Here is a 144179-nt window from a genome sequence, read left to right on the forward strand (position 1 = left end):
GTACCTTGCTCTGATACCAATTGAATGTGCGTTATATCGACTAGAGGGGGGGTGAATAGGCGATTTTTATGAATTCTTCACTGAGGAATTTGCTGGTGAGGAAATTCCTTAGCGAAGAACTACTTGCAGCGGAATAAGTACTCAGAAGTAAACATAATAGGATACAAACATAGTCATCATGATGAAATGAAGACTAGCACAGAGTACAGAAAGCGTAAACACAGGATAACAAGATGAAGACAAATAGACTGAAGAAATTGAACTGAGGAATTTGTGAAAGTCTTCAGTCAAAGTCTTCAAGCACAGATATGAACAACATACAACACAGTCATGAGGAAATGAAAGAGTTGAGGAGATAGAACCAGTTAGTTGGTGAAGACAATGATTTGGTAAACCAGTTCCAACTGCTGTCTCAGTTGTACGTCTGGTTGGAGCGGCTGAGTATTTAAACTCAGTCCCGGACACCCAGTCTCTGAGCCGCAACTCAGGACACCCAGTCCTCACCGTATTCTCCTTGAACTAAGACCACGCAGGTCTCATCCAATCACTCGTGGTAAGTCTTCAGGTGACTTCCAAACCTTCACAGACTTGGTCACTCGGCGATCCACAATTCCTCTTGGATGCTCTAGACCTTGACGCCTAACCGTCTGGAAGAAGCACAGTCTTCAAAGGTAACAAGCGTCGGATCCACGCAGGATCAATTTCTTCAGTGATGCTCAATCACTTGGGTTTGTGGGGGTTTGGTTTTGGGATTTTCCTCACTTGATGATTTTCGCTCAAAGTCCTCGGAGGATGGGTTGCTCTCAGATGACAAGTGTCAAGTTCTCTCGGAGCAGCCAACCAACTAGTGGTTGTAGGGGGCGGCTATTTATAGCCTAGGGAGCAGCCCAAAAATGATAAGACATAAATGCCCTTCAATGATATGACCGTTAGGTGTATAAGATATTTTGGGACAGCCGGCGCGCAGCACAGCAACGGTTGGAAATTTGACTCTCAAATTCCTCAGGGCTATCATGTTCCTCACTGTGTAGGCAATTTGCACTGGCGAATTCCTAACTCCTCAGTCAGAGCAAAGTCCTCAGTGACCAGAAGAACTGCGTCTCTGTCACTGAAGAAATTGACTGAACTGTATGAGATTTCCAATGGCTTCACTCGAAGGGATTGGTAGGTGTAGGATTTTGAGTTGAGCATCACATGGAAATTTTTCCTTAGTATTTCCTCGACCCCCTTTAACAGTACGGTGTTTCCTATGACTCAAGAAAGAGAAAATGAAACTACGAAAACAAAAGTCTTCACGCTTCATATTCCTCGAATGAATACCAAGTCTTCAAGGTCACACCATTTTCTTCACTTTCAAAGTCTTCAGAATATCAAAGTCTTCAGTCGAAGAACTTCATTTTTAGGGGTCGACTTTCTCTGTAAATATCAGTCTCCTCACAGACTTATAGACCTGTGTACACTCACAAACGCATCAGTCACTTAACCTATAAGTCTTCAATACACCAAAATCACTAAGGGGCACTAGATGCACTTACAGGCTTCCCCACACAACCTCCACCATCATACTCTATTCCACCTGTAGTGCTATATCCATGGCTTGCGCTCATGTATTGCGTGAAGGTTGAAAAAGATGAAGCGCATTAAAAAGTATGAACCAATTGCTTGGCTGACACCGGGATAGGCATGAGGGGTACCTTGTGTTAAGAAAAGGGAGCATACAAGACTATATGATTTTGTAGGGATAACGTTCTGTAAGCATTGATATTTTGAAAGGCATGATTATTTGTTGGGATGCCCTAAGTATTATTGTTTTTATGTCAAATGATAGACTATTGCTTTGAATCACTCGTGTCTTAATATTCATGCCATGATTACATTACATGATCAAGATTATGCTAGGTAGCATTCCACATCAAAAATTATCTTTTTATCATTTACCTACTCGAGGACGAGCAGGAATTAAGCTTGGGGGTGTTGATATGTCTCCGTCGTATCTATAATCTTTGATTGTTCCATGCCAATATTATTCAACTTTCATATACTTTTGGCAACTTTTTATACTATTTTTGGGACTATCATATTGATCCAGTGCCCAGTGCCAATTCATGTTTGTTGCATATTTTATGTTTCGCAGAAACCCCATATCAAACGGAGTCCAAACGGGATAAAAAATAGATGGAGAATATTTTTGGAATATTTGTGATATTTGGGAAGAAGAATCAACGTGAGACGGTGCCCGAGGGGGCCACGAGGCAGGGGGCGCGCCCCTGACCCTCGTGGTCACCCCGTAAGGCGGTTGATGCTCTTCTTTTGCCGCAAGAAAGCTAATTTTCAAAGAAAAATCTTGGCAAAGGTTTCAATCCAATCGGAGTTACGAATCTCCATATATATAAGAAACGATGAAAGTGCAGAATACGAGAACGCAGAAACAGAGAGAGATAGAGAGACAGGTCCAATCTCGGATGGGCTCTCGCCCCTCCCAAGGCCATGGAGACCATGGACCAGAGGGGAAACCCTTCTCCCATCTAGGGAGAAGGTCAAGGAAGAAGAAGAAGAAGGGGGGCTCTCTCCCCCTTGCTTCCGGTGGCGCCGGAACGCCACCGGGGGCCATCATCATCACCGCGATCTACACCAACACCTCCATCATATTCACCAACATCTCCATCACCTTCCCCCATCTATATTCAGTGGTCCACTCTCCCACAACCCGTTGTACCCTCTACTTGAACATGGTGTTTTATGCTTCATATTATTATTCAATGATGTGTTGCCATCCTATGATGTCTGAGTAGATTTTTCATTGTACAATCGGTGATTGGTGAATTGCTATGATTGGTTTAATTTGCTTGTGGTTATGTTGCTGTCCTATTGTGACCTCCGTGTCACGCAAGCATGAGGGATTCCCGCTGTAGGGTGTTGTAATACGTTCATGATTCGCTTATAGTGGGTTGCTTGAGTGACAGAAGCATAAACCCAAGTAAGTCGGTTGTGGCGTATGGGATAAAGGGGACTTGATGCTTTAATGCTATGGTTGGGTTTTACCTTAATGATCTTTAGTAGTTGTGGATGCTTGCTAGAGTTCCAATCATAAGTGCATATGACCCAAGAAGAGAAAGTATGTTAGCTTATGCCTCTCCCACATAAAACTTGCTATCGGTCTAGTAAAGTAGTCAATTGCTTAGGGACAATTTCACAACTCCTACCACCACTTTTCCACACTCGCTATATTTACTTTATTGCTCTTTATCTAAACAACCCCTAGTTTTTATTTCCGTGCTCTTTATTATCTTACAAACCTATCCAACAATACCTACAAAGCACTTCTAGTTTCATACATGTTTTAGGTAAAGCGAACGTTAAGCATGCGTAGAGTTGTATCCGTGGTCGATAGAACTTGAGGGAATATTTGTTCTACCTTTAGCTCCTCATTGGATTCGACACTCTTACTTATCGAAAGAGGCTACAATTCCCCTATACTTGTGGGTTATCAACCACGAGGTGGTCGGTCCGGCTTGTTGGTCGTATTATTTTTTGGTGGTATAGGCACAATAGCCTCGTCGTCGAATTCGGGTAGCAGCTTACGTTTAGGATAGCTCTTTGTTTGGCGATTATCACCGTATTTTTCCTCAGTGTCTAGTACTTCATTCCATCTGTCCTTGAGCATATCCTGTGCGGCTTTAAGCCGCTGCTTCTGCTTCATCAGGCTCCTTGCAGTGGCGATAAGCCTTTGATGGAGGTGTTCTTGTTCTAGTGGTTCTTCTGGGATGACGAATTCATCGTCGCCCAAGTTGATCTCTTCTTCGGAGACAGGTTGATAGTTGCTTCTTCGACATTGCTGTGGTCAGACAACATCCCCGGGTTGTGTTCACCATCCTCTCGCACGTCATGTTCCAACGCTGGGTCTGCGGGGTCTTCGGCTTGGTCCGGATTATCATCGTCGTCCTTGACAATGTTGTTGTTTTTCCTTTTGCCGGATCAAGGTCGGCGCTTCTGACGCCGACGCTTGGGAGGTTCATCGACAGGCATACTGTTATCATCGCCAGCCTCCTTCTCTTTAGGTGTGTCCACCATGTATATATCGTATGAGGATGTGGCTGTCCAACGCCCTGTAGGCAGTGGTTCCTGTTCATCTCCGGCACCATCGTCCATACCATCGATGTCTTCGGAGTCGTAATCAAGCATGTCGGTTAAATCGTCGACAGTGGCTATAAACTGGGTGGTGGGTGGGAAATGAAGTTCTTTGTCGTCCGCTTCCCATTCGAGCCGGACATAGTTCGGCCGAGAGTCCCCCGACAAGGAGAGGGATTTCAATGAGTTCAACACATCGCCTAGAGGTGAGTGCTGGAAGATGTCCGTGAAGTTGAACTCCAGGATCGGTGCCCAATCAGGTTCGATGGACGCGGATGCACGCGGTCCGGAACTATGGCCGGAGACAAGTCTGAGGTTCCGGTGACACAAACCCGACTTGATGTCGGGTCTGTGTGCAGCTCGAGCGGCGCCAAGTCTGCGGCTTCCGTGACGGGGTGAGCATTCCGTCCTTGAATGGCGCGATCTGCTCTAGATCTAGGGTCAGAGCAGTTGTAGGCGCTATCTCCTGAGCATGGTCTGATGACAGATTTAGGTCATGTTCATCATGGTGACAGGGAGCAGCCGTCAAGGGCTTGAATCCGTCGAAGATCAAGTCTCTGCGGATATCGGCTATGTAATTCAAGCTTCCGAATCTGAACCGATGGCCAAGGGCGTAGCTATCGATCTGCTCCAGATGGCCAAGCGAGTTGGCCCGCAGTGCGAAGCCGCCGAATACGAAGATCTGTCTGGGGAGGAAGATGTCCCTCAGGACTGCGTTGTTGTACATGATTGATGGAGCCATCAAGCCTTCTGGTGACGATGCAGCGGAACTCTCAATGAAAGCACCAATGTCGGTGTCAAAACCGGTGGATCTCGGGTAGGGGGTCTCGAACTGTGCGTCTAAGGCTAATGGTAACAGGAGGCGGGGGACACAATGTTTACCCAGGTTGGGGCCCTCTCTATGGAGGTAATACCCCACTTCTTGCTTGATTGATCTTGATGAATATGAGTATTACAAGAGTTGATCTACCACGAGATCGTAATGGCTAAACCCTAGAAGTCTAGCCTATGAGATTATGATTGTTCTTGTCTCTACAGACTAAACCCTCCGGTTTATATAGACACCAGAAGGGGCTAGGGTTACACAAAGTCGGTTACAGAGAAAAGGAATCTACATATCCGAATCGCCAAGCTTGCCTTCCACGCAAAGGAGAGTCCCATCCGGACACGGGAAGAAGTCTTATGTCTTGTATCTTCATAGCCCAACAGTCCAGCCCACGTATATAGTCCAGCTGTCCGAGGACCCCTTAATCCGGGACTCCCTCAGTGATGAATCCTTCTCTCTGATTTTTTCTCCCCGAAAGTGAATATATGGAGTTGGAGTTGAGGTCGGTGGAGGTCCAGGGGGCACGAGGCAGGGGGCGCGCCCTGCACCCTCGTGGATAGGGTGTGGACCCCCTTATGCCGATTCTTTTGCCAATATTTTTTATTAATTCCAAAATGTGTCTCCGTGGATTTTCAGATCATTCCGAGAAATTTTATTTCTGCACAAAAATAACACCATGGCAAAATTCTGCTGAAAACAACGTCAGTCCGGGTTAGTTCCATTCAAATCATGCAAGTTAGAGTCCAAAACAAGGGCAACAATGTTTGGAAAAGTAGATACGTTGGAGACATATCAACTCCCCCAAACTTAAACCTTTGCTTGTCCTCAAGCAATTCAGTTGACAAACCGAAAGTGATAAATAAAAACTTTTACAAACTCTGTTTGATCTTGTTGTTGCATATATGTAAAGCCAGCATTCAAGTTTTCAGCAAAGATTATGAACTAACCATATTCACAATAATACTTAGGTCTCACATTTACTCATATCAATGGCATAATCAACTAGCGAGCAATAACAATAAATCTCGGATGACAACACTTTGTGAAAACAATCATAATATGATATAACAAGATGGTATCTCGCTAGCCCTTTCTGAGACTGCAAAACATAAATGAAGAGCACCCCTAAAGATCAAGGACTGACTAGACATTGTAATTCATGGCAAAAGAGATCCAGTCACAGTCATACTCAATGTAAATTAATAGGAATGCATGCAAATGACAGCGGTGCTCTCCAATGGGTTCTTTTTAATAAGAGGATGATGACTCAACATAAAGGTAAATAGATAGTCCCTTCGCAATGGGAAGCAAGGATTTGTAGAGCTGCCAGAGCTCGAGTTTTGAAACAGAGATAAATAATATTTTGAGTGGCATACTTTCATTGTCAACATAACAACCAAGAGATCTCTATATCTTCCATGCTACATACATTGTAGGCGGTTCCCAAACAGAATGGTAAAGGTTATACCCCCCCCCCCACCACCACCACCAAAGAGCATCAATCCATGGCTGGCCCAAAACAACGGGCACCATCCAACTAAGAACAATCCTGGGGGAGTTTTGTTTGCAATTATTTTGATTTGATTTGAGCATGGGACTAGGCATCCCGGTTACTGGCCATTTTCTCGTAAATGATAAGCGGATTCCACTCATCGTGAGAATAGCCCACCTAGCATGGAAGATATAGTCGGCCCTAGTTGATACATGAGCTATTCGAGCATACAAAATAGAATTTCATTTGAAGGTTTAGAGTTTGGCACATACCAATTTACTTGGAACGGCAGGTAAATACCATATATAGGAAGGTGTGGTGGACTCATATGGAATAACTTTGGGGTTTATGGAAGTGGATGCACAAGCAGTATTCCCGCTTAGTACAAGTGAAGACTAGAAAGAGACTAGGAAGCGACCAACTAGAGAGCGACAACAGTCATGAACATGCATTAAGATTAACTAACAATGAGTGCAAGCATGAGTAGGATATAAATCACCATGAACATAAATATCGTGGAGGCTATGTTGATTTTGTTTCAACTACATGCGTGAACATGTGCCAAGTAAAGCCACATCACAACAATTTTAATAGCATGTTGGCACACAAGGTAAACCATTATAAACTCCTAGCTAATTAAGCATGGCATGAGAAACTATAATCTCTAATTGTCATTGCAAGCATGTTTCATTCATAATAGGCTAAATCATGAACGATGAACTAATCATATTTACAAAAACAAGATAGGTCGAGTTCATACCAGCTTCTCCCATCTCAATCATTTCATCATATATCGTCATTATTGCCTTTCACTCGCACGACTGAACAGTGTGGATAATAATAATAGTGCACATGCATTGGACTAAGCTGGAATCTGCAAGCATTTAATACAAAGGAGAAGACAAGGTAATATGGGCTCTTGGTTAGATCAACAATAATGCATATGAGAGCCATTCAACAATTTCATCGTGGTCTTATCCTCTCGACCCCCAAAGAAAAGAAAAGAACTTCAAATAAAAATAAAACTATTTACACGGGAAAGCTCCCAACAAGCAAAAGAAGAACGGAAAATCTTTTTGGGTTTTCTTTTAATATTACTACTACAAGCATGGAAAGTAAACTAGCTAAAAGCTACAACTAATTTTTTTTGTTTTTTCTTAAGGTTTTTCAAACACACAAAAAGAAAGCAAGAAAAGAAAATAAACTAGCATGGAAAGTAAACTAGCTAAAAGCTACAACTAATTTTTTTGGTTTTTCTTAAGGTTTTTCAAACACACAAGAAGAAAGCAAGAAAAGAAAATAAACTAGCATGGATAGTACAATGAAAAAGTATGAGCACCGACAACTAGAATGAGTGTGTGAACATGAATGTAATTTCGGTGAGAAATACGTACTCCCCCAAGCTTAGGCTTTTGGCCTAAGTTGGTCTATGCCCATGGATTGAAGCTACCCTCTCCGGTGTACTGAGGAGGGTCCTCGGGGTGCCACTGGTTAGCGAGCTCCTCCGAATCCCACTGATAAACAGACTGTCGATATGGATCAAGTGGTGGCTCTAGCTCAGGCTCTGGAGCTTGTGTAAGCTTCTAGTATGCATAAATGTCCTCGGGTAAGATGAGGTATGTGCCTGAGAGTATGTTAAACAAAGAGGGTGCAGGCAAGATAATAGTCTCACAATGAGTTTTAGCAAAAATCAAGTTATACTTAAGTATCTTCTTCTTATTTTTAACAATAAAGTCATGTGCTACCATACTCTTATAGTCTGGAAAAATAGTGGGCAACAACTTTTCCTCTTTCTCGTGATGCATTATAGGTATTTCAAAGTGTTTAGCAAGGCGTGAAGCAAAGATACCTCCAAAGATGGGGCCCTTTGTACGGTTCAGACTTAAACATTTAGCAACAATGGCCCCTAAACTGAAAGTTGTATCACAAAATAAAGCATGGTGTAAAATAGCAAGGTCAGGAGCACTAAGGTTCCCACTGTTCCCGCGACCAATTAAGCACCTACTAGCAAATATTGCAAAGTAACATAGAACAGGAAAATGTATACTAGTTGTCCTTGCATCCGAAACCTTTCTCGTTTCCCCTACAACAATTTGGTCAATAAATCCATACACATCACTAGGATGTGGTTCCTTGATGCTGCCCACGAAGGGCAACTTGCAAATCAAACAAAAATCATAGAGTGACATCTCCTTAAACTCATCATATAAATAAAACTCCACTGAAGGTGGTGATTTTCTAGCATGGAAATAAAAGTTTTGCACGAAAAAATTAGTGAGTAGGAGATACTGTTCACACTGGTCGTGGAGGAAGTCGGTGAGGCCTGCATTCTCAGCCAAATAATAAAAGTCGTCATGAATTCCAGTGGCCCTCAAGAACACATCACAAGGCCGAACCTCCGCGGTGCGAGGGATATTGTACTTGGGCCTTTTATTCTCCTCATTCTTCTTATCCTTCGAGCTTCGGCTGGAGGAGCCCCTCAACAATCTCTTCATCATTTTCTTTCTCTGAAAAATTTCTGAATTCTTTAGTGACTCAAAATAAAAGTGAACCAAACTCAACAAGATTGATAGCAACTACTCCCACAAGTGCCTAAAGACTAAATCATGCATTAAAACTAATTTGGAACATATAAATTTGACATGCAAGCTCAAGAACAGGGTCACCTCAGCATCAAAAATTTCCAATAAATAAAGCACTAGAACAAAAACTAATTGGACCATTGGAGGAGTCACATACCGAAGAACAATCCCCCAAAGTAGTTTTGTAAATGGAGCTTTGAGCAAGGAGATCGAAAATGGCAGCAAAACAAGCTAGAACACGGGTTTGAGCTACGGGGTGATTTTTTCTGGAGGAAGACGAAGTGTGTGGGTGCTGGAATAAGTGGAGGGGCCACGTGGGGCCCACGAGGCAAGGGGCGCGCCCTGTACCCTCATGGCCAAATGGTGGGTCCCCCTGGTGTGTTCTAAGTACCAGAAATTCTTAAATATTCTACAAAAAATCATACTCCATTTTCAGGGCATTTGGAGAACTTTTATTTTCGGGGTATTTTTTATTCCACGGATAATTCAGAAAACAGATAGACAATACTATTTTTACTTTATTTAATCTAAATAACAGCAAGTAGAAGGAGGGTGCAGAAGGTTGTGCTTTCTAACTTCATCCATCTCATGCTCATCACAAGGAATCCACTAACAAGGTTGATCAAGTCTTGTTAACAAACTTCTTCCGAATAACATGAAACCGGAGAATTTTTGAATAACACTAAGTTACCTCAACGGGGATATGTATGTCCCCAACAATAAGAATATCATATTTCTTTTTAATAGTAGGAAGAGGGAATTAAAAACCTACAATAGTAATCGTTGAAATTTTTCCAATAGAATTGATACTATGAACTTGAGGCTGTTTCTTCGAAAAGTGTACCGTATGCTCATTACCATTAACATGAAAAGTGACATTGCCTTTGTTGCAATCAATAACAGCCCTTGGACTATTTAGAAAAGGTCTACCAAGGATGATCGACATACTGTCGTCCTCGGGAATATCAAGAATAACAAAGTCCGTTAAGATAATAACGTTTGCAACCACAACATGCACATCCTCACAAATACCGACATGTATAGCAGTTGATTTATCGGCCATTTGCAAAGAGATTTCAGTAGGTGTCAACTTATTCAAATCAAGTCTATGATACAAAGAGAGAGGCATAACACTAACACCGGCTCCAAGATCACATAAAGCACTTTTAACATAGTTTCTTTTAATGGAGCATGGTATTGTTGGTACTCCTGGATCTCCAAGTTTCTTTGGTATTCCACCCTTAAAAGTGTAATTAGCAAGCATGGTAGAAATTTCAGCTTCTGGTATCTTTCTTTTATTTGTAACAAGATCTTTCATATACTTAGCATAGGGATTTATTTTAAGCATATCAGTCAAACGCATACGTAAAAAGATAGGTCTAATCATTTCAGCAAAGCGCTCAAAATCCTCATCATCCTTTTTCTTGGATGGTTTGGGAGGAAAAGGCATGGGTTTCTGACCCATGGTCCTCTTTCTTTACCGTGCTTCCTAGCAATGAAGTCTCTCTTATCATAAAGTTGATTCTTTGATTGTGGGTTATCAAGATCAACTGCAGGTTCAATCGCTACATCATTGTTATTGCTAGGTTGAGCATCAACATGAACATCATCATTAACATTATCACTACGTTCATGTCCATTACCAGATTGTGTTTCAGCATCAGAAATAGAAATATCATTGGGATTCTCAGGTGTGTCAATAACAGGTTCACTAGAGGCATGCAAAGTACTATCATTTTTATTTTTATTTTTCTTAGAAGGACTGGGTGCATCAATATTAGTTATCTGAGAGTCTTGCTCAACTCTCTTAGGATGGCCCTCGGGATACAAAGGTTCCTGGATCATTTTACCACCTCTAGTCATAACTCTAACAGCATTATCATTGTTCTTATTATTTGATTCATTGAGCAAATCATCTTGTGCCTTAAGCACTTGTTCTACTTGAGTGGTAACCATGGATGCATGTTTACTAATAAGCTTAAGATCACCTTTAACTCTACACATATAATCACTCAAGTGTTCGACCATGTAAGCATTACGTTTCAATTTTCTACCAAAGTAAGCATTGAAGTCTTCTTGTTTAATCATAAAATCATCAAATTCATCCAAGCATTGACTAGCAAACTTAGTAGATGGGTTGCACACTTATCAAATCTATAAAGAGAATTTACCTTTACTACTTGTGTCGGATTATCAAGACCATGTATTTCTTCAGTAGGTGGTAAATTCTTAACATCCTTAGCTTTAATACCTTTTTCTTTCATAGATTTCTTTGCCTCTTGCATATCTTCAGGACTGAGAAATAGAATACCCCTTTTCTTCGAAGTTGGCTTAGGAGTTGGTTCAGGAAGTGTCCAATCATTATCATTACTCAATATATTATTCAATAGAAATTCAGCTTGCTCAACAGTTCTTTCCTTGAAAACACAACCAGCACAACTATCCAGCTGGTCTCTGGAAGCATCGTTTAGCCCATTACAAAAGATATCAAGTATTTCATTTTTCTTGAGAGGATGGTCGGGCAAAGCATTAAGTAATCGGAGAAGCCTCCCCCAAGCTTGTGGGAGACTCTCTTCTTCAATTTGCACAAAATTATATATTTCCCTTAAGGTAGCTTGTTTCTTATGAGCGGGGAAATATTTTGCACAGAAGTTATAAATCATATCCTGGGGACTACGCACACAACCAGGAGCAAGATAATTAAACCATATGTTAGCATCACCCTTTAATGAGAAAGGAAACAATTTAAGGATATAATAATAGCGTTTTTTCCTCATGAGTAAATAGGGTAGCTATATCATTCAATTTAGTAAGATGTGCCATGACAGTTTCAGATTCATAGCCATAAAAAGGATCAGATTCAACCAAAGTAATTAACTTAGGATCGACAGAGAAATCATAATCCTTATCAGTAACACAGATAGGTGAAGTAGCAAAAGCAGGGTCATATTTCATTCCAGCATTCAAAGATTTTTCTTTCAGCTTAGCTAACAGTTTCTTAAGATCATATCTATCATTGCAAGCAAAAAGGTCTCTAGCAGTTTCTTCATCCATAACATAACCCTCAGGTACAACAGGCAATTCACATCTAGGGGGAGAATCTTCATCATCACTTTCATTAATATCATCAGTTTCAGTAATTTCATTCTCTCTAACCCTAGCAAGTTGTTCATCAAGAAATTCACCTAATGGCAAAGTATTATCAAGCAGAGAAGTAGTTTCATGATAAGCATCATGCATAGCAGAAGTGGCATCATCAATAACATGCAACATATCAGAATTAATAGCAGGTGCATGTGTAGGTGTCACAAATTTACACATAACATAAGGTGAATCAAGTGCAGAGCTAGATGGCAGTTCCTTACCTCCCCTCATAGTTGAGGGAAAAATCTTGGTTCTTTCATCTTTCAAGTTCCTCATAGTGATCAACAGATATAAATCCCAAGTGACTCAAAGAATAGAGCTATGCTCCCCGGCAATGGCACCAGAAAATAGTCTTGATAACCCACAAGTATAGGGGATCACAATAGTTTTCGAGGGTAGAGTATTCAACCCAAATTTATTGATTCGACACAAGGGGAGACAAAGAATATTCTCAAGTATTAGCAGCTGAGTTGTCAATTCAACCACACCTGAAAGACTTAATATCTGCAGCAAAGTATTTAGTAGCAAAGTAGTATGGAAGTAACAGTAACAGTGGCAAAAGTAACAATAGCAATTTGGTAACAATCGTAACAGTGGCAATGGAGAAGTAACTAAGCAAAGATCAATATGTGAAAAGCTCGTAGGCAATGGATCAATGATGGATAATTATGTCGGATGTAATTCATCATGCAACAGTTATAACACAAGGTGACACAGAACTAGCTCCAATTCATCAATGTAATGTAGGCATGTATTCCGAATAAGTCATGCGTGCTTATGGAAAAGAACTTGCATGACATCTTTTGTCCTACCCTCCCGTGGCAGCGGGGTCCTATTGTAAACTAATGAATGTTAAGGCCTCCTTTTAATAGAGTACCAGACCAAAGCATTAGCACTTAGTGAATACATGAACTCCTCAAACTACGGTCATCACCGGGAGTAGTCCTGATTATTGTCACTTCGGGGTTGCTAGATCATAACACATAGTAGGTGACTATTGACTTGCAAGATAGGATCAAGAACTCACATATATTCATGAAAACATAATAGGTTCAGATCTGAAATCATGGCACTCAGGCCCTAGTGACAAGCATTAAGCATGGCAAAGTCATAGCAACATCAATCTTAGAACATAATGGATACTAGGGATCAAACCCTAACAAAACTAACTCGACTATATGGTAAATCTCATCCAACCCATCACCATCCAGCAAGCCTACGATGGGATTACTCATGCACGGCGGTGAGCATCATGAAATTGGTGATGGAGGGTGGTTGATGATGATGATGGCGACGGATTCCCCTCTCCGGAGCCCGGAACAGACTCCAAATCAGCCCTCCCGAGGAAGGTTAGGGATTGGCGGCGGCTCCGTATTGTAAAACGCGATGAATCATTCTCTTTGATTTTTTTTCTCCCCGAAAGTGAATATATAGAGTTGGAGTTGAGGTCGGTGGAGGTCCAGGGGGCCCACGAGGCAGGGGGCGCGCCCCAGGGGGGAGTGCCCCGCACCCTAGTGGACAGGGTGTGGGCCCTCTTATGCTGATTCTTTCGCCAATATTTTTTATTAATTCCAAAACGTGTCTCCGTGGATTTTTAGGTCATTCCGAGAACTTTTATTTCTGCACAAAATAACACCATGGCAATTCTGCTGAAAACAGCGTCAGTCCGAGTTAGTTCCATTCAAATCATGCAAGTTAGAGTCCAAAACAAGGGCAAAAGTGTTTGGAAAAGTAGATACGTTGGAGACATATCATGGGCCGCCTTGAGCAGGTCGACAGCTACTCCCCAGTCACCAGATCAGGTTTGGAAACCTGAACTGCATCGCTGATATCCGAGGAGATCTGATCTTCGAGGGGTTCGCGGCCTCGGCTATGCTACCTCTTGAGCACTGCGTTGGTTTTCCCTTGAAGAGGAAAGGGTGATGCAGCAAAGTAGCGTAAATATTTCCCTCAGTTTTTGAGAACCAAGGTATCAATCCATTAGGGGGCTCCATGCAAGTCCCTCGTACCTACACAAACAAACAAGAACCTCGCAACCAACGCGATAAAGGGGTTGTCAATCCCTTTACGGCCACTTGCGAAAGTGAGATCTGATAGAGATAACAAGATAAGACAAATATTTTTGGTATTTTTATGATATAGATTGGAAAGTAAAGATTGCAAAATAAAGTAGATTGGAAACTTATATGATGGAAAATAGACCCGGGGGCCATAGGTTTCACTGGTGGCTTCTCTCAAGATAGCATAAGTATTATGGTGGGTGAACAAATTACTGTCGAGCAATTGATAGAAAAGTGCATAGTTATGAGAATATCTAGGTATGATCATGTATATAGGCATCACGTCCGCGACAAGTAGATCGAAACGATTCTGCATCTACTACTATTACTTCACACATCGACCGCTATCCAGCATGCATCTAGAGTATTAAGTTCATAAGAACAGAGTAACACATTAGGAAAGATGACATGATGTAGAAGGATAAACTCAAGCAATATGATATAAACCCCATGTTTTTATCCTCGATGGCAACAATACAATACGTGCCTTCCTGCCCCTGCTGTCACTGGGAAAGGACACCGCAAGATTGAACCCAAAGCTAAGAACTTCTCCCATTGCAAGAAAGATCAATCTAGTAGGCCAAACCAAACTGATAATTTGAAGAGACTTGCAAAGATAACCAATCATGCATAAAAGAATTCAGAGGAGATTCAAATATTTCTCATATATAAACTTGATCATATTCATCGGATCTCGACAAACACACTGCAAAAAGAGTTACATCGAATAGATCTCCAAGAAGATCGAGGAGAACATTGTATTGAGATTCAAAGAGAGAGAAGAAGCCATCTAGCTAATAACTATGGATCAGAAGGTCTGTGATAAACTACTCACAACTCATCGGAGAGCCATGGTGTTGATGTAGAAGCCCTCCGTGATTGATTCCCCCTCCGACAAAGCACCGGAAAAGGCTCCAAGATGGGATCTCACGGGTACAGAAGGTTGCGGCGGTGGAAATAGGGTTTCGTGGTGCTCCCGGATGTTTTCGGGATACGTGAATATATATAGGCGAAGGAAGTCGATCACGGGAGCCACGAGGGGCCCACGAGGGAGGGGGCACGCCCACCCCCCTAGGGCACGCCCTCCTGCCTCGTGGCCGCCTCAGCTGCTTCTTGACATCCACTCCAAGTCTCCTGGATTGCGTTTGTTCCAAAAGATCTCTCTCGAAGGTTTCATTCCGTTTGGACTCCGTTTGATATTACTTTTCTTTGAAACACTGAAATAGGCAAAAAAAAACAATTCGGGCTGGGCCTCCGGTTAGTAGGTTAGTCCCAAAAATGATATAAAAGTGTAAAGTAAAGCCCATAAACATCCTAAACGGGTAATATAATAGCATGGAACAATATATAGATACGTTGGAGACGTATCAAGCATCCCCAAGCTTAATTCCTGCTCGTCCTCGAGTAGGTAAATGATAAAAACAGAATTTTTGATGTGGAATGCTACCTAGCATATTTCTCAATGCAATTTTCTTTATTGTGGCATGAATGTTCAGATCCAAATGATTCAAGATAAAAGTTTAATATTGACATAAGAGTAATAATACTTCAAGCATACTAACAAAGTAATCATGTCTTCTCAAAATAACATGGCCAAAGAAATTTATCCCTTCAAAATCATATAGTCTGGCTATGCTCTATCTTCATCACACAAAATATTTAAATCATGCATAACCCCGGTTTTAGCCAAGAAATTGTTTCATACTTTAGTATTTTCAAACTGTTTCAATCTTGACGCAATACATGAGCGCGATCCATGGACATAGCACTATATGTGGAATAGAATGGTGGTTGTGGAGAAGACAAAAAGGAGAAGATAGTCTCACATCAACTAGGCGTATCAACGGGCTATGGAGATTCCCATTAATAGATATCAATGTGAGTGAGTAGGGATTGCCATGCAACGGATGCACTAGAGCTATAAGTGTATGAAAGCTCAAAAAGAAACTAAGTGGGTGTGCATCCAACTTGCTTGCTCACGAAGACCTAGGGCATTTTGAGGAAGCCCATCATTGGAATATACAAGCCAAGTTCTATAATGAAAAATTCCCACTAGTATATGAAAGTGACAACATAGGAGACTCTCTATCATGAAGATCATGGTGCTACTTTAAGCACAAGTGTGGAAAAAGAATAGTAACATTGTCCCTTCTCTCATTTTCTCTCATCATATTTTTTGGTGGGCATCCTTGGCCTCTTTTTTTATTTGGGCTTCTTTGGCCTCTTTTATTTTTCATAAATTCCGGAGTCTCATCCTGACTTGTGGGGGAATAATAGTCTCCATCATCCTTTCCTCACTTGGGACAATGCTCTAATAATGAAGATCATCACACTTTTATTTACTTACAACTCAAGAATTACAACTCAATACTTAGAACAAAATATGACTCTATGTGGATGCCTCCGGCGGTGTACCAGGATATGCAATGAATCAAGAGTGACATGTATGAAAGAATTATGAAAGTGGCTTTGCCACAAATACGATGTCAACTACATGATCATGCAAAAGCAATATGACAATGATGATGTGTGTCATAATAAACGAAACGGTGGAAAGTTGCATGGCAATATATCTCGGAATGGCTATGGAAATGCCATAATAGGTAGGTATGGTGGCTGTTTTGAGGAAGGTGTATGGTGGGTGTATGGTACCGGCGAAAGTTGCGCGGCACAAGAGAGGCTAGCAATGGTGGAAGGGTGAGAGTGCGTATAATCCATGGACTCAATATTAGTCATGAAGAACTCATATACTTATTGCAAAAATATACAAGTAATCAAAACAAAGTACTGCACGCATGCTCCTAGGGGAAGGGTTGGTAGCAGTTAACCATCGCGCAACCCCGACCTCCACACATAAGGAAGACAATCCATGAATAAATCATGCTCCAACTTCATCACATAACGGTTCACCATACGTGCATGCTACGGGAATCACAAACTTTAACACAAGTATTCCTCAAATTCACAATTACCCAACTAGCATGACTCTAATATTACCATCATCATATCTCAAAACAATCATCAAGCATCAAATTGATCATAGTATTCAATGCACTTTCTATGATAGTTTTTATTATACCCAACTTGGATGCCCATCATATTAGGACTAATTTTATAACCATAGAAAATACCATGTTGTTCTAAAAGACTCTCAAAGTAATATAAGTGAAGCATGAGAGATCAATAATTTCTACAAAATAAAACCACCGTCGTGCTCTAAAAAGATATAAGTGAAGCACTAGAGCAAAATTGTCTAGCTCAAAAGATATAAGTGAAGCACATAGAGTATTCTAATAAATTCCGAATCATGTGTGTCTCTCCAAAAGGTGTGTACAGCAAGTATGATTGTGGTAAACTAAAAAGCAAAGACTCATATCATACAATATGCTCCAAGCAAAACACATATCATGTGGTGAATAAAAATATAGCTCCAAGTAAAGTTACCGATAGATGAAGACGAAAGAGGGGATGCCTTCCGGGGCATCCCAAGGCTTAGGCTTTTTGTTGTACTTGAATTATCTTGGGGTGCCATGGGCATCCCCAAGCTTAGTCTCTTGCCACTCCTTATTCCATAGTCCATCAAATCTTTACCCAAAACTTGAAAACTTCACAACACAAAACTCAACAGGAAATCTCATGAGCTCCGTTAGTGCAAGAAAGAAAAACCATCACTTAAGGTACTGTAATGAACTCATTCTTTATTTATATTGTTGTTAAACCTACTGTATTCCAACTTCTCTATGGTTCATACTAGCCATAGATTCATCAAAATAAGCAAACAACACACGAAAAACAGAATCTGTCAAAAACAGAACAGTCTGTAGAAATCTATAACTTTCGAATACTTCTGGAACTCTAAAATTCCTACCAAAATAGTAAGTCCTAGGAAATTTGTCTATTGATCTACTGCAAAAAGAATAAACTAAAAATCACGTTTTTGTGATTTATCAAAATTATTCTCGTGTGTGCAAAAGTTTCTGTTTTTCAGCAAGATCAAATTAACTTTCATCCAAGATGATCCTATAGGTTCTACTTGGCACAAAGACTAACTAAAACATAAAACCACATCGAAACAGAGTATATATGAATTATTTATTACTAAACATGAGCAAAAAGCAAGGAACAAAAATAAAATTGGGTTGCCTTCCAACAAGCGCTATCGTTTAACGCCCCTAGCTAGGCATAAAAGCGAGAATAGATCTAAGTATTGCCATCTTTGGCATTCAATTCTTCAATAGAACACTTCTAACCCTTAGGAGTTTGTTTATTTTTAGTAATGATTAAACTGCTAGGCAAGAAATCAAGAGATTCATTTGTAGCAAAAGGTTCCTTAATGAAAGCGAAAAAGTTGGGGTGAACACTTATTGATTTGAGATCCGCATTTTCCTTACTAGAAGATTCACCCTTATTTTTAGGAACATACATTAATTTGGCAATTTTGGTAGGAGGAGTTGGAGTATTTTTCACGGATGAAAAGGCAAACCCTAAGTTGGTAGTAATATCCTCAAGTTTACCGATTCTTGTAGAATCTTGATCTATTCTTTCCTTAACTATAGGTTCCTTCTCTTTAAAAAAAATTCAGAATAACTCCAACCTTAGATCCATATTGGGAAATTTGGTTGTGGTTCTTTTTATCCAAATTTTCAATTAACCCAACAGTGGAAACTTTATTTTCAATAATTTCAAGCCTTTGCATCACATGTTCTAAAGTTAAAACAGTTCCATTAACCAAAAGAGGTGGTGGACCAAACAAATATAACATAGCATTATAAGCATTAAAAGTATGGCTACCCAAAAAATTCCCTCCGGTAATGGTATCAAGAATGTATCTATTCCAAGGAGTAATGCCTACATAAAAATTGCGAAGAAGAATGGAAGTAGATTGCTTCCTAGTAGATCTATTTGGAGCATTGCAAATTCTATGCCAAGCATCTTTTAGATTTTCTCCCTCCCTTTGTTTATAATTAAGAACTTCATGATCGGGAGTACTAACGATGATAGGAGGATTAGCCATGACGAAAATAAACGATCTAACACACGAGCACACAAGAGGCAAGCGAAAAAAGAGAGGCGAACGGAAAAGAGAGGGCGAATAAAATGGCAAGGGTGAAGTGGGGGAGAGGAAAACGAGATGCAAATGGCAAATAATGTAATGCGAGGGAGATAAGTTTGTGACGGGTACTTGGTATGTCTTGGCTTGTGCGAAGACCTTCCCGACAACGGCGCCAGAAATCCTTCTTCCTACCTCTTGAGCACTGCGTTGGTTTCCCTTGAAGAGGAAAGGGTGATGCAGCAAAGTAGCGTAAGTATTTCCCTCAGTTTTTGAGAACCAAGGTATCAATCCAGTAGGAGACCCACGCAAGTCCCTCGTACCTACACAAACAAACAAGAACCTCGCAACCAACGTGATAAAGGGGTTGTCAATCCCTTCACGGCCACTTGCGAAAGTGAGATCTGATAAAGATAATAAGATAAGATAAATATTTTTGGTATTTTTATGATATAGATTGGAAAGTAAAGATTGCAAAATAAAGTAGATTGGAAACTTATATGATGGAAAATAGACCTGGAGGCCATAGGTTTCACTAGTGGCTTCTCTCAAGATAGCATAAGTATTACGGTGGGTGAACAAATTACTGTCGAGCAATTGATAGAAAAGTGCATAGTTATGAGAATATCTAGGTATGATCATATATATAGGAATCACGTCTGCAACAAGTAGATTGAAACGATTCTGCATCTACTACTATTACTCCACACATCGACCGCTATCCAGCATGCATCTAGAGTATTAAGTTCATAAGAACAGAGTAACGCATTAGGCAAGATGACATGATGTACAAGGATAAACTCAAGCAATATGATATAAACCCCATCTTTTTATCCTCGATGGCAACAATACAATACGTGCCTTGCTGCCCCTGTTGTCACTGGGAAAGGACACCGCAAGATTGAACCCAAAGCTAAGCACTTCTCCCATTGCAAGAAAGATCAATCTAGTAGGCCAAACCAAACTGATAATTCGAAGAGACCTGCAAATATAACCAATCATACATAAAAGAATTCAGAGAAGATTCAAATATTTCTCATAGATAAACTTGATCATAAACCCACAATTCATCGGATCTCGACAAACACACCGCAAAAAGAGTTAAAGGAGAACATTGTATTGAGAGTCGAAGAGAGAGAAGAAGCCATCTAGCTAATAACTATGGACCCGAAGGTCTGTGGTAAACTACTCACAACTCATCGGAGAGGCCATGGTGTTGATGTAGAAGCCCTCCGTGATCGATTCCCCCTCCGACAGAGCGCCGGAAAAGGCTCCAAGATGGGATCTCATGGGTACAGAAGGTTGCGGCGATGGAAATAGGGTTTCGTGGTGCTCCTGGATGTTTTTGGGGTACGTGAATATATATAGGCAAAGGAAGTCGGTCAGGGGAGCCACAAGGGGCCCACAAGGGTGGGGGGCATGCCCAACCCCCTAGGGCGCGCCCTCCTGCCTCGTGGCCACCTCGGTTGCTTCTTGACGTCCACTCCAAGTCTCCTGGATTGCGTTTGTTCCAAAAGATCTCTCTCGAAGGTTTCATTCCGTTTGGACTCCGTTTGATATTCCTTTTCTTCGAAACACTGAAATAGGCAAAAAAACAGCAATTCGGGCTGGCCTCCGGTTAGTAGGTTAGTCCCAAAAATGATATAAAAGTGCAAAGTAAAGCCCATAAACATCCAAAACAGGGTAATATAATAGCATGGAACAATCAAAAAATATAGATACGTTGGAGACGTATCAGGCTACAGCTCTTCACCCTCATGAATAAGGCCCTTCAGATTTGCTATCAGATCCCGTCCAGGGGTCGATGCTCACACGTGCCTCGGCCTTAGATCCGGGCCAGATCGTATTGTTCGAAGACGGGAGGATCGACCCTGCCGGACTCTCTCCTATCATGGAACTCCCAACCGAAGACCCAGATGTGATCGCGCCGTTATTGAACCCGGGGTCAAATGGGACTCTCCCAGTCATCGGGGAGCCGAACTCGCCTTTGATCTTGGCTAGCACCGCCGGAGATCGCGAGGAGCAGCCCCACGGCTTCCCTGATCCCACCTCCTCCTCCTCCGCCGCCGCCTACCGCCTATCGATGAGTCGGCTCATCCGCCCCGGCTAGCTCCGCCCTGTCCCCCCCCCCAGCGCCGATCGCCGCTGGATCGACCGGATTTGGTATGGATCTTGCATAATTCCGCGGCCCTATGAGGCGCGCTTGTCATTTTGCTATGTGGGCCACGGGCGCAGCTTGATCGCCGCATTGCTTTCAGCTTGGATCTAGCTAGCGCAACCCAACAAACATAATGTAGAGCATCTTAATAATCACTCAGTTATAATCACTCGGTTATGTTGTGACCTTTGATAGCACACAAGGCATTCCTCCGGTATCCGGGAGTTGCATAATCTCATAGTCGAAGAAATATGTATTTGACATGAAGAAAGCAGTAGCAATAAAACTGAACGATCATAATGCTAAGCTAACGAATGGGTCTTGTCCATCACATCATTCTCCTAATGATGTGATCCCGTTTAACAAATGACAACACATGTCTATGGTTAGGAAACTTAACCATCTTTGATCAACGAGTTAGTCTAGTAGAGGCTTACTAGGGACACGGTATTTTGTCTATGTTCCACACATGTATCAAGTTTCCAGTTAATACAATTCTAGCATGAATAATAAACATTTATCATGAAATAAGGAAATATAAAATAAGAACTTTATTATTGCCTCTAGGGCATATTTCCTTCACTTTGCTCATCCACTTATCCCTACACCTATGGAGACCAAGACCTCCGAGGAGAAGATCCCCCAAGTGGATTGAAGACCCCCCTTGTGGGAAGATCCTCCAAGGATTCAAAACCTCTTTCCTTCAAGGATTGGAATGAATTAGTTCCCCTTTTGTATCTTCCATTATTGACTTCAGATCTTGTCTTTCCCCTTTGCGTATGTGGATTTATCACATGTGTGAATGGATCCCATTGATTTGGGTGTTTTCCTCTCTTGTGTTCATCGTGTTCTTCGGGAAATCCCCTCCATTTTGTGACAAATCGCCATTAGGGTTCCACCCTACATCACCTATGGTCCATAGCAGTAGCTAGATCTCTCTCTCTCTCTATATATATATATATACATATACATACATACATACATATATATATATGTGTGTGTGTGTGTGTGTGTGTGTGTGTGTTCAATACAATGATCTTATCTACGATCCATTCGATGTAATCTTTTGAAATGTGTTTGTTGGTATCCGATGAATTATGGGTTTATGATCAGATTATTCATTGATCTTTTATGATTTCTAGAGCGTACCTATTTGTGTAATTTTATAGCTTTTTATTTCTCTTTGATCTATCGGTCTACTTTAGCCAAGTTTGATTGATTTATCTTCGGCGGGGGTGGTGCTTGTAGTAGGTTCAATCTCGTGGTGACCTTGCTCTATGATAGGAGGGGTAGAAAGGCACGTATTGTATTGTTGCTACTAAGGATAAAACAATGTGGTTTGATCACATTGATTGGTCCTACTTTGTCTACATATGCATTATGCCATCTTGCTTATCACGCTACTCTGTTTATCATGAACTTAATACTTTGAGATGCATGCTGGATAGCAGTCTTGGGTTAGAGTAATAGTAGTAGACTTCAGTAAGTTTAATGTTCTTATCACAAACGTAATGCCTATGTAATGATCATGCCATAAATGATCTTCATAACAATGTGCAATTCTACCAATTGCCCAACAATAATTTGCTTATAATTCGCTATTATGCTTTCAAGAGAGATGCCACTAGTGAACCTATGGTTCTCGGGTCCATTCTTAATTAATTTGCTAGATCCTACGGTTACCACTACTATTTTGCGATTGCTGCATTATCCTACTTATCTTTACTATCATTACTACTATTTGCTTTTGACCTTGTGTCTAGCAAGAACAAGGGGAGTGATGACCCCCTTTGCCTTTGTTGGGTGCAAGCAATTATTTATTTGTGTGTAGGTGATGTTGAAGTTGACAATGTGATGCCTCCTAATAGTTCGATAAACCTTGGTTCTTAACTGAGGGAAGTACTTCTACTGTCGTGCTACATCACCCTTCCTCTTTAGGGAAATCCAACAACTCCTACGGGAGTAGCACGGGGCCTGAACAACTTCATGAGGACCTTGCTCAGCATCTGTGGGCGCTCCATGGGCACTAAACTTCTTGATGTTATCTTTACTTAATTGATTTGGACAATTGTCATGTTTACTTTGAACTAGTTGGACTATTTGTTATGTTCAAATTTCAATTCGAATTTCATAAATTGTGGATTTTAAACGTTGTTCAATTATATGTGTCTGAAATATAATTATTTGAATTATATGTTGGTACAATGGACATACATATGTAGTTCATATGCAAGATTGAAGAGAAATAGAAAAAAACAGATTATTGGGAGGAGCTTATTGGGATCCTGATAAAGCACCTCACCTACAAACCCCTTCTAAATTATTGGGACAATCCCAATAAAAATTTACTGGGGAACATTTTTTGATAACCTCATGGAAATGCTCGCTCTTATTTTTTTGCAGACATGTTTGTGTTTTCACATTTATAAAAACTTAAGGCGACAATTTCCTGTTGAGTTACTACTCCATACCACAATCATACGATAACCGTATTTTTCGCAAGGCTTTGCATCAAAAGACTTTCAACCACACCCCCTACCTTGTCCGTTTGCGGAGACCATCCACATTTTGATACAATGATAAGGAAAAATCAGATTGGATAAAAGCCCTTTTTATTTGGGCTCTTGCTTCAGCTTTTGCAGTTTTTTGACTTTGGCTTTAGCCGCCTCTAAATCATGCATGTGGCATATTTCAATTATGTGAGTTTCTGGGCAGGAGAGAGCATGTCATTTTCAAGCCATTTAATCCCCTACAAGCGTACATCACTACATGCATCCCATCAATGGTACTCCATTTCTCGCCTCCGCTAGTAGAAGAGTAGTACCACCATTTCAAAATCTCGGAGCTTTCGGCATAAGAGAGGAGAATTTGAAACTCGGCAAGCTCTGGCTAGCACGCTGCAGGGCAGCGTCAGCTTGGTTCGTCTCCCTCCTCGCGGTGCACCAGCCCGACTTCGACTTATATAAGATATCAGGGCCCTAGGTTTACAAAAGTTAGAGTCCTTCACGGACCCGGCTTCTTGTCTTGAACAACAAGGCTTCCTGAATCTTTATTCTACAGGGCCCATGTGTCAGCATGATGGCCCAGGGCGAAAACCGACCCTTGGGGTCCTCGGTCGACATAATTGGGCCGACAACCAGCAAGGTGAGGCACCCCCCGGGCCATAACGATAAACATCGCGCTGACCAGTAAACTGATGCAACCAAGCCAACGAAACAGACCATTTTTGCAGTGCGCGAGCCTGGTTGGGCTTCTTGGAGGATAAACGCACCCCTGGTTAGTACCTAGTTCTCGCTCGAGTTCCTCACTCATGCATGCTAATCAACAAATTGTTTATTGTTTTTTATTTTGATAATCTCCTGTTCATTCTCTTTACTTATTAAATTTGGATATTTCATCCTGATTTATAGTTTTCCCCTCCCAATCCACAGTTATATTTTTATACCAAATATTGCACATGTGTGTGTGCACTGTGCACATACTTGTTTTTAGTACGCATTTATGTTTGTTTTCACATTCCAGAATCATATTTCCATGTTACAAACATATGATGCAAGATAAGAAAAATTCTGATTGGATAAAGTGTATTTCAACCGGATAGCCCAATAATTTGGAAGTCTTAATTTTTGCATTTCGCTAAAATTCCAACGTCAGATTTTTAAGCATGGCCAATCGAACGCTTTTTTTACAAATTATATTTTGCGGTGGCCAGAATTTGCCATGCTCGTTGAATGGAATTGCCATGCAGTGACAACATAATTTACCATAAAAATATTTGATTGGCCATGTTTAAAAATCGACGTCAGATTTTTAACATTCTCGTAAAGTTCGACCGTAGTACCAATGAGTATATATGACCTCAAGTTTTTTTAGCCGCATCTGATTATGCATGTGCACATGATCGAGCATGGGGCATACTTGAATTACGTGAGATGTTTTTCGGGCATAAAAGAAAGAACTTTTCATATTTTTTTCCCGCAAAAAAAGAAAGAAAGATAGAACCTGTCATTTTCAAGCCATTTTATCCCCCGTCGACGGAACTCTATTTCTTGTCTCCCCGGTAAGAAACTTCCAACCACGTCTTCCTACCTTGCCCATTTGTGGAGACCATCCACATTTACAACGATAAGAAAAAAAGTCAGATTAGATAAAGAGTATTTCAATTGGAAAGCCCAATAATTTGGAAGAAACGCAGCCCGGAGAAAAAGAATGAAATCACTAGAGTTTCACCGTTGCCTAAAAAAAGAGCTTCACCGTAGTAGTGCATAAAACATTGAGTATAACTTCATGGTCTTTTAGCCAGCCGGATGATATAATACCTTTACCCCTCTCATGTTTTTTTTGTGTTGCTTGTATGGAGTATTAGATATTTGCATAGTGTTTTCTGCTATATGCGTAGTAGTATGAGTTAAATATTGTCAGTGTCATGTGATGGATTATGGATGGGCTTATGCCCATATAAGACAATAATCCCTAGTTAATCTCTAAGGCCCATGCATGTGTACGGCAAGTGGTGGAAAGTGTGGGAAGTTTAGTCTCATATTGCTACAGTAATAAAAGTGAGACCACTTTATAAGGGTTGCTCTACCATTTGATATTGGGAGCTTGGGAATAGGAGCTGTACACGCGCACTCCTCCTCCGCCGCCCGCCTCGCCTCGTCACGACGTGCGGGTTGCAGGGATGAGTCGAGTCGAAGCTTATTTTTGTGCTGCTTCAGGCGATCCCATCCCGACGACCGCGTGCACGGTTGGTCGGGAGAGCAGGTGCCTCCGGAACCCTGCCGTTCGAGATCCTGCCCGGGAGATCGGCAACAAGGTTTTTGGGGAGCGTCTCGACTCGACTGCTCCCGATCCGTCCCCAGCTCCGTCCGCCTCTGCTTCCACTACTTCCCTCATATCAACACCATGGCCGACGACGACGCTGTCGTCAAGAAGAAGGCGACGGACGAAGCCGAGGCTGCTGCTGCCGCCGCCGCGTTGGCCTGGCCAACCAGAGGGTATGATTTGGCCATCCCTCATTTACTCGTGCTTGTGCTAGCCGTATATGTGCTGCTCATAGATGGTTTGCTTCTATGTTCTGTACGTGCTAGTATGCTTAGGAACCGGTATGAGGTGCATACCATATTTGCCATGCTTACTGTTTACTCGTGGATTAGTCTAATTGGAAAAATGCTAATATTTCCAACAATCGAAAAACCTTATTTCAGGCACTTTTTGATTCAAGGCTTTGCTGCGACACTGAAACCGAAAAAGTTTACTGGGACGCATTTTGAGCGTTAGCAGACAAGGACCACCTTGTGGCTCACAACAATGAACGTGTTCTAGGTTGGCGCTGTGTCCCCACATAATCGATTGTTCCTGAACAGGAAAAGGTGTTTAGGGAGGCAACCGCCATCTTTGTGGGAGTCGTTCTTAGTGATTGGAGACAAGTTGGTTGACGCATATCTCCATATGCGCATTGCCAAAAACTTGTGGGATGCGCTCGAAGCTAAGTTCGGCGCAACCGATGCTGGGAGCGAATTGTATGCCATGGAGCAGTTCCATGATTACAGGATGGTTGATAACCGTTCTATATTGGACCAGGCTCATGAGATACGGTGCATCACTAAGGAGCTGGAACTCCTGAAGTGTGAGTTACCGGACAAATTTGTCACGGGTTGCATTATTGCAAAACTCCCTCCTGGATGGAGGAAGTTTGCTACTTCTCTCAAGCACTTGAGACGTGAATTCTCTGTTGAGGATGTCATCGGTCATCTCAGTGTTGAGCAGAACTCAAGAGCAAAGGACTCACATGTGAAAGGGGCAGAGGGTTCTTCTAGCGCCAATGTGGTGTAGAAGAACGTCCACAAGTTCAAGGGAAAGAACTCTGTCCAGCAGAATACTACCTTTAAGAAGAAGGGTAAGAAGAAAGACAAAAAGAGAGATGGTTGCTTTACTTGTGGTTCAGAGGAACATTGGGCAAACAAGTGCCCAAACAAGTACAAGAAGTCAGGACAGGACTCCAAGTCTGTCAACGTCACCCTGAGCAACAATGATGGGGCATCTGGATATGGTAATCTATTTACACTACTTTCTGTTTGTCAGTCCACCGATTGGTGGGTTGACCCTAGGGCCAATATTCATGTGGGTGCTGATGTGTCTTTGTTTTCTTCTTACCAGGTCGCACGAGATTGCTCCGTCCTGATGGGGAATGCCTCAAATGCTTCTGTTCATGGTGTTGGCATGGTAGATCCGAGGTTTACTTCAGAAAATATCGTGCAACTGAAGAACGTGCAGCATGTCCCTGCCATCAAGAAGAATCTCGTTAGTGGCTCCCTTCTATGTAAAGAAGGGTTTAAGTTAGTATTTGAGTCTAACAAAGTAGTCATATCTCGGTATGGACTATTTGTTGGAAAAGGATATGCTTGTGGTGGTTTGTTCCGCCTTTCCCTGGAGGATTTCTGTAATAAAGTCGTGAACCAAATTCATTCTAATGTGAACAAATCTGAGGTTTGGCATTCACGTCATTGTCACATAAATTTCTGTTGTATGAGGCGGCTAGCTAAGATGGACTTAATCCCGAGTTTCACTTTAGCCAAAGGCTCTAAGTGCCATGCGTGTGTGCAATCTAAGAAACACCGTAAGCCTCACAAGCTTGCGAACGAGAGACACCTGGCACCGTTAGAGCTCATACATTCAGATCTCTGTGAGATGAATGGTGTGTTGACTAAAGGTGGAAAGAAATACTTCATGACTCTGATTGATGATTCCACTAGATTATGCTATGTGTATTTGTTAAATACTAAGGATGAGGCTCTACACTACTTTAAAGTCTATAAGGCTGAAGTTGAGAACCAACTGGAGAAGAAAATAAAACGAGTCCGGTCTGATCATGGTGGAGAGTAATTTTCTAATGAGTTTGATTTATTCTATGTGGAACATGGTATTATTCATGAGAGGACGCCTCCCTATTCACCCCAGTCAAACGGGGTTGCCAAACGGAAAAGCCGTACTCTAACTTATTTGATTAACGCCATGTTAGATACATCGGGGTTATCCAAGGCATGGTGGGGGGGGGGGAGGTTGTATTGACATCATGTCATGTCCTGAATAAAGTTCCCACAAAGGATAATGAAACTACTCCCTATGAGCAACGGGAAAAGAAAAGAACTACACTCTCTTACTTACGCACTTGAGGCTGCTTGGCGAAAGTCAACGTGCCGATAACCAAAAGGTGCAAGTTGGCTATAGATTTCTAGTGGTGAAATCTGATGTACACGACGTGAAGGTTGGTACGATCATGGAGTCTAGGGATGCTACATTCTTTGAGAATATTTTCCCCATGAGAGGTATGCAAAGCACTTCTAGACTGGAATCTGATGAGACTCCTGAACCTGCCATTCCGATGGAATACTATGAACATAAAAGTGATGAGAGTTCCACGGAGGATGACGAGGAAGCTCCTGTTAGTAGCAAGAGACAAAGGACTGCAAAGTCCTTTGGTGATGATTTCCTCGTGTACATTGTGGACGATGACACTCCCAGTTCCATTTCAGAAGCTTATGCATCTCCCGATGCTGACTACTGGAAGGATGCGGTCCGTAGTGAGATGGATTCCATCTTGGCTAACGGGACATGGGAGATCACTGATCGTCCTGATGGTTGTAAACCATTGGGTTGTAAGTGGGTGTTCAAGAAGAAGCTTAGGCCCGATGGTACTGTTGAGAAGTACAAGGCTAGGCTTGTGGCAAAGGGTTATACACAGAAAGACGAAGAGGATTTCTTCGACACTTATTCACTTGTGGCTAGACTGACAACCATTCGTGTGTTACTCGCTTTGGCTGCCTCACATCATATTCTCGTTCATCAGATGGACGTTAAGACGGCTTTCCTTAACCGAGAGCTAGACGAGGAAATTTACATGCAACAGCCAGATGGCTTTGTAGTAAATGGTCAGAAAAGAAAGGTGTGCAAGCTAGTGAAATACTTATATGGTCTGAAACAAGCGCCTAAGCAATGGTATGAGAAGTTCAACACTACTCTGACATCTGTTGGCTTTGTTGTTAACGAAGCCGACAAATGTGTATACTATCGCTATGGCGGGGGCGAAGGAGTTATACTATGTTTGTATGTCGATGACATACTGACATTTGGGACCCACCTCAAGGTCATTGAGGAGGTCAAGGCTTTTCTATCTCATAACTTTGAGATGAAAGACCTGGGCGTGGCTGATGTTATCTTGAACATCAAGCTACTAAGAAACTTTAAGGGTGGAATTACACTTTTGCAATCCCATTAGTTGGGAAGATTTTGAGTTGTTTTGGATATTCAGACTGCAAACCTTCTGCAACACCATATGATCCTAGCGTGCGGATTCGAAAGTTCGAAGGCACGGCTGTAGATCAATTGAGATATTCTCAAGTGGTTGATTCACTGATGTACCTAGCATGTGCTACTTGTCCTGACATCTCATTTACTGTGTGCAAACTGAGCCAGTTTGTTTCCAATTCGGGAGATGTGCATTGGCATGCTGTTGAGCGAGTGATGTGTTACTTGCAAGGTACTGCGAACTATGGGATTCACTATTCTGGGTACCCGACGGTACTTGAGGGGTATAGTGATTCGAACTGGATATCTGCTACTGATGAGATGAAAGCCACAAGTGGACATGTCTTCACACTTGGTGGTGGTGTTGTTTCCTGGAAGTCTTGCAAACAGACGATCTTAACAAGATCGACTATGGAAGCAGAACTCACAACATTAGACACATCATGCGTCGAAGTAGAATGGCTTTGAGAGCTTTTGATGGATTTGCCAGTGGTTGATAAACTAGTGAGGCTGTCCTTATGCACTATGACAATCAAACAGTGATTGCCAAGGCTAAGAGTACAAAGGACAACATGAAATCCACAAAGCACATAAGAAGAAGATTAAAATCTGGCAGAAAATTAAGAAACTCCGGAGTAATAGCGTTGGATTATATCCAGATGGCTAAGAATCTGGCAGGCCCTTTTATGAAAGGGCTATCACGGATTGTGATAGAAAATGCATCGAGGGAGATGGGTATGTGACCCACGTAAGTTGCCATGGGGGTAACCCAACCTATGTGATTGGAGATCACGGGAATTAGGACCTGGGAAAACAATCCAGTGGTCAACTGAGGAGAGTATCCTTAATTATCCCACTCCGTTGGAGATGCAATATACTTTCAATTTTGTAAGGCAGGCTGACTTTTGTCTTAATGTGTTTCAAAGCTTATGTAAGCAAGATGCTAACCTACAGAGCATTCTTTGGAGGAACACACCTATGTGAGCCCGACTGCTAGTCACAGTCTATGAGATTGGGTGATCTCCAGGAAGCTCATGAGAAGGTACGGAGTATGACTAATAAGCTCCACCCGTGGGGTTTAGCCTTCGGCAGCCACGTATCAGCTGACAATAGGCGAAACTTCTACACCTCAAACTGACAATTCAAGGCATAGTCCATTGTTCAGTTGTGAAGAAGTCTAATCCTATTGCTCTAGGTGGAAGTTCAACTTAACAGTCTCTACTGAAATTTCTGGTATATCAAACATTGTTTGGAACAATTGACAAACTTATGTGCCTCGAGATCTTGTGGGGGATTGATGGATTATGGATGGGCTTAGGCCCATATAAGACAATAATCCCTGGTTAATCTCTAAGGCCCATGCATGTGTACGGCAAGTGGTGGGAAGTGTGGGAAGTTTAGTTTCATACTGCTACAGTAAGAATAGTGAGACCTCTTTATAAGGGCCGCTCACTACTGGAATCTGGCATTTTGCCGTCCGCCACGTCTTAGCCGTCTGCCAACTGACGGAAAAGAGGCTCTTTGTCGTCCGCTTCCACAAAGATGATGACAAAGAAAGTGCAGATGGAAAAAATGCTATTTGCCGTCGGCTGCTTCTTTGCCGTCGGCCAGCTGATGACAAAAAGCTAGAAGGCAGACGACAAAGAGCCAGGTGGGCCCCAGAAGGCACGGCATGGCTAGGTCAGATTATTTGCCGTCCGCTAGCAGACGGCAAAAAGAGGTGATTACTTTGCCGTCTGCTGGCCGATGGCAATGTTAGTCCTTTGTCGTCTGCTTGCGGATGGCAACGAGGAGACGTGGGCCAGCCGTAACAGTGGCCCTCGTTGCCGTCTGCTAACAGACGACAAAGAAGGCCCATTTAACGGGCCGAGCCGTCTCCCCCCTCTCTCTCTTTCTCTCTCCCCCTCCCGTGCGCCCGCCTCTCTCCTCTGTCGCCGCCGCCGGCCATCCCCGCCTCATCACCCCGTCGCCCCGTTGCCCCACCGCGCCCCGTCGCCCCGTCGCTGGAGTGGCCTGCGCCGGGCTGCCCCAGTGCCGGACCCCTCCCCGAGGTCCCTGTGCCGCCCCGCCCCGTTGTCGTCCTCCTCCCCGTGCCCCCTGTGCCGCCCCGCCCCATCGGCCGACCTCGCCGGAGCAAGAGGTAATTTTTTCTGTTTTTTTCCTGTTTTTTGTTCTCTATTTTCTTGATTTGTTTTAGGTTAGTGCTAGGTTTAATTAGGTGTAGTTTTGAGTTTTTAGGTTTAGGTTAGTGCTAGGTTTAGGTGTAGTTTTAAGTTTTTAGGTTTAGGTTAGTGCTAGGTTTAGGTGTAGTTTTTCCCTATTTTGTTTTAGGTTAGTGCTAGGTTTAAGAAGAGGAAAAAGGAGAAGAAGAAGAAGAAGAAAAGGAAAAAAGAGAAAGAAAAAGAAGAAGAAGAAAAAGAGGGTTCCTCGGTGTCGATGGTACCCTAAATAGCAAGTATCGTCAGTGCGAAGTACATGTGGTCGTCGGTGTCGAATACTACATTCACGTCCCACAAGTGACACAGGGGTCCTGCGTCCAGTAGCAACAGTTCTCGGCGTTGATGGCGGTCGAACACCATTGCGAATTTGTCTGGCAGCCTCAGAGATGATGATTGAAAGCTAAGTGTTTAAACTTGAAACACCCAAACTAACTCAAGTCGGTTTGGTTGTTTGAAATTTCAAAACTTGGCTTTAATCCTCATCGCAGAGGCTGCCGGACAAATTCGCCAAGGTGTTCGACCGTCATCGGCCACCAGAACTATTGTTGCGGGACGCCGGGCGCCGGCTTCACTTGTGGGATGTGGATCTAGTGTTCAATGTCGACCGCCTAATGTACCTTGCACCAATGGTAGTTGCTATTTAGTTTACCCGGGAACGAGCGGGTTAGAGGGTTCCTCGGTGTCGATGGTACCGTAAATAGCAAGTATCGTCAGTGCGAGGAACATGTGGCCGTCGGTGTCGAGTACTTGCTATGTTACTCATCTTTCGATTTAAATATGCAGTTATTTCGTCATTGCGAGGGTCTAGTGTTCGACGAGCTCCGACCCTTCGTTCGTTGGTGAGCACAAATGACATCTCCTCCTCCCCCCCTTCATTTGCTCTATTCCGGTCTTCGTGCCGATGAAACTTGCTAGCTATATGTGTCAATCATCAGTATGTGTAACCACTATGCGTCTCCCGTTCGAAAGGGTTACATCTATAAATATGCATGCATTCACATATTTATAATTGTGATTCTTTCGAATTGTCCAACGTTATCCATGGACACCCCGAGTATGTGTAGATTGGGTTCGTTTTCCCATATGCTCAGCTCCGGATCCGATGCAGAATTTCGTTAGTGCCTCCCTGTTGTTCTCCAGGTACACATCCGCTCTGCTTATTGCCGAGACATGTATCACGAGAACAGCGGTGAGGTGCTGCCAAAATTTTGCGTCGGATCCGGAGCAGAGCATGGGAAAACGAACCCGGTCTACACATACTCGGGTAGGATTAGGACCTATCCTTACCTATTAGCGTGCAGGTTGCATGGACGTAATAAAACTAACAAACTCCATTAACTGATGGATATGGTTTGCTTAATTATGTATATATTTCTTGTATGTCCAGTAGGAAGTCGATATGAGTGATCGTGCGTGGATGTACACTGGTTACACTAGTCAGTATGTTTGGACCGAGGAATGGTTAACAAAAACTAAGGGGTTTGTTAGAGCCGCATTTGCAAATGGCCAGAAATTAAGCTGGTGCCCCTGTATCCGGTGCGACAACTATAATGAGAGGGACAAGCTTCAAATGAGTAAACACCTGCAGAAGTTTGGTTTTACGCCTGGTTACACGGTCTGGACATTACATGGTGAGTCTGGCCAACGTGCGAGAGCCGAGATGGTTCATCGTCGCACCAACGAGCATGGTACCGGGACCGCAGACATGGTGCAAGACTTTGATGATGCTCAGGACTCGGACGAGGAGATGGAGGAATCTACAAAGGCCTTCACTGAAATGTTGGAGTCCTCAAAACGTCCTCTCCACAAGCACACTGAGCTTTGTCAGCTGGATGCCATCTCATAAATAATGGCTTTGAAGGCTCAATTCAACTTGGGCAGAGAATTCTACGATGCGATGATGACAGTTTTCGGACGATTTCTACCCAAAGGCCATGTGCTACCTCCAAACCTGTACCATTCAGACAAAAATCCTCCGTGCTCTTAAGATGCCCTATGAGAAGATACATGCATGTGAGAAAGGATGTGTCTTATTTAGGCTTCAGTATGAGGACTTGAACTATTGTCCCTTTTGCAATTCTTCCAGGTATGTTGTATTAGACAACGATATGGGTGAGAAGACGCAGACCAAAATACCCGTTAATTTTCTTCGGTTTATGCCAATCATACCAAGACTTCAATGTCTTTTCATGGTCGAAGAGACGGCCAGACAGATGGCATGGCACAAAACGGACAAAAGAACCGAATTAGATGCAGATGGGAATGTGATGATGGTGCACACATCGGATGGTGAAGCGTGGAAGCGCTTCGATGCATTACATAAGGAAAAAAGGCAGATCCAAGGCGTCCTCGAGTCGCTGTCAGCACAGATGGGTTCAGTGTGTTTGGTCAGATGGCAGACCCATACAACTGTTGGCCTGTGTTTGTCATTCCATTTAATCTCCCCCCGGGCAGATTATGCAAAGAAAGAACATTTTCCTGACGTTGATAATTCCAGGGCCCAACTATCCGGGAAAGAATATGAATGTGTACATGCAACCGCTTAAGGACGGATTGCAAGAAGCTTGGGATAATAGGTTAAAGACATACGACGCCTTTAGCAAAGAGAACTTCATAATGCGTGCCTGGTACATGTACTCGACGCATGACTTGCCGGCGTACGCGCTATTCGTTGGCTGGTGTGTGCATGGAAGGTTCCCGTGCCCCACATGCAAGGGAGCTCTTGAGTTTCGTTGGCTGACAGCGGGGCACAAGTATAGTTGCTTCGACTTGCATAGACAGTTTCTAGATCCTCGCCATAAGTTTAGGAAAGACAAGAAGAACTTCATGAAAGGTAGAGTTGTCAAACACTCTACACCACCTGCGTAGACAAGCCAACAGACCCTAGATCAATTAAATGCTCTCGAGCCAGATCCAGAGCGTCCAGGGTATTTCAAGGGGTATAATAAGGAACATGCCTGAACTCACAAGACATGCTTCTGGGATCTGCCTTACTTCAAAGACCTCCTTTGCCCACACAACATCGATGTGATGCACACTGAAAAGAATATCACCGAAGCCATTTTTGGTACATTGTTCGGCATATACGAGAAATCAAAGGATAATACTAATGCTAGAGATGATCAAGAGGAGCTCTATGATAGACCGTTACAAAACATGCAAGAACAGAAAGGAAAGCAGAATTGCAAGAAGCCAAAGGCATGATTCAATCTTGGAAGGCCAGCTATGAAGAAAATTTTTTTGTGGGTGAAAATGCAGTTGATGTTCCCCGATGGGTATGCAACAAATCTAAAGAGGGGAGCGAGTCTTGATAAATTGAAAATATTTGGTCTAAAAAGTCATGATTGGCACATATGGATAGAGCGGATAATGCCGGTGAGGCTCCTAGCTAAAGTTGTCTCGCCCTGCTTCAAAACTACAGGGCGCGCGCTACGGCTTTGACCTAACGGCCTCCGTTTGCTGGAATCCGTGGCTTCATCCCTGAGGATGAATGGCTAGTACTGGCAGAACTGAGCTATTTCTTCCATGTTCTTTGTGCGAAAGAACTATCGCCTGGCCTCCTAGAAGAAATGGAACAGTTGGCGCCGGAGTTGATCTGCAAGTTAGAGATGATCTTTCTGCCAAGCTTCTTTAATCCAATGCAACACTTGATTTTGCATCTCCCGACCGAGGCACGATTGGGGGGGGGGGGCGTGCAAAATCGTTGGTGCTACTCAACTGAGAGGATGCAGAAGACGCTTCGAGCAAAATGTAAAAATAAACGTAGAATAGAAGCATCGATGGCCGAGGCATTCATCACTTAGGAGGCGTCAAACTTCGTGACGGCACACTACGAAGCCAAAAATCGTCATTTGCATAATCCGAAGCCTCGGTACAATGCTGGCGAGCCTAAAAAGGGTCAATCCAACCTCAGCCTATTCAAAGGGAATCTCGCACCATCCAGTGCTTGGAAACCAGTATTGTTGGATGTTGATGAATGGCGGACCATTTCGCTGTATCTCTTTAACAACCAAACAGAAGCGCGGCCGTACACCGAGTAAGATCTTGAAAGAAACGCAGCCAGGAGAAAAAGAGTGAAATCATTACAGTTTCACTGTTGCCTAAAAAGAGAGTTTCACACAAAACATTGAGTATAACTTCATGGTTTTTTAGCCAGCCGGATGATATAATTCGTTTACCCCTCTCATGTTTATTTTTGTGTTGCTTGTATGGAGTACTAGATATTTGCATAGTGGTTTCTGCTATATGCGTATTAGTATGAGTTTAATATTGTCAGTGTCATGTTCATAATCTATTTATGGATTAAATCAATCAAAAAATTGCTAATTTTATTCAACAGTGACTTCATGGTTTTCTTTTTTGCGGGGAAACTTCATGGTTTTTGTAGCCGCATGTGATCATGCATGTGGCATATTAGAATTACGTGAGATATTTTCTGGGCATGAGAGAGCATGTCATTTTCTGCTCCATTTCTTGTCTCCGCCGGTAAAACAGAACTAATATACCATTTCAAAAGCTTCAAAAGCTGGGAGCTTTCTTGGGTGCAAGAGAAAGAAGAGGATTTTGAAACCGGGCCCTCTCCGGTCCGTGTCTCCGCGTCCCTGGCAGGTTCATCTCCGGCTAGCACGCAGCGTCAGCTTGGTTCGTCTTCCTCCTCGCGGCGCACCAGGCAAGCCCAGCTCAGGGTCCAGCGCGGCAGGGCCGATCGGGCGGCACGCACCTGCCCCCTGGATAATTTTATGCGATTATCCGCGTCAGCCCCACCCCGCCCCCGCTGCTGCTTTCCCAATCGAGCCGAGCACCGCGATTCCAGGCCAGCGGAAACCGATTAAAAAAGGCAACCCCCCTCCGTCCGCGCAAAAGTAAAAAACAACAACCGCATCGCAGCGCAGCGCAGCGTAGCACCGAGCGAGCGGGCGGAGGGAGGGGGGTGGGAGAGAGAGGAGCGAGCAAAGGTTCGATAAAAAGGAGAGGAGGAGACGAAGCGTCCAAGCCCAAGTAACATCCCCACCTCCCCTTCCCCCCTCCCTTTCCCATCGCCTTGCTCCCCCCGGCCGCATCGAGATCTTGGCTGGCACCGCCGGAGATCGCGAGGAGCGGCCCCGCGGCTCCCCCGATCCCACCTCCTCCTCCTCCGCCGCCGCCGACCGCCGCCGCCGACCGCCGATCGGTGAGTCGCCCGATCCGCCCCGCCCCGCCCCGCCCCCCCGGCGCCGATCGCCGCTGGATCGGCCGGATCTGGTACGGATCTCGCGTAATTCCGCGGCCCTGTGAGGCGCGCTTGTCGTTTTGCTGCGTGGGCCGCGGGCGCGGCTCGATCGCCGCGTTGCTTTCAGCTCGGATCTAGCTAGCCCTGCGCGCGCGCGCGCGGGGCGTGTGCGCGTTTCGTTTTGTGGCTGCCCTTGTGGATAAGTCGGGGTTTTGTCCGCATTTGCTATGGCTGGCTGGTATGAATTCGCCCTGACTTGTGGATTGCAGGGGTAGGAGGGGAGGGGAGGACGCGATGGAGGCCGACTCCGGGAAGCTCTTCGTCGGCGGCATCTCCTGGGAGACGGACGAGGACCGCCTCCGCGAATACTTTGGCCGCTTCGGCGAGGTCACCGAGGCTGTCATCATGCGGGACCGCAACACCGGCCGCGCGCGGGGCTTCGGCTTCATAGTCTTCGCTGAGGCAGGCGTCGCTGAGCGAGTCACCATGGACAAGCACATGATCGATGGCCGCATGGTAATTACCTGATGCCATTCTTGCTCCTCCTCCTGCTAGTCTAGTCATGTGCATTTCGTTGGGAATTCCGTTTGTAATCCTGTCTGTGGTTCAATCAAGCTTGAGCTCAATTGTCTGTGCCAATTCAATTCAGGTCGAAGCCAAGAAAGCTGTTCCCAGGGACGACCAGAGCATTGCAAGCAAGAACAATGGCAGCAGCATAGGCTCGCCTGGGCCAGTCCGTACCAGAAAGATCTTTGTTGGGGGGCTGGCCTCCAATGTTACTGAGGTTGAATTCAGAAGGTATTTTGAGCAATTCGGTATGATAACAGATGTGGTTGTCATGTACGACCACAACACACAGAGGCCCAGGGGCTTTGGCTTCATCACCTATGATTCAGAAGATGCAGTGGATAAGGCGCTGCACAAGAACTTCCACGAGCTTAATGGCAAGATGGTTGAAGTCAAGAGAGCTGTCCCAAAGGAGCAGTCGCCTGGACCTGTCGCACGCTCACCTGCTGGAGGGCAGAACCTTGCTATCAGCAGGGTTCACAACTTCTTGAATGGCTTCAACCAGGGATATAGCCCAAACCCGATAGGAGGTTACGGCATGAGAGTGGATGGAAGGTTTGGGCTGCTTTCAGGTGCACGAAATGGGTTTTCTTCATTTGGCCCCAGTTATGGAATGGGCATGAATGTTGAAACTGGGATGAATGCGAATTTTGGTGCAAACTCTAGTTTCCTCAATAACTCAAATGGGCGGCAAATGGGTTCATACTACAATGGTGGTTCAAACAGACTAGGCAGCCCTATTGGGTATGTTGGTCTGAATGACGATTCAGGATCAATATTGAGTTCAATGGGAAGGAATGTTTGGGGTAATGGAAATGTCAACTACCAGAACAGCCCTACAAACATGAGTTCTTTTGTACCATCTGGAAGTGGGAGTCAAGTTGGTATTACTGGCGACGGTATAAATTGGGGAGGTCCTACTTCTGCCCACGGGATGGGAAGCATTTCAAGCCTTGGGTCTAACATTGGCCGTGGGGCTGGAGATAACTTTGGCTTGCCGTCTGGTGGCTATGGAAGGAGCAACCCAACTGGCACCATTGGTGAACCTTTTTCTGCGTCAGCCAATGCATATGAAATGAACAACATAGATACATATGGCAACAACTCTATTTATGGTGACTCAACCTGGAGGTTCACGTCATCTGAGATCGATATTCCTCCTTTTGATAACGATCTTGGAAATATCGATCCAGATATCAAATCGAACATGCCAGCAAGTTACATGGGCAACTATACTGTTAATAATAATCAGACAAGCAGAGGTCAGTATCCGCTTCAACATTTTGCTATCAGTTACACATGAATTTCCCATCTTTTTTTGAAAGTTAAAGGTGCTGCATAACTCAGCTATTCAAAACATAGAACCGATATTTAAATAGAGCAATTGATCTACCCATTCAGTTTATTAGGACCATCACAGCTGCATGTCTATGCTTTTGGAAAGGAAAAATGTTGCATAATTGCATGCCATATGCTTAATCAGTTGATGCTAGAGCATAATCAATAGACCTTTTTTGGGGCTTACATCAGATTTGACTTGTAGATCAGTGGATTGAACTTGAAGGATTTGTCTTGTAATTATGTTGTGGTGGTATACTTATCACATTTAACTGACACAACATTGGGTGCTGTCCGACTGCTTTCGCTGTAATGAAAGCACTATCGAGAGCAACAACTTTTGGATGCATCAGCTTTGAATGATAATGAATAGATCAAATAGGGAGCACCGCCTTCATCCATTCCATTGACCTGGGATGTGCTTCCATGTAATGCCTGACAAACATAATGGATTAGGGACCAATGATTTGTTTTGCAACTTTAGTTGTGCCAAGTAAATCAATGCAATGATTGGTGTAGGATGTATTCAGTATCCTGATTTGTTTAGTTCCTGTATCTATTCTATGATCTTTGACATAATACTAGGACAAATTTTGTGACCAGCTCTTTCATAAGTAAAATTGAGATTTGCTACAACCTTGTTATTGTAGTGCCATCCTGAAGTTGAGGGTAAATGATAGCATTGGAGATGTGTAATGCATGTGCCTGAACAACATAAAGGGTAAGAAATGAGAAAACAATATATTTTAAATATAAATAAAATTGGAAAAGAGGGTGAGTCGAGCAATTATGAGAACATTTTGTATGCATGCGGCTGTTGTCATTGGCTGAGCAAATCACTTGTCTAAATACGCATAGAATCAGTTTGGAACTTGCATTAAGTGAAGTATGTATTGACTCATGTCTGTTGAGGATGGACATATGTTAGTTCTTCCTTTCTTCTGATGAATTATTATACTTCTAAATTACCATTTTCTGTCAGGACTGTTATCAGTGGTTTTTATTTCCAAAGCTACTGTCATTTGTTTCTGTGCTTGATTGATTGTAGATACACATGAATGAATTTGCATTTTTAGAAACTAGCTAAGATAACCCATTGAATGATAGTTTATTATTATTATTATTACCAATTTGTGATAAATTCTGTGTCTGTATGTGTTTACAATTCTGGCAACAAGTTAATCCTATTATTTTCAAATAATTAAATGTATTACAAAGAAGTTCGATAGTGATTCTAACTATTTTGTAATTACAGAATAGTCAATCAGTTGCAATTGAAAATGAAAAAAGTATTGTTGTAGTTAATATTTGCTTTCGTGAAAATGCGCTGAGTCAGAAATGTTACATAAGGTAGTGTTGATCTTTATACTTCGATGCACCAAGGACTGGGTCATGTTGCTCAACTGGTGTTGTAGAGATGTAAATTTCTATTTTAATTTGGACAACTGTGCTTGTTGCTTGCCCCATTTCCTGTGTAGATCATAGCTAAATGTGGTGCAAGGGCTCCTTGTCTCGAGGACATGAGCTATATATAGTCTGTCGGGGAGATTTACTTTTGCTATCTGATAAGGCACGCGTGACAAAAATAGTCGCTCACATGTATTTCATTACAACTTAACCTGTATAATATGTTTGGGAATGAAAATACTTAAGTTCTTTTGGTAACTTGATACTAAGTTTTTTACTACTAGTCAACACATGATCTGAGGTACATCATATGTGCAGTAATCAGTAATCGAGTCTGTTTGTTGTCAATGCCCTCTTTATTATATTCTTGAAATCTATACTGAAGAGAAACTATACTAGAATGTTTGTTTCTGATCAAGATTTGTTGCACCCTTTTGCAGGTATCACTTCCTAGGCGAGAATATTATTATAGTCATATATATGACTTGGGATAGGCAAGACACCCATTATATCAGGTATTCAGGTGCAGTACTGTGAATTGGTGATATCAGATTAATATACAGGTTAGTTAATTGTTTCTAGCTAACCAGAGGTGTGGTTTACGGACACCAACCAACATGCTAGAGGAGCGGGATACAAACATTTTGTGAAGGTTTCAGATTTTAGTTTAATTTTCTACGTGTATTAGGTCTTTTGGTTTTCCAATGAGATGTGCAGTGGTGATTGCGGCACACACTTAGAAGGTGTTCCAACATAAGCTGGAATTCTGTCATACGGACGACAAGCTTGTATACCAGGGATGCTGTATTATCTTGCCCATTTATGGCAACATTAGCTTGCGTGTTTTTCCTCTTCTCCTTTTTTAACCATTTCATTTGTTACTAGAGGATTTGGTCGGCTTTACTAGTAAAAACTATTTGGGGGTGCCAATGCCATCCTGGTCCCCATTAATAAAGTCACCCAAAGTACATACGATGTTGCTTCTTCTTCTTGTTGTTCTTCTTCTGTGTCTATTTGTATGCTGTTGCTAGTTTCTTCTTATGGGAAAAATACAAATTTGGATCTGGTCATGCATATTTGCACACTGTTTGATTGTTTTAAAGCCTATCAGTCGGTAGGTAGGTACTCACATACGCAAGCTTTTCATAGCTCAGGATGGCATGCATGTGCTCGTGTCTTCCATTTCCATCTTTTCGAAAGTAGCTTTAGATCTCATGTGGAGGGGTACTGCCTTGGCTTTGCCTTTTAGGTAGTTGAAGTACACCAGGCTGTGTGTACTTTCCCTCCCTCTATAAATAGCCCGCTATTTTTTGCTTCCATATATATCTTGATTTGTTTCCTTCCTCATCACGGCCTTCACCGTTTCATGTTACCCCGTCGCTTTCAGCCACCAACTTGTAGAGTGCTTCACCTAACGGTTTTCCATGTCTGATGGTTGCCGATGCTTCGGTCCATGTTTGGACTGGCATTTCACTCCACATTTGCAGAAATTCAGACAACCATAGAAAGCTTGCAAATTAGCAAATGTTTGGCGTGTAGGAGAGCGGTGCTAACTCTCTCCTATTGCGATTTGCGAACCCTCTGCTCCATGGCGACGACAGGGCGAAGCTTCTATCCCCGTGGTAGTCTTGGTAGCTGCAGTTCCAAGCTAACGATCTACTCCAAGACCTATGTTGACAATGACCTTGCCCCGATGCCCTGCCAACCTAACCTTCCTCGGTGGAAGGAAGCCTTGTGCGGTACCCTCCACCAGCCATCCGTCGTGCTGGTTGGTGCCTTCCAGGCATCCGCAACGCCTATGCCTAGCCAAGTGCGTAGCGAACCGAGAACAGACGGCCTGGAATCGTATTGCTGTCAAAAGCAAAAGCGAATGATTGTTCATCGGAACTGTTATGGTCCGACTACTCATAAGGTTGGGTCTGCAAACATTGTGTGGCACCTCGACCCACCAAATCTTGCGTTCAACCCATGGCTCTGAGCTTGGGAGCACCGGGTAGTCAAGTGAAAGCACCCAGACTCTTGCAGGTTCTGACAATCGCGGCTGATGAAGAGGACGAAAGCACAAACGGGTAGCTATGCTACGTATGGATGGCCTGCCGTTCCGGTATGTGATGTCACGGCCGTTCTGGGGGTGTTGCCTACGATGTGAGTGAGATTTAGGAGAAACATGAGACCTTAGATTGAGTAGTGTCAAAAACGCTCTTCTATTATGGGACGGAGGGAGTACCACTTTTAAAATGAGCCGAATATGTAAAAACCAAGAAAAAAAAAATAGCACACTATACAAAACAGCGTCGCCTTATAAATTACGTGATGAGCGTGTTACTAGCGGGACATTGTACACTGATTTATTTAACGAGACAGTGTTACTAGCGAGATATTGTATATAATTTATTTAACGAGACAATTCTCTACACGCTATAGCGTGTTATCTTTTTCATGCTAAAAACTGAAAATTTAGGCTTTTTGTCCCAAAAAATAGCTTCAATAGCTAACCTAAACGTTTATGAACTGCTAATCTTTTCTAGCTATAGCCTATATTTGGATATACCCAATTGGTTAATATAGCAATCCACCAGCCTAAGAGCAACTCCAATGCAGGTGCAGCGACCTAATTCGTCCACGCGTGTTCGTTTGTGTCCACGCGGATAAAAAACACAACCCAAAGCCGAGACTCATTTTCATTTTGTGTCCGCTCGAATCTATTTTCGTCCCAAATTTGGGTCAGAAGCGGACGTTTTCTGTGTCCTCTTCGTCCGCTGCATGTGAGGCCTGGCCCACCTATCACACAGACCCACCGCCTCCCGCCTCTCTCTACTTTTTCTCTACCCACATCATGACGCCACCATGCACCCATGTCGGCGTCCGGCCTTGCCTCGCCTCCCCCACACCTGGTCGCCGCTGAAACAAAAAACACAACCTGTCTCCGCGACGTGCCACCCCACCCAACGTCCGCGCCGGCTGATTTAACTGCTACGCCGCCTGGGGCCATCTGCCGTGACCCCACGACTGCCACTTGGAGCATCTACAGCCAACGTCTCAAATGTCCGGATGGCCGGACCGGTCAATAAAAATCAACCCACTTGGATGCCTAGGTCGGGATGTCAGGCTCATGCGCCATGTCAGTCAGGCCCACCACTGACCCACGGCTATCCCACAAAAAACCCAATTTATCCTCTCTGCGAACCCCAGCCCACCCACTATCCTCTCTTGCTCCACCCCCTCATCTCCCTTTCTCGATTCTGATCCAATCTGGTGACATGTTGAGCTCCGGCAGCCACTCTGGCTTCAACGTCGACGTCGAGGAGGACTTGGCCCTCCGGATTACATTGGAACATCAAAGGTGGACACCGGGGGCAGCTCCTGAAAGTGCTAGTTATCGACTAGAGGGGGGGGGGGTGAATAGACGATTTTTATGTATGTCTTCGAGACATGCAATGTCTTCGAAGATGCGGAAGCAAAATAGTAACTAAACAGGAAACAACTGAAGATAAGCTACACTAGGCATGCTGGAATGTCAAACAACAATTGAAGTGATATGTGAAGACAAACAACAACTAGGTGGAACAGAGTAGAGTGTGAAGACAAAGATGTAACTAGAGGGGATGTCTTCACACAATGTCTTCGACTAGAGCTAGCATGTAATGACTTAACGAAACTAAACTATAAGTAAAGAAGGGAAGTGATAGAACCAGTTGCGTGGAGAAGACAAATGATTTGTTGGACTAGTTCCAGTTGCTGTGATAGCTGTACGTCTGGTTAGGGAGGCTGAGATTAAACTCAGAAGACCACGTCTTCACCTTATTCCCCTTGAGCTAAGACCCGCAGATCTCTCCCAATCACTCACGTAAGTCTTCAAGGTAGATTTCTAAACCTTCACAGACTTGTTCACCAACAATCCACAATGGCTCTTGGATGCTCAGAACGCGACGCCTAACCGACTGGAAGATCACATTCTTCAAGTATAACAAGTCTTCATTTCGCGCAGAACAAAAAGACTTCGGTGATGCTCAAAACACACTGGGCTTTGGGTATTTTGGGTTTGTCCTTGCAAGGATTCTCTCTCAAAGGCTTCAGGTGGGTTGCTCTCAAACGACAAAAGATGTGCACTAACTTGGAGCAACCACCAACTCATGATGGAGTGGGTGGGCTATTTATAGCCAGCAGGCAACTCGACATGATATGTTCGAAATGAACCTGGGTCAGTGGACGACCGACACATGTACGGTCGGATTTCGAACACACGCAACAACTTGAATTGGGCTCCAAGTAAAGCTGACTCAACCAACTCTGGAAGAGGTTTTCTCTCATTGTCTTCGCTCGAAGACATTGAATTTTAGGTTGAGCATCACGTCAGTTTTCTGACTTTGTTTACCTTGACCCCACTTAACAGTGCGGTGGTTCCTATGACTCTAGAAAGAAGAAAATGAAACTACCAAAAGACTATGTCTTCGCGCTCCATTGTCTTCAAGCGAATGTCTTCGCGTGCCATTATCTTCAACACGAATATCTTCGTAAATCATCATTGCCTTCAATGTCTTCATACATTTTTAGGGGTCATCTTTGATGGGTAAACCGAATCAATAGGGACTTCTACCCGTGTTCTCCTGTGAATCTCACAAACACATTAGTCCCACAAACAAGTTTGTCTTCAATACTCCAAAACTAACTAGGGGTGGCACTAGATGCACTTACAGTCTTCCCCTTTTTGGTGATTGATGACAAACTGGTTGACGTTTTCAACGGGGATAAAAGTATGTGAAAGTCATGGAACAAGGTGTTTGGCTTCATGAAATTGCGCCCCCCTGAATATGTGCACACTGGTATTTTGCCTTTGAATGCAAATGCACATGGCAGGATTTTCTTTATGGAGATCTCCCTCTTTTCATGAAGTCAAATATCAATGCATTTTAAGTGAACTTGAAGATAATGATATGCACACTGAGAAATAGGCGTCTGCAGAATGACTTCATGCGCACAAAATTTAAATGTAGCAGACGTCCATCAGGACTTAAGTTTACAACCCCAAAACGACAAATGTTCATGAACATGAGTTGCAAACTTAACAAAATAAGTAAGGCCCAACCCAAATTGCCCGCTTGAAGACCATCAACTTGTATGCTTCTCCCCCTTTGTCATTAGATGACCAAAAATGTTCGAAGACATAGAGCATCGAAGCGTTCCTGGAAGGCGGTGGAGAAGATGTTGGTGCAGCCGGGTCGATTATGGCGTTGGGCGGTGTAGAAGTGCCTGACGCAACATCTTGATGTAGTGAAGTGATCGCAGGAGAGGTTGCATCGTCTTCTTCGTCAACAACCCGAGCTTGTACAGTGAGTGTTGAAGAAGAATAATCAGAATCTTCAGTTGATGGCGTCGCACGACACTTCTCGGTTTCTCGGGTCTTGGAACCAAACGTGAAGCTTTCTGATAACCCACAAGTATAGGGGATCGCAACATTTTTCGAGGGTAGAGTATTCAACCCAAATTTATTGATTCGACACAAGGGGAGCCAAATAATATTCTCAAGTATTAGCAGCTGAGTTGTCAATTCAACCACACCTAAAAGACTTAATATCTGCAACAAAGTATTTAGTAGCAAAATAGTATGGAAGTAACAGTAACGGTGGCAAAAGTAACAGTAGCAGTTTTGTAGTAATCATAACAGTGGCAACGGAGAAGTAACTAAGCAAAGATCAATATGTGAAAAGCTCGTAGGCAATGGATTAGTGATGGATAATTATGTCGGATGCGATTCCTCATGTAACAGTTATAACATAGGGTGACGCAGAACTAGCTCCAGTTCATCAATGTAAGGCATGTATTCCGAATATAGCCATATGTGCTTATGGAAAAGAACTTGCATGACATCTTTTGTCCTACCCTCCCGTGGCAGCGGGGTCCTATTGGAAACTAAGGGATATTAAGGCCTCCTTTTAATAAAGTACCGGACCAAAGCATTAACATTTAGTGAAAACATGAACTCCTCAAACTACGATCATCACTGGGAGTGGTCCCGATTATTGTCACTTCGGGGTTGACGGATCATAACACATAGTAGGTGACTATTGACTTGCAAGATAGGATCAAGAACTCACATATATTCATGAAAACATAATAGGTTCAGATCTGAAATCATGGCACTCGGGCCCTAATGACAAGCATTAAGCATAGCAAAGTCATAACAACATCAATCTTAGAACATAATGGATACTAGGGATCAAACCCTAACAAAACTAACTCGATTACATGGTAAATCTCATCCAACCCATCACCGTCCAGCAAGTCTACGATGGAATTACTCACGCACGGCGGTGAGCATCATGAAATTGGTGATGGAGGATGGTTGATGATGATGACGACGACGGATTCCCCTCTCCGGAGCCCCGAACAGACTCCAGATCAGCCCTCCCGAGATAGGGCTTGGCTGCGGCTCCGTATCGTGAAACACGATGAATCCTTCTCTCTGATTTTTTTCCCTGAACGTGAATATATGGAGTTGGAGTTGAGGTCGGTGGAGCATCAGGGGGCCCACGAGGCAGGGGGCGCTCCCAGGGGGGGTAGGCGCGCCCCCACCCTCGTGGACAGGGTGTGGCCCCCTGGTCTTGATTCTTTTGCCAGTATTTTTTATAAATTCCAAAAATAATCTCTGTGAAGTTTCAGGTCATTCCGAGAACTTTTATTTCTGCACAAAAATAACACCATGACAATTCTGCTGAAAACAACGTCAGTCCGGGTTAGTTCCATTCAAATCATGCAAGTTAGAGTCCAAAACAAGGGCAAAAGTGTTTGGAAAAGTAGATACGATGGAGAAGTATCACTTTCCTTGAAGCCATCGGCAGCAAGGTCATTGTCGGTGTCAAAACCGATGGATCTCGGGTAGGGGGTCCCGAACTTTGGATCTTGGGTCGATGGGGAACAAAGGACGCGGGACACAGTATTTACCCAGGTTCGGGCCCTCTCTAGGAGGTAAAACCCTACGTCCTGCTTGATTATATTGCTTGTGTATATGGAGATTACAGAGTTGATCTACCACGAGATCAGATGAACTAAACCCTAAACTAGTAGGATGGTGATTGTTCTCTAGCCTCTATGGAGTAAGCCTCTTGGTTTATATAGACACTAGGGGTACTAGGGTTTACATAGAGTCGGTCACATCAGGGAAACGCCGATCGTCCTTCTTGACTTGGAGTACACACCAAGGCATAAAAGGCCTTCGGTCCGGATACGGTGCTGCCCATCAGTCCGAACCATGTGAGATAAGCAGGCATCTCGAGGGCCCCCTAGTCCTGGACTCCCTCAGTAGCCCCCAAACTAGCCTTCAACGCCGGAGCTGAAAACCATCAATCGCCCCGGGCTTCCCAAAATCTTCGGCTTGCGAGGCGAGTTCTCCATCTTCTCCCTGTTCGACTGATTCCAACAATTCAGCTACCGATGACTTCTTAATCTGTCACATACTAGTGGTCTCCCACCATTAATTTTGTCAAGGGTGTCCCTCGATTTCCGTGCATTTGCCAGAAGGTGAACAAGCCGACACTTTTTTACAAGAATACCTGCCCGGGACCGGGAATACACAAGCGGTTCATCCACGCCCAAGCAAGAGGTCCAATCCTCTCCAAAGAAAATCCCCAAGGCACATGGACGGCACCCCTGGCTCATCCTCACCCCCTCACGGCCGACGCCCGAGGGACTCGTCCAGTTGCTTCGTTTCACGGCTCTAGCTGTGCGACCTCCAGCGGCAAGGGTATCTTCTAGCTGCAAATCTCGTGCCCGTACGTGCTGGGTTGACTTCGGCAAAGAGCGAGGCCTTCACAGAGGACTTTCCAAATCCAAATAAAGGAGAGAGGGCATTGTTGGGGAACGTTGCATGGAAAACAAAATTTTTTCTATGCACAAGCAAGATCTATCCTGGAGATGTATAGCTAGAGAGGGGGAGAGCATCTACATACCCTTGTAGATCGCTAAGCGGAAGCATTTATCAACGTGGTTGATGTAGTCGTACACCTTCATGTCTGTCCCGATCAAGTACCGGATGTACGACACCTCTGTGTTCAACACACGTTCAGCTCGATGACGTCCTCGCCTTCTCGATCCAGCAAGAGAGGCGAAGTAGTAAATAAGTTTCGGCAGCACGACGGTGTGGTGATGGTGGTGGTGAAACTATTCCGCAGGGCTTCGCCAAGCACAACGGCCGTGGATGGAGGAGGAACTAGAACTAGAGGGAGAGGGGGCGCTGACACACGGCTTGGTGAATCGTGGTGTCCCCTAGGGGCTAGCCCTGCTCCTCTATTTATATGTTGAGCCCTGGGTCATTCTTGGAGAAAGGGTCTCCTCAAAGACGGTTTGGAACGCAAGGAAAAGTCCTTCTTGGTTTCCAGTACCAGACACCAGGGTCCCTGGCATCTGGTCCCTGACCTCCGCAAAACTTCCTTTTGCACCGACCTAAAGCTCCGTGGGCCTTACCCCTTGGCCTAACCATATCATCCTATATATCAATCTTTACCTCCGGACCATTCCAGAGCTCCTTGTCATGTCTGTGATCTCATCCGGGACTCCGAACAACATTCGGTCACCAACATACATAACTCATATAATACTATATCGTCAACGAACGTTAAGCGTTGCGGACCCTACGGGTTCGAGAATGATGTAGACATGACCGAGACGCTTCTCTGGTTAGTAACCAATAGCGGGACCTGGATGCCCATATTGGTTCCTACATACTCTACAAAGATCTTTATCGGTCGAACCTTTATGACAACATACGTAGTTCCCTTTGTCCGTCGGTATGTTACTTGCCCGAGATTCGATCGTTGGTATCTTCATACCTAGTTTAATCTTGTTACCGTTAAGTCTCTTCGTTCCGTAATATATCATCTTGTAACTAACTCCTTAGTCACTTTGCTTGCAAGATTCTTATGATGATGTATTACCGAGAGGGCCCAGAGATACCTCTCCGTCATACGGAGTGACAAATCCCAATCTCGATTCACGCCAACTCAAGAGACACCTTCGGAGATACCTGTAGAACATCTTTATGATCAACTAGTTACATTGTGACGTTTGATAGCACACAAGGTATTCCTTCGGTATCCGGGAGTTGCATGATCTCATGTTCGAAGGAATATGTATTTGACATTTAAGAAAGCAGTACCAATAAACTGAACGATCATATGCTAAGCTAACAGATGGGTTATGTCCATCACATCATTCTCCTAATGATGTGATCCCGTTATCAAATGACAACTCATGTCTATGGTCAGGAAACCTTAACCATCTATTGATCAACGAGCTAGTCTAGTAGAGGCATACCAGGGACTTGGTATTTGCTTATGTATTCACACATGTATTTAAGTTTCCAATCAATACAATTCTAGCATGAATAATAAACTTTTTCCATGCAAAAAATAAACTTTTATCATGATTAAGGAAATGCAATAATAACCACTTTATTATTGTCTCTAGAGCATATTTCCAACAGTCTCCCACTTGCACTAGAGTCAATAAGCTAGATTACATAGTAATGAATCTAACACCCATGGAGTCTTGGTGCTGATCATGTTTTGCTCGCGGAAGAGGTTTAGTCCATGGGTCTGCGACATTCAGATTCATATGTAGTTTGCAAATTTCTATGTCTCCATCCTTGATATTTTCACGAATGGAGATGAAGCGTCTCTTGATGTATTTGGTTCTCTTGTCAAACTTGGATTCCTTCGCTAAGGCAATTGCTCCAGTGTTGTCACAAAAGATTTTCATTGGACCCGATGCATTGGGTATTACACCAAGATCGGATATGAACTCCTTCCAGACTCCTTCATGCGCTGCTTCGGTACCAACTATGTATTCCGCTTCACATGTAGATCCCACCACGATGCTCTGCTTAGAACTGCACCAACTGATAGCTCCACCATTCAATATAAATATGTATCCGGTTTGTGACGAGTCATCCAGATTTGTGTCGATGCTAAGCATCAACGTAACCCTTTACGACGAGCTCTTCGTCACCTCCATAAAAGAGAAACATATGCTTGGTCCTTTTTAGGTACTTCAGGATATTCTTGACAGCTGTCCAGTGATCCAATCCTGGACTATTTTGGTACCTCCCTGCCAAACTTATGGAAAGGCACACATCAGGTCTGGTACACAGCATGACATACATTATAGAACCTATGGCTGATGCATAGGAAATGACTTTCATTCTCTCTCTATCTTCTGTCTGGTTGGACTTTGAGTCTGACTCAATTTCACACCTTGCAACATAGGCAAGAACCCTTTCTTTGACTGGTCCATTTTGAACTTCTTCAGAACTTTGTCAAGGTATGTGCTTTGTGAAAGTCCTATTAAGCGTCTGGATCTATCCCTATAGATCTTGACGCCCAATATGTAAGCAGCTTCATCGAGGTCTTTCATTGAAAAATTCTTATTCAAATATCCTTTCATGCTATCTAGAAATTCTATATCATTTCCAATCAGCAATATGTCATCCACATATAATATCAGAAATGCTATAGAGATCCCACTCACTTTCTTGTAAATATAGGCTTCACCATAAGTCTGTATAAAACCATATGCTTTGATCACCTCATCAAAGCATATATTCCAACTCTGAGATGCTTGCACCAGTCCATAGATGGATCGCTGGAGCTTGCACACTATGTTAGCACCCTTAGGATCGACAAAACCTTCTGGTTGCATCATATACAACTCTTCTTTAAGAATCCATTAAGGAATGCAATTTTGACGTCCATTTGCCAGATTTCATAATCATAAAATGCGGTAATTACTAACATGATTCTGACAGACTTAAGCATCGTTACAGGTGAGAAAGTCTCATCGTAGTCAACCCCTTGAACTTGTCAAAAACCTTTCGCGACAAGTCGAGCTTTGTAGACATTGATATTACCATCAACATCAGTTTTCCTCTTGAAGATCCATTTATTCTCAATGTCTTGCCGATCATCAGGCAAGTCCACCAAAGTCCACACTTTGTTCTCATACATGGATCCTATGTCAGATTTCATGGCCTCTAACCATTTATCGGAATCTGGGCTCTTCATAACTTCTTCATAGTTCGTAGGTTCGTCATTGTCTAACAACATGACTTCCAGGACAGGATTACCTTACCACTCTGGTGCGGTACGTGCTCTAGTCGACCTACGAGGTTCAGTAGTAACTTGATCCGAAGTTTCATGATCATTACCATTGGCTTCCTCTTCGGTTGGTGTAGGCATCATGGTAACATTTTTCTGTGATGTGTTATTTTCCAATTCGAGAGAAGGTACAACTACCTCATCAAGTTCTACTTTCCTCCCACTCACTTCTTTCGAGAGAAAATCCTTCTCTAGAAAGGACCCCTTCTTGGCAACAAAGATCTTGCCTTCGGATCTGTGGTAGAAGGTATACCCAATAGTTTCTCTAGGGTATCCTATGAAGACGCACTTCTCCGCTTTGGGTTCGAGCTTCAGGATGAAGCCTTTTGACATAAGCGTCACATCTCCAAACTTTAAGAAACGATAGCTTAGGTTTATTGCCAAACCATCGTTCATACGATGTTGTCTCAATGGATTTAGATGGTGCCCTATTTAATGTGAATGTGTCTGTCTCTAATGCATAACCCCAAAATGATAAAGGCAAATCGGTAAGAGACATCATAGAACACACCATTATCTAATAAAGTACGGTTATGACGTTTGGACACACCATTATGCTGTGATGTTCCAGGTGGCGTGAGTTGTGAAACAATTCCACATTATCTTAAATGAAGGCCAAACTCGTAACTCAAATATTCGCCTCCGCGATCAGATCGTAGAAACTTTATTTTCTTGTTACAATGATTCTCCACTTCACTCTAAAATTCTTTGAACGTTTCAAATGTTTCATACTTGTGTTTCATCAAGTAGATATATCCATACCTACTCAAATCATCTGTGAAGGTTAGAAAATAACAATACCCGCCGCGTTCCTCAACACTCATTGGACCGCATACATCGGTATGTATTATTTTCAGTAAGTCATTAGCTCGCTCCATTGTTTCGGAGAATGGAGTTTTAGTCATCTTACCCATGAGGCATGGTTCACAAGTATCAAATGATTCATAATCAAGTGATTCCAAAGGTCCATCTGCATGGAGTTTCTTCATGCGTTTTACACCAATATGACCTAAACAGCAGTGCCACAAGTATGTTGCACTATCATTATCAACTTTGCATCTTTTGGCATCAATATTATGAATATGTGTATCACTACGATCGAGATTCGACAAGAATAGACCATTCATCAAAGGTGCATGACCATAAAAGATATTACTCATACAAATAGAGCAACCATTATTCTCTAACTTAAATGAATAACCGTCTCATAATAAACAAGATCCAGATATAATTTTCATGCTCAACGCCGCACCAAATGACAATTATTGAGGTCTAAAACTAATCCCGAAGGTAGATGTAGAGGTAGCATGCCGGCGGCGACCACATCAACCTTGGAACCATTCCCGACGCACATCGTCACCTCGTCCTTAGCTAATCTCCGTTTATTCCACAACTCCTGTTTCGAGTTAGAAATATGAGGAACCGAACCAATATCAAATGCCCATGCGCTACTACGGGCATTAGTAAGGAACACATCAATAACATGTAATATCAAATATACCTTTGTTCACTTTGCCATCCTTCTTATCTGCCAAGTACTTGGGGCAGTTCCGCTTCCAGTGACCATTTCCTTTGTAGTAGAAGCACTCAGTTTCAGTCTTGGGTCCAGCCTTGGGCTTCTTCACGGGAGCGGCAACTTGCTTGCCATTCTTCTTGAAGTTCTCTTTCTTTCCCTTGCCCTTTTTCTTGAAACTAGTGGTCTTGGTAACTATCAACACTTTATGCTCTTTCTTGATTTCCAGCTCCGCCGATTTCAGCATCGCGAAGAGCTCAGGAATCGTTTTTGTCATCCCTTGCATATTATAGTTCATCACGAAGCCTTTGTAGCTTGGTGGCAGTGACTGAAGAACTCTGTCAATAAAACTCTCAACTAGAAGATCAATTCCCAGCTGAGTTAAGTGGTTATGATACCCCAGACATTTTGAGTATGTGTTCACTAACAGAACTATTCTCCTCCATCTTACAACTATAAAACTTGTAGGAGACTTCATATCTCTCAACCTGGGCATTAGCTTGAAATATCAACTTCAGCTCTTGGAACATCTCATATGCTCCGTGGCGTTCAAAATGTCTTTTAAGTCCCGGTTCTAAGCCGTAAAGCATGGCACACTGAACTATTGAGTAGTCATCATATCGAGCCTGCCAAACGTTCATAACATCCGCATCAGCTCCTGCAGCAGGTCTGTCGCCTAGCGGTGCATCAAGGACATAATTCTTCTGTGCAACAATGAGGATAATCCTCAACTTACGAACCCAGTCTGTGTAGTTGCTACCATCATCTTTCAACTTATCTTTCTCTAGGAACGCATTAAAATTCCAGGGAACGGTAGCACGGGCCATTGATCTACAACATAGATATGCAAAAGCTATTTAGACTAAGTTCATGATAAATTTTAGTTCAAATAATCAAATTACTAATGAACTCCCACTTAAATCAACATTCCTCAAGTTGTCTAAGTGATACATGATCCAAATAAACTAACCCATGTCTGATCATCACGTGAGATGGGGTAGTCTTCAATGGTGAACATCTCTATGCTGATCATATCTACTATATGACTCATGTTCGACCTTTCGGTCTCCAGTGTTCTGAGACCATGTCTATACATGGTAGGCTCGTCAAGTTTAACCCAAGTATTTTGCATGTGCAAAACTGGCTTACACCCGATGTATGTGAACGTAGAGTCTATAACACCCGGTCATCACAAGGTGCTTCGAAATGACGAACTTTAGCAATGGTGCATACTCGGGAAGAACACTTTTATCTTGAAATTAAGTGAAGGGACCATCTTATAATGCTACCGTCGTTCTAAGTAAAATACAATGCATAAAGGATAAATATCACATGCAATCAAAATATGTGACATGCTATGGCCATCATCATCTTGTGCTTTTGATCTCCATCTCCAAAGCATCGGCATGATCTCCATCGTCACCGGCGTGACACCTTGATCTCCATCGTTGCGTCGGGGTCATCTCGCCAACTAGTGCTTCTACAACTATTGCTAACGTATAACGATAAAGTAAAGCAATTACATGGCGCTTTAGTGATTGACATGCAGGTCATATAATAATTAAAGACAACCCTAAGGCTCCTGCCAGTTGTCGTACTCATCGACATGCAAGTCATGAACTTATTACAAAACATGATCATCTCATACATCAACATATATCAAATCATGTCTTGACCATATCACATCACAACATACCCTACAAACACAAATTAGACGTCCTCTACTTTGTTGTTGCAAGTTTTACGTGGCTGCTATGGGCAACTAGCAAGAACTGTTCTTACCTACGCAAAACCACAAGGTGATTATCAAGTTGCCTTTTAACCTTCTGCATGGACCGCCGTAGTCAAATTAGATTTAACTAAAGTGGGAGAAACGGACACCCGCTAGCCACCTTTATGCAAAACAAGTTGCATTTTAGTCGGTGGAACCGGTCTCATGTACGTGGACTTGTAAGGTTGGTCTGAGCTGCTTCATCCCACAATACCGCCGAATCAAAATAAGACATTGGTGGTAAGCAATATGAACATCGCCACCCACAACTCCTTTGTGTTCAACTCGTGCATATCATCTACGCATAGACCTGGCTCATGATGCCACTGTTGGCGGACGTTGCATGGAAAACAATTATTTTTCTATGCACATGCAAGATCCATCCATAGAGATGTATAGCTACGAGAGGGGAGAGCATCTAAATACCCTTGTAGATCGCTAAGCGGAAGCGTTTATCAACGCGGTTGATGTAGTCGTACACCTTCACGATCCGTCCCGATCAAGTACCGAATGTACGACACCTCTGCGTTCAGCACACGTTCAGCTCGATGACGTCCTCACCTTCTCGATCCAGCAAGAGAGGTGAAGTAGTAGATGAGTTCCGACAGCACGGCGGTGTGGTGATGTGGTGGTGAAACTATTCTGTAGGGCTTCACCAAGCACAACGGACGTGGATGGAGGAGGAACTAGAACTAGAGGGAGAGGGGGCGCTGACACACGGCTTGGTGAATCGTGGTGTCCCCCAGGGGCTAGCCCTGCTCCTCTATTTATATGTTGAACCCTGGGGTCATTTGTGGGAGAAAGAGCCTCCTCAAAGTCGGTTTGGAATGCAAGGAAGAGTCCTTCTCGGTTTCCAGTACCGGATGCCAGGGTCCATGGCGTCTGGTCCTTGACCTCCGCAAAACTTCCTTTTGCACCGACCTAAATCTCCATGGGCCTTACCCCTTGGCCTAACCATATCATCATATATATCAATATTTACCTCCAGACCATTCCGAATCTCCTTGTCATGTCCGTGATCTCATCTGGGACTCTAGGCAACATTCGTTCACCAACATTCGGTTATTTGCCAGAGATTCGATCATCGTATCTTCATACCTAGTTTAATCTCGTTACCAGTAAGTCTCTTTACTCGTTCCGTAATATATCATCTTGTAACTAACTCCTTAGTCACTTTGCTTGCAAGCTTCTTGTGATGCTGTATTACCGAGAGGGCCCAGAGATACCTCTCCGTCATATGGAGTGACAAATCCCAAACTCGATTCACGCCAACTCAATAGACACCTTCGGAGATACCTGTAGAGCATCTTTATGATCACCTAGTTACGTTATGGCATTTGATAGCACACAAGGTATTCCTCCGGTATCCGGGAGTTGCATGATCTCATGGTCGAAGGAATATGTATTTGACATTTAAGAAGGCAGTATCAATAAATTGAACGATCATATGCTAAGCTAACGGATGGGTCATGTCCATCACATCATTCTCCTAATGACGCGATCCCGTTATCAAATGACAACTCATGTCTATGGTCAGGAAACCTTAACCATCTTTTGATCAACGAGCTAGTCTAGTTGAGGCATACTAGGGACTTGGTATTTGCTTATGTATTCACACATGTATTTAAGTTTCCAATCAATACAGTTCTAGCATGAATAATAATCTTTTATCATGATTAAGGAAATATAATAATAACCACTTTATTATTGTCGCTAGGGCATATTTCCAACAGGTATGCCTTGTATCTTCCTTCTAAGAGGTCTGGGATTCTCCATTCACCCTTTCTTAAGGGGTCTGCTAGAGTTTTACAGGATCCAACTCCACCACCTCACCCCAGGATCAATTCTGCATATTTCTGGCTTTGTTACCCTTTGTGAGATGTTCCTGGGCCGCGAGGCTCATTTTGGGCTGTGGAGGAAGTATTTCTGCCTCGTCCCTCGCACCCATGAGGGGTCGATTTTCAAAGTAGGTGGAGCCGAAGTGTTTCGTATAGCCGACACTGGATATTCGATTGTTACTCCCAAGAAAGATTCTGAAGAGTGGACTTCGAAATGGTTTTATATTGAAGACGCCTGTCTGTTCAAACCAGTTCGGAGAGGATGGTCCGAGTATTCGGACGCCCCGCTAAAGAAGCGACTTAACTGGCAGCCTCAAGGCCCTTCCCAAGAAGAGTCCACTGAGGTGCAGTGCCTAGCCACAAAGGTGAGGGTGCTAGCCCATAGCGGATTGACCATGGTTGACGTAATGGCCGTAGCGATCGACCGATGCGTGCAACCCCTTCAGCAAAGGATGCACCCCCTGTGGTGTCACAACGGGACAAGTGACGTGTCCCGCTACAAGTGGCAGGGGCCGGACAACCAAGCATCAATGGCGGCCATATTGGCGGATCTATTCCAGGGCGAGGAAGAAGAGTTTGCCCGCCCGAGAAACTGGAAAGGCTACTCGGGCTACAACCCAATTGAATGGGTAAGTTCAAAATCTTGTACATAGTTCGGATATTACATCCGTATACTGACCGACTTAATATTTTTCCGAACATAATTGGAGGCGCCAGGTTGAAGGCATTAGCTACCCTTCCCCTCAACTAGAGGATCATTCCTGTGATGATGACCCGAGCTTTCACCAGGACCCAGAGGTGTCTATCAATTTCGAGGATGGGGTTTTCTTCCATGAAAGCCTTGATGGCTCCAAGGTGGCTATTACAGCCGATCACCCTGGGCTTCTTCCTTCCTCCATTGTAAGTAGTAAGAAGGCCCCTTCTAAAATTGGTCGTTCGTCTTGCGCTGCTCCAGGTATCCTAACTTCTACTCCCAAGGGTCGCCGTACCTCGCGTCGAACATTGACGGGGGCAACGCCGACTCCGGCCAACAAAGGAGCCTCCAAACAAAAGGTGGCCATGAGAGCCACGCCAATCACGTCTTCGAAAAAAGGTAGTGCAATTTAAAATTGCCATGAGTTCATTATTGGCCTCATCGCTGCGGGACTTGATTGACGTTTAATCTGGGTCTGCAGGAACAAAGGACCACCTCGATTGTCCGAAGACATCGAGGGGGTGTCAGGGCACGGACGAATATCCTCAGCACGGGCAAAGGCCGGAGCGGCGGATTCCACTACAGACTAGCCTTCAGAAGATCCTGAGGATGTCTAGGTCACCAATTTCGAAGTTGAAAGTGTGATGAATCACCCGCGACGGAAGGAATCCCTGTGTCATGCCACCTTGTCTGGTCAAGATTTTAATGCCTTCAATTCGGTTGGCACATACCTCGGAGCGGCCCGAACAGGCCTTGAGGGGATTGCCAATCTTCTGTCGGCCAATATGTAGGTAAGAGATAGGTTCTGACAATCGAATATAAATGCTAACCCAGTAGCCCCCAAGCCTTAATTTGGGCGGGACGACCGAGTTAAGGGTTTGTGAATATAGTTATTTATGGTTTTCGGCAGGCTTCAAAGGACCAGAATAAAAAGCTGTCCGAAGACCTTGAGTCAAGCCGAACACAGTTGGCTGATGTGAAGGCCGAATTAGAGGCGGTGAAAAAGTTCACCAGCGAGGCCCATGGTGAGGGGAAGTTTTTAACACACATGAATTGTGCCAATGTGCCCTGTTTGACACCGGTTTTCCTCGTAGCAGCTGAATCCATAGGCCAGTTACAAAAGGACCTGGATGCTACCAAAGAGTCCCAACGGTATGTGGAGTCATAGCATCAAGCCGGTCTATGGGCTTTAAAGAGAAGCCATGCATGAGGAAAACAACAACCTGAAGGCAGAGAACCAGCAATAGGCCAAGGAATTGGAGCATTTGGAAACTCAATTGGCCCAGGCTCTGGGAGATAACCAAAGATTAAAAAGCGACATGTTCAATAAGTGTCCTTTAAGCATTGGATGTATATAGCTACTCCAAAAGCTTGAATATAACAAGTATGCCATGCTTTATGCTAGGTCTCCCGACTGGTCGGCTCAGAGAAGTGGTCAATTCCTTCGGCAAGGATCTTCTAAAAGAACTGTCTGTGGTTCATGAGAAGGATCAAAAAGCTATGAAGAACATGGTTAAGGCGTTATGGCTGACCGGGGTGGCGCCGGACGATAAGGCCTAACTGGCGAATCGCTTTAAGGGAGCATGGCGGCACCTCGAAGTATGGAAAACATCAGCCTGTCGGGAGGGTGCACGAGAAGCATGGGCTATGGTAAAAACCCGTTTCAGGAAGCTCGAGCTAGAGCATATGGCTTGTGTTGGACCAGTAGGGCCGGATGGACAAGATATACCTCTTCATTTAGTATGTGACCAAGTGATGCCTGCAGCTCGATTCTCCCAGCAGGATTGTGCTTTAGATAGCATAATAGACAATGTGGACAAAGAGTGATGTGTTTGATTCTATGTATCTATGTACCTTACATCGAACGGTCTCGATTCGAATTGTAAAACATTGTCTTAACCGGCCATCGGCTTCTGCCTCCCTGACTAGTGATCGGGGAGTGTTCCGTACTATGTGACCTAATGCAAGCAGGAAATCACTTCCAGTAACCAGGCAATCCAGCCTTTTGGTACGAACAGACATAAACGCGTGCGGGGAGTTATGTTATATTACTTTTTAACGTAAGAAACATCTTCTAAAGAAAATAGTTCCTCCATGGGTTCCTTTCTTCAGGTTCATCATGGCAAATGCAGATGTTTGTTTTTGGATACCCAAAGTATGCGAATAATTTGTTCGGGGACCGAATCCCCCTAGCATTGGTGGCGAACGCCAAGATTACTATTGTTTCCCTCATTGCTGACCCATTATGTTCTAAGAATGCTAGCCTTCGGCTTCACCCGTCAGAGGTACGTACGCGGCTGACCCGGTCGTAACAATCACAAAGGTGCTCCCTTTACCCCTTAGCCTAACAATCGGGAACGTAAGGGGTAAGCACAGGAGCCAGGCAACCTAGCTTGGCAAAAACTTAAGTCAAATCGGTGCATATGATGGCTGAAGAGGTATTTTGGAGAGTGCAAACACGCCAGATGCGATTACGTGCACGAAAAATATATTAATTGGCTGCCTTGAAGGAGCCCCCAGGTTAAATCTGGGTGTTACATTTGAAAATTTGCAATGAAAAGGGCCTAAACTGAATTCGGTTTATCTGAACAGGGCGTGAGGGATCCTAATTTGTCAGGAATAAAAAAAAATTACAATGAGGAAAGGGATAGTGGACAGACGTGGCCGTACTTAGCCGTAGAAGCGCCGGAGCCGGGCTGCGTTCCAGGGGTTTGGTTCGAGGCGGTTGTCGGCCGGGTTGCGAATATGATACGCTCATCCTACTAGCACTTCATCAATTATAAAAGGGCCCTCACACTTAGGCGATAGTTTGTTCATTTGCTTCTCTGGGAGGTGGAGGACGAGCTCTCCAAAATTATATGCCTTCGCCTGGACTTCCCTCATGTGGTAGTGCCGAGCCTACTGCTAGTAAAATGTAGAACGAGCCCGAGCTACGTCCCGTTCTTCTTCCAAGGCGTCCAAGTCATCCTTTCGATCCACCTTGGCTTCGTTTTCCTCATACATGCGCACGCGAGGTGCGTCGTGAATAATATCACAAGGTAGGACTGCTTCTGCACCATACACCATGAAGAAATGTGTGTACCCTGTTGATCGGTTGGGGGTAGCGCGCAGTCCCCATAGTATGGAGTCAAGTTCCTCCAGCCAGTGACAATCAGATTGTTTCAAGGAACGGACTAGGCGAGGCTTTATGCCACTCATGATTAGTCTGTTGGCCCGCTCAAGTTATCCGTTGGTGTGCGGGTGGTACACCGAGGCGTAGTCGAGCTTGATGCCCATAGTAGCGCACCAGTCCTTGACTTGCTGGGCCTTGAAGTTGGATCCATTATCCGTGATGATACTATGAGGGACACCGTAATGGTGTACCACGCCGGATATAAAGTCGATAACCGGTCCGGACTTTGCTGAGGTTACTGGCTTTGCTTCAAGCCATTTAGTGAATTTATCGACCATAACCAGTAGGTATTTATTTTTCTTGGTTCCCCTTTAAGTGGTCCAACAATGTCCATCCCCCAGACTGCAAAAGGCCAGGTAATTGGTATAGTCCGGAGAGCCATGGGGGGCATATGGCTGCAAAAAGCTGGCATCCAACACAGTGTTCGACTAGAGTACGGGCGTCCTTGCGGGTGGTGGGCCAGAAAAACCCTGCTCGGAACATGAACTTCCGGACCCCTCAGCCCATGCCAGCCCTTGGGACGTGGTGGACCAACTTGTGGACTTCCGAACCCCTTTGGAATCCTCCAGAACCTTCTGGAAGCTTCCCGGTACAATACGAAAAAATGCACCTTTTTTCGGAACTCAAAATATGACTTCCTGTATATAAATCTTTACCTCTACAGCATTCCGAGACTCCTCATGATGTCCGGGATCTCATCTAGGACTTCGAACAACATTCGGGTACCAATCATCAAATATCCCAATAATACTCTAGCGTCAACAAACGTTAAAACCCTGTGGGTTCTAGAATCATGTAGTCATGACTGAGACCTTTCTCAAGTCAATAACAAATAGCGGGACCTGGATGGCCATATTGGTTCCTACATATTCCATAAAGATCTTTTATCGGTTGAACCACGATGTCAAGGATTTAGTTAATCCAGTATGCAATTCCCTTTGTCCGGCGATATGTTACTGATAACCCACAAGTGTAGGGGATCACAACAGCTTTCGAGGGTAAAGTATTCAACCCATATTTATTGATTCGACACAAGGGGAGCCAAAGAATATTCTTGAGTATTAGCAGTTGAGTTGTCAATTCAACCACACTTGGATAACTTAGTATCTGCAGCAAAGTATTTAGTAGCAAAGTAATATGATAATAAAGGTAACGGTAGCAAAAGTAATGTTTTTGGGTTTTGTAGTAGTTGTAACAATAGCAACGGAAAAGTAAATAAGCGAAGAACAATATGTGAAAAGCTCATAGGCAATGGATCAGTGATGGATAATTATGCTGGATGCGATTCCTCATGTAATAGCTATAACATAGGGTGATACAGAACTAGCTCCAGTTCATCAATGTAATGTAGGCATGTATTTCGTAAATAGTCATACGTGCTTATGGAAAAGAATTTGCATGACATCTTTTGTCCTACCCTCCCGTGGCAGCGGGGTCCTAGTGGAAACTAAGGGATATTAAGGCCTCCTTTTAATAGAGAACCGGAACAAAGCATTAGCACATTGTGAATACATGAACTCCTCAAACTACGGTCATCATCGAGAAGTATCCCGATTATTGTCACTTCGGGGTTGTCGGATCATAACACATAATAGGTGACTATAGACTTGCAAGATAGGATCAAGAACACACATATATTCATGAAAACATAATAGGTTCAGATCTGAAATCATGGCACTCGGGCCCTAGTGACAAGCATTAAGCATAGCAAAGTCATAGCAACATCAATCTCAGAACATAGTGGATACTAGGGATCAAACCCTAACAAAACTAACTTGATTACATGGTAAATCTCATCCAACCCATCACCGTCCAGCAAGCCTACGATGGAATTACTCACGCACAGCGGTGAGCATCATGAAATTGGTGATGGAGGATGGTTGATGATGACGACGACGATGAATCCCCCTCTCCGGAGCCCCGAACGGACTCCAGATCAGCCCTCCCGAGAGAGATTAGGTCTTGGCGGCGGCTCCGTGTTGTAAAACGCGATGAAACTTTCTCTCTGATTTTTTTCTCCCCGAACATGAATATATGGAGTTGGAGTTGAGGTCGGTGGAGGTCCAGGGGGCCCACGAGATAGGGGGGCGCGCCCAGGGGGAGGGGGCGCGCCCCCCACCCTCGTGGACAGGGTGTGGGCCCCCTAGTCTTGATTCTTTCGCCAGTATTTTTTATATTTTCCAAAAAGTGCCTCCGTGGACTTTTAGGACATCCCGAGAACTTTTGTTTTCTACACATAAAACAACATCATGGCAGTTCTGCTGAAAACAGCGTCAGTCCGGGATAGCTTCATTCAAATCATGCAAGTTAGAGTCCAAAACATGGGCAAAAGTGTTTGGAAAAGTAGATACGCTGGAGACGTATCAACTCCCCCAAGCTTAAACCTTTGCTTGTTCTCAAGCAATTCAGTTGATTAACTGAAAGTGATAAAGAAAAACTTTTACAAACTCTGCTTGCTCTTGTTGTTGTAAACATGCAAAGCCATCATTCAGGTTTCAACAAATATAATGAACTAACCATACTCACGATAACACCCAGGTCTCACAATTACTCATATCAATAGCATAATCAACTAGCGAGCCATAATAATAAAACTCGGATGACAACACTTTCTCAAAACAATCATAGCATGATATAACAAAATGGTATCTCGCTAGCCCTTTCTGAGACCGCAAAACATAAATGCAGAGCACCTTTAAAGATCAAGGACTGACTAAACACTGTAATTCATGGTAAAAGAGATCCAGTCAAGTCATACCCAATATAAACCAATAGTAATGAATGCAAATGACAGTGTGCTCTCTAGCGGGTGCTTTTTAATAAGAAGGGTGATGACTCAACATAAAAGTAAATAGATAGGCCCTTCGCAGAGGGAACCAGAGATTTGTAGAGGTGCCAGAGCTCGATTTTAAAATAGAGATTGAATAACATTTTGAGCGGCATACTTTCGCTGTCAACGTAACAACTATGAGATGGCTGTATCTTCCATACTACATGCATTTAGGCAGTTCCCAAACAGAATGGTAAAGGTTTATACTCCCCCAACCACCAACAAGCATCAATCCATGGCTTGCTCGAAACAACGAGTGCCTCCAACTAACAACAGCCCTGGGGGAGTTTTGTTTAATTATTTTGATTTGCTTTGATCTTTTTGGATCATGGGACTAGGCATCCCGGTTACCGGCCCTTTCTCGTGAATTAGGAGCGGAGTCCACTCCTCTTGAGAATAACCCACCTAGCATGGAAGATATAGGCAGCCCTAGTTGTAACATGAGCTGCTCGAGCATACAAAACATAATTTCATTTGAAGGTTTGGAGTTTGGCACATACAAATTTACTTGGAACAGCAGGTAAATACCGCATATAGGAAGGTATGGTGGACTCATTGGAATAACTTTGGGGTTTAAAGGGTTTGGATGCACAAGCAGTATTCCCACTTAGTACAGGTGAAGGCTAGCAAAAGACTGGGAAGCGACCAAATGAGAGAGCGACAACAGTCATAAACATGCATTAATATTAATTCACATCGAGTACAAGCATGAGTAGGATATAATCTACCATGAACATAAATATCATGAAGGCTATGTTGATTTGTTTCAACTACATGCATGAACATGTGCCAAGTCGAGTCACTCAATTCATTCAAAGGAGGATACCATCCCGTCATACCACATCATAATCATTCTAATAGCATGTTGGCACGCAAGGTAAATCATTATAACTCATAGCTAATGTCATTGCAAATATGTTTACTTCATAATAAGCTGAATCAGAAACGATGAACTCATCATATTTACAAAAGCAAGAGAGGTCGAGTTCATACCAGCTTTTCTCATCTCAATAAGTCTATCATATATCGTCATTATTGCCTTTCACTTGCACGATTGAATGATGTGTATAATAATAGTGCACGTGCATTGTACTAAGCTGGAATCCGCAAGCGTTCAACTCAAGAGAGAAGACAGGTAATATGGGCTCTAAATTAAATAAACAATCATTCATAAGAGAGCCAGTAAACATTTTCAATATGGTCTTCTCGACCCCCAAAGGAAAGAAAAGAAAATAAAACTATTTACACGGGAAAGTTCCCAACAAGTAAAAGAAGAACGAGAAATCTTTTTGGGTTTCATTTTAATTTCTACTACAAGCATGGAAATTAAACTAAATATTTTTTTGGTTTTCCTTAACGTTTATCAAACACCCAAGAAGAAAACTAGAAAAAGAAATTTAAACTATCATGGATAATACAATGAAAGAGTATGAGCACCGACGACTAGTGTGTGAACATGAATGTAAAGTCGGTGAGAAATACATACTCCCCCAAGCTTACGCTTTTGGCCTAAGTTGGTCTAATACCAAGGACCGCCTGGCTGATATCTGTAGTTGTAGTTGGGGTCGTACTGAGATGCGGCAGCAACAGCCTCCTGTGCTGCGGCGTGTTGGCGAGCTGCCTCCGCTCTCCCCTCGTGTTCAGCTGCTTCCTCCCTGGTGACAACATATCTTCCTTTTGCCTGGTAATCAAAAAGGAGAGGAGCAGGGAGAGTAACATGGACGACATTGCGTCTGTTATAGATTAGTCGATAATGGAGGAATTGTTCATCCTCCTTAAAGTATTGATGATTGACCATAGCTTCAGAATCCAAATAAACAGGAGGTATTATCATATCTCCCTCTCGTGGGGCTATACCAAGATAAGTAGCCACACGGGTTGCATAAATCCCTCCAAATAAATTTCCCTTTCTACTATTATTCTGCAACCTACGTGCAACTATTGCCCCCAAGTTATAACCTTTATAACCTAACACAGCACTCTTGAGGACACACAGATCAGGGACACACATGTGACAAGCTTCATCTTTACCGTTAATGCATATACCAATGAAGAGAGCAAAATAATGTATAGCAGGAAAATGAATGCTCCCTATGGTAGCTTGTGCTATATCCCTAGATTCTCCCACAGTAATACTAGTAAGGAAATCTCTAAATTCAGATTTGCGAGGGTCATTAATATTACCCCACTGCGGGAGTTTGCAAGCAGTTGTAAAATCCTCTAGGTACATGATATAAGATGTATTATAAATATCAAATATGACACTAGGAGAATTACGCGTACAATTATATTCAAACCTCCGCACAAAGGAATTAGTCAATTGATAGTACCAAGGACACTTATCTTGTAAGAAGTCCTCCAGCTCAGCATTACGCACATGCGCGTCAAATTCCTCCTTAAAGCCTGCTTCGACCATAAAATCATCGGATGGCCACTCACAAGCTCATACATCCGCGTCCCTCGGCAATTCAGCATATTGCTCACGTATAGCAATCCTGGGCCCTTTCTTCACCGAGGAACCACCTTGGTACATTCTCCTAAACATAATTCTTTTTTTGAAAAATTTCTGAAATTTTAGTAACTTCAAAATAAAAGTGAATAAAACTTAACAAGATTGGTAGCAACTACTCCTACAAGTGCCTAGAGCCTATATCATGCATTAGAATTGCTTGGGACCTCATAAATTCAACATGCAAGCTGAAGAACATGGTCACCTATGAAGCAAAAATTTGCAATGAATAAAGCACTAGAACACAAACTAATTGGACCAATGGAGGAGTCACATACCAAGCAACTATCTCCCAAAGCAGTTTTGTGAATGGAGCTTTGAGCAAGGAGATCGAAAATCGCAGAAAAATGAGCTACAACTCGTGCTTGAGCTGGATGGGGATTTTTTTGGGTAGAAGATGAAGTGTGTGGGTGCTGGCATAAGTGGAGGGGGGACACCAGGGGCCCATGAGACAGGGGGTGCGCCCAGGTGGGGTAGGCGCGCCCTCCACTCTCGTGGCCTGGTGCTTGCCCCTCCTGTAGTGGTTTCAGTGCCTAAAATCCTCAAATATTCCATAAAAATCATACTAAATTTGCAGGGCATTTGGAGCACTTTTATTTTCGGGATATTTTTTAATGCACGGATAATTCAGAAAATAGACGGATAATACTATTTTTGCTTTATTTATTCTAAATAATAGAAAGTAAAAAGAGGGTACAGAAGGTTGTGCCTTCTAGTTTCATCCATCTCATGATCATCAAAATGAATCCACTAACAAGGTTGATCAAGTCTTGTTAACAAACTCATTCCGAATAACACGGAACCAGAGAAATTTCGAATAATACTAAGTTACCTCAACGGGGATATGAAAATCCCCAACAATAAGAATATCATACTTTTTCTTGACAGTAGGGAGAGGAAATTCAAAATCTCCAATAATAATAGTTGGAGCTTTTCCAATAGAATTGATGCTATGAACTTGAGATTGTTTCCTCGGAAAGTGTACCATATGCTCATGACCATTAACATGAAAAGTGACATTCCTTTGTTGCAATCAATAACAGCCCCTGCAATATTCAAAAAGGGTCTACCAAGGATAATAGACATACTATCGTCCTCAGGAATATCAAGAATGACAAAGTCCGTTAAGATAGTGACATTTGCAACCACAACAGGCACATCCTCACAAATACCGATAGGTATAGCAGCTGATTTATCAGCCATTTGCAAAGATATTTCACTAGGTATCAACTTAGTCAATTCAAGTCTACGATATAAAGAGAGAGGCATAACACTAACACCGGCTGCAAGATCACATAAAGCAGTTCTAACATAATTTCTTTTAATGGAGCATGGTATAGTTGGTACACCCGGATCTCCAAGTTTCTTTGGTATTCCACCCTTAAAAGTGTAATTAGCAAGCATGGTGGAAATTTCAGCTTCCGGTATCTTTCTTTTATTTGTGATGATATCCTTCATATACTTAGCATAAGGATTTACTTTAAGCATATCAGTTAAGCGCATACGTAAGAAAATAGGTCTAATCATTTCAGCAAAGCGCTGAAAATCCTCATCATCCTTTGACTTGGATGGTTTAGGAGGAAAGGGCATGGGTTTCTGAACCCATGGTTCTCTTTCTCTATTGTGCTTCCTAGCAACAAAATCTCTCTTATCATAACGTTGATTCTTTGATTGTGGGTTATCAAGATCAACAACAGGTTCAATCTCTACTTCATTGTTTTTGCTAGGTTGAGCATCAACATGAACAGTATCATTGACATTAGCACTAGGTTCATGTTCATCACCTGATTGTGTTTCAGCATCAGAGATAGAAATATCATTAGGATTCTCAGGTGTGTCTACAGTAGGTTCACTAGAAGCATGCAAAATTCTATCGCTTTTCTTTTTCTTCTTTTTAGAAGGACTAGGTGCCTCAAAATTATTTCTCTGAGAATCTTGCTCGATTCTCTTAGGGTGGCCTGAGTCATTCTACCAGTTCTAGTAGCCACTCTAACAGCAAAGTCATTTTTATTATTTAATTCATCAAGCAAATCATTTTGAGCTTTAAGTACTTGCTCAGCTTGAGTTGCAACCATAGAAGTATATTTGCTAATGAGTTTGAGTTGACCTTTAACTCTAGCCATATTATCGCTCACGCGTCCTACCTCGAAAGCATTATTCTTTAACTCTGTACCAACATAAGCATTAAACCTTTCTTGTCTAGCCATAAAGTCATCAAATTCATCGAAGCATGGGCTATGAAATTTAGTAGAGGGAATTTCAACTTTATCATATCTATAGAGAGAATTACCTTTACTACCTGTGTCGGGTTATCAAGACAATGTGGTTCTTCAACAGGTGGTATATTAAGACCATGTATTTCTTCAATAGGTGGTAAATTCTTAACATCTTCAGCTTTAATACCTTTTTATTTCATTGATTTCTTTGCCTCTTGCATATCTTCAGGACTGAGAAATAAAACACCTCTCCTCTTCGGAGTGGTTTAGGAATAGGCTCAGGAGTTGGCTTAATTGGTTCAGGAATTGCCTTAGGAATTGGCTCAGGAAGAGTCCAATTATTTTCATTAGTCAACATATTATTCAATAGTAATTCAGCTTCATCGACTGTTCTTTCCCTGAAAACACAACCAGCACAACTATCCAAGTAGTCCTTGGAAGCATCGGTTAGTCCATTATAAAAGATATCAAGTATTTCATTTTTCTTGAGAGGATGATCAGGCAAAGCATTAAGTAACTGGAGAAGCCTTCCCCAAGCTTGTGGGAGACTCTCTTCTTTGATTTGCACAAAATTATATATTTCCCGCAAGGCAGCTTGTTTCTTATGAGCAGGGAAATATTTAGCAGAGAAGTAATAAATCATATCCTGGGGACTACGCACACAACCAGGAGCAAGAGAATTATACCAAGTCTTAGCATCACCCTTTAATGAGAACGGAAATATCTTAAGGATATAATAATAGCGAGATTTATCATCATGAGTAAACAGGGTAGCTATATCATTCAACTTGGTAAGATGTGCCACAACAGTTTCAGATTCAAGGCCATAAAAAGGATCAGATTCAACTAAAGTAATAATCTCAGGATCAACAGAGAATTCATAATCCTTATTAGTAACACAAATAGGTGAAGTAGCAAAAGCAGGGTCAGGTTTCATTCTAGCATTAAGAGACTGCTGCTTCCATTTAGCTAATAATTTCTTAAGATCATATCTATCATTGCAAGCAAAGATAGCTCTAGCAGCTTCTTCGTTCATAATATAACCCTTAGGAACAACATGCAATTCATAATCATTGGGAGAGTTTTCATCATCACTATCATCAATAATAGCATCTTCAATAATTTCATTCCCCCTAACTCTAGCAAGTTGTTCATCAAGAAATTCACCTAATGGCAAAGTAGTATCACGCACAGAAGTAGTTTCATCATAACTATCCTGCATAGCAGAGGAGGCATCATCAATAACATGCGACATATCAGAATTCATAGCAGTAGCAGGTTTAGGTGTCGCAAGCTTACTAATAACAGAAGGAGAATCTAGTGCAGAGCTAGATGGCAGTTCCTTACCTTCCCTCGTAGTTGAGGGCAAAATCTTGGTTCTTTCGTCTTTCAAGTTCCTCATAGTGATCAACAGATATAAATCCCAAGTGACTCAGAGAACAGAGCTATGCTCCCCGGCAATGGCGCCAAAAATTAGTCTTGATAACCCAAAAGTGTAGGGGATCGTAACAACTTTCGAGGGTAAAGTATTCAACTCAAATTTATTGATTCGACACAAGGGGAGCCAAAGAATATTCTTGAGTACTAGCAGTTGAGTTGTCAATTCAACCACACCTGGATAACTTAGTATCTGAAGCAAAGTATTTAGTAGCAAAGTAATATGATAATAAAGGTAACGGTAGAAAAAGTAAAGTTTTTGGGTTTTGTAGTAGTTGTAACAATAGCAACGGAAAAGTAAATAAGCGAAGAACAATATGTGAAAAGCTCGTAGGCAATGGATCAATGATGGATAATTATGCCGGATGCGATTCCTCATGTAATAGCTATAACATAGGGTGACACAGAACTAGCTCCAGTTCATCAATGTAATGTAGGCTTGTATTCCGTAAATAGTCATACGTGCTTATGGAAAAGAATTTGCATGACATCTTTTGTCCTACCGTCCCGTGGCAGCGGGGTCCTAGTGGAAACTAAGGGATATTAAGGCCTCCTTTTAATAGAGAACCGGAACAAAGCATTAGCACATAGTGAATACATGAACTCCTCAAACTATGGTCATCATCGAGAAGTATCCCAATTATTGTCACTTCGGGGTTGTCGGATCATAAGACATAATAGGTGACTATAGACTTGCAAGATAGGATCAAGAACACACATATATTCATGAAAACATAATAGGTTCAGATCTGAAATCATGGCACTCGGGCCCTAGTGACAAGCACTAAGCATAACAAAGTCATAGCAACATCAATCTCAGAACATAGTGGATACTAGGGATGAAACCCTACCAAAACTAACTTGATTACATGGTAAATCTCATTCAACCCATGACCGTCCAGCAAGCCTACGATGGAATTACTCACGCACGGCGGTGAGCATCATGAAATTGGTGATGGAGGATGGTTGATGATGACGGAAGCGGCGAATCCCCCTCTCTGGAGCCCCGAACAGACGCCAGATCAGCCCTCCCGAGAGAGATTAGGGCTTGGCGGCGGCTCCGTGTCGTAAAACGCGATGAAACTTTCTCTCTGATTTTTTTCTCCACGAACGTGAATATATGGAGTTGGAGTTGAGGTCGGTGGAGGTCCAGGGGGCCCACGAGACAGGGGGCGCGCCCAGGGGGAGGGGGCGCGCCCCCATCCTCGTGGATAGGGTGTGGGCCCCCTAGTCTTGATTCTTTCGCTAGTATTTTTTATATTTTCCAAAAAGTGCCTCCGTGGACTTTTAGGACATTCTGAGAACTTTTGTTTTCTACACATAAAACAACATCATGGCAGTTCTGCTAAAAACAGCGTCAGTCCGGGCTAGTTTCATTCAAATCATGCAAGTTAGAGTCCAAAACAAGGGCAAAAGTGCTTGGAAAAGTAGATACGTTGGAGACGTATCAGTTACTTGCCCAAGATTCGATCATCGGTATCTCCATACCTAGTTAAATCTCATTACCGGCAAGTCTCTTTACGCGTTTCATAATACAAGATCTCATGACTAACTCATTAGGCACATTGCTTGCAAGCTCTTTACGATGTTGTATTACGGAGAGAGCCCAGAGACATTTCTCTGTGACACAGAGTGACAAATCCTAGTCTCGATCCATGCCAATCCAACAGACACTTTCGGAGATACTTGTAGAGCATCTTTATGATCACCCAATTACGAAGTGACGTTTGATAGCACACAATATATTCCTCCGGTATCCGGGAGTTGCATGATCTCATGGTCTTAATAATAGATACTTGACATGAAGAAAGCTATAACAATAAACTGATATGATCAACTGCTAAGCTTACGGTTGGGTCTTGTCCATCACATCATTCTCCTAATGATGTGATCCCGTTATCAAATGACAACTCATGTCTATGGTTAGGAAACCTTAACCATCTTTGATCAACGAGCTAGTCTAGTAGAGGTTCACTAGGGACATAGTATTTATTTATGTATTCACACATGTATTTAAGTTTTTAGTCAATACAATTTGTCGGTGCAACAAACCCTGGGTCTGTTGCCTTGACTGTGCAGATGTACGGGATCAATATTGAAGCACCAACCCAACACAGAGTACAAGAAACCAAGAGATTTGAAGGACCAACAAGCAGATCAGAGGGACCAAGACCAAGCCAGAGAAGCAAGATATTGTTAAGAGAAAGGCCTCCTTTGTCGGGCAGGCGCGCCCGGCAAGGGACGAGGCCACCCCCAAAAGAAGACAACCAAGGCGTCCCGGCAGGGCCTGCTGGGACTTGCGGAGGCTAAATCACCTCACCAACCACTTCACCACGACTCACGTCGTCGATCAGTGCAGTGTTAAGCCGCAGACTGATTAAGTGGCAGCCATTCGCCAGATGGCAGCCCCTTTCTACTAGAAAACCCACAGATGACACCCGTCCTGCGATGTGTCAAACAAGCAGGCGTGGAGTTGGCAAGATGGCCCGGCAAGCCTTGTTGGGCAACCAATGATGTGACGTTGAGCGGTGCATTAAATGCGCACTGTCAGCCCACAAAGTTAGATATGATAGCACTGTGTGCTATCATATCAATGCATAATGACTACTTTGCCATTGTGGCGACCCCTTGATCTATAAAAGGAGGCCCTTGGCAACCATAAACGAGGTTAGAAGGTTGGGTAACTCACACCCCCATAAGCGCGTAGTCACTGCCGCCCTGAGGCAACCCTTGCCGGGCAAGTGTACTACACTCCACCACCATATTTCCACCATCAATCCTCCAAAATAAGGAGTAGGGTTTTATGCCTCGCGGCGGCCCGAACCTGGGTAAAACTGTCCGTGTGATCTCTGTCATGCTGCCCCACGCTCGTCTGCTCTTTGTGCAATGCGACTCCCCCTGCCGAACCAGCAAGGGGCCTCCTGGCCCCATAGGTGGCCATGGTTTCCCGTGACATCTTTGGCACGCCAGGTAGGGGGATCGCTTGCGCAAACCTGAACACGTGAGCAGCGCATCACCTTCGTCATCTGCATCTCCGACGACGCCATCGACCATGGCGCCCAAGAAAAAACCCGCTTCTTCGGCTCATCCATCCACCTCAAAGGCTCCGCCGCCCGTGGCCTCCAACATTGCGGAGGGCGCAGAGACATGCGACGACGCGGATGCTATTGGGGATGTGGTCGGAGCAGGCGGCACCACCACCACTTCCCCCGCGGCCGACGCAGGAGCAGGAGGCACTGGAGGCGAGCAGCATCAGCAACACCCCGACGACCGCGCTCCACAAGGCCCGGGCGAAGGGGTTACTCAGTCTGGGCCCCTTTCGCCCGTCGACGAGCACAACCACAGCAATGGCGCTTGGACAGGGGCGAACCTCCGTCCTTCGACCGCTCCCACCGCAAGTGCGGTACTAGCGCGTGCACCACCCCCGGGACGGGTCGACCAAGCTGTTGCGCTCAACGGAGCTGCTGGCCCTCAAGCACCTTCGCCGCACCATGCTGCCATCCAGGTGGTCGCACCGCAACAGTGGGGGCGCGGTGCTGCCGCTGCTAGCAACGTATGGAGCCGAGCAATGGCACGGTCGACTTCATCATCATCCATGCCAAGTACAGCCGCGGAGGCCATGGAGCGGGCTCAGTTGTTGCTGAGGTTTCCATCGGCGGTCGAATATATCAAAGAATGGCGTGCCATGATCCAAAGTTTGCTCGGCTTCGCCGAAGCTGGGGGCTCACGGCGAGCTGACCCGCCACGGCCTCCCCAAGCGACAACGACGGCTCATGCTGCTGCCCATACGGAGCGGGCCGTCCCCACGGTACAGTCCCTGCCACGGCAACCAGCGCGAGCGCAACCAAATCAATACCCCGACGACATCTCAATGGCCTCCTCTAACCCTCGAGCACGTCCAGGCCAACGACAAACCCCGGAGGATAGGCGGAGAGGAGACGCGCGCGTCGTTGAGCAACGCCGAGACGACCTCCGCCTAACCGACGAGCGCGACGGCCCCGACGTCGACGAGCCCATGCTCGGTATTAGCGGGTGCCTACCTTTTGAGGTTGGCTGACCTGCCTTTCCACGTGAGTTGCACCAAGTCCGTTGGCCGTCCGTTCGCATGTTCAAGCCGGAGATACCTGAGAAGTACGATGGGAGGCTGAACCCGATAGAATTCCTGAGCATCTACACCATAACTGTTCAGGCTGCCGGGGGAAGAGATGAGAAGGTGTTCGCCAACTACTTCCCTTTGGCCCTCAAGTCCAATGTGAGGTCTTGGCTGATGCACCTGCCGGAGAACTCCATTTTGTCATGGGCAGACCTGTGCCACGAGTTCATCGATGCCTTCACCGGTGGCCACCAGGAGCCGGGCCGACCCAGCGACCTGCAGCTTCTCCAACAAAAGGAAGGAGAAACCCTGCGTAAGTATTTACAGAGATTCAGCAAAGTTCATAGAAATATTCCAAATATCCATCCAACAACTGTGATAACTGCCTTCCAGTCCAATGTGCGCAACTGTCAGATTTGTTCTAAGATGAATGTGCGGTTGCCCAAGACTGTGAAGGAGCTCTACATGTTGGTAGATAAGTGTGCTCGGATGGAGGAGGGAAGGAAGTTGCCCGGAGAGGAAGATTGCATCGATGTTGATTCAGAGGATGATGATGAATCAACCAATCAGAAGAAGAGCAAGAAGCAGAGGAAGAAGCGCAGGAAGAAGTGGAGGGACAAGGCAGTGATGACCGTTGAAGGATCAGGAGAGCCTTGTACCAGCAAGAAGGCCAAAGCTGAGGCCCCCGACAAGGAAGTTGTCATGTGCGCTGACTGCCGGGAAGCCGCTGCTGCTGAGAAGGCCGGGAAAGGTGATGGCCCGTATTGCAAGATTCATCAGACTAAGGGCCACGACCTTCAAGAGTGTTATCAGGTTGAGAAACTTGTCAAGAAACAAAGAGCAGAATATGAGAAGCATGATAAGGAAAAGGGTCAGAATGTTGCTAGCAGTAAGGGCCGAGGTGGTGAAGTAAATTGCCCCGGCAAACCCTTTTGGAACCAGGGAAAGCCTGCTAGGGGTCGAGAGAAGGAAGCCTGTGATGAGGAGAGTGATGGAGGGGATGAAGAGGAAACCAATGAGCAAGAGTTTCAGAAGGCCACTGACGCCCTGTGCGTTGGCGGGGGTGCATCTCTGCACACCTCCCACCGCCAGCTCAAGCGGGGGGCACGAGAAGTCAATGCCGTGGAACCAGCGCCAGAAGCCCGTAAGCCGCTCAAATGGTCCCGCACATCCATCATCTTTGACGAGGAGTATCATCCTAGACGTACCACTGCGGTAGGGTGCCTGCCATTGTTGGTTTCCCGAACAATTCGCAACCTCAAAGTCATGAAGATGTTGGTGGAGGGGCCGGACCGAATCTGATTTCCCCAGCAGTTATCAGCAAGCTTCAGATAGCAGAGGAAGAGCTAGAGGTTACCGACACATTTCAAGTAGTTAATCCCGGCAGGAGTCATCCTAAGGGAAAGATCACGTTGCCGGTAACGTTTGGGGGAGAACTGAACTACCGGACTAAGAAGATTGTGTTTGACGTGGTCGATCTCCCCCTGCCGTATGATAACCCACAAGTGTAGGGGATCGCAACAGCTTTCGAGGGTAAAGTATTCAACCCAAATTTATTGATTCGACACAAGGGGAGCCAAAGAATATTCTTGAGTATTAGCAGTTGAGTTGTCAATTCAACCATACCTGGATAACTTAGTACCTGCAGCAAAGTATTTAGTAGCAAAAGTGGTATGATAATAAAAGTAACAGTGGCAAAAGTAAAGATAATAGTTTTTGGGTTTTTGTAGTAGTTGTAACAGTAACAATGGAAAAGTAAATAAGCGAAGAACAATATATGAAAAGCTCGTAGGCAATGGATCAGTGATGGATAATTATGCCGGATGCGATTTCTCATGTAATAGCTATAACATAGGGTGTGATAACCCGCAAGTATACGGGATCGCAACAGTTTTCAATAAGTAAGAGTGTCGAACCCAACGAGGAGCTAAAGGTAGAATAAATATGCCCTCGAGTTCTATCAACCACCGATACAACTGTACGCATGCTTGACGTTCGCTTTACCTAGAACAAGTATGAAACTAGAAGTGCTTTGTAGGTGTTGTTGGATAGGTTTGCAAGATAATAAAGAACACGTAAATAAAAAGTAGGGGCTGTTTAGATAAAGATGCAATAAAGTAAATATTAGTAGAGAGCTTTTTGTTACGAGAAAGTTATTTGTCCAAGGCAATCAATAACTAGACCGGTAATCACTGTTGTAATTCTATTTGAGGGAGAGGCATAAGCTAACATACTTTCTCTACTTGGGTCATATGCACTTATGATTGGAACTCTAGCAAGCGTCCACAACTACTAAAGATTCACTAAGGGAAAACCCAACTGTCGGTGTCAAAACCGGCGGATCTCGGGTAGGGGGTCCCGAACTGTGCGTCTAGGCGGATGGTAACAGGAGACGAGGGACACGATGTTTTACCCAGGTTCGGGCCCTCTCGATGGAGGTAAAACCCTACGTCCTGCTTGATTAATATTGATGATGTGTATTACAAGAGTGGATCTACCACGAGATCAAGGAGGCTAAACCCTAGAAGCTAGCCTATGGTATGATTGTTGTCATGGATGTTGTGTCCTACGGACTAAAGCCCTCCGGTTTATATAGACACCGGAGAGGGCTAGGGTTACACAGAGTCGGTTACAATGGTAGGAGATCTACATATCCGTATCGCCAAGCTTGCCTTCCACGCCAAGGAAAGTCCCATCCGGACACGGGACGGAGTCTTCAATCTTGTATCTTCATAGTCTTGGAGTCCGGTGGACGATGATAGTCCGGCTGTCCGGACACCCCCTAGTCCAGGACTCCCTCAGTAGCCCCCGAACCAGGCTTTAATGATGATAAGTCCAGCGCGTATGTAGTCTTCGGCGTTGCAAGGCGGGTTCTCCTCTAAGTTCCATGTACCTGCCGAACAGTGCCCGGCTTCCTTATCAATGTTGTGCTTCTTGGCTTCCACGCCCAATAATGGCCTTCTTCCACGCGTCGCACGAATGCAAAAAGCCAGGGTACCTTTTATGTTTTACCCCTAGCTGTGCAAATAATCTGCCTATAAGAGAGGCAAGAATCCAGATCCAAATCACACCATCTTCCTTCCGCGAATACTCATCGGAGCGCTTCTGACCAAGAATCCATTCCATCATGGACCGTCGACGCGGCTCCTCTTCTCGCGCTCCTAGCCCTCTGCCAGGAGATTGGAGGAGATGCTCTGTTCCGCACAACGAGCTGGTGAAGCTCCAAGCGGAGGGATATCTCCCTCCGGCCTTCATGGTTCCGGTTCGAGCCGGGCTGGCCACCTACAAAGGTGGGAAGCAAGCGGAGCCCACCCCAAGTCCCAACAAAGGGGAGCGGGTATGCTTCGTCCCCTATTTGATAAGGGGGCTCGGATTTCCTGTACATCCGTTCCTCCGCGGGCTCCTGGAGTTCTACGGTCTCCAGCTCCATCACCTCACGCCTGCCTCCATCCTGCATATTGCGGGTTACGTAGCTCTTTGCGAGCTATTTCTGGGCATCGAGCCCCATTTCGCGCTGTGGAAGAGGTTGTTCTGCCTTGTACCCCGCTCTCACGAGGGGTCCATATATCAAGTGGGCAGCGCCGAAATTTGGCGCATTGCCGGGACCGGATATCCATCCGGAACCCCTAAGAAGGCGTCCGAAGATTGGCCTTCAGAATGGTTTTACATAGAAGACGCTCCGCTGCCGGACCCTGTTCGGATCGGCCTCCCGGAGTTCAGTAATGCTCCTCTGAAGAAACGCCTTAGTTGGCGCCCGCGGAGCCCCCAACTGGAGGAAGACAAGAGCGTCCATTATTTGATGGGCCGGATAAGGTTACTGGCCCATTCCGGGTTGACCATGATTGGAGTCATGGCAACATGCATTATGCGGGGGGTGCAGCCACTGCAATACAGGGGCCACCCCATGTGGGATTTCAACGGGGAGGACGATGCCACCCGTCATGGCCGCAAAGGGCCGGGTTCGGCCGAAGACCTGGTGAAGATCCTGTCCGGCCTGTACAAGGGGGAGAAGGAGGATTTCCTCCGGACAAACCCGTTGAATGGGTTCTCCATGAATAATCCCCGGCCTTGGGTAAGCGAACACTCTGCATGTCCGACCCATGCTTTCGAAGTTTAAGTTTCTTATATTGTGTTTTCGATGCAGGAGCTGCGTCGGGTCGTGGAGGGCATGCTTAACCCAGCTCCGCAACCCGAGGATCCGGAGAGATCCCAGGATCCGGCCTCCGAAGAGGATCCAGACATAAAGGTGGAACTAATCGACGGGGTGTTCCACCAGCTCAGCATGGATAATGCTTTAGTCGCCATTACGGCTGACTACCCCGGACTATATCCGGCTTCCCAGGTGATTGTGACCGAAGTCCTGACACTGTTATTCCTTCCTTGCTTATTTCTGACCACCGTATACGATGGCACTATGCAGGAGGCGCCTTCAGGGCGGGAAGCCGAGCCCGCGGCGGCTAACCAACAGGGGTCAGTTCGGCCCAGTAGGCGGAAGAGGAGCGCGGCGCGGATTGAAATGTCGCCGCAAAGGTATAGCTCATGGTCCGTTATTCAGAGCAACGTTCCTAGGAAGCATTTGAATACTCATAACTTTTGTAGGAGAAAAAGCGCCCGCCGGACTGCGGGCGTAGAGGTTGCCAACCCAACCTCTACCAGCCAGGCTCCAGCACTTGGTCTGGAGGGGGAGGCAAGCGCAAGGCGCGAGCCGAACACTCCTCCAACGGAGGATGCCGATAGACTGTCCGCCACCAAGTCAGAGGTGGAGAGCGCCATGAAGCATAGGCGCCTCCGGACAATATTTCGTGACGCGTGCTTCTCCCCTGAGGCGTTGAATGCCTTTAACGCGGGGGACGCGCACCTCCGTGCTGCTCAAGATGGTTTTACCAGAGCCACGGAGCAGTATGTAAAAGACATACGGGTAAGAGAATATAATAGTTATATATGCCAGTAGCCCCCGAGACTTAAAGTAGTTATATTAACTGATTTAAGGATCATTTGAAACGCAGGATCTTACCGAGAAGAATACCCAACTGTCTCAGGAGCTGCAAGAGTGCAAGGCCCAACTTGAGGCCGCACTTGCTGCCGCAGGAGGAAACACAGAGACCCCTCCTGGTAACACATTATTTTTTTTAAAATATAAGCGCTGTGCGGCGTGCGCGCAAGTCTAATAATGACATTGCAGGTGCTGCCGGACAAGATCCGGACAGGCAAGAACTACTGCGCCAGCTGAAGGCTGGCAAGAGGGTGCTGAATAGGGTGCAGCAAGAAAGGAACAAGCTCCAAGATGCCCACGCCTAGCTTGGAGAAGAGCTGAAAGGCGTTCAGGCTGAGCTGTCCTGCTCCGTTAAGGAGAATCAGCGGCTTCATCGCGGCATCTATAGTAAGTGCTTGAGCGAACTCCTTCGAAAAGAAGAGTTCGGCGAGGAAGTCAATTGACAAGATATGTCTGTAGGTATACTCATAGGTCGTCCTGCGGAGGAGATGCTCGTATCGACGGGTGATCAACTTCCCGAGCTGTTGCAGCTGCTCGAACGAGTTCGGCAGGCAAGGAGCGGCGTCGTCCAGGCTTTATGGCCAGCCCTCTCCCTACCCGAAGGCCTTGGGGAGCTTACAGAGAAGCTTCAGGGTGTGCGGCAGCACTTCCGTTTATGGAAGATTTCGGCCTGCCGCCAAGGTGCTAGGGAGGCCTGGGCCATGGTGAAGATGCGGTACAAGAAGGCGGATCCCAACCATATGGCCGAGGTCGGACCTGTGGGGCCCGACGGGAAGGAGATCCCTGTGAGTTTAGTATACGGCCAAGTAGAATTGGCGGCCAAGTAGAATTGGCCGCCAAATTTTCCCAACGGGACTGTAAATTAGACAGCTTGTTAGACAGGATTGAGGAGGAATACAGTCAGTCGATTTGACAATGTATTTTAAAATGACATGTAAAATGCCTTCTAGCCGGATTGTAGATCGTTTGCCTTTGCCGACCTTTTCGCTTCAACCTCGGGACCCTAGAGTCCGGAGTGTGTCCGAATACCTTCTCGGTTAAGAAACAACCGGGGCATGCATGGAGACCAGGCGTAGGGGTCATTAGTGCTTTATTAGACAAGTGCCCAACTAGTTATGTTATATTACATGGTTAGTAAGAAACATCTTCCAGGGAGAATAGTTCCGTTAAGGGTTCCTTTCCCTGGGAGGCATGCCCTAAAGTGCATGTCCGGACTACGAAAAGAGTAGAAAAACATCTGGGGGCAGATAAATAAGTAGGTAAAAAATCATCTTTCAAGTCACTGACCGAATATTCCCTTAAGAACGCTAGCTTTCGGCTTCACCCAGTCTGAGGTACACATCCGGCTGACCCGGCAGTAACAATCGCAGAGGTGCTCCCTTTACCTCCTAGCCGAACAATCGGGAATGTAGGGGGTAAGCACAGGAGCCAGGCAACCCAGCTTGGCCAAAACTTAAGTCATATCGATGCATATAATGGTGAATAAAAGGTACATGTGGAAGCTTGACACATGTGCCGGGTATGAAGCCCTTATAATTAAGCTTCTGGTAAAGAAGCCCCCAGGTATAATGAGTGCGGATGGCACATCAAGTGTGTGCGAACAATGCGCAAGTAGGCCCTTAAGGGCTTTTTAGTAAAAGGGTTAAGAGAAGAAAGAGAAACAAAAGACAGCTGAAGTGTAAAAATTTGAACTGGGGAAGGGGACGAACTCTTAGTCCGGCGCTAGGCATAGAATCTTCGGAGGCGGGCTGCGTTCCATGGGTTCGGCTCGAGTCGGTTGTCCGACGCATTTCGTAGACGGTACGCTCCGCCGGTCAGGACTTGATCGATAATGAAGGGGCCCTCCCATTTGGGCTTGAGCTTGTCCTTTTTCTTGTCCGGCAGGCGTAGAACTAGTTCGCCAACGTTGTAAGTCTTGGCCCGTACTTCTCTGCTTTGATATCTTCGAGCCTGCTGCTGATAGAATGCGGAACGAGCCTTGGCGACGTCGCGTTCTTCCTCCAATGCGTCCAAGCTGTCCTGCCGATCCAGCTCGGCTTCTCTTTCTTCGTACATGCGCACTCGAGGTGAGTCATGAATGATGTCGCAGGGCAAAACTGCATCTGCGCCGTATACCATAAAAAATGGTGTGAATCCGGTAGTACGGTTGGGCGTTGTCCGCAGCCCCCAGAGTACGGAGTCGAGCTCCTCTACCCAGTGCGTGTCAGATTTCGTAAGTGACCGCACTAGTCTGGGTTTGATGCCGCTCATTATTAGACCATTTGCTCGTTCCACTTGACCGTTGGTTTGAGGATGATAGACTGAAGCGTAATCGAGCTTAATGCCCATATTCTTGCACCATGATTTAACCTCGTCGGCCGTGAAATTCGTGCCGTTATTGGTGATGATGCTGTGAGAGACACCAAAATGGTGTACTACCCCGGAGATAAAGTCTATCACTGGTCCGGACTCTGCCGTTTTGACTGGCTTGGCCTCTATCCATTTGGTGAATTTGTCCACCATGACCAATAGGTACCTTTGCTTGTGGGTTCCTCCTTTAAGGGGTCCAACCATGTTAAGCCCCCAGACCGCGAACGGCCAGGTAATGGGTATAGTTTTGAGGGCGGTGGGTGGCATATGGCTCTGATTAGCAAAGAGCTGACAACCGACGCATCTTTGGACTAAGTCCTGAGCATCTGCCCGGGCCGTCGGCCAATAAAATCCTGTACGGAATGCCTTTCCTACAAGGGCCCGAGCTGCGGCGTGGTGTCCGCCTAGTCCGGCATGAATTTCAGCCAGAAGGTTTCGCCCTTCCTCTTCGGAGATACACCTTTGAAGGACTCCGGTTGTGCTTTTCTTATAAAGTTCTCCCTCATGGACCTTGTAGGCTTTAGATCACCGGACAATACAGCGGGCCTCATTTTGGTCTTCGGGAAGTTCCTGCCTAAGCAAGTAGGCTAGGAATGGTTCTGTCCACGGGGCGATTACTGCCATTATGTCGTGGGCTGAAGGTGTTATGTCATCGGCTGAATCGCCGGTTGGTGCGGCTCTTTCTGGTTTGTTATTTCCGGACTCCTCTTCCCATAGTACGGATGGATTGAAGAGCCGTTCCAGGAAGATGTTTGGAGGGACAGTGTCACGTTTTGCACCGATGCATGCCAGTACGTCGGCTGCTTGGTTATTATCCCGGGCTACGTGATGGAATTCAAGTCCTTCAAACCGAGCTGACATTTTTAGGACAGCGTTGCGATATGCTTCCATTTTCGGATCCTTGGCGTCAAAGTCTCCATTTATTTGGGATATTGCAAGGTTTGAATCCCCGCGCACCTCTAGGCGTTGAATGCCCATGGAGATTGCCATCCGGAGGCCATGTAAAAGGGCCTCATATTCGGCTGCGTTGTTGGAGTCCGTGTACATTATCTGAAGTACGTATTGGACCGTGTCCCCGGTTGGGGACGTCAATACGACGCCAGCCCCCAATCCGGCCAACATTTTAGAGCCGTCGAAGTGCATAATCCAATTGGAGTATGCGCCATACTCTTTAGGGAGTTCGGCTTCGGTCCATTCAGCGACAAAGTCAGCCAAAACTTGTGACTTTATAGCTCGCCGAGGTTTGTAAGTTATATCGAATGGTAAGAGCTCACTGGCCCATTTTGCAATCCTGCCCATCGCGTCGCGGTTGTTTATAATGTCGTTGAGTGGTACTTCAGAGGCCACTATTATCGAGCACTCTTGAAAGTAGTGTCGGAGCTTCCGGGATGCCATGAACACCGCGTACGCTATCTTTTGATAGTGCGGGTAACGGGACTTGCAGGGGGTTAACACAGTGGATACGTAGTACACTGGTTTTTGAAGAGGGAATTTATGCCCTTCTGTCTCTCGTTCGACGACGAGTACCGCGCTTACGACTTGATGTGTTGCCGCGATGTATAACAACATTGGTTCGCCCAGGTTGGGCGCAGCCAGGACCGGATTTGTTGCCAATATGGCTTTTATTTCTTCGAATCCGGCAGTGGCAGCATCCGTCCACTTGAAGTGTTCGGTGCGCCTAAGGAGGCGATAGAGGGGCAATGCTTTTTCTCCTAGACGGGAGATAAAGCAGCTTAGAGCCGCCATGCATCCAGTCAATTTTTGTATTTGTTTGAGGTCTTTTGGAATATCTAGCTGTGACAGAGCTCGGATCTTGGCTGGGTTTGCTTCAATTCCTCTACCGGATACAATGAAGCCCAGTAGCTTTCCGGCTGGTATGCCGAAAACGCATTTTTCCGGATTCAGCTTGATGTCATATGCTCTGAGGTTGTCGAATGTGAGCCTCAAATCATCTACTAGAGTTTCGACGTGTTTGGTTTTGACGACGACGTCGTCTACGTATGCCTCTACTGTTTTGCCGATCTGGGTTGCCAGACATGTTTGAATCATGCGCTGATATGTTGCGCCGACGTTTTTAAGTCCAAAGAGCATCGTGTTGAAGCAGAATGGTCCATATGGAGTGATGAATGCCGTTGCGGCTTGGTCCGCTTCCGCCATCTTGATTTTATGGTAGCCGGAGTATGCGTCAAGGAAGCACAATGAATCGTGTCCTGCAGTAGCATCGATTATGTGGTCGATGCAGGGGAGGGGGAAGGGATCCTTTGGGCAGGCCTTGTTGAGGTCTTTAAAATCGACATATAGGCGCCAGGATTTGTCCTTCTTTGGTACCATTACAAGGTTTGCTAGCCAATCGAGATGTTTGATATCTCTGATGAATCCGGCTTCCAATAGTTTGGCTAGCTCTTCTCCCATTGCCTGTCTTTTGGGTTCGGAAAATCGTCGAAGAGCCTGTTAGACTGGCTTGAATCCTTTTAGGATGTTTAGGCTGTGTTCTGCCAATCTGCGTGGGATTCCGGGCATATCCGAAGGGTGCCAGGCGAAAATGTCCCAATTTTCCCAAAGGAATTCTTGCAGTGCGGCGTCTACGTCAGGGTTCAACTGTGCCCCGATGGAAGCCGTCTTTTTCGGGTCCGTTGGATGGACCTGGAATTTTACTATTTCGTCTGCTGGTTTAAAGGAGGTGGACTTGGATCTCTTATAGAGTATCACATCGTCCCTATTCACAGTAGAGCGCAGCGCGGTGAGTTCTTCTACCGCTAGGGCTTTGGATAGTGCCTCCAGGGCTAATGCGGCTGTCTTGTTTTCGGCGCGGAGTGCTATGTCCGGATCACTAACGAGAGTGATTATTCCGCCGGGCCTAGGCATTTTGAGCTTCATGTACCCGTAATGGGGTACGGCTTGAAAAATTGTGAATGCCTCTCGTCCTAATATAGCGTGATATCCGCTGTTGAACGGGGCCACTTGGAACGTGACTTCTTCGGATCTGTAATTGTCCGGCGAGCCGAACACCACATCGAGTGTGATTTTTCCGGTGCAGCGCGCTTCCCGGCTAGGGATTATTCCTCTGAAGGTTGTGCTGCTTCGCTCAATGCGGCTCCAGTCTATTTCCATTTTTTGAAGAGTTTCCTCGTAGATGAGGTTTAGTCTGCTGCCGCCGTCCATGAGGACCTTTGTAAGTCGAAAGCCGTCCACTATTGGACTAAGTACCAGTGCGGCTGGTGCTCGGGCTGTTCGGAATTTAGGTTCGTCGCTGGCATTGAAGGTGATGGCTGTGTCGCTCCATGGATTTGTTATTGCTACTTGGTAGACTTCGGCGAGGCTACGGATTGTTCGTTTCCGCATATTATTTGATGCGAAAGTCTCGAAGACTGTTGATACCGTACCGGTATTGTTGGAGTGGTTTTCCGGGGCTAGAAGCTCCTCGCCACTTTTGGCCACCTGCCGTAATATCCAACATGCTTGAAGGCTATGTGTTGGGACGGCGCCCTCTGTACTGTGAATTTTACAGGGTCCGCTAAGCCATCCCTCCAGTACGGTTCTGTGCCCTCTATGGGGGTTTTTGCTTTTTGGTTTTTGTATCTGGTGCCTGAGTGTAATGCACCCTTTTGTTGCGGACTAGGGTTGTATTCGGGGCCGGATTGTCCCAAAACTGATTTTCGGTTTTCCGGAAACTCTACATCGCACAGTACTTTCGTACTATGGACGCCAGGTCGGTGAAGCGTGTAATTTCATGACGGCTGATGGCGTTCAAGATTCCCTTGTCCGTGCAATTATTGCAAAAAATTGAGATTGCGTTTTCCTCTCGGCAGTCCTTTATCCTGTCCATAACCAGGAGGAATCTGGCCCAGTAGTGATGTACTGTTTCAGCGGGCTCTTGTCGGATTAGAGATAGATCGCATATGTCTGGGCGGGTGGGTGGAATTGAGTCCGGAACCCTACCCATCTCAAGGCTTGAAGGCCGGGAAGTTTCCAAATTTGGAAGCTTGGATTGCTGGACGTTGTCCAACGAGTCCGGTCCGATGCCTGACTTTAAGTTTAGTGCTTGATCGAAGTCCGTCCCTCCGCGAGAATCCGGCATGGAGGGTTCGGGAGCCCGGACATGACTAGTTTTCAATACAGGAGAAGAGGCGCCGCATTGTTCCTCTACCACTGCGACATGGTGGGTGACCTGGGGAGAGTTAATCTCTCTCAGATCGGTTTTAAGCCCAATCTGATTGTAGTCTGTAGCGACACCCAGGGCGGCGATGCAATCCAAGAGCTCGTTGATAGACAAGAGCTCTATTGGATCCAGCCGCTCGGAAAATTCCGAGCTGACGTGAAGATTGCTTTTGACGACTTGAGAAGTCATTGTCGAAGCGGTGGCCGGACAGGCGGTCATGCCGGATAGTTTGGCCGGCGGCCAAGACTCCTCTGGCGAAAATACCGTCCTTGAAGACGGGAGGAGGCATCCTTCCTATTGGTGACAGCACAGAGGAACTCTCAATGAAAGCACCAATGTCGGTGTCAAAACCGGCGGATCTCAGGTAGGGGGTCCCGAACTATGCGTCTAGGCGGATGGTAACAGGAGACGAGGGACACGATGTTTTACCCAGGTTCGGGCCCTCTCGATGGAGGTAAAACCCTACGTCCTGCTTGATTAATATTGATGATGTGTATTACAAGAGTGGATCTACCACGAGATCAAGGAGGCTAAACCCTAGAAGCTAGCCTATGGTATGATTGTTGTCATGGATGTTGTGTCCTACGGACTAAAGCCCTCCGGTTTATATAGACACCGGAGAGGGCTAGGATTACGCAGAGTCGGTTACAATGGTAGGAGATCTACATATCCGTATCGCCAAGCTTGCCTTCCACGTCAAGGAAAGTCCCATCCGGACACGGGACAGAGTCTTCAATCTTGTATCTTCATAGTCTTGGAGTCCGACGGACGATGATAGTCCGGCTGTCCGGACACCCCCTAGTCCAGGACTCCCTCACCAACCATAGCATTAAAGTATCAAGTCCCCTTTTATCCCATATGCAAACAACCTACTTACTCGGGTTTGTGTTTCAGTCACTCACGCAACCCACTATAAGCAAATCATAAACATATTGCAAACCCTACAGCGGGAATCCCTCATGCTTGCTGACACGGAGGGCACAATAGGACAACACCAATAATAAAACATGCAACTCAAAACAATCACGATCATCAATTAACCCATAGGACAAAATGGATCTACTCAAACATCATAAGATAGCCATACATCATTGGGAAATAATATATAGCGTTGAGCACCATGTTTAAGTAGAGATTACAGCGGGTAAGAGAGAGGTTACACCACTGCATAGAGGGAGGAAGAGTTGGTGATGAAGGCGGTGAAGTTGTTGGTGAAGACCGCGGTGATGATGATCGCCCCCGGCAGCGCTCCGGCGCCACCGGAAGAAAAGGGGAGAGAGCCCCCCTTCTTCTTCTTCTTCCTTGACCTCCTCCCTAGATGGGATAAGGGTTTCCCCTCTGGTGCTTGGCTCCCATGGCTTGGGAGGGGCGAGAGCCCCTCCGAGATTGGATCTATCTCTCTGTTTCTACGTTCTCAGATTCTACCCCTTCACCGTTTCCTTTATATCTAGAGATCCGTAACTCCGATTGGGGTGAATCTTTTGCCTGGATCTTTCTCATAAAATTAGCTTTCTTGCTCCAAAAGAAGAGCGTCAACCGCCTTATGGGTGGCCCACGAGAGCCCAGGCCGCGCCCAGGGGGGAGGGCGCACCCCTCTGTCTCGTGGCCACCCCGGACACCGTTTCGCGTTGATTTTACTTCCCAAAAATCATAAATATTCCCAAAAAAATCTCCGTCCATTTTTATCCCGTTTGGACTCGTTTGATATTGGGTTTCTGCAAAACAAAAAACATGCAACAGACAGGAACTGGCACTAGGCATTGGATCAATATGTTAGTCCCAAAAAATAGTATAAAAAGTTACCAAAAGTATATAAAAGTTGAATAATATTGGCATGGAACAATAAAAAATTATAGATACGACGGAGACGTATTAGCATCCCCAAGCTTAATTCCTGCTCGTCCTCGAGTAGGTAAATGGTAAAAAAGATAATTTTTGATGTGGAATGCTACCTAGCATAATCTTGATCATATGTCTAATCATGGCATGAATATTAAGACACGAGTGATTCAAAGCAATAGTCTATCATTTGACATAAAAACAATAATACTTCGAGCGTACCAATAAAGCAATCATGTCTTTTCAAAACAACATGGCCAAAGAAAGTTATCCCTACAAAATCATATAGTCTAGCTGTTGCTCTATCTTCATCACACAAAGTATTTAATCATGCACAACCCCAATGACAAGCCAAGCAATTGTTTCATACTTTAATAATCTCAAACTTTTTCAACTTTCACGCAATACATGAGCGTGAGCCATGGATATAGCACTATAGGTGGAATAGAATATGATGGTGGAGGTTATGTGGAGAAGACAAAAACGGAGAAAGTCTCACATCAACTAGGCGTATCAACGGGCTATGGAGATGCCCATCAATAGATATCAATGTGAGTGAGTAGGGATTGCCATGCAACGGATGCACTAGAGCTATAAGTGTATGAAAGCTCAGACTGAAACTAAGTGCGTGTGCATCCAACTTGCTTGCTCATGAAGACCTTTGGCATTTGAGGAAGCCCGTCATCGGAATATACAAGCCAAGTTCTATAATGAAAATTCGCACTAGTATATGAAAGTGAAAGCATAGGAGACTCTCTCTATGAAGAACATGGTGCTACTCTGAAGCACAAGTGTGGTAAAAGGATAGTAACATTGCCCCTTCTCTCTTTTTCTCTCATTTTTTTATTTTCTCTTTTTTCCTTCTTTTTTTATTTTTTTATTTTTTCTCTTTTTGGTGGGCTTCTTTGGCCTCTTTTTTTCTATTTGGGCTTCTTTGGCCTCTTTTATTTTTCATAAAGTCCGGAGTCTCATCCCGACTCGTGGGGGAATCATAGTCTCCATCATCCTTCCTCACTGGGGCAATGCTCTAATAATGATGATCATCACACTTTTATTTACTTACAACTCAATATCTAGAACAAAGATATGACTCTATATGAATGCTTCCGGCGGTGTACCCGGATGTGCAATGATCTAGCATAGCAATGACATCAAAAAAGGACAAGCCATGAAAACATCATGCTAGCTGTCTTACGATCATGCAAAGCAATATGACAATGAATGCTTAAGTCATGTATATGATATGATGGAAGTTGCATGGCAATATATCTCGGAATGGCTATGGAAATGGCATGATAGGTAGGTATGGTGGCTGTTTTGAGGAAGATATAAGGAGGCTTATGTGTGACAGAGCGTATCATATCACGGGATTTGGATGCACCGGCGAAGTTTGCACCAACTCTCGAGGTGAGAAAGGGCAATGCACGGTACCGAAGAGGCTAGCAATGATGGAAGGGTGAGAATGCGTATAATCCATGGACTCAACATTAGTCATAAAGAACTCACATACTTATTGCAAAAATCTATAAGCCATTGAAAACAAAGTACTATGTGCATGCTCCTAGGGGGATAGATTGGTAGGAAAAGACCATCGCTCGTCCCCGACCGCCACTCATAAGGAAGACAATCAATAAATAAAATTGTGGTCCAACTTCATCACAAAGCGGTTCACCATACGTGCATGCTACGGGAATCACAAACCTCAACACAAGTGTCTCTACAATCCACAACCACCCACTAGCATGACTCTAATATCACCATCTTTATATCGCAAAACTATTGCAAGGAATCAAACATATCATATTCAGCGATCTACAAGTTTATGTAGGATTTTATGACTAACCATGTGAATGACCAATTCCTGTCATCTCTCTAAATAGATATAAGTGAAGCAAGAGAGTTTAATTCTTTCTAGAAAAGGTATTCCCATGCTCTAACAAATATAAGTGAAGAAAAAGAGCATTCTACAAATGGCGGTTTTCTATGTGAAGAGAAACAGGCAATCCAAACTTCAAATGATATAAGTGAAGCACATGAAGCATTCTATAAAGCCATACTCAAAAGATTTAAGTGAAGTGCAATGAGCATTCTATAAATCAACCAAGGACTATCTCATACCAGCATGGTGCATAAAAGAAAAGTGAAAACTAAATGCAAAAGACGCTCCAAGACTTGCACATAATGCACGAACGAAACGAATACGAAAACATACCGATACTTGTTGAAGAAAGAGAGGATGCCTTCCGGGGCATCCACAAGCTTAGATGCTTGAGTCTCCTTGAATATTTACTTGGGGTGCCTCGGGCATCCCCAAGCTTGAGCTCTTGCCTCTCTTCCTTTTCCTCATATCGAGACCTCCTCGTTTAGACACTTCATCCACATAAAACTTCAACAGAAAACTCGGTAAGATCCGTTAGTATAATAAAGCAAATCACCACTCTAAGTACTGTTTAAAACCAATTCATATTTTGTTTTTGCATTGTGTCTACTGTAATATAACTTTTTCATGGCTTAATCCACTGATATAAATTGATAGATTCATCAAAACAAGTAAACTATGCATCAAAAACAGAATCTGTCAAAAACAGAACAGTCTGTAGTAATCTGAACATCCACCATACTTCTGTTACCCCAAAAATTCTACCAAAATTAGGAAGAATAAACAAGTTGTATAGTAAGACAGTGCAAAAAGAATCAGAACCAATTCACGTTCCAGTTAAAAATGTAAAATCGCGCACTACAGCCAAAGTTTCTGTCCTGCACCGTACAAACCAACAAGCATTGTAAACATCCTAAAGGCAAACCTTGGCACATTGTTTTTATAATACAATGGAATTGTACAAGGGGATAATTATTTTTGATGAAAAGTTTCTGTAATCAAGATTCACAAAGTTTCCGTGAGCATGAAAGAAGTTCAAGGCTAGCTCCCACTTCAACAATGCTTGTCTTTCTCACATTCAGTTTCCTTTTTGAAAAGTTTTTAGGTTACCATCTTTATTTTTTTTGTTTTTAAACTATATAAAATCACTCAACAGAAATAAATGACTCTCTAAAACTTCCGGGTTGTCTCCCTGGCAGCGCTTTCTTTAAATCCATTAAGCTAGGCATTTAGTGCTCAAGTAATGGATCCACCCGGATCCCAAGGTATATCAAAGCCAATTTGAATTAACAATGATTTGTAATTTAGTAGTGAGCACAAAGTAACATATATCATGCAACAACAAAGTCTAACTCTCTTCCTATGCATCGGCATGTCATAATAGAACAATTCATGCACACATAGTAAAGGCCAATGCATAGTATAAGCAGTTTCTTGCAATTCTATCGTATTGGAACCATAAAGAGGCGGAGATGTAGTTCCTCTCTCATAATAATTGCAAGTAGGAGCAGAAAGCACATGCATATTATATCTATTAAAATCATCATGTAAAGTAGTAAAACGCAACCCATCAATATAATCCTTAGTAAGCACAAACTTCTCCGATATAGTGTAGTTTGGAGAATTCAAAAAGATAATAGGATTATCATGCGTGGGTGCAATAGCAACAATTTCATGTTTAACATAAGGAACTATAGCAAGTTCATCTCCATAAGCATAATTCATATTGGCATCTTGGCCACAAGCATAGCAAGCATCATCAAAAAGGGATATTTCAAACAAATTCAAGGGATCATAGCAATCATCCTTCGGTAAGCACGAAGGGGAATTAAATAATGTATGAGTTGGATGGTTACTCTCATTAGAAGGTGGGCACGGGTAGCTACTCCGCTCTTCCTCCTTTTGTTCTTCGCTCTCCTCCTCATCTTTTTCATCCAATGAGCTCACTGTTTCATCAATTTCTTCTTCCATAGCTTCCTGCAAAATATTAGTCTCTTCTTGGACAGCGTTGACTTTCTTCATAAAAGCATTAATATAGTAATTGTATTCATAATTTTCATAGCAATATCCAAGTATAGCAAGATTTTCAAGCCTATAACCATCATCATCAAAAGCTTCATACTTTTCAAACAAAGCTTCAATTTCATAAGCAGCCTTAAAAGCAACAAATTCTTCTATTTGTTTCACATCATAGTAATCATATATACCATTAGCATAAGAAGCTAAGGTTTCATTATCATTAAATTTGCATGAAAAGGGAAGGTGTGGAGCCTCCATCCTAGAGCAACAAGTAATATCATATCTCAAGTGTAGATTCCAGGCATACCAACGCAACATAATAAATTGATCCCATAATAGTTTCCCTTTTTGTGTCGAGCAATAATCCCTAAAGTATTCACGTTGATCCAACGTGTCTCCCATTATAAAGTTGAATGGGGTTTTCTCAGGATTATCAAAGTAGTATATAATATCTTTCGCATAATGAGAATCGAGGGTTTTAGGAGTTACCCCATCTTCATGAGTAGCAAGTACAGCTAATTTTTTTTGGTATTTTGCGTTCCATATCCATAACTAAAGATAGAGAACAACTAAGAACAGCAAATAAAAATTACTTAGTGATAAAGCAAACAAGCACACACGGGAATATTCACCCCATGCTATGACTCCCCGGCAACGGCGCCAGAAAAAGGTCTGGATAACCCGCAAGTATACGGGATCACAATTGTTTTCGATGAGTAAGAGTGTCGAACCCAACGAGCTGCTAAAGGTAGAATAAATATTCCCTCAAGTTCTATCGACCACCGATACAACTCTACGCACGCTTGACGTTCGCTTTACCTAGAACAAGTATGAAACTAGAAGTGCTTTGTAGGTGTTGTTGGATAGGTTTGCAAGATAATAAAGAACACATAAATAAAAAGTAGGGGATGTTTAGATAAAGATGCAATAAAGTAAATATTAGTAGAGAGCTTTTTGTTACGAGAAAGTTATTTGTCCAAGGCAATCGATAACTAGACCGGTAATCACTGTTGCAATTCTATTTGAGGGAGAGGCATAAGCTAACATACTTTCTCTACTTGGATCATATGCACTTATGATTGGAACTCTAGCAAGCATCCGCAACTACTAAAGATTCATTAAGGTAAAACCCAACCATAGCATTAAAGTATCAAGTCCCCTTTTATCCCGTACGCAAACAACCTACTTACTCGGGTTTGTGTTTCAGTCACTCACGCAACCCACTATAAGAAAATCATAAACATATTGCAAACCCTACAACGGGAATCCCTCACGCTTGCGTGACATGGAGGGCACAATAGGACATCACCAATAATAAAACATGCAACTCAAACCAATCACGATCATCAATTAACCCATAGGACAAAACGGATCTACTCAAACATCATAAGATAGCCATACATCATTGGGAAATAATATATAGCATTGACCACCATGTTTAAGTAGAGATTACAGCGGGTAAGAGAGAGGTTACACCGCTGCATAGAGGGAGGAAGAGTTGGTGATGAAGGCGGTGAAGTTGTTGGTGAAGACCGCGGTGATGATGATGGCCCCCGGCAGCGCTCCGGCGCCATCGGAAGAAAGGGGGAGAGAGCCCCCCTTCGTCTTCTTCTTTCTTGACCTCCTCCCTAGATGGGAGAAGGGTTTCCCCTCTGGTCCTTGGCTCCCATGGCTTGGGAGGGGCGAGAGCCCCTCCGAGATTGGATCTATCTCTCTGTTTCTGCGTTCTCAGATTCTACCCCTTCACCGTTTCCTTTATATCTGGAGATCCGTAACTCCGATTGGGGTGGATCTTTCGCCCAGGTCTTTCTCATAAAATTAGCTTTCTTGCACCAAAATAAGAGCGTCAACCACCTTACGGGTGGCCCACGAGAGCCCAGGCCACGCCCAGGGGGGGGGGGGGCGCCCCCTGTCTCGTGGCCACCCCGGACACTGTTTCGCGTTGATTTTACTTCCCAAAAATCATAAATATTCCAAAAAAAATCTTCGTCCGTTTTTATCCCGTTTGGACTCCGTTTGATATTGGGTTTCTGCGAAACAAAAAACATGCAACAGACAGGAACTGGCACTGGGCACTGGATCAATATGTTAGTCCCAAAAAATAGTATAAAAAGTTGCCAAAAGTATATAAAAGTTGAATAATATTGGCATGGAACAATCAAAAATTATAGATACGACGGAGACGTATCAGGGTGACACAGAACTAACTCCAGTTCATCAATGTAATGTAGGCATGTATTCCGTAAATAGTCATACATGCTTATGGAAAAGAACTTGCATGACATCTTTTGTCCTACCCTCCCGTGGCAGCGGGGTTCTAGCGGAAACTAAGGGATATTAAGGCCTCCTTTTAATAGAGAACCAGAACAAAGCATTAGCACATAGTGAATACATGAACTCCTCAAACTACGGTCATCACCGAGAAGTATCCCGATTATTGTCACTTCGGGGTTGTCGGATCATAACACATAATAGGTGACTATAGACTTGCAAGATAGGATCAAGAACACACATATATTCATGAAAACATAATAGGTTCAGATCTGAAATCATGGCACTCGGGCCCTAATGACAAGCATTAAGCATAGCAAAGTCATAGCAACATCAATCTCAGAACATAGTGGATAGTAGGGATCAAACCCTAACAAAACTAACTTGATTACATGGTAAATCTCATCCAACCCATCATCGTCCAGCAAGCCTACGATGGAATTACTCACGCACGGCGGTGAGCATCATGAAATTGGTGATGGAGGATGGTCGATGATGACGACGGCGATGAATCCCCCTCTCCGGAGCCCTGAACGGACTCCTGATCAGCCCTCCCGACAGAGATTAGGGCTTGGCGGCGGCTCCGTGTCGTAAAACGCGATGAAACTTTCTCTCTGATTTTTTCTCCCCGAACGTGAATATATGGAGTTGGAGGTGAGGTCGGTGGAGGTCCAGGGGGCCCAAGAGATAGGGGGGTGCGCCCAGGGGGAGGGGGCGCCCCCCCTATCTCGTGGACAGGGTGTGGGCCCCCTGGTCTTGATTCTTTCGCCAATATTTTTTATATTTTCCAAAAAGTCGCTCTGTGGATTTTCAGGACATTCCGAGAACTTTTCTTTTCTACACATAAAACATCATCATGGTAGTTCTGCTGAAAACAGCGTCAGTCCGGGTTAGTTTCATTCAAATCATGCAAGTTAGAGTCCAAAACAAGGGCAAAAGTGTTTGGAAAAGTAGATACGTTGGAGACGTATCAACTCCCCCAAGCTTAAACCTTTGCTTGTCCTCAAGCAATTCAATTGATAAATTGAAAGTGATAAAGAAAAACTTTTAGCTCTTGTTGTTGTAAACATGAAAAGCCAGCATTCAAGTTTCAGCAAATATTATGAACTAACCATACTCACAATAACACTTAGGTCTCACAATTACTCATATCAATAGCATAATCAGCTAGCAAGCCATAATAATAAAACTCGGATGACAACACTTTCTCAAAACAATCATAACATGATATAACAAAATGGTATCTCGCTAGCCCTTTCTGAGACCGCAAAACATAAATGCAGAGCACCTTTGAAGATCAAGGACTGACTAAACATTGTAATTCATGGTAAAAGAGATCCAGTCAAGTCATACCCAATATAAACCAATAGTAATGAATGCAAATGACAATGTGCTCTCCAGCGGGTGCTTTTTTATAAGAAGGGTGATGACTCAACATAAAATTAAATAGATAGGCCCTTCGCTGAGGGAAGCAGGGCTTTGTAGAGGTGCCAGAGCTCGATTTTAAAATAGAGATTGAATAACATTTTGAGCGGCATACTTTCGCTGTCAACGCAACAACTATGAGATGGCTGTATCTTCCATACGACATGCATTATAGGCAGTTCCCAAATAGAATGGTAAAGGTTTATACTCCCCCAACCACCAACAAGCATCAATCCATGGCTTGCTCGAAACAACGAGTGCCTCCAACTAACAACAGCCCTGGGGGAGTTTTGTTTAATTATTTTGATTTGCTTTGATCTTTTTGGATCATGGGACTGTGCATCCCGGTTATCGGCCCTTTCACGTGAATGAGGAGCGGAGTCCACTCCTCTTGAGAATAACCCACCTAGCATGGAAGATATAGGCAGCCCTAGTTGTAACATGAGCTGCTCGAGCATACAAAACAGAATTTCATTTGAAGGTTTGGAGTTTGGCACATACAAATTTACTTGGAACGGCAGGTAAATACCGCATATAGGAAGGTATAGTGGACTCATATTGAACAACTTTGGGGTTTAAGGAGTTCGGATGCACAAGCAGTATTCCCGCTTAGTACAGGTGAAGTCTAGCAAAAGACTGGGAAGCGACCAACTGAGAGAGCGACAACAGTCATAAACATGCATTAAAATTAATTCACACCGAATACAAGCATGAGTAGGATATAATCCACCATGAACATAAATATCATGAAGGCTATGTTGATTTGATTCAACTACATGCGTGAACATGTGCCAGGTCGAGTCACTCAATACATTCAAAGGAGGATACCATCCCATCATACCACATCATAATCATTCTAATAGCATGTTGGCACGCAAGGTAAACCATTATAACTCATAGCTAATCAAGCATGGCACAAGTAACTATAAACTCTAAATGTCATTGCAAATATGTTTACCTCATAATAAGCTGAATCAGAAACGATGAACTCATCATATTTACAAAAACAAGAGAGGTCAAGTTCATACCAGCTTTCTCATCTCAATAAGTCCATCATATATCGTCATTATTGCCTTTCACTCGCACGACCGAACGATGTGTATAATAATAAGAGTGCACGTGCATTGGACTAAGCTGGAATCTGCAAGCATTCAACTCAAAAGAGAAGACAAGTAATATGGGCTCTAAGTTAAATAAACAGTCATGCATATGAGAGCTCGAAGCATTTTCAATATGGTCTTCTCGACCCCCAAAGGAAAGAAAATAAAACTATTTACACGGGAAAGCTCAAAACAAGTAAGAAGAAGAACAAGAAATCTTTTTGGGTTTTCATTTTAATTATACTACAAGCATGGAAATTAAACTAACTATTTTTTTGGTTTTTCTTAAGGTTTTTCAAACACGCAAGAAGAAAACTAGAAAAAGAAATTTAAACTAGCATGGATCATACAATGAAAGAGTATGAGCACCGACGACTAGTATGTGAACATGAATGTAAAGTCGGTGAGAAATACGTACTCCCCCAAGCTTAGGCTTTTGGCCTAAGTTGGTCTAGTACCAAGGACCGCTTGGCTGATATCCGTAAGTGAAACTGGGGTCGTACTGAGATGCAGCGGCAACCGCCTCCTGAGCTGCGGTGTGTTGGCGAGCTACCTCCGCTCTCCCCTCGTGTTCAGCTGCTTCCTCCCTGGTGACAACATATCTTCCTTTTGCCTGATAATCAAAAAGGTAGGGAGCAAGAAGAGTAACATGGATGACGTTGCGTCTGTCATAGATTAGTCGATATTGGAGGAATTGTTCATTCCTCCTAAGAAATTGATGATTGACCATAGCTTCATAATCCAAAAGAACAGGTGGTATAACCATATCCCCTTCTCGCGGGGCTATACCAAGATAATTAGCCACACGGGTTGCATAAATTCCTCCAAACAAATTTCCCTTTCTACTATTATTCTGCAACCTACGTGCGACTATTGCCCGCAAGTTATAACCTTTATAACCTAACACAACACTCTTGAGGACACACAGATCAGGGACACACATGTGGCATGCTTCATCTTTACTGTTAATGCATCTACCAATGAAGAGAGCAAAATAATGTATAGCAGGAAAATGAATGCTCCCTATGGTAGCTTGTGCTATGTCCCTAGATTCTCCCACAGTAATACTAGCAAGGAAATCTCTGAATTCAGATTTGTGAGGATCATTAATATTGCCCCACTGCAGAAGTTTGCAAGCAGTTGTAAAATCCTCTAGGTCCATGGTATAAGATGTATCATAAATATCAAATATGACACTAGGAGAATTACGCGTACAGTTATATTTAAACCTCCGAACAAAGGAATCAGTCAATTGATAGTACTGAGGACACTTATCTTGTAAGAAGTCCTCCAGCTCAGCATTACGCACATACGCGTCAAATTCCTCCTTAAAGCCTGCTTCGACCATAAAATCATCGGATGGCCACTCACAAGCTCGTACATCCGCGTCCCTCGGCAATTCAACATCTTGCTCACGTATAGCAATCCTGGGCCCTTTCTTCACCGAGGAACCACCTTGGTACATTCTTCTAAGCATAATTATTTTTCAAGCAACAATCTCCCAAATTAGTTTTGTAAATGGAGCTTTGAGCAAGGAGATCGAAAATCGCAGCAAAATGAGCTAGAACTCGTGCTTGAGCTGGATGGGGATTTTTTGGGTAGAAGATGAAGTGTGTGGGTGCTGGCATAAGTGGAGGGGGGCCACCAGGGGCCCACGACACAGGGGGATGCGCCCAGGTGGGGTGGGCGCGCCCTCCACTCTCGTGGCCTGGTGCTTGCCCCTCCTGCAGTGTTTTCAGTGCCTAAAATCCTCAAATATTCAATAAAAAATCATACTAAATTTGCAGGGCATTTGGAGCACTTTTATTTTTGGGAAATTTTTTAATGCACGGATAATTCAAAAAAGAAACAGATAATACTCTTTTTGCTTTATTTATTCTAAATAACAGAAAGTAAAAAGTAAGGACAGAAGGTTGTGCCTTCTAGTTTCATCCATCTCATGATCATCAAAATGAATCCACTAACAAGGTTGATCAAGTCTTGTTAACAAACTCATTCCGAATAACACGGAACCAGAGAAATTTCAAATAACACTAAGTTACCTCAACGGGGATATGAAAATCCCCAACAATAAGAATGTCATACTTTTTCTTGACAGTAGGGAGAGGAAATTCAAAACCTCCAATAATAATAGTTGGAACTTTTCCAATAGAATTGATGCTATGAACTTGAGATTGTTTCCTCGGAAAGTGTACCGTATGCTCATTACCATTAACATGAAAAGTGACATTGCGTTTGTTGCAATCAATAACAGCCACTGTAGTATTAAGAAAAGGTCTACCAAGGATAATCGACATACTATCGTCCTCAGGAATATTAAGAATAACAAAGTCCGTTAAGATAGTGACATTTGCAACGACAATAGGCACATCCTCACAAATACCGACAGGTATAGCAGTTGATTTATCAGCCATTTGCAAGGATATTTCAGTAGGTGTCAACTTATTCCATTCAAGTCTACGATATAAAGAGAGGCATAACACTAACACCGGCTCCAAGATCACATAAAGCAGTTGTAACATAATTTCTTTTAATGGAGCATGGTATAGTAGGTACCCCCGGATCTCCAAGTTTCTTTGGTATTCCACCCTTAAAAGTATAATTAGCAAGCATGGTGGAAATTTCAGCTTCCGATATCTTTCTTTTATTTGTAATGATATCCTTCATATACTTAGCATAAGGATTTACTTTAAGCATATCAGTTAAGCGCATACGTAAGAAAATAGGTCTAATCATTTCAGCAAAGCTCTCAAAATCCTCATCATCCTTTGACTTGGATGGTTTAGGAGGAAAGGGCATAGGTTTCTGAACCCATGGTTCTCTTTCTCTACCGTGCTTCCTAGCAACAAAATCTCTCTTATCATAATGTTGATTCTTTGATTGTGGGTTATCAAGATCAACAGCAGGTTCAATCTCTACATCATTGTTTTTGCTAGGTTGAGCATCAACATGAACATTATCATTAACATAATCACTAGGTTCATGTTCATCACCTGATTGTGTTTCAGCATCAGAAATAGAAATATCATTGGGATTCTCAGGTGTGTCTGCAGTAGGTTCACTAGAAGCATGCAAATTCCTATTGTTTTTCTTTTTCTTCTTTTCAGAAGAACTAGGTGCCTCTAAATTGCTTCTCTGAGAATCTTGCTCGATTCTCTTAGGGTGGCCTTTAGGATACAAAGGTTCCTGAGTCATTCTACTAGTTCTAGTAGCCACTCTAACAGCAAAGTCATTTTTATTATTTAATTCATCAAGCAAATCATTTTGAGCTTTAAGTACTTGCTCAGCTTGAGTAGCAACCATAGAAGTATATTTGCTAATGAGTTTGAGTTCACCTTTAACTCTAGCCATATTATCGCTCACGCATCCTATCTCGAAAGCATTATTCTTTAACTCTCTAGCAACATAAGCATTAAAACTTTCTTGTCTAGCCATAAAATCATCAAATTCATCTAAGCATGGGCTATGAAATTTAGTAGAGGGGATTTCAACTTTATCATATCTATAGAGAGAATTTACATTTACTACCTATGTCGGGTTATCAAGACAATGTGGTTCTTCAACAAGCGGTATATTAAGACCATGTATTTCTTCAATAGGAGGTAAATTCTTAACATCTTCAGCTTTAATACCTTTTTCTTTCATCGATTTCTTTGCCTCTTGCATATCTTCAGGACTGAGAAATAAAACACCTCTCTTCTTTGGAGTGGGTTTAGGAATAGGCTCAGGAGTTGGCTCAATTGGTTTAGGAATTGCCTCAGGAATTGGCTCAGGAAGAGTCCAATTATTTTCATTAGTCAACATATTATTCAATAATATTTCAGCTTCGTCGACTATTCTTTTCCTGGAAACACAACCAGCACAACTATCCAAGTAGTCCTTGGAAGCATCGGTTAGTCCATTATAAAAGATATCAAGTATTTCATTTTCCTTGAGAGGATGATCAGGCAAAGCATTAAGTAATCGAAGAAGCCTCCCCCAAGATTTTGGGAGTATCTCTTATTTGATTTGCATAAAATTATATATTTCCCGTAAGGCAGCTTGTTTCTTATGAGCAGGGAAATATTTAGCAGAGAAGTAATAAATCATATCCTGGGGACTACGCACACAACCAGGAGCAAGAGAATTATACCAAGTCTTAGCATCACCCTTTAACGAGAACAGAAATATCTTAAGGATATAATAATAGCGAGACTTCTCATCATTAGTAAACAGGGTAGCTATATCATTCAACTTGGTAAGATGTGCCACAACAGTTTCCGATTCAAGGTCATAAAAAGGATCAGACTCAACTAAAGTAATAATCTCAGGATCAATAGAGAATTCATAATCCTTATCAATAACACAAATAGGTGAAGTAGCAAAAGCAGGGTCAGGTTTCATTCTAGCATTAAGAGACTGCTGCTTCCATTTAGCTAATAATTTCTTAAGATCATATCTATCATTGCAAGCAAAGATAGCTCTACCAGCTTCTTCATTCATAACATAACCCTCAGGAACAACAGGCAGTTCATAATCATTAGGAGAACCTTCATCATCACTATCATCAAGAATAGCATCTTCAATAATTTCATTCCCCCTAACTCTAGCAAGTTGTTCATCAAGAAATTCACCTAATGGAAAAGTAGTATCACGCACAGAAGTAGTTTCATCATAAGTATCATGCATAGCAGAGGTGGCATCATCAATAACTTGCGACATATCAGAATTCATAGCAGTAGTAGGTTTAGGTGTCGCAAGCTTACTAATAATAGAAGGAGAATCTAGTGCAGAGCTAGATGGCAGTTCCTTACCTCCCCTCGTAGTTGAGGGCAAAATCTTGGTTCTTTCGTCTTTCAAGTTCCTCATAGTGATCAACAGATATAAATCCCAAGTGACTCAGAGAATAGAGCTATGCTCCCTGGCAATGGCGCCAGAAATTAGTCTTGATAACCCACAAGTGTAGGGGATCGCAACAGCTTTCGAGGGTAAAGTATTCAACTCAAATTTATTGATTCGACACAAGGGGAGCCAAAGAATATTCTTGAGTACTAGCAGTTGAGTTGTCAATTCAACCACACCTGGATAACTTAGTATCTGCAGCAAAGTATTTAGTAGCAAAGTAATATGATAATAAAGGTAACGGTAGCAAAAGTAAAGTTTTTGGGTTTTGTAGTAGTTGTAACAATAGCAACGGAAAAGTAAATAAGCAAAGAACAATATGTGAAAAGCTCGTAGGCAATGGATCAATGATAGATAATTATGCCGGATGCGATTCCTCATGTAATAGCTATAACATAGGGTGACACAGAACTAGCTCCAGTTCATCAATGTAATGTAGGCATGTATTCCATAAATAGTCATACGTGCTTATGGAAAAGAACATGCATGACATCTTTTGTCCTACCCTCCCGTGGCAGCGAGGTCCTAGCGGAAACTAAGGAATATTATGGCCTCCTTTTAATAGAGAACCGAAACAAAGCATTAACACATAGTGAATACATGAACTCCTCAAACTACGGTCATCACCGAGAAGTATCCCGATTATTGTCACTTCAGGGTTGTCGGATCATAACACATAATAGGTGACTATAGACTTGCAAGATAGGATCAAGACCACACATATATTCATGAAAACATAATAGGTTCAGATCTGAAATCATGGCACTCGAGCCCTAGTGACAAGCATTAAGCATAGCAAAGTCATAGCAACATCAATGTCAGAACATAGTGGATACCAGGTATCAAACCCTAACAAAACTAACTTGATTACATGGTAAATCTCATCCAACCCATCACCGTCCAGCAAGCCTACGATGGAATTACTCACGCACATCGGTGAGCATCATGAAATTGGTGATGGAGGATGGTTGATGACGACGACGGCGACGAATCCCCTTCTCCGGAGCCCCGAACGGACCCCAGATCAGCCCTCCTGAGAGAGATTAGGGCTTAGCGGCGGCTCCGTGTCGTAAACGTGATGAAACTTTCCCTCTGTTTTTTTCTCCCTGAACGTGAGTATATGGAGTTGGTGTTGAGGTCGGTGGAGGTCCAGGGGGCCCACAAGATAGGGGGGCATGCCCAGGGGGAGGGGGCGCGCCCCCTGTCTCGTGGACAGGGTGTGGCCCCCCTGGTCTTGATTCTTTCGCCAATATTTTTTATATTTTCCAAAAAGTCGCTCCGTGGATTTTCAGGACATTTCTAGAACTTTTCTTTTCTACACATAAAACAACATCATGGTAGTTTTGCTGAAAATAGCGTCAGTCCAGGTTAGTTTCATTCAAATCATGCAAGTTAGAGTCCAAAACAAGAGCAAAAGTGTTTGGAAAAGTAGACACGTTGGAGATGTATCACCGTATAATGGGATTCTTGAACGCCCAACTCTGGCTAAATTCATGGCGGCATCCCACATGCCTACAACACCCTGAAGATGCCTGGGCTACTGGGAGTTATCACCATCCCATCCTATGAGAAGGATGCAATCATTTGTGTGGACAAGATGTACTGGGACGTGATCGCGGTAGAGACAGCGACAACATCAGTTCCCGCCAAGGAAAGCAAAGGAAATAAGTGGGATTGTAGGACCTCCGGCAAAGAGTCCGAGAAGCGTGCCCCACCATGTGCATGGCACCCTTGACGACGTGCCGGAGTGTTCCAATAGCAAGAGATCCAAGGTTGTCTCACCCCAAGTGAAGAAGGTCCCGGCAGGGCTGGCTGACATTGATGGCACTTTCACTATCAGCGCCACCCTCGATGACAAATAGGAAAGCGCGCTCGTTGCCTTCCTGCGGGTGAATATCGATGCGTTTGCCTGGCAACCATCTGATATCCCCGGTGTTCCCAGGGAGGTAATCGAGCACCACCTTGTTGTCTGCCCACATGCCCGACCTGTCAAGCAGAAAGTCCGGAAACAGGCCTTGGAGAGGCAGCAGTTCATTGCAGAAGAGATCAAGAAACTTGAAGCAATAGGTTTCGTCAGAGGAGTACTACATCCCACGTGTTTAGCAAATCCAGTGGTAGTCTGGAAGGCAAACGGGAAGTGGAGGCTTTGCATTGATTTCACATATCTCAACAAGGCTTGCCCGAAGGACCCGTTTGCCTTGCCGCATATTGATCAGATTGTGGATTCCAGTTCGAGCTGTGATTTGCTCTCATTTCTGGATGCATATTCTGGATATCACCAAATCTTCATGTCCAAAGAAGATGAGGAGAAGACTTTGTTCATCACTCCTTGTGGTGCGTACTTCTTTGTCCGCATGCCATTCAGATTAAAGAGTGTCAGGTCCACTTTTGCAAGGGCAGTCCAGATCGGTTTGGAGCCACAGTTGCATAGAAACATAGAAGCTTATATGGATGATATTGTGATCAAGACCAAGGATAGGGCCACCCTTATTCAAGATTTGGAGGAGACATTTACTAATTTGCGCAAGATCAACTTGAAAGCTCAATTCGGAGAAGTGTGTATTTGGTGTTCCCACCGGCAAGTTGCTTGGGTTCTTTGTATCCGATCGCGTGATCGAAGCCAGCCCCAATAATATCAGAGCTATGGAGCAGATTCAAGCACCAAGGGCAGTTAAGGATGTGAGGCGCCTAACAGGATGTGTTGCCGCGCTAAGCAGATTCATCTCCAAGTCTGCCGAGCATGCCCTGCCGTTCTTCAAAATTTTGAAGAAGGCAGGTCCTATGAAGTGGACCCCGGAAGCATATGCAACTTTGCAAGAATTAAAGGCCTACCTGTCCTCTGTGCCTACCTTGGTTGCTCCCAAACCCCAGGAGCTGCTGCTGCTATACTCAGCGGCAACTAACCAAGTGGTCAGTGCAACCTTGGTAGCACAACGAGAAGTGGATGAGGCAGAGAGTGAGCAGAGACCGGCAGAGTTAGACAAGGATTAGGACAGCAGTGAGCACGACAACAAGGGCAACCCCAAGGACGTGGCGAGAAAGGAGGTGGTGCAACGCCCAGTGTACTTCATCAGCTCCTTGTTATAGGGGGCTAGATCGAGGTACTCTGGCGTGCAAACGTTGATTTTTGGTCTCATTATGGCCTCAAGGAAACTGCGCCACTACTTCCAAGCCCATGAGATCATGGTTGTCACTCGTTTCCCGTTGCAATGGATACTCCGAAACCCTGAGGCTACCGGCACAATAGTGGAGTGGGCTTTGGAGCTATCCAGCTTTGGTTTGAAGTTTGAAAGAACATCAACTATCCGGAGCAGGGCGTTGGCAGAGTTTATTGTAGAATGGACACCAACCCCAGATGAGGAAGTGACAAAGACAGTTATCCCCGACAAGGAATCGCCCCAAGAATGGATTATGTATTTTGATGGTGCTTTTTCCATACAAGGTGCAGGGGCCGGCGTGCTTCTTGTCACCCGTCGTCCAAATGCATTTTGCCCGGGAAGAAGCAACCAACCATACAACAGAGTATGAAGGGCTCCTTGCCGGGCTCAGGATTGCGGATGAATTGGAAATTAAGAAGCTAATCATTCAAGGAGATTCACAGCTTGTGGTGAGACAAGTCAACAAGGATTACCAAAGTCCATTGATGGAGGCATACGTCGAGGAAGTGAGGAGATTAGAGGAGCACTTTGACGGATTACAAACAGAGACGTACCCCGTGCGGAAAAAGATCATAACTGATCGTCTGTCAAAGTGCACCGTGCAGAAGCTTCTTGTGGAACTAGGAAATTTTGTTCTGCATCTCACTCAGCTCTCCGTATCCCCAGCAATAATGGCCCGGAAAAGGAGAAAGTTGGACACCGGTAAGCCTCTCCTGGTAGAGCCGTCCGCTCCCGACAGAGACCCTACCGGAAACCACTCCTCGCAGCCTGCCGGACCACCCCCTCCAGCCGAGCCCATGGACCCCATGTACAAGGCATGTGCTCCCGCAGCAGAGGAGGTGCCGTTAGTCCTCGTTGCCAAGCCCCAGGCTCCAACTTGGGCAAGGCACATTGTCCGCTTCCTCCAAACTGGGGAGCTTCCCGGCGACCAAGACAAAGCTAAAAAAGTAGCCCGGAGGGCCAGTATGTATCAGTTTGTCGATGACACTCTGTACAGAAGGAGACCCAACAATGTGAAATTGAAGTTCGTTTGTCGGGAAGAAGGAATGGAACTGCTGGCTCAGACACACAAAGGCATGTGCGGCTCCTACATTGGATCAAGGGCATTAGTTGGGAAAGCATTCTGGCAAGGATTCTATTGGCCCACAGCCCTCCAAGATGCGGTCGAGCTAGTCACCAAGTGTGAAGCCTGCCAGTTCCATTGCAAGAAAACCCACCTGCCTGCCCAAGCTCTTCAGACAATCCCTCTATCATGGCCATTTCGGTCTGGGGGTTCGATATCCTCGGCCCCTTCCCTCGAGCAATCGGGGGCTTTGAATTCTTGTTTGTTTCTATCGACAAGTTTACAAAGTGGCCGGAAGTGACTGCCGTGAGAAAGGTGACTGCTCAGTTAGCTATCAAGTTCTTGAAAGATCTGCTGTGTCATTTTGGAGTTCCGGCAAGGATCATCACTGACAACGGCACCCAGTTCACGAGCCGTGCCTTCATGCAATATGTTCATGCCCTCGGATGCAAGATCTCATTCGCCTCTGCGGCACACCTCCGGAGCAATGGACAAGCTGAGAGGGCGAACACTGAAGTGCCGTGTGGACTCAAGACAAGAACCTTTGATATGCTGCAGAAGCATGGCAGGCGGTGGATCGAGGAGCTACTGATAGTTCTATGGTCCCTCAGAACGACACCTAACCGAGCTACCAGGCAGACTTCCTTCTCCCTAGTTTACGGGGCAGAAGCAGTTATCCCCACGGAACTCATTTACGAGTCGCCTCGAGTGCTTGCCTACGATGAAGTAGTGCAAGATCAGCACCGGCCTGACGATGCTGTGCTACTCAAGGAGAACCGTCTCCGGGCTGCTACGCGTGTTGCACGCTATCAGCAAGCTCTGCGTCGCTATCATAGCAACAGGGTACATGCCCGGTGTTTTGAGGAAGGTGACCTTGTCCTTAGGCGCGTTCAGTCCGCCAAGGATACAAACAAGTTGTCACCTAAGTGGGAAGGCCCTTACCGGGTAGTACGAGTCACCAGACCTGGCGCAATTCATCTGGAGACCGGAGATGGCACTCAGTGTCAAAACACATGGAATATTGAGCATCTCCACAAGTTCTACCCGTAAGGCGCGACTGTCGGGCCTTGCCCGGCAGCCACCCATTTGTACAGGCCTTGCCTCAGCTGCATGTACCTCCTTGTACAAAGCCGGGGCGATGACCCTGTGAAAGAGAAAATAAAGAAGCGCTATGGGGGCCCCCGACCAAGACTGCATGCATGCATGAGCATTCCAAGATCACTGCATAAGCATTTCATGAGCATTTTGCATATGCACATAGATAGGATCGCATCCTGCATTCATTCTCATATGCATGAAGCTGCAGGTTCTTGTCGTGAACTTGGCTTCAACGAGGAGTTGAGAAGATTGCCCGACACTGCGATCCCCGGCAAGCCAAACAGATAAGTTCTACCTTTTGTTCATTCGTGTTCTGTAAGCTATAATTTATGCATTAGAAAACCTCACCCCTCTTTTTAAACTTAGGTGCTCCGATCCTTGACTCGAACGTTGCTTCGGTCAGAATGGTCGAAGTGGCCTTTGGTAAAAGGAAGTTGGCGGGGGGCTGGTCCCTTTGTCTGTAACCCGACATATGTGACTCTCCGGCAGACAAAAAGGGTACCGACAAGATAGCCTGCCGGGAAAAAATCCTTTATTTACACTAAAGGGGCATCTCGCCTCTACATGAACATATACATGCACGGGCTCCCGATAAGGTTTATCTTTTTCACTAACATGCTGATACAAGTACTAGCATTACAGAACACAAACATGGACTCGGGAGATTACATTATTTGAATTAAAATTTGGCATGGCAGGTGAAGGCCAAGAGAGGCAAAAGGGGACGCGCGCCGCACTGTCACGATGGGCATGATTTAGCCCTGCTGCCGGACAGTGCCCTGGAGGCCGCACACGAGTCCGCTCCGACCCCTAATTCGGAGCCGACTGCGCAGATCGAGGATGGGTGGCTAGACACCACCTCAGGGGCTGCTACCTCTACGGCGATGGAGCCAAATACCAACCTTGTCCCTTGTGAAGCTCGTGACTCCAAGGTGTCGGACTCCTCGCCGGACTCCGAACCTCCCGCGGCCCTACCAATCGAATCCGATTGGGCGCCGATCATGGAGTTCACCGCTATGGACATCTTTCAGCACTCACCTTTTGGCGACATCCTGAATTCGCTAAAGTATCTCTCGTTATCAGGAGAGCCCTGGCCGGACTGCGGTCAGGACAGTTGGGATGCGGACGATGAAGAAATTCAAAGCCCACCCACCACCCACTTTGTAGCCACTGTCGATGACCTAACCAACATGCTAGACTTGGACTCCGAAGACATCGATGGTATGGACGACGATGCCGGAGACGGCCAAGAACCAGCGCCTACTGGGCACTGGAAAACCACCTCAACTCACGACGTATACATGGTGGATACACCAAAAGGAAGCGATGACAAGGAACAACGGGACGCGGCGAAGGATAATTCCCCCGAACAGACAAAACGGCGACGCAAGCGCCGCCCGAAGTCCCGCCCCGGCAACAACAGCAACCATGCAGACCCAGCTGTAGAGCAGGGCGAACTAGTGGACGACGAACATGCCATCAAGCAACCATCCGAACAGGATGAATTGGACGAGCAACCCATCCCCGGCGAAAACAACAGTCCAGACGATCTCACGCCGGACACATCACCGGAGCATAAGAACCTCCACAAAAGGCTCGTCGCCACTGCAAGAAGCTTGAAGAAACAGAAGCGGAAGCTCAAAACAGCGGAAGACATACTCAGAATGAGATGGAGCAAAGTACTCAAGACTGCAGATAAATACGGCGATAGTCACCAAGCAAAGAGCTACCCGAAGCGCAGGTTGTTGCCCGAATTTGAAGAGGAGGCCGTAGAGCCCCCACAGTCAAAAAACAAAGAGGTCGCCTGGTCGGATAGACAACCAAATGACAGGCTAAGAGTGGCAAGCGGTGCTGCACACAAGACGACACATGATCCACATAAGGATCCTCGCAAAAAGGATGGCCCGGACAGATCCATCTACGGGCCAAGAAAGAAGACTCCAGGGAGCAACACAACACGTCGAGTGTTCGAAAATAACGGTACACCTAAATACAGGGGCACCGCACACCCCCTATGTTTCACCGATGAGGTATTGGATCATGAATTTCCAGCGGGATTCAAACCCGTAAACATAGAGGCATATGACGGAACAACAGACCCTGGAGTTTTGATTGAGGATTATACCCTACACATACATATGGCTACAGGAGATGACCTCCATGCCATAAAATACCTACCCCTCAAGCTCAAAGGGCCAGCTCGGCATTGGCTAAAAAGCCTCCCAGAAAATACCATTGGAAGTTGGGAAGAGCTCGAGGATGCGTTTCGAGCAAATTTTCAGGGGACTTATGTCCGCCCTCCGGATGCAGACGATTTAAGTCACATAACTCAACAGCCCGGAGAGTCAGCACGCAAATTCTGGAACAGGTTCCTCACCAAAAAGAACCAAATAGTCGACTGTCCGGACGCCGAAGCCTTAGCAGCCTTTAAACATAACGTCCGAGATGAATGACTGGCCAGACACCTCGGCTAGGAAAAGCCAAGAACAATGGCCGCGCTAACAAGCCTCATGACCCGCTTTTACGCGGGGGAAGATAGCTGGCTGGCAAGATGCAGCACCAGCGACCCAAGTACATCCGAGGTTAGGGATGGAAATGGGAAAACACGACGCAGAAAGGATCAGCGTCGGACTAAGGAAAATGGCCCAAAGAGCACGGTGGTCAACGCCGAGTTCAAAAGCTCTCGGCCGAACAACAAAACACTGCCTCTTAAGGACAATAGTGACGAGCTATCCAACCTAAACAAAATCTTGGACAGGATATGTCAAATCCACAGTACCCCCGGGAAGCCTGGAAACCATACCCACAGAGATTGTTGGGTCTTCAAGCAGTCCGGCCGACTTAACGCTGAACACAAGGGGCTCGACACACCAAGCGAAGACGATGGCGAACCCCACAAGCAGAGCACCGGAAAACAAAAGACTTTCCCACAAGAAGTCAAAACAGTGAACTCACTTCAAGTGATAACAAGGAAAAAAAAGTGCGGCACCTACTAAGGCACGCGCCGCACGGTCCACCCCAGCGGAGTCCCGAAATTGGATGTCAAAACCAATTACTTTCGACCATCAGGATTACTCCAGAAGTATTCGAAATGCAGGACGGACTGCTTTGATATTGGATCCTATAATCGACGGACTACAATTTACACAAGTCCTAATGGATGGCGGCAGTGATATAAACCTGTTATACCAGGACACCATCCGCAGAATGGGGATAGACCCTACCAAAATTCGCCATAGCAGCACTTCCTTTAAAGGAGTGACGCCACGCCCTTATGCCAATTGTACAGGCTCTTTACTACTAGAGGTTGTGTTCGGTTCATCCGACAACTTTCGTCGCGAAAAGCTAATCTTCCATATCGCCCCATTCAAAAGTAGCCATCAAGCACTATTGGGACGCGAAGCTTTCGCCCGATTTAACGCAATACCGCATTACACGTCTCTTACACTCAAAATGCCCGGTCCACGCGGCATCATCTCACTAAAAGGTAACTTCGAGTGTTCCTCGACCACGGGAGAACGTGAGACTGCCTTGACAGCCACACACTAATCCAGCCTTGCTGATCAAAGCCCCTAAAAACAGGTCATTCAGACCCCGGACACGGTTAGGCGAGTCCGGCATAAATAAACAAGGGGCTTCCTAGCCGCATACCCCTTTACAAGGGGCTGCACGCATGAATAATGAGAGCCAATAAAGCTCAACTCTATTCATCTTTTAAAATCATACTTTGTTTTAAATAAAATTTTTGCATGATATTTTTCCAAACTAAGTTCTTCTCTTTTTAAAGACGAACAACATGCTACACCCGTCCAGGATACAGCACAACGGAGACACATGCGCAGACGTGCAGTAGGGACCCGTTACAAGGATTATTTTTAGATTAAGACCCTGCGTAAACCTTTTTTACTGTCTCTTGTTGATACACATCCCCCGGTTTCTTACCATAACCGAGGAGGAGGCTGGCGTTTTGGCATCGGCCGCCTCAGAAGTTTTCGCGCGTACCTGGACACTAGGGGCTTAAGGGCATTGTTCTGGCCGTTATCATAAAGACCGAATACCTCAGGGAGTGTTCGGCGTCTCGAGTTAGGCCTTATATGCATCAGCTCCGAATCATGTCTTTGGTCAAATGTTGGGTTTGCCCGGCTCCTGTGTTTTGCTGCCTTACGTTCCGCTCTATCGGCTAACGCGGCACCAGGAGAACTACTGCGATTGTGCCCCGGTTCGGCCGGGCGAGCACCTCAGTAGAGAAAGCCGAAAACTGACTGTCATGATATAGCGAGAGACTCGTCAACCACTCGATCGACTATCGGAATGTTTAGAATTCCTCCTCTTTGACGAAGGACCGTTTCCCGATCAGGCACACACGCGCCCCGAGTTCGGAGAGCGCAGTGCCCCTAGGGGCTATATAGTAACCCCACCATCGAACTCCTATGGCTAAGTGAAAGTGATAAAGCATTATAGTCCGGTTGCCTACGCTATCACCTCCTTCAAAGGACCAAGACGTTGGATTAAGTGTGAAAATGCGCTTTTTTGCAAACACCCCCGCACCATGTGCGTGGGGGCTGAAACCGAAGACTGCCATCTTTCAGGTTATATATACATATACATTAACGGCCGCACATGAGATATTTCAATACTTGAACGCACAAGTATAAAAAGCCGTTACATTATAAATATGGTTTTACAAATCATACATGTCATTTGAACATAACATTTTTTGAGCACTGCGACTCTATTAAACGAGCGCCATGCAGGACTTCCTCAAAATAGTGCTCGGCGGGTAATCGGCTTCTGTCCGAACCCCGGGATGCAACACCGGTGGCATCCATCTCTGCCCAGTATGTTTTGACACGGGCGAGAGCCATCCGTGCACCCTCTATGCATGCCGACCGCTTCATCGCCTTGATATGCGGCACCGCACCAAGGAATTGCTGCAATAAGCCAAAATAACACTTCGGCTTGGGCCTTTCCGGCCATAGATGAGCCACCACATCCTTCATGGCAAGTCCGGACAATCTATTCAGCTCAGTCCTCTCAGCCAACCGATCGGTTAACGGAAGTGGACGCTCTGGACTATGGAATTGAGACCAAAAAAGCTCTTCCATCTCATGATCCTTTTGGCTGCGGAAGTGCACGACTGCGTCCGCCGCAGTTGCCACCAAATCCAGATAAGCATCCTCCGCACCCCACAACTGGCCCAACTGAGCACACTTCAGATCGGTAAATCTCCTACGCAGCAGAAAGGGCTTTCCAGCCGCAATGTCTCCGGCCTGACGCAGCTCCTCCATAGCCCTCATCGCAGAGCGGGCATCCTTGGCTTCGGCGGTGGCCTTCTTCAGGTCCTCTTGCCCCGCTTGGCATTCTCTTTCAAGAACCTCATAGCGGTCGATAGCATCCTTCAGCTTCACGGACATTCCGGCCATCTCCTCCCTGCTTCGGCAATGAGCAGCCTTTTCAGCCTTAAGCTCTTCGGCCGCCTTCGAGGCAGCTGCATCACTCTTTCGGGCTTGCTCCTTGACTCGAGCAAGCTCTGCCCGAAGGTCATCCATAGCAGCGGCGCCATCTGCATCAAGCATACATGTTGTAAGGCATGGGCATCAGCTCCCTTACTAGGCCACCGCGGAGAAACCACCTACCTTGTGACTCGTCAAGTCGTTTATTGACCAGCGCGATGTCCACACCCACAACGTCGAGTTGCCGCTTCAGTTCAGCAACTCTATCAGTCCGGCTGGCCACCGAACGCTCCGCCCCCTGAATAGGAAAGGCGACATCTTAACACTGAGATTATGATCCTCGGCACGCCGTCACTTTTGACAACGTACCGAGTCTCAGGGGCTACTATCTATACAGGGCGCACTCTATGTGCAAAACTGTCAAAAGGTATGTCATTTTTACATACCTCAAACCCCGTTAGTAAACCTCTGACGGCCTCATGCAAATCGCTCTCAGCGGATGAAATCCTTTCAATCACCGTACTCATTAATGTACGGCGATCTTCTGAGATAGACGCCCTCTCAAGCAGATCCTTCAGCCCCTCCGGCCGTACACCAGTTGGTGCCGAACTCTCTGGCCCCGCCGGACTCAGGGAGACCCTCCGCGATGACACCTCAGGGTCGTCTGCCCCGCCTGACAGTGCGGCAGATGGAGGCGTCTCACTCTCCATCATCTCTGGATGGAGATCCCCCGAAGATGAGCTCTGCTGAGAAGGGCTGAGATCCGAACTGCAAGGCAAGAACTTGGGTTATCCTCGGAAATAAAAACAGGGATGTCCCTTATTACAAAACTCCCCTTTTTCTACTTACGGCTTGCTGGAGGGCTGATTCCCTTGGGGAAATAGTGCGTCCGGGGCTTCTCCTGGCGGAGGACCCTCCGATGAAGATTTCTTCCCCCACTTTGAGGCCTTGGCCTCCGGATCTTCGGAAGCTGTCCTCTTCTCCCCTTGGAGGGATGGATTCTCGATCCGCCCTTTCTTGAGAGCCTCCTTAGCAAAGGCGGTAGCTTTCCTGTTTTCCCCTTCGCCCTCTTCTGAAGGCGCAACCTCCAGCATCTTGACTAACACGGGATCCGGCGTGGTCTCCGAGAGGGGGGCCGGACACCGTGTCAGCTTTGCTTGCGCTATCCACTCCTGTTCAAGGGATAGCTGGTTAAAAGGCAAATCCATTATAAATAAACGTACGGTATGTCCGGACACAAGACTACTTACTTGAGTACCCGGGCGATTGCAGCTTAGGCCGGCGTCCTCGGTCAAGTCCGGACACATCTCTTGTGATCCGAAGAACAGTTTATACATCTCCACGGGCGTCATACCCATGAAGTGTTGAAGAGCTCGCGGTCCCTCCGGATTGAATTCCCACAGACGGAGGGGGCGACGTTTGCAGGGCAGAAGGCGCCGAATCAGCATAACCTGCGTCACTACGACTGGATTGATCTCCCTCTCCTGGAGGTCTCGAATCCGGCCCTGCAATATTGGTACGTCCTTGGACGGCCCCCAGTCAAGCCCTTTGTTGACCCATGACGCCAGACGTTGTGGAGGGCCCGAGCGAAAGGCGGGCGGTGGCACCTGCCTGCTGCCCTGGGAGCGGTGATATGGAACCACTCCTTTTGCCACAAGCCGAGCTCCTCTTGAAAAGAGCCCTCGGGCCATGGAGCATCGGCCCTCTTGCTTATAACTGCCCCTCCGCACTCTGCCTGACGCCCCCGATCATCTTCGGCTCCACGTTGAAGGTCTTGAGCCACAAACCGAAGTGAGGGGTAGTGCGGAGGAAGGCTTCGCAGACAACAATAAACGATGAGATGTGGAGGATGGACTCCGGAGCCAAGTCATGGAATTCCAGCCCGTAATAAAACATGAGCCCCCTCACGAAGGGGTCCATCGGGAAGCCTAAACCCCGACGGATGTGAGACACGAACACGACGCTCTCACCGGGCTCGGGAGTGGGAATGACTTGCCCTTGGGTGGGCAACCTATGCGAAATCTCGTAGGTTAGGTACCTGGCGCCTCTCAGCTTTAGCACGTCTCCTTCCGTGATGGAAGAGGGCATCCACCGACCCTGTAGGTCGGAGCCGGACATTGTCGAAGGTCCGAAGCGCCTGAATCTGGAACCTTGGGTGTTGGAACTCGGGGCGAGGGGAAGATTCGATGGAGGATCGAAGGAAAGGGACAGGCCTTGGTCTCATTATAAAGGGGGAGAATTCCAAAAGCCGTCCCCGTGACCGTTTGGAACTCGCCTTCGATGGAGGGGCGGAGAAACGGGCGCGGTTGGGTTACCCACGTCCGTATTGATGAGAATCCCGGAATAAGGGGACACGATCTCTGCTTCGACAAGACGTGCCAAGGAAACCGGTTCGCTAAACGTGCAGAGGTGGAATAATAAAAACGATTCGAGTAAAGGCTTGGTTGTGGTGTGACATCACGCCACAACATACGTCAGCAGATTGAACTTGTGTAAATATTATTCTCTCTACGGTGGTATGTGGAATTTATTTTGCAGAGCCGGACACTATCCTGGTGTTCACAATCTTCTATGAATTATTCGGAGGAGGAACCCGCCTTGCAATGCCGAAGACAATATGCGTGCCGGACTCGTCGTCATTGAAGCCTGGTTTAGGGGCTACTGAGGGAGTCCTGGACTAGGGGGTGTCCGGATAGCCGAACTATCATCATTGGCCGGACTCCAAGACTATGAAGATACAAGATTGAAGACTTCGTCCCGTGTCCGGATGGGACTTTCCTTGGCGTGGAAGGCAAGCTTGGCAATACGGATATGTAGATCTCCTACCATTGTAACCGACTCTGTGTAACCCTAGCCCTCTCCGGTGTCTATATAAACCGGAGGGTTTTAGTCCATAGGACGAACAACAATCATACCATAGGCTAGCTTCTAGGGTTTAGCCTCCTTGATCTCGTGGTAAATCTACTCTTGTACTACCCATATCATCAATATCAATCAAGCAGGAGTAGGGTTTTACCTCCATCGAGAGGTCCCGAACCTGGGTAAAAACATCATGTCCCTTGTCTCTTGTTACCATCCGCCTAGACGCACAGTTCGGGACCCCCTACCCGAGATCCGCCGGTTTTGACACCGACATCTGTACTCAGATATTGTTGCTTCCGCTGACTCGTCTATGATCGAGCACTTGTATTCGAGCCCTCGAGGCCCCTGGCTTGTATTATGATGCTTGTATGACTTATTTTATGTTTTAGAGTTGTGTTGTGATATCTTCCCGTGAGTCCCTGATCTTGATCGTACACGTTTGCATGCATGATTAGTGTACGATTGAATCGGAGGCGTCACATCGTGCCTCTTTTTTTAGGGAAAAATTATTCGTATGTCTAGTACCACTAGTTGGGTGCGTGCGACCTATAGCTGTCATCACTTTAGGTCTCCTTTTCGAACCGCGGCTATGCTTCACAGTACATATTTTTTCATGCATTTATCCTCCTATATGTACTCCTAGGCTATTTCCACGTGCTCCCATTCGCCGACATGTGGGACATAGAGCATCTGGGTCGTAGTGCATGCACGACTCGGAGCATATGCCGGGGTACTTTACATTTCAGACCTCACGAATTACATGCAAACCCCCGCAGAAGAATAAATAAATGAATGAATTACTAGATGAAACCGGATTATTTTCATGGAAACCGGAGCACGTTCATTAAATTTTGGACATAAAATGTTTATAAACAATGACCGGACCTAAACCAGTCTAAGGGCCTCTTTGATTTTTCCCGCAAAAAAGGGCCTCTTTGATTCGCAGGATACTGAAAACACAGGAATGGGGAAAGTATGATGGCAATGAACCGAGACGAGGAGAACTCTTACTCAGTTAGAGGTTAGAGTTAGATTCTAACCCTAAACTAACTCTAAACCAAAGAGGTGTATGGATGGCAGGGTTAGATTGGCAATAAATGCTCTAACTCAATCATTTGACTACTTTGGACCCTATTTCCTGCCGGATTTGGAGGGTGCTTGGATACGTTTTAGTTCCATGACTAAAAGTAGTGGGACTAAAACTTGCTAGCCTCACCCATGCTTGGATCCAAATACTAAAGAGACTAAAATCAAGTTAATGAGAATTTATTATCCTCCAAACCCTCCAATCCAGAACTCGCCTGTGTTAAAGGAGAGGAGTTAAATGAGGAGAGAGAGGACTAATCCACATTTTAGTAGGGGTACCCCTGACTAAAAATTTTTAGTCTCAAGACTAGTTTTAGCCCCTCTTTAGTCAGGGGTGCTTGGAACTTTAGCCACTTAAAGCGACTATTTTTAGTCAGACTAAAATAAGTCCCTTGGATCCAAGCACCCTCTTGGTGTGGCCGGCTCTTCTGTGGCCTCCTCCCGCTCACAATTGACATAAACGAACCATCTATACAAATCAAGCATGCAAAACATGATAATTTTTACTTTGTCCATACAAATGAGATATCCCACTTAAACATACAAGTCGTCAATCAAGCTTCACAAAATAAAAAAACACTTCATGAAACAAAGAATGAGCTAACTCATCATGGAAGTCATTCACGATAGGGAGGGAGCCTGGAGCACCTCACACACCGAGGGAGGAGCTCGCCATCGTCGCTCTGGAGGAAGGCTCTGTAGAGCCCAAGCCCCGGGAACCCCTCCGACGCTGGCCCTTGCGAGTTGAGGTCGACACCGGCATGGGTAGCAGGGCCACTTGCCACCGACTGGGAACTTAATTTTTGGGCCTCTAGAAATAATGCAAGCCTGTAACTAAAATACCTAGAAAGGTGAACAGAATCTTTGGGTCTCTAGAAATAATGCAAGCCTGAAACTGAAATACCTAGAAAGGTGAACTGAATCTTTGGGCCTCTAGAAATAATGCAAGCATGAAAGTGAAATACCTAGAAAGGTGAACTGAATCTTTGGGCCTCTAGAAATAATGCAAGCCTGAAACTGAAATACCTAGAAAGGTGAACTGAATCTTTGGGCCTCAAGAAATAATGCAAGCCTGAAATTAAAATACCTAGAAAGGTGAACTGAATCTTTGGGCCTCTAGAAATAATGCAAGCCTGAAATTGAAATACCTAGAAAGCTGACCTAAACCTTTGGGCCTCTAGAAAGATTTATTACCTCCTCAAGCAGCATCAAACAATTCCATGCGTGCACCACAAATCTATACCAAGTTTGATCAGGATCTACTTTTCCAAATCATAATTAGCGCTAAAGCAAGCAAGATCAATGATATGGCTGTGAGATAGAGAAGGAACGAACAAACTCACCCCTCTCGCGACCTCCCTGGTAGATGCGCCGCTGCCGTGCACGACAAAGGGAGAAAAACGACTGGTGAAAGGGGAGCGGGGCGACCTTCGAAGGCCGGAGGGAGAGGACGGCCGGAGTAGGGCGGCGGAGGCCGGAAGGAGAGGGCAGCCTGAGGAGAGAGAGGGCGAGCGGTGCTTGGGCGGGCGGCTGATGTATACTACACAACCTTCTTCTTGTAGACGTTGTTGGGCCTGCAAGTGCACATGTTTGTAGGACAGTAGCAAATTTCCCTCAAGTGGATGACCTAAGGTTTATCAATCCGTGGAAGGCGTAGGATGAAGATGGTCTCTCTCAAACAACCCTGCAACCAAATAACAAAGAGTCTCTTGTGTCCCCAACACACCCAATACAATGGCAAATTGTATAGGTGCACTAGTTCGGCGAAGAGATGGTGATACAAGTGCAATATGGATAGTAGATAAAGGTTTTTGTAATCCAAAATAATAAAAACAGCAAGGTAACTAATGATAAAAGTGAGGGTAAATGGTATTGCAATGATAGGAAACAAGGCATAGGATTCATACTTTCACTAGTGCAAGTTCTCTCAACAATAAAAACATAGATAGATCATATAACAATCCCTCAACATGCAACAAAGAGTCACTCCAAAGCCACTAATAGCGGAGAACAAACGAAGAGATTATGGTAGGGTACGAAACCACCTCAAATTTATTCTTTCGGATCGATCTATTAAAGAGTTCGTACTAGAATAACACCTTAAGACACAAATCAACCAAAACCCTAATGTCACCTAGATACTTGATAACCTGCAAGTACACGGGATAGTTGTAGCCTCTTTCGATAAGTAAGAGTGTCGAACCCAACGAGGACCTAAAGGTAGAACAAATACTCTCTCAAGTCCTATCGGCCACTGATACGACTCTACGCACGCTTGACGTTCGCTTTACCTAGAACAAGTATAAAACTAGAAGTACTTTGTAGGTGTGATAGGATAGGTTTGCAAGAAAGTAAAGAACACGTAAATAAAAGGTAGGGGCTGTTTAGATAAAGACACAACTAAAGTAAATATAGCGAGTGTGGAAAAGTGGTGGTAGGAGTTGTGAAATTGTCCCTAAGCAACTGACTATGTTACTAGACCGGTAATCACTATTGCAATTCTATTTGAGGGAGAGGCATAAGCTAACATACTTTCTCTACTTGGATCATATGCACTTATGATTGGAACTCTAGCAAGCATCTGCAACTACTAAAGATTCATTAAGGTAAAACCCAACCATAGCATTAAAGTATCAAGTCCCCTTTATCCCATACGCAAACAACCTACTTACTCAGGTCTGTGCTTCTGTCACTCACGCCACCCACCATAAGCAAATCATAAACATATTGCAAACCCTACAGCGGGAATCCCTCACGCTTGCGCGACATGGAGGGCACCATAGGACAGCACCAATAATAAAACATGCAACTCAAACCAATCATAGCAATTCATCAATCACTGATAGGATAACGAAAATCTACTCAGACATCATAGGATGGCAACACATCATTGGATAATAATATGAAGCATAAAGCACCATGTTCAAGTAGAGGGTACAGCGGGTTGCGGGAGAGTGGACCGCTGTAGATAGAGGAGGGAAGGTGATGGAGATGTTGGTGAAGATGACGGTGGTGTTGGTGAAGATCGCGGTGATGATGATGGCCCCCGGCAGCGCTCCGGCGCCACCGGAAGCAAGGGGGAGAGAGCCCCCCTCCTTCTTCTTCTTCCTTGACCTCCTCCCTAGATGGGAGGAGGGTTTCCCCTCTGTTCCTTGGCTCCCATGGCTTGGGAGGAGCGAGAGCCCCTCCGAGATTGGATCTATCTCTCTGTTTCTGCATTCTCTGCGTTGGTTTCGGCTCTGTTTCACCGTTTCGCGTATATATGGAGATCCGTAACTCCGATTGGCCTGAAACCTTTTCCGTGATTTTTTTTCCGAATATTATCTTTCTTGCGGCAAAAGAAGAGCATCAACCGCCTTACGGTGGTCTCACAAGGCTAGGCCGCGCGCCCAGGGGGGAGGGCGCGCCCCCCCTGCCTCGTGACCACCTCGGGCACCGTCTCGTGTGGATTTTTCTTCTGGAATTTTCCATTTTTTCCAAAAATAAGCTCCGTCCGTTTTTATCCCGTTTGGATTCCGTTTGATATTGATATTCTGCGAAACATAAAACATGCAACAGACAGGAACTGGCACTGGGCACTGGATCAATATGTTAGTCCCAAAAATAATATAAAAAGTTGCCAAAAAGTATATGGAAGTGAATAATATTGGCATGGGACAATAAAAAATTATAGATACGACGGAGACGTATCAGCACCCCCAAGCTTAATTCCTGCTCGTCCTCGAGTAGGTAAATGATAAAAAAGAATAATTTTTGATGTGGAATGCTACCTAGCATAATCTTGATCATAAGTCTAATCATGGCATGAATATTAAGACACGAGTGATTCAAAGCAATAGTCTATCATTTGACATAAAAACAATAATACTTTGAGCATACCAACCAAGCAATTATGTCTTATTGAAATAACATAGCCAAAGAAAACTCATCCCTACAAAATCATATAGTCTGGCTATGCTCCATCTTCGTCACACCAAATGCTCCCATCATGCACAACCCCGATGACGAGCCGAGCAATTGGTTCATACTTTTTAACGCGCTTCAGCTTTTTCAACCCTCACGCAATACATGAGCTCAAGCCATGGATATAGCACTATAGGTGGAATAGAATATAATGATGGAGGTTATGTGGAGAAGACAAAAAGGAGAAAGTCTCACATCGACTAGGCGTATCAACGGGCTATGGAGATGCCCATCAATAGATATCAATGTGAGTGAGTAGGGATTGCCATGCAATGGATGCACTAGAGCTATAAGTGTATGAAAGCTCAACAAAAGAAACTAAGTGGGTATGCATCCAACTTGCTTGCTCATGAAGACCTAGGGCATTTGAGGAAGCCCATCGTTGGAATAAAAGCCAAGTTCTATAATGAAAATTCCCACTAGTATATGGAAGTGACAACATAGGAGACAATCTATATGAAGAACATGGTGCTACTTTGAAGCACAAGTGTTGTAAAAGGATAGTAACATTGCCCCTTCTCTCTTTTTCTCTCATTTTTTGGGCCTTCTCTTTTTTTGGCCTTTCTCATTATTTATTTATTTATTTATTTATTTCGTCCGGAGTCTCATCCCGACTTGTGGGGGAATCATAGTCTCCATCATCCTTTCCTCACTGGGGCAATGCTCTAATAATGAAGATCATCACACTTTTATTTACTTACAACTCAATATTGCAACTCGATATCTAGAACAAAGATATGACTCTATATGAAAGCCTCCGGCGGTGTACCGGGATGTGCAATGATCTAGCGTAGCAATGACATCAAAAAACGTACAAGCCATGAAAACATCATGCTAGTTATCTTACGATCATGCAAAGCAATATGACAATGAATGCTCAAGTCATGTATATGATGATGATGGAAGTTGCATGGCAATATATCTCGGAATGGCTATGGAAATGCCATGATAGGTAGGTATGGTGGCTGTTTTGAGGAAGATATAATGAGGCTTATGTGTGATAGAGCGTATCGTATCACGGGGTTTGGATGCACCGGCGAAGTGTGCACCAACTCTCGAGGTGAGAAAGGGAAATGCACGGTACCGAAGAGGCTAGCAATGATGGAAGGGTGAGAGTGCGTATAATCCATGGACTCACATTAGTCATAAAGAACTCATATACTTATTGCAAAAGTTTATTAGCCCTCGAAGCAAAGTACTACTACGCATGCCCCTAGGGGGATAGATTGGTAGGAAAAGACCATCGCTCGTCCCCGACTGCCACTCATAAGGAAGACAATCAAAGAAACACCCCATGCTTCAAATTTGTCACACAACGGTTACCATACGTGCATGCTATGGGACTTACAAACCTTAACACAAGTATTTCTCAATTTCACAATTACTCAACTAGCACGACTCTAATATCACCACCTTTATATCGCAAAACTATTGCAAGGAATCAAACATATCATATTCAGCGATCTACAAGTTTATGTAGGATTTTATGACTAACCATGTGAATGACCAGTTCCTGTCATCTCTCTAAATAGATATAAGTGAAGCAAGAGAGTATAATTCTTTCTACAAAAGATATGCCCACGCTCTAACAAGTATAAGTGAAGCAAAAGAGCATTCTACAAATGGCGGTTGTCTGTATGAAGAGAAACAGGCAATCCAGACTTCAAATGATATAAGTGAAGGACATGAAGCATTCTATAAAGCCATACTCAAAAGATATAAGTGAAGTGCAATGAGCATTCTATAAATCAACCAAGGATTATCTCATACCAGCATGGTGCACAAAAGAAAAATAAAAACCTAATTGCAAAAGACGCTCCAAGACTTGCACATAATGCATGAACGAAAAGAATTCGAAAACATACCGATACTTGTTGAAGAAAGAGGGGATGCCTCCCCAGCATCCCCAAGCTTAGACGCTTGAGTCTCCTTGAATATTTACTTGGGGTGCCTCGGGCGTCCCCAAGCTTGAGCTCTTGCCTCTCTTCCTTCTTCTCACATCGAGACATCCTCGATTAGACACTACATCCACACAAAACTTCAACAGAAAACTCGGTAAGATCCGTTAGTATAATAAAGCAAATCACCACTCTAAGTACTGTTGCAAACCAATTCATATTTTGTTTTTGCATTGTGTCTACTGTAATATAGCTTTTCCATGGCTTAATCCACTGATATAAATTGATAGATTCATCAAAACAAGTAAACTATGCATCAAAAATAGAATCTGTCAAAAACAGAACAGTCTGTAGCAATCTGAACATCCACCATACTTCTGTTACCCCAAAAATTCTACCAAAATTAGGAAACATAAAAAAGTTGTATAGGAAGACAGTGCAAAAAGAATCAGAACCAATTCACGTTCCAGTTAAAAATGTAAAATCGCGCACTACAGCCAAAGTTTCTGTCCTGCACCGTACAAACCAACAAGCATTGTAAACATCCTAAAGGCAAACCTTGGCACATTATTTTTACAATACAATGGAATTGTACAAGGGGATAATTATTTTTGTTGAAAAGTTTCTATAATCAAGATTCACAAAGTCTCCGTGAGCATGAACAAAGTTCAAGGCTAGCTCCCACTTCAACAATGCTTGTCTTTCTCACTTTCACTTTCCTTTTTGAAAAGTTTTAGGTTCCCCTCTTTATTTTTTTATTTTAAACTATATGAAAGCACTTAACAGAAATAAATGACTCTCTAAAACTTCTGGGTTGTCTCCCTGGCAGCGCTTTCTTTAAAGCCATTAAGCTAGGCATATAGTGCTCAAGTAATGAATCCACCCGGATCCCAAGGTATATCAAAGCCAATTTTAATTAACAATGATTTGTAATTTAGTAGTGAGCACAAAGTAACATATATCATGCAACAACGAAGTCTAACTCTCTTCCTATGCAACGGCATGTCATAAGAGAACAATTCATACACACCGAGCAAAGGCCAATGCATAGTATAAGTAGTTTCTTGCAATTCTATTGTGTTGGAAACATAGAGAGGTGAAGACATAGTTCCTCTCTCATAATAATTGCAAGTAGGAGCAGCAAGCACATGCATATTACATTCATCAAAATCATTGTCAGGACCCCGACTCAATGCCACATCGATCTAGCATGTAACACCTCATATCACTTTGTGGCCTCACGCACGGTATTCCCACGGGTGTCGCCTTACCTTTGCCCGGGACCGTTTGCGCCTTTTGGCACACGTATATGATAGTGTCGCTAGCATCCATATGATAAGGAGCCCGGGCTGACATGGCTAGTCGTAAACCCAAAGTGGCACAAACTTACAGGGACAGGCATCCATGACCCAGCATCGATCGTGTCGCTCATCAGCGAGTGAATCCAGGCTATAGCACTGGGCTAGCAGGACTCCGGTGAACCGGGCTGTAGCGGGCTAATAGGACTCCGGTATTCATCGCGTGACATTTCCCTGAAGGGACAGACACAGGAACGAAGAAGGACACATGCCGGCCAGCCTAGGTGTTCCGGAGCAGTAGCAAGCTACCATGGCTCAGTGGAAGCACTAGGAGACATTTCCCGGTAAGAAAGGCTACTAAGGATAAACAACTAGATAGTCAGATCCCACACATACCAAGCATTTCAATAACATACACACAATATGCTCGATATGTGCAAATACAACATGGCATCACAACATGACTCTACGACTCACGTATTTTATTCAATAGGCTCCGAGGAGCGAGAGATTACAAACATGGGTCTCATGACCCAACATTCAGAGCATACAAGTCAAAGCACAAGCGGAAGCTTAACATGTCTGAGTACAGACATCTACAAATGAAAAAGGCTGAGAAGCCTGACTATCTACTAGATCCTGCCGAGGGCACAAGATCGTAGCTGAGGTAACAAGCTAAACGTCGAAGTCCACGCAGAACTACTAACGAGACCGAAGTCTTTCTGCAAAAACATAAAATAGGCAAACGTGAGTACAAATGTACCCAGCAAGACTTACATCAGAACTAACTACATATGCATCATTATCAACAAAGGGGATGGTGGGGTTTAACTGCAGCAAGCCAGCTTTGACTCGGTGGCTATCCTAAACTACGACTGCAAGTAACTCTTTTGAGGTGGCGCACACGAGTCCACATATTCACCATATCAATACACCACTATGGATCCGCTCCCGTCTCCCTACGAGAATGCCATCCATAGCACTCACGCTTATCTTGTGTATTTTAGAGTATCCACTTTCACTTGTCTATGAACTGTTATAGGCAACCCAGAAGTCCTTCACCATGGACACGACTATTCGAATAGATGATGTTAACCCTGCAGGGGTGTACTTCTTCACACACGCTCTCACCACTTACCGTCGTTTACACGACATGTACTCGGCAACCTTCAAGCGGAAGCCCAACGTGGGTGTCGGCCACGACCTACCTAAACACTCAAGTCTCTAGTCCAGGTTTATCGCCTATTCAGGTTCCATCTGCAGGCAGTCCGGCCGAGGTTTCCACATACGGCCCCGAACGATGTGTACAGGGTTCCGTGACACCAAACAGGCGCCCGGTATACCCGGCCACGTGCCTACCGCATCACAGCCCACCCCTCCGGTCAGCGCTGCCCACGGCCTCCAGCATACTACAAACACCAGAAACTACTTGCAACTCCTGGACAGAGGACAAGGGTGAATAAGAAGCCGAGAGGGTCCATTGGTTTCGGGCCCAATGCGTGGTAGTATCTGTTTCATGGATCACAAACACAGAACTCGGTTCCTGAGGACGGCTTCAATGAGACAACCCACCATGTACTCCTACATGGCCTCTCACCGCTACCTTTACCAAATCGTGTTCACACACTTAGCTCACACACAGAAGCACATGTTCACACACCTCTGACTCATCCCCGATGAATCAGACCTGACTCAACTCTAAGCAGTAGCAGGCATGACAAACAAGCATGAATAAGTAGGCACATCAGGGCTCAAACAACTCCTACTCATGCTAGTGGGTTTCATCTATTTACTGTGGCAATGACATGTCATGCAGAGGATAAAGGGGTTCAGCTACCGCAGCAAGTAAGAGATGAATCATTGTTGTCCTAATGCAGTAAAAGAGAGCAGGAGCGAGAGAGTAGGATTGTATCGGAATGAACAAGGGGTTTTTGCTTGCCTGGCACTTCTGAAGATAGCATTTAGTCTTCATCAGTGTCAACGATCACAACGTCGGCACAACGTCTACCGAGGGGGAACAACACCGGCAAACAGAGAAGAAACACGATCAATGCAATGCACAACATGATGCATGCTATGACATGGCATTATGAATGTGTTTTGGGCTAATGCAAGCTAAATCAGATTGAGATGAGTCCATTTGAACCAAAGATTCAAATGAAACCCATTTTATGAAGTCATAAAGGTGAATTAACTTGTTTCATATAAACAGCAAGGTTAAAGTGTTCTAACATGCATGAAACCAGTACATATGGATAGATTGGATTTTTCTGATCATTTTTCATATATAATTTGTTTGGTTTGGAGCTACGGTTGAATTTCTATGAATTTTTGAAGTTTTGGATATTTTCTGGAATTTCCTGTATAAGAATAATTCCAGTAATTGAATTAATGCGTCAGCATTGCGTCAGGGTGACGTCAGCAGGTCAAAGGCGCCAGCCTAGGTCAAACCTGACGGCTGGGACCCACGGGTCAGCGTAACAGGGCTGGTTTGGGTGGATGACATGTGGGACCAGTCAACGGCCGCATCAGCAAAGTCAATGCTGGCGTGTGGGTTCCAGTGGGTTATGAACTAATCTAAACAAAAAAATTAAATTAAACTAAACAGGCACAGGGCCCACATGGCAGTGGCACTAGGGGTGGTTTAGCTAGGTCATTAGTGGCTAACTAAACCGGGATTAGGCCGACGGCTCGTCGCCGGCGAGGTCAGTGGCGGCAGAGCGCGTCGGGTTTTGCCCACAGGTGACCATTTGGACGACGGATTGGTGCTACGCGTAGCTGGGGGTCGCGCGCATCTGGTAGTGCAAGTGGGAGGAGCTGGGGTGGAGCGAGCTCGCCGGAGTCGAGCTCGTGGCGGAGGCCGAAGTACGGCGAGCTCGGGTTCGGCATTAGGGGGCACGACAGAGCTAGCGAATGGGTGCGCTCGGCTCCTGGGAGCAAGCTGAAAGCTGTGATGCGCTTGGACGCGTGTGGCAGCAGCTATGGCCGTGGCGGCGACATGGCCGGAGGAACCGAGCTCACGGCTTCGGTGGAATCGGTGGCTACATGGTGCAAATAACGCGGGGAAGAGAGGGGTTAGTGGCAGGAGCTCACAGAGGTTTGAACAGGGTGGAAAATGTACTCGGGGAGGCGTCAGGGAGGGCACACGGTCGACGGCGATCTCGGCGGCTGAAGCTTGAAGAAGAGGTCGGGGAAGCCGCTGCAGGGCGCGTCCGCTCGTTTGGCTTGGCGGGGACGGTGTAGAGGTCAGCGGCGGAGCTTCTGGACCTGGCGGCAGGGCGAGGGAGGGCTGGTGGCTGCGGCTATGGCAAACGGCAGCGATGGCGCGTTCGGGTGGCTGTGCGCGAGAGAAACAGAGGAGGGGGAAGCACGGGAGAGAGTGAGAGAGCGGTCGGGGCTGCGTGGCGTCGTGAGGGAGGCCCAGGGCAACGAGGGGAAAGCGGCAGGAAGCAGGAGGTGGCATGGGCGGCGGTTCGCGCGCGTCGGGCACGCGCCCGTCCTCCTGGCAAGGAGGAAGACGACAGGAGAGGGGCCAGGTGGGCTGGGCCGCACAGGTGGGCTGCCAGCACAGGAGCTGGGCCGGTTGCTGGCGCCAGGTAAGTCCTTCTCTCCCTCTCTTCTAATTGTTTTTGTTTTTCTATTATTCTGTAACTTCAGGGCTTTATTAAAAATACTTCAACAGATCCAGAAATCATGAAACTGCTCAATGCCACTGTTTGGAATATAACCAACAGCAAACATTTTAGTTTATGATTATTTGAGCATTTAAAATATTGTATAGCATTTAAATGCCCAAATGCAAATAGAGTATGATTTAATTCAGAGCCCAATATGTCCTGCAAAAATATAAACCATTTTTCGTAGATGCTTCCACCTCAAACCAGAAATGTTGAACATTTTTAGAGGGCATTTTGAGTTCAATGAAAAAGATTTTATTTTGACCCTAGTTGAATTCATTTGGTGCTAGGGTTTAAGCATCCCCATTTCAAGTTTAAATTAAAATGAAAATGATGCATGGATGCAATGTCACTAATTACAAGAAGATTTCTAGGGCTGTGACAACTCACCACCACTATACAAGAATCTCGTCCCGAGATTCAAGACGTGAGGTAAGAAGACAGAGGGGACACGAAGCTATCACGGTCTTCATGATCCAATTGCCCTTCTTGAGGATGTTGATTCATTGCTTCAAATTTATCTTGACGTCTTGCCTTGAGAGCTACAACCAGCATGACCACGAGTAGAAGGAATAAGTTTAGAAGAATCGATATTCTTGAGGTTCGAGCAACTTAGGATCATCTTAATGATCACAAGATCAGCTCACGGAATAAGACATGAAAACATCTCTGGAGCTGAGAGGCAAAACATGCATTAGGAGCGACAGAAGAAACAATTTGACGAGGGTTTCAAAGTAGCGAGGGAAATTGCCATAATTCCAAAATGGGGCACCTCAGGGGTGGTGACTCGAAGAACTGTTCCCTTAAGTGGCAAAAAGAATTACTTTTGATCCATAGATCATTGAAACTCTTCATACCATCTTAAGGCAAATCATAACCATTCAGTTGAAGGAGTCCGGATGAGTGACATACCCGGACGAGTATGGATGATGTGGATTACCTGGTTGAAGACAACATAAGGGATGATTTTGCTTATCACTGGAAATGGATGAGGTCCATGGTGGAATGGCACAATTGCGGTGCAAGCTGGAAGAAAAATTGCAAATGCTGGGAATGATTCCAGTAACTAGGGAGAAACTCAACAGTAGAGAGTGAGTCCACCGTTGAAAAGATATAGCATAACCGAGGAGGCTGGGAGCAATCCCAGTTAGTGGCTATGACAGCACCTAGTGCTTGTGCGTGTTCTCAAGAACTTGAGCATTTCCACATTCATCAAGGTTTTACCAATATCCGTGACAAGGATTCCGGCAACACATCATACCACCATGATGGATATTGATGGAGGATGCAGATGCAAAGGAAGATATCTCTTCTTAGATTTTTCACCTTAGCAAAGCCAAGAGAACAAAATCTGGACGATCGACCGAGAGACATTTAGCACTCCGCTTCTAATGTTCTCCTTGGTGTACTAGCGTATCCCATTCATAGATATGGTTTGATATCTAAAACATCAAGTAAAAGGCCGGACTTTGGAAACACAAAATCCATAAGGGAACAACTAGGGAGTAAATCCTTCAAAATCCCTATGGGGAGGTGGCCAACTTTCTCAATCAAGATACTACAATAACAGGTCTTCCGGCTGGCTGTGTTGGCCACGACATCCACTTACCGGATTACAAAGAGACCGATATTATAGTTCTTGGGAGATGTTCCAACCATCATATCTGCTTGAGATTCAGATCTGGTTGGTGTCAAAATAATCTGGACTCATCGAGTCTAGAAAGTAAAATGAAAGTTTGCAACACAAATCGACAAGATAACATTGCGAGATTCTCGGGAAATGGACTACGGTAGTAAGCTCCAAAACATGAGCTGGTTCTGCTACAAACATGTGAACACGTTGTCCCAGACAAGCATGGCCACGTAGTAGTCCTATAATAAAACACGACTGAGTTCCGGAGGGGAACCATCATTAATGATATCGAAGTCTCCGCGTGGTAATCTGAAGTATTCACTTTAAAACAGACTCCTTTATCTGGAACAAATCAATTAGTGGCTTGGTGTGCTAGGAATGCATATAGAATGAAGATGATCAGTCTATCAGACCATAGAATACTTCGCACATGCATGACTGACTTGGGACGATCCCGGAGGGAACAAAACTAACTTTCTCAAATTCACGGTGGCAACTTGCACCTAATGCACATGAATTCGAGGAAGTCACTTCTTCCATCCAAGCATAAGCTTCATGAACGGAACACGAAGGCATTGCTTACAAAGGTTTCCAACTCTAACTTGATGTTCAACATGAATCATGGAGGAGACAAGATGCTGCTGATGGGCTCAACAGCAACTCATCAGAATTACCATATCACTGGACTTCCACCATCATGTGATCAAGATGATAGCATTGGTCAGACCCAAAGAGTATAACGGTGTATGCTCGAGGAATCAACCACGAGTAAGACAACATTACGAACATCGTTGGTTCTAATTTGACTTGACAATAGCCCATACTCAAGTCAAAGTTTTGACAAGGCAATAGATCCAACAACTGATCACAGGGACCAATCGGTGAAGATATCATCTTTCTTCAACAACCACACAAACACAAGGATATCCCTTTGAAAATGAACTAAGTCGGACAAACTTTCATCTTCCAACTCTCCAAGTTGTTGTTCAGTTTACCAACTAGCTCAGGGTATCAAACACAGATTTTTGGAGAAGGGGTGGTTTGTGGAAAACCAACTTGATCACGAACCCAACATAGCGGTCAAGTGACAACCTGGTAGTACTTCCGAGAAGATATTCGGAAAATTACGAACCACCAATATGTTATTAAGCTCGAGAACAATCTTGCTTCCGAGGCAAGATGATGTGATCAATTAAGCAAGGGATTGAAATCTTAACTCATTGATCAAAGAGTGCGCCAGAAATAAGGACTAGGTAGCACGATCTGTCTTAGAATGATGATTTAATAACCAACATGCTAAGTATGAGAATATTTTCCATTTACTACCAAGCAATGAGGTTGCTAGGAGTATTGAGTTCACACATCACATTCCATTTGTCGGTATTCCGGTTGCAACAAAACAGGGACCGAGGAATGAAAAATGATGGAGAGAGTATCACTATATCAAGAATTCATAAGAGGTTGTACAATTCCCATGACATTCTTGACATAAGATGGCAATACTCCAGGGTGGAACAGATTAGAAGCTAGATTGGCATTTGATCTGCGGAATACAACTGCTTTGACCCAATCCTAGAAATGGACAAGGTACTGGAGTTTGTTTCTCCTAGTCATTCCGAATAGAATGGCTTGACGGACCACAGAAGTAAAAGGCATCGATGAACACGAATGCACGACTACTCCTAACTATCAATCAATAGACGAAGGTCAGGATACAACTAAAGGGGGACAACTCAAAGGAACATATGATTTTCTGAGTTGTGGATGCATAGATTAGTATGTCGAACCAAGTTCAACAAATTTCTTCCGGATAATCCATGCGGAGAGGTAGGATTGGCAGAGTTACAGCATGGAATCGAGAACTCGTCAAGAGCACTCTAGTTGTGATCTTTCGGTTTAGCGAGGAACTTCTGCCAAGAATGGTTCATAGTATTTGGAAGAAGGAAATACCACGGACCTCGAGAACTAATGCAAAGGTTACTAATAACCTAAAGGAACGAGCAAACACTATCAACATGAAGTAAGTAGGGTGAGTCTTGGGTTCAAAACCCAGGAATAGAATACCTACTACTGAATGGCATCACAGGATGCTTTTGAGAATAATGGCCAGAATCATCACACTGGGAACACAAAATGTGGCTAGATTACTAGATGGTTTCGTAAGACGCCTAGGTTCATAATAATAGCTTCAACATATACGTCGAGGCAACAAAGTACCTCAACTTACCGATTAGTGTGCTTAATCTAACCAAAAAGGACACCGGGAACGGAAATAAAGGATTTGCAAATGCATCAGACTATTTAGAGACCTGGGATGACTCTGACATCATAAAGGCTGTAAATGCTCAAAATGATTTGAGACATCCTGCAAAAATGGTGGCATAACCACTCAGAAGCACAAAATCAAGGTTCCGAGACCAACTATGGACACACGGAAGTAGTATAAACTGAACTAGGGCTTAAAACCAACAATCTTAAAAGTCTATGGATTAGTAACACGTCATCCTGATAGATAGATGAGAAGCCTAGTTCCTAAACCCCGTAGAAGAGAAGAGGTTGACACGGATCAGAAGGCCATGAGGTATATGGAGTAAAAAGAGCCTTACGTTCACTCCCACAATCAATTCCCCTATATAACTAAAGCATTTCTAGACTCAACTTCGACCAGTTTGGCTTGGTACTCCTACAGGCAGTCAGGCTCTGATACCAAAGCTGTCAGGACCCCGACTCAATGCCACATCGATCTAGCATGTAACACCTCATATCACTTTGCGGCCTCACGCACGGTATTCCCACGGGTGTTGCCTTACCTTTGCCCGGGACCGTTTGCGCCTTTTGGCACACGTATATGATAGTGTCGCTAGCATCCATATGATAAGGAGCCCGGGCTGACATGGCTAGTCGTAAACATAAAGTGGCACAAACTTACAGGGACAGGCATCCATGACCCAGCATCGAACATGTCGGTCATCAGCGAGTGAATCCAGGCTGTAGCACTGGGCTAGCAGGACTCCGGTGAACCGGGCTTAGCGGGCTAACAGGACTCCGGTATTCATCGCGTGAGATTTCCCCGAAGGGACAGACACAGGAACGAAGAAGGACACATGCCGGCCAGCCTAAGTGTTCCGGAGCAGTAGCAAGCTACCATGGCTCAGTGGAAGCACTAGGAGACATTTCCCGGTAAGAAAGGCTACTAAGGATAAACAACTAGATAGTCAGATCCCACACATACCAAGCATTTCAATAACATACACACAATATGCTCGATATGTGCAAATACAACATGGCATCACAACATGACTCTACGACTCACGTATTTTATTCAATAGGCTCCGAGGAGCGAGAGATTACAAACATGGGTCTCATGACCCAACATTCAGAGCATACAAGTCAAAGCACAAGCGGAAACTTAACATGTATGAGTACAGACATCTACAAATGAAAAAGGCTGAGAAGCCTGACTATCTACTAGATCCTGCCGAGGGCACAAGATCGTAGCTGAGGTAACAAGCTAAACGTCAAAGTCCACGCAGAACTACTAACGAGACCGAAGTCTTTCTGCAAAAACATAAAATAGGCAAACGTGAGTACAAATGTACCCAGCAAGACTTACATCAGAACTAACTACATATGCATCATTATCAACAAAGGGGATGGTGGGGTTTAACTGCAGCAAGCCAGCTTTGACTCGGTGGCTATCCTAAACTACGACTGCAAGTAACTCTTTTGAGGTGGCGCACACGAGTCCACATATTCACCATATCAATACACCACTATGGATCCACTCCCGTCTCCCTACGAGAACGCCATCCATAGCACTCACGCTTATCTTGCGTATTTTAGAGTATCCACTTTCACTTGTCTATGAACTGTTATAGGCAACCCAGAAGTCCTTCATCGCGGACACGGCTATTCGAATAGATGATGTTAACCCTGCAGGGGTGTACTTCTTCACACATGCTCTCACCACTTACCGCCGTTTACACGACATGTACTCGACAACCTTCAAGCGGAAGCCCAACGTGGGTGTCGGCCACGACCTACCTAAACACTCAAGTCTCTAGTCCAGGTTTATCGCCTATTCAGGTTCCATCCGCAGGCAGTCCGGCCGAGGTTTCCACATACGGCCCCGAACGATGTGTACAGGGTTCCGTGACACCAAACAGGCGCCCGGTATACCCGGCCACGTGCCTACCGCATCACAGCCCACCCCTCCGGTCAGCGCTGCCCACGGCCTCCAGCATACTACAAACACCAGAAACTACTTGCAACTCCTAGACAGAGGACAAGGGTGAATAAGAAGCCGAGAGGGTCCATTGGTTTCGGGCCCAATGCGTGGTAGTATCTGTTTCATGGATCACAAACACAGAACTCAGTTCCTGAGGACGGCTTCAATGAGACAACCCACCATGTACTCCTACATGGCCTCTCACCGCTACCTTTACCAAATCGTGTTCACACACTTAGCTCACACACAGAAGGACATGTTCACACACCTCTGACTCATCCCCGATGAATCAGACCTGACTCAACTCTAAGCAGTAGCAGGCATGACAAACAAGCATGAATGAGTAGGCACATCAGGGCTCAAACAACTCCTACTCATGCTAGTGGGTTTCATCTATTTACTGTGGCAATGACAGGTCATGCAGAGGATAAAGGGGTTCAGCTACCGCAGCAAGTAACAGATGAATCGTTGTTGTCCTAATGCAGTAAAAGAGAGCAGGAGCGAGAGAGTAGGATTGTATCGGAATGAACAAGGGGTTTTTGCTTGCCTGGCACTTCTGAAGATAGCATTTAGTCTTCATCAGTGTCAACGATCACAACGTCGGCACAACGTCTACCGAGGGGGAATAACACCGGCAAACAAAGAAGAAACACGATCAATGCAATGCACAACATGATGCATGCTATGACATGGCATTATGAATGTGTTTTGGGCTAATTCAAGCTAAATCAGATTGAGATGAGTCCTTTGAACCAAAGATTCAAATGAAACCCATTTTATGAAGTCATAAAGGTGCATTAACTTGTTTCATCTAAACAGCAAGGTTAAAGTGTTCTAACATGCATGAAACTAGTACAGATGGATAGATTGGATTTTTCTGATCATTTTTCATATATAATTTGTTTGATTTGGAGCTACGGTTGAATTTCTATGAATTTTTGAAGTTTTGGATATTTTCTGGAATTTCCTGTATAAGAATAATTTCAGTAATTGAATTAATGCGTCAACATTGCGTCAGGGTGACATCAGCAGGTCAAAGGCGCCAGCCTAGGTCAAACCTGACGGCTGGGACCCACGGGGCAGCGTAACAGGGCTGGTTTGGGTGGATGACATGTGGGACCAGTCAACGGCCGCGTTAGCAAAGTCAATGCTGACGTGTGGGTTCCAGTGGGTTATGAACTAATCTAAACAGAAAAATTAAATTAAACTAAACAGGCACAGGGCCTACATGGCAGTGGCACTAGGGGTGGTTTAGCTGGTCATTAGTGGCTAACTAAACCGAGATTAGGCCACATCCCCAATCTTGAACTTCTGTGTCTCCTTAATTCCTCTCATATCATGGTTTATCTTTTTATCAAAAGCTTCATCCACACCAAACTCAACAAGAACTCGTGAGATAGGTTAGTATAAACCAATGCGAAACCTTATCATTTTCTACTGTAACAAATCACCAAAATTATTATTCAACATTGTATACTAAATGCCACTGCATATTGAATACTCCTATCCTCAAATAGAATCATTAAACAAACAAACATATGCAAACAATGCAACCATAACAGCAATGTGCCAAAACAGTACAGTCTGTAAAGAATGCAAGAGTATCAATACTTCCCTAACTCCAAAAATTATGAGAAAAATACTGCGCTATAGAAGATTTATCATAGCTCAATATGCAAAAAGTTTCAACATTATACCATTCTATGACTTTTCTAGGGAATTTTTGCAACAGCGGTAAACTTTCTGTTTTCAAACAGCAACATGTATACTAGCAAAATATGCATGGTAAAGGCTATCATTGACATTTTTATTGAAACTAAAGATGCAAAACATTATTCTAAATAACAACAAGCAAATACTAACAAAATAAAATGACGCTCCAAGCAAAACACATATCATGGGTGCAAAGGTTTCTGATTTTCAGCAGGATCAACACAACTATCACCGTCAGCTATTCTAAAGGTCTTACTTGGCACTTTATTGAAACAAAAGATATAAAACATGATTACTACAGTAGCATAATAATCATGTGGACACACAAAAACAGTAAGGATAAATATTGGGTTGTCTCCCAACAAGCGCTTTTCTTTAATGCCTTTCTAGCTAGGCATGATGATGACAATGATGCTCACATAAAAGATAAGAATTGAAACATAACGGGAGCATCATGCAGCATATGACTAGCACATTTAAGCCTAACCCACTTCCTATGCATAGGGATTTTGTGAGCAAACAACTTATGGGAATAATAATCAACTAGCATGGGAAGGTAAAACAAGCACAACTTCAAGATTTTAAGCACATAGAGAGGAAACTTGATATTATTGCAATTCCTACAAGCATATATTCCTCCCTCATAATAATGTTCGGTAGCATCATGAATGAATTCAACAATATAACCAGAACCTAAAGCATTATTTTCATGGTCTACTTGCATGGAAATTTTACGACTCTCCACATATGCAAAATTCTTCTAAGTCGGAATAGTGGAAGTATCATAAAAGACTTGAACACTAAAAATTATTTCCACATTAAAAGAGTAATGTTCAGAAAAGGGTAATAATAATCATGACAAGTTTTATAAATATAATCATCACTACTTTTTATAGCATAAGTTTCATCACAATAATCATCATAAGTAGCAACTTCGTTCTCATCATAATCGATTGAAACCTCTTCAAAGATAGTGGAATCATCACTAAATAAAGTTGACACTCTTCCAAATCCACTTTCATATTCATCACAATAAGATTCGGTATCTTCCAAAATAGTAGGATAACTACTTCCTAAAGTTGATACTCTTGAAAACCCACTTTCATCAATATAATCATCATAGGTAAGAGGCATGCTATCATCATAACAACTTTGCATATCAAAACTTGGGATGCTAAAAATATCATCTTCATTAAACATAGCATCCCCAAGCTTGGGACAAACATTAATTGCAGCAAATATATTCTCTCTACTTTTTGTAACATGGCATTTGCATTAATAAAGCATGAAAATTTGGACCAATAAAAACTTTTGCATTATTTGGCTTTTTATTTGGAGTTGGTTCTTCTCTCTGTGCTTTTCAAGTACTCTTTAAAAGTCAACACAACTCCACCTCATATACTTCATCTCCTTGCCCCAAAACTTCTGCCCAATTATCACGCCATGTGTATAGTGCAATATAGTATTTTCTTACAAAAATTATTTGGCCAAATAGTATTTTCAAAAAATAGTTTTCCAAAACCCCCTGAATTAAGGTTTGCACTACAAGTACTTGATTTGGGGGATGAAAAATATTTCAAAGAGTATATTTGAAACCTATTAGATATAGGATTTCCATAAACCACAAAAATATAATTTTAAAGGTAATTTTCCTATTTTATTTAAAGGCTTTTTCTTTAGGCCAGAAATAGTCTTTAATAGGTTAAAATTATTTTAAAGCTTCAAAAATGTTTGAGGAAAATCAGGGAAACTCAGTGGACATATATTTTCCATATATAAGAGTTTCAACCCATGGTCATGTTCAAAATATTGGAAAAAACCTCCCAAAACCATTCCTGCCCATTTCAAGGATTTGATATATTTCTACAGGAAATATTTTCATAAAAATCCAAGGAAAATCCAGCAAGTCACAAATGCATATTGTGATCACCTTGCGAAGCATCATCTCAATTAAGGTCATTTTGGTTCACCAAAATGCCCCAAAACCCCCTCTGACCAGAATCAAATTTGAACAACTTTGTACTACCAACTTTCTCTCCTTGACCCCAACTTTTGTGATCATGTTCACATGACCAAATGAGGCCACTACACCAAGTGGTACATCAAGGAGAAGTGATTTACTCAACTAGATCTGCACAAGTTCATTTTTGCTAATTTCTAGGGTTTACAAAAGTTGCATTGGCAACTTTGCCCAAATGAGCTCAAGATTGGTGGAAGGCTCTAATTATATGTGCCATTTCACCCTGTGGAGTCTCATGACAAATGAAAATCATCTAGCCCAAACCAGCATCGAACACCTTCTGCCACTTTACCAAAAACCCTGTTTGGTCCTCTTCCACTAATCTCCATGAGCTTTACTTTCTACCACAACCCCTCCTAGTCCCCCTCTAGCACCTGGATGCTTTTCTGCCCGAGGAAGCAATGATGAAGGGGGGAAGAACCCCATTTTTCTTCTTTGGACAGTGGATTCCTCCCCCTCTCTCAGCCTCCTTCTCTCCTCTCAGCTTTCCAGAGCATCCAAGGCTCCCCAGGACTTTTGCCCACACCTCCTGCAGCCTCCAGACACAAGTGGGCACGCGCGGACGCGGGAAAACCGCGGATGCCGGCCAAAGTCGCACTCTGGAGCGCCTGGCAGGGCACCCGACCGTTGACGCCGCGTCCCCCGACCACCTCGAGCCTCCCCCGCGCGCCAGTCGATGCCCCCATTCCCTCTCTAACGGCCACCCGAGCCGATCCCGTGGGCACCCGTAGGCCACGCCTATGGTGGACCTCGGCCAGCCTATGAAAGGTGACCCCAAGACCCTTTCTCACTCCCTGCCGCTCCCCCACACTCCTAATCAACCTCCCGCAGCACCCATTCGTCTCCAGAGCCGCCCGAGCTCGAGATCGAGCTCGAGCTCCATCGCCTCGGCTTGTCAGCGTTCGCGCGATACAGGCCTCCTCCGCCCCCTTTTCTCTCGATCTGGAACCGCGCGGCCTCGCTGACCCTTTCCCCTCTCTCCCCCACTCTTTTTGCAGTCGGGAACGGCCGGAACCATCGACGCCTAAAGCACCTCCGCTGCTTGACCTCGTCACCGGCGAACCAGGCTACTCCGGTGACCATCTCCACCACCACCCGAACGGTGACATCCCCCTGAGTCCAACGGTACCACCCACGCATCCTCCCATGCCCTATATCACCGTCCGCGAGCTCGCCGTCGCCTCCGGACGGAGGTAGATGACGACGGCCGTGGGCCCTATTCGTCAGCCTCACGCCCTGACGGGTGGGACCCACCCGTCAGGTTTAAAAACGCACGCGCGTGCGCACCGGTTCGCCTGTCGGCTGAAGGCATACTTCACCTTTACGCCTTCGACGTGGCGGCCTCGCGCGGGCTGATTTCCCCCTGGGCCTGCCGCATTGTGGCCTTTCTGGCCCAGTGGCACAGTGCCATTTTTCTTTTTCTTTTTCTGTCACTTTTCCAAAAATTCATCAGGATAAAATATTTATCCAAATGCAATAAATCCAACTCCTAAAATCTTAGAATAATCCCACCTATTTATTGATGTAACTTTCACACACATCCATTACACTTTTCTGCACTGTTCAAATTTAAATTCAAATTTGAACAATAAAATCCTTGTTTAAAAATCCAGTACTCTGTCCCCCTAACTCCAAATCCAAAACTAAGAATTTTCCCCTTCTTAGATTTCCTCGTAGTATTTTACAAAAATAAGTTGAAATTTTTCTGAGCACTTTGACTTTTCTATTTTTATTATTGTCTTATTTTTCTGTTGTTTTCTTGCGACGATTAGATCCCGTGTTTGATGAAGTAGTTGGAGAAGAAGAAGGAGAAGGGCCTGAAGACTCTGAAGACCAAGCCGATCAAGGCAAGCAGCCCTTTGACCATGACACCCCTCTTGTTCATCGGTACCCTTTTTTTACCGATTGCATGATGATGAAATATGGTGATGGTAAACTTGTTGTGAACCACCACATGATGCATATCCTACCTATGACTTTACCTTGTTCATGATTGCATTGACAAGAGACTAGTTGATGCAGAATGATGCATGTGTACCATGAACTCTTTGTGGTTACATTCTTTCAAAAACCCCATCGGGTGCCCCTAATGCCCTTGGGAGATGTTGAACTATGGACACCACTTGCGGAAGAAGTGATGTACCAAAGAGAGCTTTTGGTGTGTGTATAAAATGATGGATTAGATTTATGTGTGATTACCGTCCCAACCAAACATGTGCAACCACTCTACCCCTTTATGGGACGTGGCATTATTGATTACCTAGGCTGATACTAGCATGGGGCCCGCATTACTAGTGACGGGAGAGTCGTTGTTGCGCTCTCTCGGGACGGGGTCGTGCCAGGTAGGGCGGCCATGACTATTTTTACAGGGCACCGGACACACCGTTGGTACCCCGTGCTTGTGGTATGTGATAAATACGGGAGCGAGGCTCCACAGTTTTAAGATATGAAACATTGGGCACGGGGGTTACTACCAATCGAGTGGACTCTATGTTAGTGTCGTCTAGGGAAAGGTAGTGATCGGGTGCTTACCCCGGTTACTTGAGGTACCGCGGGATCGTGGATGACACGAAAGCTTCCCGAATCTTGTGGGTAAATTGCGCAACCTCTGCAGAGTGTCAAACTATTCGAATAGCTGTGTCCACGGTCATGGACAGTTGGGAGGTGCTACTTAAACTATGTCCATAAATGTTACAACCTCGGTGCACGTGTGTGTAGAAGTGAACTATTTGTGTCAAGGTGGTGACTTGACATGTTGAATGGGATGGCATTGAATCAAACTCTATTTATGTTGATATCTGTAACCTGCTCTCAAGGTTACCCAAGTTCATTGATGCATACCCCGCAAGTTGATAGGACATCCCAACTAGCTTGAAGCTAGGTTGCTTACTTGTTGTATAGTTGCATTGCTACTTTGAACCAAATCATGGGTTGCTTGCGAGTACATTCAAAGTACTCATTGGCTTGCCACTGGTTATTTAATTGACCAGGGATGGAAGAGCAGGAGTTCGAGGAAGAGTTCTTTGGTGATGAACACGCGAACTAGGACGCTTCCCAGTCAAAATGCCTGTAGGGTTAGGCAGATGGCATGGGTTCTACTTATCAACGAAGATTTCCGCTACTTGTGTTTCATTTGATGTTCAGCACTTAAGGCTTTATCAACGTAAGACTTGACCATAATGGTCATAATTTGTGTAAGACGGTATGTATGGATGTAAGACTCTTGTTATTCAGCTTCTGTGTGTTTAATGAGCATTGATCTCTGGTATCACTGTACACGTGCATTCGGTGATCTCGACTTATGAGTCGGGGTCCCCATAGAGCTGGTATCAGAGCCATCCTGACTGTAGGAAGCCTTAGTTAGCATGGACCTTAGTTAGAGTGAGACTATCTACGAAATTACTTATATACCTATGTTTTCTGAAAATATCCCAAACATAGGACGCATTTCCTCTATTGACCCTTCCCCTGCCACCTTTGTAGATGGTCGTCGTACCCGAGGACTTACTGACCACCGGATTTCCCGTGCTTCTCGAGGACAGCCTCAGGAAGTGTTGGGGAACGTAGTAATTTCTAAAAATTTCCTACGCACACGCAAGATCATGGTGATGGCATAGCAACAAGAGGGGAGAGTGTTCGTCCACGTACCCTCGTAGACCGTAAGCGGAAGCATTAGCACAACACGGTTGATGTAGTCGTACGTCTTCACGATCCGACCGATCCAAGCACCGAACGTACGGGGCCTCCGAGTTCAGCACACGTTCAGCTCAATGACGATCTCCATGCTCCGATCCAGCAGAGCTCCGGAGATGAGTTCCGTCAGCACAACAGCATGGTGACGATGATGATGCTCTACCGGCACAGGGCTTCGCCTAAGCTCCGCGACGATATGACCGAGGTGGAATATGGTGGAGGGGGGCACCGCACACGGCTAAGGAACGATTCATAGATCAAATTGTCTGTCTTTGGGGTGCCCCCCCGCCCCCGTATATAAAGGAGCCAGGGGGAGGAGGCAGCCGGCCAAGGAGGGCGCGCCAAGGGGGGGGGGTCCTACTCCCACCGGGAGTAGGACTCCCTTCTTTCCAAGTAGGAGTAGGAGAAGGGGGGAAAGAGGAGGAAGAGGGGAAGGAAAGGGGGGGGGGGCGCCGCCCCCCTTCCCTTGTCCTATTCGGACTAGGAGGGGGAGGGGCACGCGGCCCCCTCCTGGCTCCTTCCCTCTTCTCCCTCGTGGCTCATGTAGGGCAAATAACCCCCCGGGGGGTTCCGGTAACCTCCCGGTACTCCGGTAAAATGCCGATTTCACCCGGAACGATTCTGATGTCCAAATATAGGCTTCCAATATATTGATCTTTATGTCTCGACATTTTGAGACTCCTCATCATGTCCGTGATCACATCCGGGACTCCGAACAAACTTCGGTACATCAAAACTTATGAACTCATAATAAAACTGTCATCGTAACGTTAAGCGTGCGGACCCTACCTGTTCGAGAACTATGTAGACATGACCTAGAACTATTCTCCGTCAATAACCAATAGCGGGACCTGGATGCCCATATTGGTTCCTACATATTCTACGAAGATCTTTATCGGTCAAACCGCATAACAACATACGTTGTTCCCTTTGTCATCGGTATGTTACTTTCCCGAGATTTGATCGTCGGTATCCAATACCTAGTTCAATCTTGTTACCGGCAAGTCTCTTTACTCGTTCTGTAATGCATCATCTCGTAACCAACTCATTGGTCACATTGCTTGCAAGGCTTATAATGATGTGCATTACCGAGAGGGCCCAGAGATACCTCTCCGACTATCGGAGTGACAAAACCTAATCTCGAAATATGCCAACTCAACATGTACCTTTGGAGACACCTGTAGTACTCCTTTATAATCACCCAGTTACGTTGTGACGTTTGGTAGTACCCAAAGTGTTCCTCCGGTAAACGGGAGTTGCATAATTCTCATAGTTATAGGAACATGTATAAGTCATGAAGAAAGCAATAGCAGTATACTAAACGATCAAGTGCTAGGCTAACGGAATGGGTCATGTCAATCACATCATTCTTCTAATGATGTGATCCCACTAATCAAATGACAACACATGTCTATGGTTAGGAAACATAACCATCTTTGATTAATGAGCTAGTCAAGTAGAGGCATACTAGTGACTATAGGTTTGTGTATGTATTCACACATGTATCATGTTTCCGGTTAATACAATTCTAGCATGAATAATAAACATTTATCATGATATGAGGAAATAAATAATAACTTTATTATTGCCTCTAGGGCATATTTCCTTCAGTCTCCCACTTGCACTAGAGTCAATAATCTAGATTACATAGTAATGATTCTAACACCCATGGAGTCTTGGTGCTGATCATGTTTTGCTCGTGAGAGAGGCTTAGTCAACGGGTCTGCAACATTCAGATCCGTATGTATCTTGCAAGTCTCTATTTCTCCCACTTGGACTTGGTCCCGAATGGAATTGAAGCGTCTCTTGATGTGCTTGGTCCTCTTGTGAAATCTGGATTCCTTTGCCAAGGCAATTGCACCAGTATTGTCACAGAAGATCTTCATTGGTCCCGATGCACTAGGTATGACACCTAGATTGGAAATGAAATCCTTCATCCAGACTCCTTCATTTGCTGCTTCAGAAGCAGCTATGTACTCTGCTTCACATGTAGATCCCGCCACGACGCTTTGTTTAGAACTGCACCAACTTACAACTCCACCGTTTAATAAAAACACGTATCCGGTTTGCGATTTAGAATCGTCCGGATCAGTGTCAAAGCTTGCATCAACGTAACCATTTACGACTAGCTCTTTGTCACCTCCATATACAAGAAACATATCCTTAGTCCTTTTCAGGTATTTCAGGATGTTCTTGACCGCTGTCCAGTGATCCACTCCTGGATTACTTTGGTACCTTCCTGCCAAGCTTATTGCTAAGCATACGTCAGGTCTGGTACACAGCATTGCATACATGATAGAGCCTATGGCTGAAGCATAGGGAACATCTTTCATTTTCTCTCTATCTTCTGCTGTGGTCGGGCATTGAGTTTGACTCAACTTCACACCTTGTAGCACAGGCAAGAAACCTTTCTTTGCCTGATCCATTTTGAACTTTTTCAAAATTTTGTCAAGGTATGTGCTTTGTGAAAGTCCTATTAAGCGTCTTGATCTATCTCTATAGATCTTGATGCCCAATATGTAAGCAGCTTCACCGAGGTCTTTCATTGAAAAACTTTTATTCAAGTATCCCTTTATGCTATCCAGAAATTCTATATCATTTCCAATTAATAATATGTCATCTACATATAATATCAGAAATGCTACAGAGCTCCCACTCACTTTCTTGTAAATACAGGCTTCTCCAAAAGTCTGTATAAAACCATATGCTTTGATCACACTATCAAAGCGTTTATTCCAACTCCGAGATGCTTGCACCAGTCCATAAATGGAACGTTGGAGCTTGCACACTTTGTTAGCACCTTTTGGATCAACAAAACCTTCTGGCTGCATCATATACAACTCTTCTTCCAGAAATCTATTCAAGAATGCAGTTTTGACATCCATTTGCCAAATTTCATAATCATGAAATGCAGCAATAGCTAACATGATTCGGACAGACTTAAGCATCGCTACGGGTGAGAAAGTCTCATCGTAGTCAACTCCTTGAACTTGTCGAAAACCTTTCACAACAAGTCAAGCTTTATAGACAGTTACATTACCATCAGCGTCAGTCTTCTTCTTAAAGATCCATTTATTTTCAATGGCTTGCCGATCATTGGGCAAGTCAACCAAAGTCCATACGTTGTTTTCATACATGGATCCCATCTCAGATTTCATGGCCTCTAGCCATTTTGCGGAATCTGGGCTCATCATCGCTTCCTCATAGTTCGTAGGTTCATCATGGTCAAGTAACATGACTTCCAGAATAGGATTACCGTACCACTCTGGTGCGGATCTTACTCTGGTAGACCTACGAGGTTCAGTAGAAACTTGATCTGAAGTTTCATGATCAATATCATTAGCTTCCTCACTAATTGGTGTAGTTGTCACAGGAACCGGTTCTTGTGATGAACTACTTTCCAATAAGGGAGTAGATACAGTTATCTCATCAAGTTCTAATTTCCTCCCACTCACTTCTTTCGAGAAAAACTCCTTCTCTAGAAAGCATCCGATTTTAGCAACGAAAATCTTGCCCTCAGATCTGTGATAGAAAGTGTACCCAATAGTCTCTTTTGGGTATCCTATGAAGACACATTTCTCCGATTTGGGTTCGAGCTTATCTGGTTGAAGTTTCTTCACATAAGCATCGCAGCCCCAAACTTTAAGAAACAACAACTTTGGTTTCTTGCCAAACCACGGTTCATAAGGCGTTGTCTTAATGGATTTTGATGGTGCCCTATTTAACGTGAATGCGGCCGTCTCTAAAGCATAACCCCAAAACGATAGCGGTAAATCATTAAGAGACATCATAGATCGCACCATATCTAGTAAAGTACGATTACGACGTTCGGACACACCATTTCGTTGTGGTGTTCCGGGTGGCGTGAGTTGCGAAACTATTCCGCATTGTTTCAAGTGCAGACCAAACTCGTAACTCAAATATTCTCCTCCACGATCAGATTGTAGAAACTTTATTTTCTTGTTACGATGATTTTCCACTTCACTCTGAATTCTTTGAACTTTTCAAATGTTTCAGACTTGTGTTTCATTAAGTAGATATACCCATATCTGCTCAAATCATCTGTGAAGGTGAGAAAATAACGATACCCGCTGCGAGCCTCAACATTCATTGGACCACAAACATCAGTATGTATGATTTCCAACAAATCAGTTGCCCGCTCCATAGTTCTGGAGAATGGCGTTTTAGTCATCTTGCCCATGAGGCACGGTTCACAAGTACCAAGTGATTCATAATCAAGTGATTCCAAAAGCCCATCAGTATGGAGTTTCTTCATGCGCTTTACAACGATATGACCCAAACGGCAGTGCCACAAATAAGTTGCACTATCATTATCAACTCTGCATCTTTTGGTTTCCACACTATGAACATGTGTATCACTACTATCGAGATTCAATAAGAATAGACCACTCTTCAAGGGTGCATGACCATAAAAGATATTACTCATATAAATAGAACAACCATTATTCTCTGATTTAAATGAATAACCGTCTCGCATCAAACAAGATCCAGATATAATGTTCATGCTCAACGCTGGCACCAAATAACAATTATTTAGGTCTAAAACTAATCCCGATGGTAGATGTAGAGGTAGCGTGCCGACCGCGATCACATCGACTTTGGAACCATTTCCCACACGCATTGTCACCTCATCCTTAGCCAATCTTCGCTTAATCCGTAGTCCCTATTTCGAGTTGCAAATATTAGCAACAGA

The 144179-nt window shown here is 44.6% G+C and overlaps 1 pseudogene across 1 annotated transcript; it reads left to right on the forward strand.

Annotated features, from left to right (window-relative positions):
* The first annotated feature begins 37387 nt into the window (after positions 1–37387).
* Positions 37388–41462, forward strand: LOC123044406 (heterogeneous nuclear ribonucleoprotein 1-like; annotated as a pseudogene). Its single transcript, XR_006420082.1, has 3 exons — positions 37388–37691; positions 37825–39004; positions 40928–41462. The product of XR_006420082.1 is annotated as a heterogeneous nuclear ribonucleoprotein 1-like (transcript).
* Positions 41463–144179: the final 102717 nt, after the last annotated feature.

Source organism: Triticum aestivum, chromosome 2B (assembly GCF_018294505.1).
Source record: "Triticum aestivum cultivar Chinese Spring chromosome 2B, IWGSC CS RefSeq v2.1, whole genome shotgun sequence".
In the NCBI taxonomy this organism is placed as follows: domain Eukaryota; kingdom Viridiplantae; phylum Streptophyta; class Magnoliopsida; order Poales; family Poaceae; genus Triticum; species Triticum aestivum.